We start from the raw sequence: 144,179 nt of genomic DNA on the forward strand, positions 1-144,179 counted from the left end.
TATTGGGATGGTTGGTAGATAAGAGTGCTGGACCTGGAATCAGAAAGACCTAAGTTTAAATACTACCTCAGATATTTATCAATTGTGTGACTGGATAAATATATCACTTAATCTTTGTTTGCTTCAATTTCCTCATCTGTAAAATGGTATTGATAATAGCACCTAACTTCCAGCGTTGTTGTGAGGATCAAATGCTTGTTGTAAGGATCAAATGCAATAATAATTATATAGCACTTAGCACAATGCCTGGCACATAGGAAGCATTCTATAAATGTTAGCTATGATTATGATGATGATTTAGCATATACATAAAAATGTATATGTAAAAGAAATGTAAAATAAATACATAGTATTTCCAGCATAAAAAGATTCAAGTGGCGGCGGGAGGGGGGTGAGGGAGAGAGGGAATGAAATTGGAAAGACATTTTCTAGGAGGTTGCCCCATGAAAGGAACTAAAGTTCTAAGTAAAAGGGAAAAGGGAAAGCGTCCCAAGAATGATGGATGGTGATGCACAAGCTGTGAAAAGATAGTTTGAGTAACCAGGTCACACTGAAGGTTTCCAGAGTGTAAAGGACCAATTTTCTTTTTCAAGCAGAAGTGGTGACTAGGTTACTAGGAGGGGACTCCTGGGATTTGCTCCAGGGCATCAAATTTAGATGTGCTGATAGCCTCCACAGACCTTTTAGAGATAGTGTGATACATTGGAAAATATCACTGGGTTTGGAGCCAAAAATCTAAATTTAAATTCCAACTCAGCAGTTTGCAAACAGTTTGAGAATCTGGGCAAATCATTTTATTTCTCTTATGCTCAGATTCCTTGATTCTAAAATGAAAGGGTTGGACTAAATGGTTTCTAAAGTCCCTTCCTGGCCTAAAACTCTGATCCTCTATGATTTTCCTTTCTCATCCTTCCTAATTCCCTCTCCCCTCTAATCTCCATATCTGCCAATAACCTCCTCTGGTTTTTCCAGGTAGATCTCCTCTCCATTGAGCAGTCAGAGCAGTAGTCTTCCTCTCACCTTCCCTCATCTTTTTAATGCCAATCACCTCAAGTACAAATACTCCTTGTTATGGTTTTTGAACTAGTTATATAGTTATAAAACTATATAGTTTTGTACTAGTTTGTACTAGCATATAATTAGTTTGTACTAGTTATATATCACAGCTCAATTCTGATTGCACTTTGAGAATTTCTAACAAAATTATATACAATTCAATTACTAGGTGATGTGAATAAATAGGATAGGATGATAAGCAATGAGGTTCAAGAATGGAACATTGCCTCTTCTAGGTTTCCTGCATGAAAGTTCTATTCTATAGAACTCTGATACAATAGTTAGGATATGTATTGGGAGAGGGATCACAACAAAGATTAGTCAGAATATCCTGAAAGAACCTCATCTTGAAAAACGAAGGAACACCACAAAACCTGTAAATGTGTACCTCTGGTAGTTACAATAATAAGAAAATCATTAATTTTTATTTTATAATGTTATCCCTTTTCAACACTTCAGATGGGTAGTCATACATTTTTGTAGCTTCCTTAACAAGCTTCTCAAAATTTCCTACCTCATTTTGATTGTAAAAATGAAATTTTTATCTAATACTTTTATGGCTAATACATATGATACGAATTTATCCAATGTTCCATCTGGACAATATACTGCCAACCCAAATGAACTTATATGTAGTATTCAAAATTTCTTCACTTGCTATAACCAATGAACTTTTTAAACTAGCTTCCCAATTTCAAACCAAAAGTAGACTCATGTTTTTCTCTTTCCCTCCAAAGCACCCCTCTTCCTAAATTCATTATTTTTCCAAGACATCACCATCCTTACAAGCTTTCAATTTATATCTATCACATTATCCTTGACTCTTCATGCTACCTCATTTAATATACCAATCCAGTTGCCCTATTTTGTTACTTCTACCTTCATAACATCTCTTGTGTGTTCTCTCTAGTCCCACATCTTGCACCTTAATTCATATCTTTATCACTTCCAACTAGATGATTCTAATAGACTCCTAAGTGCTTTTCTTGCCTCAAATCTCTTCCATTTGGGATCTATCTTTGACTCTGTTGCTGAAGTATGGATCTCATTGCATCACTCATCTATTTAATACAATCCAAAGGTGTCCTGTTGCCTCTAAAATCAAACTAATGTTAAACCTTTTCTGATGAGCTTTAAAATCTACTTTACAACTTTGCTCCAGTTTCTCCAACCTCATCGTATATGTTCCCTCCAGTACTCCGTGCTCCAGCCATATTATATCCCTGTGTTTCTCATACACAGCCTCCATGTTCTCTCTGCTCTTGCACTGGCTGTCCCTCATGCCTGGGATGTACTTTGGTTTCACTTCTCTCCCTTCAAGATGAAGTGAAAGGACTATCTTCTATGTGAATTCTTCCTAATCTCAGCTGCTAGTATCCTACCTGATATTTAATTACATTGAATTTATTCTCTTTGCATTTATTCCATAGTTAATTAATAAGAGGGAGGGAGGAGGTAGATAGATGGATGGATATCCAAAAATATCTCTCTTTATTTTGGTAAAGTTTGATATTTTATTAAATAAATGAAAGCTTTAAAATATCTCATGCCACAATGACTTAAGGCAAATTGATTCCAACTTATATCTACATTTTTTAATGGTACAAACTGAGATCCCTGGATCTGAATCCCTTGCTATCATTAGGGAAAGTACTTTGAATAATATTTTGTTGCACTTTTTAAAAGGCTATATGCATATATGTGTGTGTGTATAAAATCTTTTTTGTTATTTATTCCATGTTGACATTCCTTATGTAAAAAAAAATTGTTCAAATGTTTTATTTGTACTCCTACTACCTAACAGATTTCTTGGCACAGAGTAGACAGTTATAATACTTGTTAGATTTTAGGAATGATAAGAGTTAAAAAAAAAAAAACATACTCACTTCAAATAGATGAATCAACCTCATTACTTATGTGGGGACATTCCCAAATGACATTGTCAACTAATGACATCGTCAATTCTCTTTTCTTCAGCAGTGATTTCATTAAAAAATTAATATTTTCTAAAGTGATGCAAATAGCAGTACCTATTGTCAAAATAGTCATTAAGTTCTACATTAGAATTGGGATGGTAGGGTCACAGCACAGAGCATTATCCATTTGTACCCATGGCATTTGAAACCCATTTGAAACAAATGGTCTGGTTTTCTAGATATACAGCAAAGAAACTTTTTACCTAGATTCCTTTGGGAATATTATGAAGGAGTTAGAGGACAAGGAAGGAAGGAAGGAAGGAAGGAGGGAAGGAAGGAAGGAAGTAAAGAAAGAAGAAAGGAAGGAAGGGAAGGAGGAAGGGAAGGAAGGGAGAGGAGGGAGGGAAAGAAGGAAGGGAAGGAGGAATGGAGGGAGGAAGGAAAGAAAGGAAGGGAGGGGGGAAGGTTGGAAGGAAGAAGGGAAGGAAGAAAAGAGGAGAAAGATAAGGAAGGAAAGATAGAAGAAAGAAGAATAGAAGGAAGAGAAAAAAAGGTGAAAAGAGAGAGACAGGAAAGAGGGATAGTCAGTGTAGTGCTCAAATTTAGAAACTTTCTATAAAAATGAAAGAAAAAACAAGAGGAGAAGGAAAAGAAGGGGAAAAGGAGGAATGAAAGAAAGAAGGAAGAAAGGAAGGAGGGCTGGAGGAAGGAAGAAAAGAGAAAGGAAAGAAATGTAGGAAGGAGGGAAAGAAGAAAAAAGAAAGGAAAAGAGAGAAGGGGTTGTTTTTAGATTGGGCTAAGCTCTGGTCTCACTTTACATTTTTGACAAGAAACAACTGTGTCTCACCAAATGCCAGAAAAGGTATCCCATTTATGATTCTGGAACCTCCCCATGATATTTTGATAAGAAATGCTGGCTTTGGATGCTGTCCTTGGAGAGGAAAGATGACTTTGTGGCATCTCCTTTCCCCCAGTGCAGCTTGCACACACATGCCACTGGTTAATCTCCCTGGAGGTAACTGAGACCGGAGATGGGCTGGTTTTTCTTTCTGCTATCTCCAGGGAGGTTGGTGCAAACTGAACAATCCTGAACAGCAGCCGAGGGTATTTTCTGTCACTTGAGAGAATGATATGGGCTTCAGTAGGTCACAAAGAGAGACACAGTTCCTGGGGCCCATTATGGGACATGGAGAAGGCAAAATCTTTTTTAAAACGGAGAGAACAGAAAGGGGGTTAACTATGGAGGGTATTTATAGGGCATGGGGAAATGATGCAGCATATTCCTTCATAAAGGACTAAGTTCACAGAGAAGACAGCCCTAACTAGGTCAGTTTTCCAGTTCTCTCATTATCTGGCCCTTTGGGAATCTAGATTTTCAAGCCATTTATTTGTGATATGATTTTTTTGCTCTATAGTTAGACTTCTATGGAATGATTATTTTATCTAAAATGGTTACCTTTTATTTGGGCACAGTTTTAGTGTAGTATTGTCTGAAGGTAGAGGAATGAATGATAAGGATTACTGATATTTAGGCTGTGCTTAAATGTTTGCAAGATATTTTAAAATCATCCTCTTCTTTGAGCCTCACAATTCTGGAAGGTAGGGACCATATATTTTATTATTTTCATTTTGCATCTAAGAAAAGTAGGTTTCAGAGAAGTCAAATGACTTATCTACTAAGCTACACTGTTTCCTTAAGTATATATGGAATAGTAGATATTCCAAGGACCCTTGCAGTCTTATGTCATGAATGCACTCACCAAAGGATTTCCTTTGCCTTTCCTTCCATTGCTTTCCATGAAAGAGTCTGGAAGAGGCTAAGACTAGGTGTTTAGAAAGATAAAAGGGTTTTTCATGAACAATCAGTCATGATCTGGAAATCGGTTATTAAAGAAAAGAGCATTTAAATACTTTTAGTCCTGGGGTAAAGTCAAATTCACAACCCAAGAGACAGGGAAGAAAACATGGAGAGGAGTTTTCAAAGACTCTCCAAGGCCGCTTCTAAGCTATCTTCTTAATATTTGACTATCCTCCTCCAATGCTGGAGTCTACCTTTATGATATAAGGATTTAATAAATGAGGATTTTTTTTTCTATCTTGCCAGGAACTAGGCCTCCTCATTACTTCATAGTCTTTTACAAGCCATCCCCCCACCCCCACCCCTTCTAAAATATTCCTTTGAGGGCTAAGATTGTCTTACTTGTTTATATTTTTATTTCTAGTGACTAGCACACTGTAAATATTTAACAAATGCTCCTTTTTGTCTCTGTCTCTGTCTATCTCTCTGTTAGTCTCTGTCTTTGTCTCTCTTTCTGTGTTTCTCTGTTTGTCTCTGTCTCTATCTCTGTCTCTCTCTCTCTGTTTCTCTCTCTCTCTCTCTCTCTCTCTCTCTCTCTCTCTCTCTCTCTCTCTCTCTCTCACTGTATTTGTCTCTCTCTGAGCTACAAAGACAAAAGAACTTCTACATGTTCCAGGCAGAGATCAGACTGCCACCAAAGGGACCTTAGATAGTAGCTAGTTCGATGTTTTAGTTTATGGAACATGCTCCCATTTTATTAATAGTAAATGATGATAAAATTCATAAATGCTTATATAAAAAAAGGAGAAAAAATATCAAATCACTCAGAGGAATCTTTTGTTCACCCTCAAGTTCTCTTTTCATTTTCTAGTAGCAAGTGTAGCAGACAGTCACCTCTGGAAACAATGAAGTAAAATCCCCCTTCGTCTTCATTGCCCTGACAATGTTGTTACAGTTGAGCAATGATCTTTCACAACTCACGCTGCAAACCAATATTTTCTGAGTTAAATATGTCTCTCTAGACTGCTACTGGATGTTCTGAAGATTCTCAGTCTGCATATCCTATTTTCTAACAAGAGGAAAGGATCCTTAAGTCATTTTGGAATGGAAATAAACAAGTTACATGATTTGGGGGTTCAATACTATTTTGCTCAGTTTCAGAGAGTAAGATAGTTTTTTTTTAAAGCTCTTTTTATTAACATTCCAGACTTACTCTCAGTTTGGAATTGTGCCTGTGACTATGATAGATGATAAAGAAAAACAAGTTACCCTGGAATTCATGTGTAATAATTGCTTTTTCATAGGTTTAAAAGAGAAGATATAATCACCTCTTTCCCAATTTTCCTTCAATTTCAATTGATGTTGAAAATAACTAATTGGAAATAAATAAGTTTCATCAGCTTTCATATTTCTTTAGAAATCAGATTGAGTTTATAAGCAACTTAATACTTTTGTTTTCAATGAGAATCTATGAGAATCAAACCTAAGGTTATAAAATATGTTACTAATCAGTCTTTCTCACTCTTTAATTAACTAGGATTTTAATCTTGACCTAACCACTAAACCAGCCCAAAGCAACAATTTAAATTCATGGGACCATAATGACAATAATATATGCCATTTTTGGAACATAATTAAAATAAGGCAAATGGGGCTTTGCACAAGGGCAACAATATCTGGGAAGTGCATTCTTTTCCTGTAGCAACTGTTATTTCTCCATACCTTGGATTGTGATCCTACTGCTAATTTCCTACAACTGTCCCACACCTATGGGTGTGATGCTCTTCTTCAATCCCACTATTGCAGTGCTCATCTTAGAGGTCTCACTTTCCCACTGATATTCTCCATTGAACCTCACTTTGCTCTAGGGGAAAACATCTCAATCATTGGTTATATCTTGACATTATGTAGTAGTAATTCATAGATAGGTTAATAACCAGGCATCATGATCAAGAGCTGTAAGCAGCTGCTTATGAGAGTCAGGCATCGAAACAATAGGCAGAGAAATAATGGAAGCCAGAAGCACTAAACAGATAAAGAAATACCAGTCAGGATGAAATACCACCAAAAACAGTTTTGGGAAACTATAGGAATGTGTGATAAGAAAAAGCCAATGCAAGGAATTGGAAATTGAATGGATCTCCCTCAGTTGAAGTATAATTGAATAAGTTAGGGTATATGAATATAATGAATTGTTATTGTTTTTTTAAGAAATGACAAGCAGGCTGATTTCAGAAAACCTGGAAAGACTTACATGAACTGATGCTAAGAATCAAGAGAACATTATACACAATAACAAGATTATGTGATGATCAATGTGATGGACTTGGTTCTTTTCAACAATATGATGAGTCAAGGCAATTCCAATAGGCTTGGAATGGAAAGTGCTATCTGCCTCCTAAAGAGAACTATGGAAACAGAATGTGGATCAAATCATAATATTTTCACCTCTTTTTATTTGTCGTTATTTGTTTTCTTGTTTTTTTTCCCTTTCTTGTGTTTTTCCCCCTTTTTGACCTGATTCTTTTCTCAGCATGATGAATATGGAAATTTTTTAAAAATTACACATGTTTAACCAATATCAGATTAATTGCTTTCTTGAAGGGGCAGAGGGGTGGAGAGAGAGAAAAATTTGGAACAAAAGGACTGGGAAGGTAAATGCTAAAAATTATTTTTTCATGTATTTAAAAAAATAAAATACCATTAAAAAGAAAAGTTTAAAAAGAGAACTAATGTCAAAATCTCAAGAAGAATGAGTACAAGGGAAAGAGGGGTGATCTTTGGCTATGCTCGTCTGCTTCATCTAGCATGTAATCCTTTGGACAGTGGAATTGTAAACAGTATGTCAACAGGTTATGTGACAAGTCACACAACCACACTGAGCTCATAAAAGTCTACTTAGACACACATCCTTACTGCCCTTAACAAGCTTATAATTGACCATATGTCTTTTGAAAATTTACATAGTTTTTTTAAGAAATGACAAAAGAGTACTATTTTTAAAAGTTTTTTTTTAATATCATTCATTTTTCCAAAGAAAATACAATTCATTTCTAAAAATAGGCATCACCTCCCTCTCACAGAAAAATTGAATTATCCTTTTTAAGAAAAAAAAATTGATACAATAGTTGCAGCTGATAATACCTATATTTACTCTAATAGTACCTCACCTATTAGCCAAGAAGGTTATTTCATCATTGGTTCTCTAGGATAATCATTTGATTTCCTTAGAGTTCAAGTTTCTTCTTAGTGATCTTTTTATTTATGTTATTGAAGTCATAGTTATATTGGTTTCTTTGTTCTATTTATTTCTATATCAGTTCCTATTTCTACATATTTTTATAATACATTTCTATTACAGTTATATGTTATAATTTGTTCAGTCATACCATAACTGATGGGCAACTACTTTGCTCACTTAACTTTTCTGCTATAAAATTTCTGTTATGAACAATCTGGTATATATTGGAATTCTGATCCTGTCCTTAAGCTCATTGGAGTATATTATGCTTAGTATTGGGATCACTACTAGATCCAAAAGTTTCAATAGTTTAGCCACTTTTCAGCCTCATTCTAAATAGACTCTAATAACAGATAGGTCAATTCACAGTTCCATCAGCCATGTATTAGATTGCCTGTCTTTCCAGGGATCCTCCAAGATCAAAAGTTCCTGTTTTCTGTCATCTTTAGCTATTTTCAGGGTATGAGTCAGTTGTTTTAATTCATATTTTATTATTAGTAATTTGGATAAAAAATCATGGTATGGTATAAAATACATTCCATTGTATATGGACATAATATTTTTAAATGAAAAAATATAATTGGTTTGCTAACAGATACTTAACTATAAAATGTGTCTGATATAAAAGCTGAGAGAATATTGAGCTGATTTAACACAAAAGTTATAGGTATAATTTAGTGTTTAACATAAAATGAATAAAATATAAAGAAACAAATATTTATTAAACATTCATTATGTGCCAGACATTGAGCTATACATTTTCCCCTCAATTGTATTTTATTTTTCCAAATACATGCAAAGATAGTATTCAACATTCATTTTTGTAAGACTTTTATTCCAAATTTTTCTCCCTCTCTCCCTTAGCTTCTCCCTCCCCCAAACTGGAAGGAATCTGATATAGGTTAAATGTGTGCAATCCATTGAAACATATTTCCATATTTGTCATGTTGTACAAGAAAAACATCATACCAAAAGGGGAAAAAACCATGAGAAAGAAAAGGCAAACAAATAAACAAAGGTGACAATACTGTGCTTTGATGAACATTTGGTCGCCATAGTTCTCTCTCTGGATTATGTACAGCATCTTCCATCCCAAGTCTATTGGAATTGTCTTGAATCATTATAATGTTGAGAAGAAACAAGTCCATCACAATTGATCATCATATAAACTACACATTTTATAAATATCTCACTTGATCCTCACAATAACCCTAACAGATATGTATTATAATAATCTCAATTTTACAATTGAAGAAACTAAGGCAGATTGAGGTTGAGAGACTTGACTAGGGTCACATAGCCAATAAGCATCTAAAACTATATTTAAACTCACATCTTTCTAATTGAAGACTCAATATTACATCCCCTGTACTACCTAGCTGCCCCTGGGAGACTCATAAGACAATCAGAGCCCAAATTATTAATTAAATTTTTTTCTTTTGTCTTCCTTCTGCCTAAACCACTATTCCCTCCTACACACACACACACAGATATCTGATATCATACAAGTCTTCATTAAAATGCCTGAACACAAATATTGCTAAGATACTGTTATCCTTCCATAGTATACCTTTAGAGAGATAGATAACATTGATTACTTTTTTTTTAAGTGTTGGTTTGCTAGCATTGGTTAAAGCTCTATGCTATTTTAAAAAGTCTGATGCAATGCTAATTTTAAAAAGCAACCTATACTGACAAGGCTGTAATGACATTATCTGCTTGAAGGAGTAATAACTGTTTTCCTCAACTTGGTTTAAAAAAAAAAACATTAAGTAAAGTTTAAGCTCCATGTAATTTCAAATGCCAAACATTATATCCATGAAAAATGGGCTTTATAATAGAAATGACAACTGACCTTCATCTGTAACAGATATAACAGCCTAACTTTCTATGCTTGTTGTAGAATTCACTACAAGCTGTAGAGTAAGATAAGGCTCCAGTGACTCTAGAAAGAAGCATTTTCCATCAATCTGTCCCAAAATATTAACTATCTGCCAACTAAGGGTCTTCATGCATGCTTCACTGATTTCCAACCTCTGTGCATTTGTTCCTATCGGTTCTTTTCTTCCTACTTCTTATAAAATGCCTGTACTCATTCTCTCTATACATAAAAATCCATTCTCTCTGATTAGCAGATATTGAACTTTTTGTATTATAATAATTCCTTAAGATAATGCAGTTAGGTGGTTAGAGTGCCAGCCCTAGAGTCTGGAAGACTCATCTTCCTGAGTATAAATGTGGCCCCAGACCTTAACTAGTTGTGTCATCTGGGCAAGTTACTTAACCCTGTTCGCCTCAGTTTCCTCATGTGTAAAATGAACTGGAGAAAAATGATAACTACTCCAGTAAACTATTCCAGTAAATTTACAAAATAAACTTCAAATAGAGTAATGAAGAGTCAAACACGACTGAAAAATAACTAAAAAACAACAAATTTGTGAAGATATTGGACCTTAGCTCCATTAGGCTACCCAGCCAGAATCAAACATGGTTCTTTAAACATGGTATTATAAGTATGTTGACTCAAATAAGCAAGTGTTCTCAGTCTACTATAATCCATTTTCTTCTGCATTTTTAACTATTTGGTCAACAAGTATTTATGAAGCATACTTTAGGAAAGATACTATGTACATACAAGATAAGGGCAGATAATCTGAAGGCATGTGGGGAACAATCTGGAAAATCTGGGAATTTGAGCTATCGTTAAAAGAAAGCCAATGAAGGTAGGAGTTTGAAGTGACAAGAAAGAGACTTCCAAGAAGGAGATGAGATTACCAAAACAAAGAAATGAAGTGTTTTGACTCTGGTCACCGAGATAGGATCAGATAGAAGTTTCAAACCACAGCTTTCAGATTTTAAATCTAACTAAAACTATGGCTTATTGTTCTACATCAGAGAATATCATGTTCAGAATGTTTTTTCTTTTTTTTTCAGTAATATTTTATTTTCCCAAATACATGTAAAGATAATTGTCAACATTCATTTTTGAAAGACTTTGTGTCCTAATTTTTTTCTTCCTCCTTCCCTTATCTCCCCCCTCCCCAAGAAAGCAAACAATCTGTTATTGGCTAAATATGTTCAATTCAGGATGTTTTCCAAAAGAAAGAGAAGATAAAAGAAATATTCAATTCATATAGATTAACCAGCTTGAGGAGCTCCAATAAATAAGTTTGTATGCTTTGACAAGAAAAATTATCTGGAAAATTAGAGAGGGAGTAAAAAAGTGAGAGAGACAGAGAGCCAAAGATTTTGCTATTCAATAAACTTAATGAGAAAGAAACCATATGGGAGAGAGTAAGGATAATGAGGGGAGGTAATCATGAAAAAAATGGTTAGAATACTGAATAAATTTGGGGAAAATGCTACTATTCAACTCAATTTAGAGGACAGTTAGTTTTAAAACACAATAACATAATGCAAACAATAAACAGAACCATGTTCTTGTATTGTGTCACCTCATTAAACAGAATATTGAATGACTTAGTGAATTTGGAATTATCTAAATTTTGCAAAGGCATGCTTTTCCTTAAAAGGGAGCTACATGACTTCCCCTAATTACATGGAAGTATATAATAGAGCCATAGCAACCAAGGCCAAATCTGGGCAGCAGTGAAGGTGAGTGTTTTAATATAAACTATAAACTTCATGAAATCAGTATCTCCTCCAAAATAAAAGAGGTCAGTGGTGTTGGGATTAGGAGAAGATAAGGCACAACGCAATTTGAAGGCATGATTCCTTTGATTTACCAGGCCTTTTGGCAGCCACAGAAAGCCAAGGTATGTATCTCTCTAGAGGCTGTCTAGGAGTTAAAGGAGGCTTTCACCAGGGTGATGCTTCCCAGGAATGTGTGAACCTCAATACTCAGATTCCAGGGCCATTTTGTGATAACAAATGTGAAGAACACCAGTACTGGAGGCCATGGCCAACTGGAAATGTGTTATGAAAAGGACTAATGGATCTAGATCTAATATCAGTAGCACTTTCTCTTCAATGCTTTTTTTCCCCAATGCTATTTTTAGAGAATATCATTGGATGCTGCTAAGGACAAGGTAAATTTCCCTATAGAAAATTCAGAGGCACCATAGAGAATGTTGAAATAACTCTGCAAAATAAGAAGCTAGACAATTATTCTCAGTAAAACTCCAAATTGATGGAGATAGAAAACCATAAAGCTACAAGAAGATAGGAATGGATAGACATTTATACTCTCTCATAAATGAGCTGTCAAAATGTGATGATCTTTAATTCCATGATGTTGTTTTGGGGTTTTTTGGCAGGAAACTATTTCATATTATTACTACAGTATTGTAAATGAAAATACTGTGACACTCAAGTTCATCAAAACAATTGATTCAGCTTTGAGATAGAAGAGGAAGAAGCTTATTATGCTCCTCTCTCCTGAGGGATGCAAGACTTCAGGTGTGAAAGGCTAGAGATCCTATCAATATGAATTGCTTTGTCAGTAAGATTTTATGTTTTTAAAGGTGTTTTCAGTGTAGGAAGTGTATTGGCAAATGATTCTAATGTTCAAAATATGTAAATATAAGTTATTAATCAGGACTTTTTTTAAAAAAAAAAGAAAAGAAATGCATAACTGCATAACAGGTCCTAAATGAGATACAGTACTTGAGACTTAGTCCCTACCTTTAATATTATAGTGAGATTATTAACACATACATATAAATAACTTTTTTAAAAATTAGAACTTGCTTAGAAGAAATGACTTTTCTCAGTTGTTTTAGACAAATTTATATAAAAGAAAGAATATGAGAATTTTCAGTATTTTACAAAGAGGTAAAATAAAAGACCTGATTAAAGAGAGTTTTTAGAGTTACTTATAGTGGTGTGTAGGAGACACTTAGGTGGTACAGTGGATAGAATGCTAGGCTGGAGTGAGGAAGATCTGAGTTCAAATGCAGCTTCATATGATTTTGGAAAGACACTAATGTTACCTAAATCACACATAGGATTATGTAACTGAATGTTGGAGTCATGAAATTATGCTTTATTATCTGTAAAAGTATGATTTGTAAACCTATTTTATATACCTTTATGCTTGGCATTACATTAAAATTTCTCAGGAGAAAAGGGTCAAGAAAGTTTAAGAAGTCTTGATCTAGACCAATCTCCTACCCTTTTTAGAAATTTCTTCTATACTATTACGGATGGATGGCTATCTAGACTCTACTCAAATAGTTCTAGCAATAAATTGTATTGTTCTATAAAGCAGCCTGATCCATTGTTGAATAGCTGTCTCATCTTGATACTTGTCTCAGGGTCTGAACCCTTCTTATCTTGGCATATACAACCACCCCTTGGGCCCAGTCAACCTGGAAAATCCCTCTGCCAAGCCCACTCCCTTTTCTCACTGGTGAGTTGTTCTTAGATCTGCAATTTTGTGGAGGGCTCCAGACTGAACATCATTCCCCTCCCACCCATGTTCTGGGCTTCTATATTTTGAAATCATCTAACTTCTTCCTTCCATCAATCCAGAACTAGCCATAATAATTCATTTTTATTATAGCTTTTTTTTTATTTACAAGATATATGCATGGGTAATTTTTCAGCATTGACCCTTACAAAATCTTCTGTTCCAACTTTTCCCCTCCTTCTTCCCACCACCTCCCCCAGATGGCAGGTAGACCAACACATGTTAAATATGTTAAAATATGTTAAATACAATATATATATATGTACATATGGATAGTTATTTTGCTGCACAAGAAGAACCAGATTTTGAAATAATGTAAAATTAACCTGAAAAGGAAATTAAAAATGCAAGCAGACAAAAACAGAGGCATAGGGAATGCTATGTAGTGGTTCACACTCATTTCCCAGAATTCTTTCACTGGGTGTAGCTGGTTCTCTTCATTATTGAACAAATGAAACTGATTTGGTTCATCTTCTTGTTGAAGAGAGCCTCGTCCATCAGAATTGATCATCATATAGTATTGTTGTTGAAGTATATAATGATCTCCTGGTCCTGCTCATTTCACTCGGCATCAGTTCATGTAAGCACTCCAGGCCTTTCTGAAATCTTCCTGCTGATCATTTCCTATGGAAAAATAATATTCCATAACATTCATATACCACAATTTATTTTTTTAATTTTTAATTTAACTTTTTATTTTAATAGCCTTTTATTTACAGGTTATATGTATGGGTAACTTTACAGCATTGACAATTGCCAAACCTCTTATTCCAGTTTTTCCCCTCCTTCCCCCCCATCCCCTCCCCCAGATGGCAGGATGACCAGTAGATGTTAAATATATTAAAATATAAATTAGATACACAATAAGTATACATGACCAAACCGTTATTTTGCTGTACAAAAAGAATCGGACTCTGAAATATTATACAATTAGCCTGTGAAGGAACTCAAAAATGCAGGTGTGCAAAAATATAGGGATTGGGAATTCAATGTAATGGTTCTTAGTCATCTCCCAGAGTTCTTTCACTGGGCGTAACTGGTTCAGTTCATTACTGCTCCATTGGAACTGACTTGGTCATCTCATTGCTGAGGATGGCCAGGTCCATCAGAATTGATCATCATATAGTATTGTTGTTGAAGTATATAATGATCTCCTGGCCCTGCTTGTTTCACTCAGCATCAGTTCATGTTTCTCCAGGCCTTTCTGAAATCATCCTGTTGGTCATTTCTTACTGAACAATAATATTCCACAACATTCATATACCACAATTTATTCAGCCATTCTCCAATTGATGAGAATCCACTCAATTTTCAGTTTCTAGCCACTACAAAAAGGGCTACCACAAACATTTTTGCACATATGGGTCTCATTCCCTTCTTTAAGATCTCTTTGGGATAAGCCCAGTAGTAACACTGCTTGGAGCATAGTTTGATAACTTTTTGAGCATAGTTCCAAATTGTTCTCCAGAATGGCTGGATGTATTCACAATCCCATCAACAATATATCAGTGTCCCAGTTTTCCCACATCCCCTCCAACATGCAGCATTATCTTTTCCTGTCATTCTAGCCAATCTGAGAGATGTGTAGTGGTATCTCAGAGTTGTCTTGATTTGCATTTCTCTGATTAATAATGACTTGGAGCATCTTTTTATATAGCTAGAAATAGTTTTAATTTTTTCATCTGAAAATTGTCTGGAGTAATGATGATAGTGATTACTCCTGATCTTATTGGGAATGATTCCAATTTATCCCCATTACATATGATGCTTACTGATTAGCCATAATAATTCTAAAGGTGACAAACTTTAGGGTTTTTTTTTTATCCAAAACCTGTAAATTGGTTGATCATTGTGTATACAATCTCTAAGAGGTTCCATTTCTTCTCCATTCACAGCCATTACTACCTCTCCCTCCATTGCTACCTCTCCCAACACACAAAACCAAAACAAAACTAACAGCAAAAAAAGGCAGCACTATACCTAAATAAAGGAAGTATCTGCTGTGGTGTTCACTGGCAATGTTTATCTTGATTCTAAAGATTCCATCTTAACGTCAAGGAAGATTAGAATCTTGTTCTTTTAGGATTGATATATTTAGGGTCCTTGCTTTTCCTTCTATTCCTTCTGTTATGAACTCTAAATAGAAAAATTCCAGAGAATAGGTGACATCCCTAAAGTGTACATTATCAGCCAATCAGATGGTGGGAAGATGGGAGTTGCATCCCACCCCTTCCATCAGTAGTCAGTTATTGGAGCTGTTTCCAATAAAACCCATACCTATCCTTCATGCATTATAGCTAAATAGTCTTCTACTGTAGCTGTGTAAACGTTCTACTTTCTCCTTTTAAATGGATTGTAGTAACTCAATGCAGTTATAACCTAACCCCAACTTTAGCAATTGTGGTATGTACCATTGGAAAAATACCTCTCTACTCACCAGTATAACTACCATGAAAAAAAAAAAAACTGGATGCATGATCAAAAAAGTAGGGAAATCTCTGATTTAGAGAAAGAATAGGGATAAATGCAGTGTTTATTCATGAGTTACTTAGAATGGCTGTAGACAGATAACTGATTTTCTGTGGGAAAGAGAAGTACTGGAAATTCCTAGACAAACTCTTTTTAAATCAATCTAGACAAACTCTTTTTAAATCAATCTTGACCATCCTCCTTTCCCACCAATTTCATCTTCATATATATATTCTTCAATAAAAGAGGGCGCATAGAAAAAAAATTAATCCAAAAACAAGGAGGAAGAAAGAAGGAAGGAAGTTATAGAAAGCATCACAGACTGGAGTTCTTATACTCAAAAATGATGGAATGATCTTCAAGAATCAAGTCTTCCTACCCCTTCCCCTCAAAGGATGAGAATAGCATTTCCCTTCCGCTTATTCCATATCAAATCCTGGGGACAAAGCTGTGAGACTCCTGGAAATTAGAATAAAAACTTTTATTAAATCAAAAGCCTCTTTTTTTAAGCATTTGAAATTGTTGAAAGATCCTGCAGCTAGCCATTTTAATAGTACTTATCTCCAAATTGTGACTCATTAACATAAATAAGATCCTTTCCCCAAGGGAAAAATAATTGCATCTCTCACCCCCAGCAAAGTTTTAAAATGTTTACTTGTGTTTCTTTGTATAAGCCTGAAATTAAGTGTGTGGGGGCATGTTTATAAGTTTAGCAATGCATAAGTAAACTTTGGTTTGACACTGATAAGGGTCATATGAAAGTAATCACTGAAACTGTTGCCTAAAAAATAAACAGGATCTCTTTACTGCTATTCCCCCTTCTTCTACTTCCTGCAAAAATGCCTCAATGAGTTTACAAAAAAAAAAAAATCACCAGAAAAACAAAACAAAGAAAAAATACCAGGAAGAAGTACACAGAAATTTTGAATGAAATAGCGTGTGACTATTCTGTTCACACTCTATGAAAAGGAAGATTCCTAAGATAGGATTCTGGTCATGGAAAGTATTGTACTGATAGTCATTGTATCTTAGAAAAGCTAGAACAAGTCCACTCAGTGTTCAGAAAAAAAAAAGTAAGCTTATTGATTGTTTGTTGGTCCTCATTGAAGAGGTTGATTACTCAGAGGGCAATTAGTACTCAGAGATAACATGGTAATACAAAAATGTTCTTCCAAAACTGTGATTTACTCCTTCTCACAAAGACACATAGCATCCATGGGAGGAATAAGCTTAAACTTAGACCATGATAGTAGTAAAGCACATATGAAAGACAAAGGTGTGAGAAAGATTTAACTCATAAAACCTACTCTGGAAGTCCTGTCTTTGGAGTGCATCAGTCAGGATAACTTCCTTGAGAGGACACTGATCCTCTTTGAGAACAAAGGATGAACAACAATAAACTCATCAGTGATGCTTTTCTAGAGGAAGGTTTTATCTTCTGATGGTTGGAATTAGGGATCAGAATGCAAGTTTCTTGAATTGACCTCAATAGCTGTCACATTCCTATCTCTGGTGTCTAGTTCCAACTCAGTCATTGACCTTTCAAAGGCAAATCACATTACTCCCCCGGACCTTAGTTTCATTTGTAAACTGAAACTAGATGATATCTAAGATCTCTTCCAACCCCAAAGGTCTCTGGCCACATTTGGACTATTGTATTCAATTCTGAATGTCACATTTTAGGAAAGCCATTGATAAACTAAAGCATTTCTAGCATTTCACCTAGGATGGTGAGATGATTGTAGCCTATTTCATAGGATGATCAGTGAAATAACTGAGCACTTATAACCTGGAAGAAGAAAGATAATAGTATATTTTATCCATCTGCAAGCATTTAAATGATTCATATGAAAGAAGAATTATATTTGAATGTGGGAAGGCAAAATTAGGGGAGATAAGTGAACATTAAGGAAAGCTAGATGGTGGTTCCATATTCATTATGGATATCTATCCCCAACTCAAGACATACCCCACTGTTGACCACAGGGGAACTTTATAGGAAAATTTCTAGCTACATATGACCCATCCACTGAAATTACATTAATTGACTTCTGAGCCAGAAAAACTTAGAATGCAAAGGACCTTTTAGAAAAGATGAGGCAAGCTCTGGTTGGTCTGTTTCTAGCTGTTGCTCTTGAGACAACAATATATGATACAGTAAAAGATGAGAAAAGATCTTTGAATCCAAGGTCATGAAGGTCTCATCCATTGATGCTAAGAACAAGAGACTTACATAGATAACTTTAGATCAGAATCTTCCTTTGAAGTTTCTGTCTTCTAGTATGTCTGAGATTTCAACAGAGGAAAGAGCTGGCTTGAAAGAAATTAGGGTAGCACAAATGAAATGACTGAAATTGCAACATCAGTAATAGCGTTGGATTTCTGACAAGGAATCATTGGGACTGGAAAGTTCCATATCAAGCTGGCTTGGCTTATTAGGAAAATGACTAATGTGGAGATAAAATGTGAAAATGGATGTTTTAGGAACTATTTTGTATCCTCATAAGGCTTGAATATTAATCTCCCAGTTAACTGTGCTAGTAGGAATAAGTACTGATTCCTGTTTTAGTCTTTCTGTTAATCATGCTACAATACTTTTATGCCAATCTTTACCTTCTTTGAATAGCAATAAATTGCCTGTTCTATTCCTATTTACATACTGATTGGCTCTAACTTTCCCCCTTTGGGGGGAAACTTAGATCCAACCCAAAACTAGAATCATTTTTAGAATAGTCAAGTTAAGAGTCGATGAGCTGATGAATGTGAGAATGGAAAATCTACTTCCCCCAATTAGGGACCAATTAACAATTGAATCTAGGCAAACTGAAATGGCTAGGTAGCTTCTATGATAAATGAGGGGAAAATTGCATAGTATTTAGAGTCATCCAAAGTAGAATAAGCTGTTTCCAGACATAATAAATTCATCATCACCGGAGAGCTTCAAATGGAGACTTACAAGGAGTGTTATGGAAGGATTATTCTTTATGTATGAGCTGTATTAGTTGACTTCTAGGAGGTATTTCATATTTTCTTCTATTTTTTCATTATTTTTTTTTTAGTTTTGTTTGATTCTTGAAGTCATTCACTTTCATTTGTTCAATTCTAATTTTTAATGTATTTTCTTCAGTTACTTTTTTAAAGCTGCTTTTGTATTTGGCCAATTGAATTGTTTTATTCATTGCATTTTTTTTCCATTTCACAAATTCTGTTTTTCAATGAATAGGTATCTTTTTCATAGCTATTTTGTAAGGAGTTATTTGTTTTTTTTTCCATTTCATCAAATCTATTTTGTAGACAGTTATATGCTTTCCCCATCCCTTCCTGCAAAGATCTCATTTCCTTTCCCCATTTTTCTTCTAATTCTCTTTTAAGATTCTTTATGAAATCTTTCAAGAAATCTTTGTGAAATGGGGACTAGTTCATAATTCCCTTTGGTGCTTCGTCTGGAGTTGATTTTCCTTTAGCAACCTCAGGATTTGAGGTCTGTTCTCTCTCTCCATAAAAGCTGTCTATGGTGAGAGTTCTTCTTTTGGTTTTTTGCTCTTTTTTAATGCTTAAGTTCTGTTCTTAAGGTAAAGGAGAGACAACTGCTTTAGTTTGCCCTGGGGCAGTTCTGCTGATTGACTTGCAATGCTGGATAATAGCAGCTAGGTCCCTCATTCTTCCCAGGCTCAGTGGTTTACAATTTGCCTTTTGTAGCAAATCTGCTACATCACTCACTTTCAACCAGTTCAGAGTAATCTAAGAGGCTCACAGAAGATTCCCAGGTGTGGAGATTCACAATCCTCTGCCTCCTCGCCCCAGCTCCTTGCCTCCGACTTCCTGTGCTGTATTTTGGGCTCTGCAGTCCCCCTTTCTGATTGAAACAGACCTGTTCTAAAGCTCTTCCAAGGTATCTTCTTCTGGAAATATATTGTACTTCAAATATTTGTTTAGAATTTAGAGGCTTAATCTACTTTTGGTTTTAGAGAAGGTCAGAGGAGGTCACAGAAAGTCATGTCTGCTCTCCGACATCTTGGTTTTGCCCCCATTAGCTGACTTCTAAAGACCCTTCAAACTCTATGGGTTTCTGAGTCAAATTTTCTTCTTTAAGCAATATTTAGGACAGAAGATAGCCATGTTGAAAACAAACCCTCTATAGAATACACTGACATGAAAGGATCATAAGGACTTTCTCTTTTTTGAGCTAAGGATTAAAGTAGCCATATCATTATTGAATAGTTTAAATAGCAATGGGATAGCTTCCAAAGATTTTGAACTTCATTTTATTTAGAAGTCTAGAAGTTTATTATGAAATTGTGAGTCTTTTTTCCTGAAATAATTCCTTTGTTTGTCTTTGAGACCCAACACCCCCCAAAACTGATGCCTAGGAACTCAAAGAAACTACTTTTTTGCATTTTACATTTACTTTTATGATATTAGGGACTCAGTAAGATGCTATCAGACATTAATAAGCAATAGGGCTCAGTTTTTTTTTTTATCCTTAAAGTGAGGAGGATAGATTAGTTGAACCATTCAATTTCTAAATAGTAGAGTGTTATTCTGAAAATAAGCATGCATATGAAGACACAACCCAAGCTGCATACATTTTCTCTTGAGGTAATGATTTTTCCCCTCAAGAAATTGGCATCTGCACATGAGTATTTGAACAGCCCCTTGTTTATTCCATGATAATTGCACACAAATGCTTTGTTGTGTGATATTGCTCAGGGCTTGTGATTTGTATGAGGTTAACAAAGTTGGAACACACTGTGTGGCCCTTACATGTGGGTGGTATTTCAATCCAAAATGTTAAGAGGGCAAGTTAGTGACTGGCACTTTAAGGGCAAGGCCAAACCACCAACTAGGGCATCCTTTTAAAAGAACACATCTTGATGAATTCATAATGTCTTTGTCTTTGACACTAATGAGCAGAGCACAAAGCAAAGTGAACACTGCTTCAGAATCAAAACAGGAAAGCAAGATTAATACTTTAACTCTTTTTATGTGGAATTCTGTGAGTCCTGAGAAGAAGCAGAGAGACAGAATTTCTTCTATTGATGTGTAAGAACTAAAAACTTACCATAAACTTTTGGCAAAATTAAAATTCTATTATATTGTCAACTGGTGTTAGGTAGGCAAGAATTAACACTGAGAGTGATGGTCATCAAGAAACATTCTCCACAATGATATCCACGACTTGCTACATATATGCTAGTCCTGCTTTACAATTACAAGGAATAGGAAGTTGGGTACAGAATACAGAAGTGGGGGAGCAAGTCAACAAGTAAGTTGAGGCTCTAACAAGAGAATCAAGTAGCAAGGTTTATTAGTACTATAATACTACAGATACAGAATGTTTTTGGGATACAGAAATAAACACAAACCATAAAAGTAGTCAGAAATGAATGGAAGAGGGAATGAGGACAAAACAACTAGAGTAGAGATTATTTTATTCTTTGTATTTGTATCTCCAACCTAGTGCAGTGTGTGACACATAGTAGGCACTAAATGAATGTTTATTGGTTGATCAATGAGCTACAAAGTCAAAGAAGCCAGAAATGCTGTATAAAGCCAAAGCTAGGAAATAATTGAGTCATTATACAAAAATATAGCTCATTGGAAATGGAGAGCATCATTCCTAATCAAGATGAGGAATTAGATCGCTGCTGCAGTTCTTGGAATATATGAGCAGATAAAGCTCTTATATTCTGTTTCCATTGATGGACACTAACCCAGAGAGAACCATTCTCTTAAAGTAACCTGAGAGAGAGAGAATCTGTCTTCTTAAAACATATTATTTCTTTCTCAATCAGTTTTTTCACCTATAAAATGAAAATGTTGGATTACATGGCTTCTTAGTTCTAATTCTCTTTCCTTTCTAGATCTATGATCTTCTGATCTATTTTATTCATATATATTGATATACATATATAGATACAAGAGATGTAGTGTATGCAGGAAAGTCTACTACTTCTGATATGAATGCTGCTGAGTCCTTTTAAAGGTTGTTTTTTAGCTTTGGTGTTCACCTGATACACCTAATTCCACCTCTGGCTCTAAGAAGCTATAGCTTGTACAGTGGACACAGCCTTGCAGACACAATAAACCAGAATGAGGCTAACGGAGGGCTCTCAAACCCATCAGTGAGTTGCAGGGGCTGTCTACCCAAAAACATGAAGACTTCCCAGGAGGATTTGGTGGATAAGAAAAAAATTTTCCCAATAGTCATGAAAGCAACTGAGGTAGGTGCTGTGGAGCACTTAGAGCTTAGTTAGATGTTGAAGATGTCTCTACATCTCAAGTCATCAACAATCATCTTGATTCTGTCCTGTGACTGAATAGTCATGACTCTGGAAAAGAGTGGGAGGCAGATGATTTTGAGCAACTGTGCCTCACTTAAATCCAACTTATGCACAAATCATAAGATATCATCCATACCATTGTACCATTTTTCCCTATTTCAAAGTCTTGTGGCAATAGGTAAATGATGAGGCATCAGGTGCAGATACACTGGGAGCTATAGTCACAATCCTGCAAATCGGTGGCCCAAGCCATTGGGTTGTCTTCTTATTGGAAACAGCAATAGGACTGGATGGCTGAGCAGCTTTTTAAGAACCACACTGCTCACCTCTTGTAAGGAAAGGGCTAGAAAAGGTGCACTAAAATTATCTGCTTACTCAACCCTGGCTTGATTACTACTCAGGGATCTCACCCTAAGTTAAAAACACACAAAAATGCACAACTTCTGCAAAGATGATTCTACTCACTACTGGTATGTGGAATGTACACATACTTCACATACTTAGAGATAACATAAAATCCAATAGACCTGAAAGATGAACACCTCTTATTGTGAGAGAACTTAGTAGGTATCACATCCAAATAGCAGAACTGAGTAAAAAAAAAAAAGCTGGTAAATGAAGGCCACTGAACATCAAGCCATCATCATCAGACCCTATGAAATCAAAGAAATTTTTTAGGAACACCTAGAATCCTTTATCGTCAATGGGCCAAAAGAGGAAAATCTTATAATTCTGGGTTACTTTAATGCTAGAGTAGGAATTCCTTGGGAGGAATGGACTTGGAACAGCAATACCAATTGCCATTTACTACTAAAGACTTGTGCATCTCATGACATTCTTATCACCAATACTGTCTTCCATTTACTAAAAACAACAAAACTTCATGGATGCACCCTTGAAGTAAATACTGGCATTTAATAGAGTACATGACTGTAAGGAGAAGAGACAAACAAGATGTGTGACGAAGGCAATATGTGGTACTGAGTGCAGGACTGATCACAGTCATGTCCAAGCTAAATATTTGCAATCAACAAAAGCTGCAGAAGAATTAAAGTCAATAGATTAGAGTATTTCTCTGAATGGGAACAGTTTGTTGATAACTTGGAGGAAAAGTTGAGCCAGCACACGGTTGACAACAGTGGAGCAGAAAAGAAATGGGCAACTTTCAGGGACTGGTGTACAGCATTGCATTTATTCATCTGGTCAGGACAATCACAAATATTAAGACTGGTTTGATGAAAATAATGGGAAAATATAGAAGCTGCTAAATGAAAAGTGAGAACTTCATAAAGAATACCAGCAGGATAGTTCATCCTTTGCTAAGAGGAAATCATGTAATTCCATCAAAAAATAACACATTAGTGAAGTTTAGATAGATGCAGGAATCTTGGCACAGTAAAGAGGCAGATAAAATTTGGTTTTATACTAATAGTAATAATCCAAAGTGCTTTTATGATGCTGGGAAGGCTATTTTTTTTAACCTTGGACATTGAAATCACATTAGAAATAAAGAATTAGCACCAACAAAAATTTTGCCCACAATAATTTGGATATAACATTTATCTATAAAAATTAAAGAATATCATTTTAAATAAAGTTCCTCAAGCCAAATACTTACAGTCTCCAAAATATATGGAAAGATAATTTTGAGTTTTCTTTTTTTTAACGTTTAACTTTTTTTATTAAAACGTTGTTGTTATTTTCAGAACATATGCATAAATTTCAGCATTCGCCCTTGCAAAACCTTATGTTCCAAATTTTTCCTCCCTCCCTACCCTCTCCCCAGATGACAAATAATCCCATCTATGTTAAACATGTATAATTCTTCTATACATATTTCCACAATTATCAAGCTGCACAAGAAAAATCAGATTAAAAAGGAAAAAATGAGACAGAAAACAAAATGTAAGCAAAAAACAACAAAAATGTGAAAATATTATGTTGTGATTGACATTTAGTTCCCACAGTCCTCTCTCTGAGTGTAGATGGCTCTCTTCAACACAAAACCATTGGCAATGGCCTATCACCTTACTGTAGAAAAGAGCCACATCCCATCAGAATTGATCATCGTATAATGTTGCTGTTGCTGTATCTAATATTCTTTTGGTTGTACTCACTTCACTTAGCATCACTTCATGTAAGTCTCTCCAGCCTCTCTGAAATCATTCTGCTGATTATATCTTTTTAAAAATAAAATATTTATTTATTTGCAAAGCGTATGCATGGGTAATTTTTCCAACACTGACCCTTTCAAAACCTTTTGTTCCAATTTTTCCCCACCTTCCCCCCATCCCCTCACCTAGCTGGCAGGTAGTCCAATACATGTTAAATATGTTGAAATACATGTTGAATCCAATATATGTATATATAGTTATACAGTTATCTTGCTGCACAAGAAAAATTAGATCAAGAAGGAAGAAAAAGAAAAACTGAAAAAGTAGACAAAATGCTATCAAATAACAACAGAAAGAGTGAGAATGCTATGTTCTGTTCCACAATCTGTTCCCACAGTTCTCTCTCTGGGTGTAGCTGGCTCTCTTCATCACTGAACAAGTGGAACTGGTTTGAATCCTCTCATTGTTGAAGAAAGTCACATCCATGCTGATTATTTCTTATAGAAAAAATATATATTCCACAACATTCATATACCATAGCTTATTCAGCCATTCTCCAACTGATGATTATACACTTAGTTTCTAGTTCCTTACCACTACAAAAAGGGCTGCTACAAACATTTTTGCACATATAGGTCTTTTTCCCTATTTTATGATCTCTTTGGGATACAGGCCCAGAAGAGATACTGCTGTATCAAAGGGTATGCACAGTGTGATAGCCTTTGTGCATATTTCCATATTGCTCTCCAGAATGGTTAGATAACCAACAATATATTAGTATCCCAGGTTTCCCAAATCCCCTCCAACATAATCATTATCTTTTCCTGTTATCTTAGCATCTGAGAAGTATGTAGTGGTACCTCAGAGTTGTCTAAATTTGCATTTCACTGATCAATAGTAAATCAGAGTATTTTTTTTTCATTTGACTATAAATGGTTTTAATTTTTCCTCCTGAAAATTGTCTGTTCATATACTTTGACCGTTTATCAACTGGAGAATGGCTTAAATTCTTAAAAATTCGAGTTAATTCTCTATATATTTTAGAAATGAGGCCTTTATCAGAATCCTTGGATATAAAAGCTTCCCCCCCCACCCATCACCAGTTTATCTCTTCCCTTCTAATATTGTCTGCAGTGGGTTTGTTTGTATAAAAACTTTTTAACTTAATATGATCAAAATTATCCATTGCATTCCATAATTTATTTTAGTTCTTCTTCAGCCACAAATTCCTTCCTTCTAAAAAGGTGATCTGAGAGATGACTATCCTTTGTTTTTCTAATTTGCTTATAGTATCTCACAAGCTGCAGTCTTTGGGCTTATCAAACACTAAATTATTATAAATATTGATTATTGAGTCTTGTGAACCTAACCTATTCCATTGGTCAACTAACTCTATTTCTCAGCCAATACCAAATGGTTTTGATGGACCACTATTTTATAGTATAGTTTTAGGTCTGATACAGCCAGGCTACCTCCTGTAGAATATTTATAGGTCAAAAACTTATGGTACATCTCAACTTTTCAGTATTGATGGAACCACATTGATCCTAGAGGGATGGACTTAACACTTCCATAGTTTTTCACCAGATTATCATCAATCAAGACTCAAGTCACTGACTATTTATCTAAAGTTGAAGTCAATCCCTCCTTAGATGAAAGTTTAACTAAAGAAGAGGTTTTGAATGCCAATTCTTTCATGTGATAAAGCACCCAATGTTGCCTATTCCAGCTTAGATTTACAAAATGGGTAGGGATTTTCATTACTCATATAAAAAGTCATCAAAATTTTCTGGTTTATATGGCAAGAGGAGTTTATACCTCAGGTGTACAAGGATGCTTCTTTTGTATATCTATAAAGATAAAAGAAATACATGATCCTGTTGACAATCGGGGACACAATGGGAGTAGAAAGTCCTGTTTCTTTGTCACTGCTGGCAAGATTCTTGTAAGAGACTTCCTTTCTTCATCTTGAAGATGGTCATCTACCTGAAAGCCAGTGTGGCTGCAGAAAGGGCTGAAAATAGTTGATGTGATGTTTGCTACCCAACAACTCTAGAAGAAATCTAGAACAGAGATCTACATGCACTATGTTTGTAGATCTGATCAAAGTCTTTGATACTATGAATCATGAGGGCTTATGGAAAATTATGTCAAAATTTGGCTGCCCGGTTCAGTCCCTTAGTATTGTATCTCAATTTCATGACTGCATATTTGTCTGAGTTCTGGATAATGGATAACACTCTCATGCTTTTCAAGTCTCCAGTGCATGTTTTAAACATGTTTTAGCCATGTTATCAAATGTCTTTGAGGATAAACACAACATTAAAATCAGTTACTGCATTTATGATAAAATTTTTGATTTGAAAAGACTACAACCCAAGACTAAAATGGAGGGGGAGTGTTGGTGCATGGTTTTTATTTGCAAATGATTATGCCCTCAAGGCAGCCCCTGAAGCTTAGATATAGGAGCATATGGATGGATTCTGCTTCTTGTGCTAATTTTGGCTTAACAATTAACACCAAAAAAAAAAAAAATAGGTGCTCATATGTAGAACCATGGATTATAGCAAATAAAATGTTTTGAGTGCTATAGATAATTTCACTTATCCTGGCAGTATACTTTCTAGAAATATACACATTGAAAATGAGATTACTGCACACATTACCATAGCTAGCTCTGTATATGGGAAGCTCCAAAGGAAAGTGTGGGAAAGTAGAGGTATTAGACTAACTACCAAACTGAAGGTCTACAGAGCCATTGTGCTGCCCTCATTGTTGTATGCTTATAAAACCTGGTCAGTGTACCAGTGCCATGCCAGGAAACAGAATCACTTCCATATTAATTGTCTTAGGAAGATTCTAAGGAGGCATAAGATATCAAACATTGACATATTTTCTCAAACTAAACTTCCAGGCATTCCAACTTTATTGCAGAGAGCACAATTCTGTTGGGCTGGCCACATTGTTCAAATGCACAATACTTGCCAAGAAGACTTTTTTATGGAGAACCTACGTAGGGCAACTCCTCAGATGGTGGTCAGAAAAAGTGATATAAGGACACTGTCAAGGCCTCTCATAAAACTTTGAAATTGAATGTAAGACAAAGGAATCTTTGGCTCTTGACTGCCCAGCATGGTGTACTCTTATGAGAGATTTGGTCTATTAGCAAAGCAGAATTGAAGTAGCTTCAAAGAAACATGGCATGTGCAAAGTTAGAGAATCCATTCCAAATGTTCACAAGGATGCTTTGTAGCCAACCTGTGGCAGAGCATTTTGAGCTTGTATTGGTTTGATGAACTGCAGTTGGACACGCTGTAATATAGTGATGTCATTTTGGACCTCTTCAACCAACCAACATACATATATACATTCAAATGAGGAGGACAACACATACATAGAATCAAGAGATAGATTAAAAATCAATTTATTTCTAGATAGATGATAGGTATAAATAGGTGCTTGTTGTCTTCCCAATTTGACTATAAAATTGCTCTGAATAAGGTCTGTTTTCTTCTTTGTATTTGTACCCTCAGCATCTAGCACAGTGCCTGGTACTTAGTACATACTTCACATGTACTCATTGATGGATTGATTTCCATAGCCATACTCTGGTCCTGAGGCTTAACCCATCAAATCTCAGTGATACCTTTGGAGCTCTCTGTTTCCTTATGGTGGAATCATAGAATCATTGTGACTTAGTGCTAGAAGGGACTGTATAGATCAGTATGTCCAACACTTTTACTTTACAGATGAGGGACTTAGGTCACTGATTCACCTGAGGTCACTCAGGTTGTAAGTAGTATGCTAGAATTTGACCTAGGCCATCAAACTGCTAATCCAGCCCTCTGGCCCTCTGGTGCATACTGTCTGTGCACAGTAAGTCCTCCAGGTGTTCTCATTTTTAGATGATGCCCTGAAACACCAGAAGAGATGTATGAACAAAGGAGTATAATCTGACTGTTTAAATAGAAAAGACCAAGTAGAAGAAAAATATCTATTGTCTAGCTTTCAACATGAATTTAGGTGTACAATCCATGAACTTATCCATTAGTATATTTGGGACAGATTACACAGATGGTCAATTAATTGAGCCTAGCATTAAATAGGAAAAAATACCTGGCTGGATTGCCTTGGAGAAGTTGTAAAACTTGAATGATCACATATTTGTCATGAAAGCAAAGTCTCATATTTTTCATTTTTAATATTAATATTCTATTCATGATGTCACACTTTAGGAAGAATTAAAAATAAATCTATCAAGACAATGGAGAGTGTGATTCTCTGTTTTTATGCTTCATTTTCCAAGATGACCAGAATGACATCACTATATTAGAATCAAGTTATAGTGTGTCCAATGGTAGTTGATCAGACCAATATGAGCTTGGAATGCTCTGCCACAGATTGGACACAAATAGTCCCAATGAACTTTTGGGGCAGCTTCTCTGATTTTGCATTTTTCACATTTCCTTTGGGCTAATTCAATTCTGTTTTGCTCATAAAACACAGCACCTTTTTTGATGAGGGCATACCATGCTAGGCAATCCTGTGCCAGTGTCTCCCATGCCATACAATCGATTCTAAAGTTTTTTAAGAGAGACCTTGAGAATATCCTTGTATTGCTTTCTTGATTACCTTGTGCATTCTTGCCCTGTTTGAGTTCTCCATAAAATAATTATTTTGGCAAGCGTACGTTTCACATTTGAATAAAGTGGCCAGCCCAAAGGAGTTAATGCTCTCTGCAGTAGAGTTAGAATGCTTGGCAGTTTAGTTCTAGAAAGGACCTCAGTAATTTTGCCAGGTGATCTTCAGACTCTTCCTAAGACAGTTCAAACGGAAGTGATTCAGTTTCCTGGCATGGCACTGGTACTCTGTCCAGGTTTCATTGGCATACAACAATAAGATCAGCACCACAGCTCTATAGATTTCCAGTTTGGTAGTTGGTGTAATGCCTCTCTCTTCCCAGACTTTCCTTCAGAGACTCCCAAATACTGAGCTAGTTCTGACATTGTGTGTGTCAATCTCTTTATCAATGTGGACATCCCAGGAAAGTGTACTGCCAAAGTAAGAGAACTTATACACAGCATTCAAACCTTCACCATTTAATATAACAAATGGGTCCACAGATGGATGGTGTGGTGCTGGCTGTTGGAGAACCTGTGTTTTCTTGGTGTTAATTGTTAGGCCAAAAATTGGCACAAGCAGCAGAAAATTGATCCATACTTTCTTGCATCTCATCTATGGAGGATGCATTGAGTGCACAATCATATGAAAACAACAACAAAAAAAAAATCATGCACCAACACTTCCCCCTCTTTAATTTTGGCAGGGAGTGACAGATGAGCAGACAGAAAATATGCTGTCAAGGAGTTATATGATAAAAAGAGAGGACCAGTAAGGTGCATGATGAGGGTGAATGATCACGGGTAGGCACAGGCAGAATGTTCATAATCTCATGAAAAAGCAAAGCTGGCTTCCAGAATGTTGGTGGACCCACTGTGGAGATTTTATTAGAGGACATAGACAAAAGTTGCATGGGGCAAAAAAGGTTGTGATCTGCATTCTTAGGGAGAACTTTTGAATTGATCAGATCACATGTACATGAATGGCAAAGCCAATAGAACTTTGGACTTGGGATCACAATGTTGCATTCATATCTTAATACCAACTAGCTATGTAACTCTGGACAAGTCACATGACCTCTTTTAGCCTTAATTTCCTAAATTTGAATATATCCTCTACATCCTTGCTGAAGGACTTACTTCCCTGCTGTCATGACATGAAGAATTCCTTGTTAGCAAGTACTAACTGGGAGTTAGAGTTAAAGATGATTGATGAATGAACAAATGGGTAGACACAAACTTATGAAGGAGTTTCCTCTTCTCTAATCTAGAAGAAATGACTATTTCTGACTTTGTCTATTTTTCTGTCTTGTTTCTCTCACTTTGTCTTTGACTCTTTCCCTCCCCACCCCTTCTCTCTCTCTTTCTGTGTCTTTTTGTCTCCCTCTCTCTCTCTCTGTCTTTGTGTGAATGTCTGTCTTTTGCTCTATCTCTCTCTATATATTTCTTTTTTGCTCTGTCTGGTTCTGTGTGTGTGTGTGTCTGGCTCTGTCCCTGTCCCTTTTTCTCTCTTTGTCTCTCTGTCTTTTTCTGTGTGTGTACCCCTCCCTCTCTCTTTTTATTTTTCTTTCTCTCTTTGTCTGTGTCTCTGTCTTTGTTTATCTGTCTCTTTCCATTTCTCTCTCTCCGTCTTTTTGTCTCTCTGTCTCTGGGTGAATCTTTGTCTCTTGTTCTCTCTGTCCCTGTCGCTCTGTGTATCTGTTTCTTTTTTGTTCTGTCTCTGTTTCTCTGTGTGTCTCTGGTTCTGTGTGTATATGTGTGTGTGTGTGTGTGTGTGTGTGTGTGTGTCTGTCTCTCTTTCTCTTTGTCTTCTCCTTCCTCCCCTCTCTCTGTCTTTGTCTCACACACACACACACTGCCCTCACACACACATACACACACACACATACACAAAATCAAGCAGGAAGAGTATTGTTAGGGAAGTGCTATCCTCCCTCCTCCACTGGCTTTGACAGCTTTCAGAGAAGTGCTTGCTTGAGTAAGTTTAAGTCCCAGGCTACCTTCTTTGACCTTTCTGTTTCTTTCCCAGGGACAGTTTAGCAATTATTGATTCAGAAAAATGGATGTTCTCAGTCTTGGTTGTTACTTTGTGAGTTCAAGAATTTTTAAGTTAGACATTTCCTTAGAGCTCACTTCTCAGAGTAGATGATCTCTTCCAGGATGATCCTATGACTGAAAGATTAAAGAAGGCTGTAGCCTTATCAGTCAGGAGATCTGGACTTTGTAAGTTGCCCAGACAGTGCGAGTGTGAGATGACTGGAACTATAGCTATTCAGCAGTTCCACAAAATTACCTTTCTTTTGCAGGGGAAAGAGTAGCATTAAAACTTTATTGAGGTATCTTATATTTCCTGTATTTGCCCTTTGAGTCTTTTGCATCTAACACAGATTCTTTGATTAGGAAATAAATACACATCCTATATCTGACACCGCTATCATGATTCAGTACCTTTCTTCAAAGGTCACCTATTATTGGGGAAAATGCAATCATGAACTATACCTACACCTTGTTTTAGAGATTTCCCCAGAATTTTGCTCCCAAGTGGGTCAGTCAATAAAAGATTTAAAAAAGAATCTTCCCTTTTCCCAAAGTGTGCTGGTAAATTTTAACAACCAAATGTGTGTAGGGAAAGTAAGATAGCACACTTTTAAGTTTAATCTGAATCTTAAGCATTTCCCTCATCACTTTAAACTTAGTCAACAGAATAATTAACAATTAAATTAAACTTTTATATGTAGTTTTGTGTGAAATGCTCACATTGAAAACTGAACAATTAGTGCCAGCACATCTGCACCACCCCCCCAAAGACTGTACTTATGTGAGGCTAGAGTCCTCTTCTGCCAACTCTGTAAACCATTTGGTACATTATGAAACCAATAGATGCTCAAAAGATGTCTGAGGATCTTTTTTTTGTCTTCGCATATGAGCTCACTGAGGCTCAAAATGGGCTCTTTTGTGTTTTGTATAGTGTTTAGCAATATATTACTAAACATTATCCGGTAGGGAGACATTGGCTAGGAGAGGATGGAATTTTTAGATTGATTGGGCATTCATCTGTGTCCTAGGTTTCCAAGGATGGCTGTCTATATTTGAGAGGACTGCCCTTTCTTGACCTAATTTCAGGAGCCAGAATTTGCAATTGTATTCATGCTGTTGCATTAATTACATGGTTCCTAAGTGAAGTGCTCATATAAACTATCATTACCCTCAGGATTATACCCTGGCAGCTACACAATGGAACTCCTCCTTCAGGCTTGGGGAAGCCACACCAGCTCAGAAAGAAGCCTCTTTGCTACAAAGGAATGGGGACGCTCCACAAAATGAACCATTGTTCATGATTTTCATACACCACTTGGATATTTCTGAACCCTCCCAAGCCTTCATCCCCACCTTAGAGACAACTGGGCACTGAGCTGCTCTCATGTGAGCTGAGACAAAGAACTAGGGTAGAACACTGTATGTTCAGGATGGCACCACGTCATAAACTTCAGGTTTGGGCCAATTGCCATTCTCTGGAACTCTGATGACAGGGAATCAGATCACTATAGAAGCCAGAGAAAAACTCTTATTCACTGAGATGAGATGGTGAAGAAAAGGTTATTTACCATCACTCACTTCTTTGTTATAGCTTATATATTAAGAAAATATTTAAGTGATTTTCTTTGGAAGAAGAAAAAGAAAAAGGAAATGCCAAAAAATAGGGAGAGAATTACAAAATACAATCCTGCTACTGTAGAAGGAAATTAACATTGCCATCTTCTGGCATATTACCTTGACTCTGACGTGGCAACCTTTTGGCCCTTGTTTGCACAATAAGTGTTGGAATGGATTATATCTTGCCAGAGAACATATGCATTTGATAGAAGCCCATGTCTCTACTTCTTTGTAATCACTACAGTTCACACCCTTATAATTTTCTTTGTGTTCCAGCATTAGATGCCAAGAAATGTTTTGTTCTCCCCAGGAGACAAATCTAACTTGGGTGGGTGGGTGATATAGGGGGTCCAAATGGGGGAGAATATCTTCTTCCAAACTCTAAAGTCTATTAGGTGAAGGGCAGAGACATCATTTCTGTGCTCAAAAAGCAAAAATCTTGTCATTCTTGATCAATCAGGTGGTTTAGTTGAAATGTAGAAAAACAATTGTATAGCACTGTAAAAAAGTATTAAGAACATAAATGACAGTTGTGGTACAGAGTGATTTAAAATCAGGAAATATGGGTTTCAGTCCCGGTTCTTCCAGTTATTACTTGTGTGACCTTGGGCAAGGCAATTAACCTCACTGTACCCAGTTTTCCTATCTACAAAATAGGGATAAGGCTATTCAAGCTGTCTACCTCACAGGATTGTTAGGAGGATCAAATATCTTGGTGGAGATGAAGTGATTGTTAAATCAGAAAGTGCTATATAACTGTTGTGACTCACTGACTCAGAATTGTGATTCATTCTCTTCCTACCCTCCCATCCCCATGGTCCACAGCCAAGATACTTAAAATCATACAACACCAGATATGTATGAAGTTGTGTGGACCACACAAATAGGTTGAATGTAATTCAGTTGTACTCTAACACAGGAACTTGGTTCCATAACTTTTGGGTTCAATGGCATTATAAGGGGCAATGAGTTCTGTAAGTACAGAGCTGGACACCTGCCCAGAGAGGGATAGGGAATCCATTCGATCTGCCCAAATGAAAAAAAAATATGTAAATAATAGATAATAAAAAATAGATAATAGATAAAACTTCTTTATAAAGTACCTTTGCTTATAGTAAGATTTCACAGCACTTATTACCTTAATTTTTCTCACAGTTTCCTTAGAAGTATCTCATAGATATCAGGCCTTCTATTTTACATATGGGGGTACTGAGGCTCAAAACTTTTTTACCAAATGACTTGTCTAAATGCATTCTTACATTTTATTCTTAAGCAGTTGGGATTGTTTTAATATTTGAGGCAGATCTGAAAAATGCCTTATATAGTATGACCAATCTAACTGATTAACTGGAATATTCCTCAGTTTAAAATAAATGTAAAATCCGAAGGGTAATTCCTTTTTTTTTTTTTTCAACCCAAGCCACTTAGATTTCCAATTAGGAGAGCACAAAGGGAAGACTTTAGCCATAGTCTGCATGCATTATTCAACTCTCAAATGGTCTTTTGCTCAGTAGGGGCCCTAAACTTCCACTCATTTTTAGAAATCAGTATCCCTGAACCAATGAGTAAAAAATAAGCTCTCTTACAAAGGTAAAGAAACATAAAATGCCATCAAAATATGCTGAGAATAATTACAGACTAAATCTCCAAATCTTGAGAATGGAAAACAGATCCTGTCTTGGAGTTTGAAGGCTATTGTTTGAATATATATCCTGAGACAGTATATACTCAAGTAATTATGTGTCAATTTCTCTGCTGGTTGAAATGAAATGAGGCTATGAAATAGAAGTTAAGTAATTTGTAGTGAATAAGGTTATTTTACCACTTTCAGTAGAAAAATGAAGATAACTTTAAAACTTGTCCAACATAATTATAATAGGACACAATTGTGTTTGATTTTGAACATTTTTACTTAGGAATTAAACAAAAACAGCAGTCTATGTACAGTGATTGAACAAAAAGTGCTGCAAATTGAAACACTTATTTTATGACAGCTAGTATCATCATCTCAGGAAAACATGTAACATTGAGCTTGCCTCCACTATCTTTTATTTTATGAATCAAAACCTCAGTGGGTGACTCAGGCACAGAACATTCTTGACAGTTTACTACTCATATTAATGGAGTATAGAGTAGAGCTTCAATCAAGAAACATTTATTCAAAACTTACTGGATGCTTTGCATTTCATAAGTGAGTCATTTCTCATTTTTAATAATGCTATTTATACACGGTAAAACTTGGGAAGATTGGATTACCAAGGGCTCTTGGATCTACTTCTTCAAAATAGTTTTTTCATTGATTAAAAAAAAATCTGTCAGAGCTGTAACTAGGTGAGACCAAAAAGCTTGGACCCCACAATTAAGAAGATCTTTAGAAAGTGCTGATGCCATCTGATGTATATTTCCAACCCTCAGATTCTCTTTTGGAAGTAACCAAAGTAAGTTTGACCCAGTGGCATATTTCTTTCTTAATTACTAAATATTTAGAGGACACAAGTTCCATCATTTGAGTTCCTTCATCCTTTTCAGTTCCTATCTTATATAATAGCCCAGACTACAGATGGCAGCAGGTTTATCCTACAACATATCCTTATGTTATATAGTTGAGGTATCCTCACTCCCTAAAAGCAGCAAGTCTTGATAGTATTGAAATCTCTCAATGTCCTGAAATACCTTCCCACTTTTCAGCAGCCACAACCCAAATGATGTCCCTCCCCATTAACCTTTCCACTTGCCTTAGGAACAAATATTGCTAATTACAGCTTTGAACCCTACTGATTTTGGTAGGATTTCTGAAGGAAGAATGTTAATAGGCTTTTTTTTTGCAGTTATTCAATATATCCAAGTCTTTTTTACTTGAATTAATAGACCAACAACAGCAAATTTTATTTCAGATTGTTTGCTTCCAACCAAAAATAAGCTTACAAGAAAAAAATAGCTTTTAATGTATTCATCCTTTTTTTTTTCTTCCCAAAGCACCTAAAACAAGGATGTTCTCAGTTAAACTTAAGACTCTAATCATAACATATCCTATTATAACCATAGTGGCTTACAGGCATGTCTGCTTTTTTTCAAACTGTAATTATTTCTTAATGGCACTATTATTCTTTCCATTTGAAGCATACAATTGATCCAGAGATTGGCCAGAGAGAATGAGAAGGCAAGTCATCAAAATTTGACCAATAACAGAAGCATGCGTTTTTCTTAGTCACTGATATCAAAATGAAAGGGGATAATAGAAACCAGGAAACAAAATAAATGACAACTATTAATTTAGTAGTAGTGTGATTTGCATAGTAATGCAGGAAATCTGGGGCTGATTATTATCCTCGGTCTATCATTAGAACCATAAGATATGTTAAAAAAACTCACTTGTTTTTTTCTTCAATAGTAATATCCTTTGATATCTTTTGATAACAAGATGTCTTCTGGATATTTGCATTATGTCAGTTGATCAAACTTAAATTTTTCACTTGGAGAAAACATACTTAACACTCTAATGCAAATATATAATTATATATTTGGCACTTGGTAGCTAATTATAAACTAATTTTTTTTGTCATTAGTGTGTCCATATTGTTTGTTTCAATATGATATATTCTCTTTGAGGTGAGGACATATTTCATTTTTCTCTTTGTATTTCTAGTGGCTAGCATGGTGCCTAGCATATAATAGCTATGTAATTCATGTTTGATAATTGAGTTATACTCTATCCACATGGTTATAATTGATTGAGTACTCATCAATCAATAACAAAAGCATATTTTGAGAATTGTAGCATTAGCATGCAGTAACTGAAATAGAAGAAATGCAAGTTCATATATGACTGAGTCACATGTCCTATATAATCTATCATATTATGCTAACAGGAGTCTGGTTGTTTAGTTGAACAATAATAATATCCAAAGTATAAGGAAAATTCAAAGAAAACTTGCTCCAATAATTTAATGGATTTATGTGTTTTTCAATTTCAGTAATCTCTCCACTGATCTGTTCTTGCCCTTTTTATGTGGCTATCTGGATGGTACAGTGAATAGAACACTGGTGCTCAAAATCAAAATGACCCGCTTGAATTCAAATCATATCTCAGTAGCTGTGTGATGTTGGACAAATCAATTAATCTCTCCCTCTGTTTCCTCAACTGTAAAATGGAGAAAACAATAATAGCACTGAGAGTACAGGTTTTCTGTGAGAATCAAATGAGTTAATATTTGTAAAGCCTTTAGCACAGTGCTTAGCACATATCAGGTACTTAATAAATGCCTATTTTTCTTTTTTTTCCTTCCTTCCTGTCCTATTAATCTAATGTGACAGATACTTTCTCTTTTATATGACATGTATAACAGTAAAATACTCAGGCTATTGATTTATGATCTCTCAGTCTCACTACATTTAATTCTAATCCCATTTTTTTCTGATTTGTTAAGCATATTCAAGTCACTTCTGCTTAATTCAATTAATTAATAAAAAAAAGAAATTATTAAGCACCTTCTATGTGCTAGACATAATGCTAAGTTCCGGGGATATGAACTAGGCAAAAAGCAGTCCCCTAGAAAGCTTAAAATCTAAGGCGGGAGACAACACACAAACAAGTATCTACAAAAATAACTATATAAAAAGCTATATACACAATAAATAGGAAACACTTAATAGAGAAAAAGCACTAAATTTAAGAGTGACTGGAGAAGACTTCTTGTAGAAGGTAGAATTTTAGTTGGAATGAAAGGAGGTTGGGAAGGTCAGGAATAGTCACAATTGAGGGAGAAGGTCAGGAATAGTCACAATTGAGGGAGAACATTCCAGTCATGGATGATACCAGAGAAAACTGATAGTACTCTATAGTCAACTCATAACCACTATTTGCCTCTATATTATCTTTAGAGTACATTATTTCCAAGAAAAAAATCTAAGCCTTTCTCCTTTTTCTGTCTAGTTTTATAGTAGCTAACTATACATTTGCAGGGCTAGTCCAAAATATGTGCACCAACAGAAGTCTGAGTTGTCCATTTAGCTGCATCTTCTAGCTCCCATCACCTCTCAGATGAATCTTAACTCTAAATTTTCAGGAAAAACATCATTATCAGAAGAAAATTGTTGTTAAAAAGATAGAATTTTTGTTCATAAAATAACTTGGGGTTATACTTTCCCAAAGGCAATTCAGAGAAAACATGTTTAACAGAAGAGAGGATGTTTTTATAAAGTATAAAATTAGGAAGGCACAGAGTGGGTGTTAAGGAAAGGAAACAATAATGTGAAGAGGGAATTTGGAAAAACAATCCTACTTTCCTAGTTCTGTAGTTGGCCTGTGAATTATTTTTCTAATTGTATTATTTGTTCAACCTACCATTCCTGAAATATCACTAGTTCTTTCCTACCTCTCATCTTTACTCAAGAAGTTCCTCTGACTTTTAATGTTTTCTCCTTCTACCATTCTCCCCATCTATCTAAATTTTGCCAACCTTTCACAATTCATTTCAAATCTTACCCCCTTTATGGTGGCTTCCTTGATCAACTTTTGATGTTTAGTCATTTTTTCATACATGCCTCTTTGTGACCCCATTTGGAAATTTTCTTTGCAAAGACACTGGAATGGTTTGTCATTTCCTTCTCCTGCTCACTTTATAGATAAAGAAACTGAGGTAAATAGGGTTAAGTGCCTTGATCAGAGTCACACAGCTAGTCAGTGTCTGTGGCCAGATTTAGAAGTGGCACCTACCTGCCTTCTTTGACCAATACTGCTGAAAATTATGTCACCATTTTTTGGATAGAACACACAATTTGTAATTTGAAAGTCCAGGTTTGAATTCCTGCTTCTAACCTTTAATAGTTGAGTTACATGGACAAGCCATTTTATCTCTATAGGTCTCAGTTTCATCATCCATAAATTGGGTATAACACAACTTGAGGGTACCTATCTAGTTGGAATGAGTTAATTCATTTAGTGTTTAGTAAACTTTATGTACAATGGAAATGCTAATACTTATTATTATAATTGACATGAATAACTATTATAATTATCCATAGCACTCAATAATTATCATTTTTGCTTAGTATTGAAGCTTATCTTTATATTAATAGTGTACTTTATGACTATATTGTAAGCTCTTAGAGGGTAGAGATTGTTTTATGCCTTTTTTTTCTTCTAAAACTAAGAATAAGATCATGTCCAAAATGAGCACTCAATAGATACCTGTTGCTGAGTATGTGTGTACACAATCACACAATCTACTAAGAGTCTAAACAAATAAGACCAGTTCATCAAATCAGGAGGGATTTGAATCTTACTTCTGATACATGCTAGCTATGGGAAATTGAATAAATCAAATGCCCTCTCAGTTTTCCTGGAAAGCTTCTAAGAGGGATATCATGGACCTCGCTGTAAGTCTGGTGATACTTACATTTTCAGAATATTTTTCAATGCATAAGACCCAGTGCCTCTTATACCTGTCAATGAGGAAAGTGATTCTAGTGCATCAGTTTGGGAATTTGGGAGTTCTGAGTTAAAGACAATCAAGTGTTTGTACTAGGTCTGTCACTAATATGATGAGCTCTTGGGTAGTTCATGGATTGTAGATTAAAAACTTATGCTCTAAGATTGCAAGTTGTATAAACAGTATTGGTTTGCAGTACCAAAGGAAGTTATTATCAAAAGTCCGGTTTGATAGATAGATGATAGATGATAGATAGATAGCTATAATGATAGAACTAAACACGATTTTAATCATACAGTTTTAGATAGATACATACATATAGACATATGTATATATGTGTATATATATTTATTGTTGTTGTTGACTGAAATAGAGTGTTATCAGAAAAACCTAGCAAAGCATTTGTAATAAACCTTGTAACAAGATTTATTCTGAATGTCCAATAGCTCAGAAGGATGATTTTGCAAGGGGAAAAGGGAACTTGTTTGGAATTCCCTTTCCAGAAGTTTGCCAATCTCCTCCTCTTATTCACACCTTTCTCCTTTAACAAACGGCTCTTTAAATAAGAGGAGGCTCAAATATCTTATTTGGCTGGAATGCTTTAGTGATTGAAGCAAGGCCAATACATTCCCCAAGAATCCTTGCTCTTTTAAAATGTTGTAGTAAAAAGTGAGTTTGGTGCTCAGTAGTAGAATATTCATTTTATTATGTTTTCCACCCAACTTCTTACTTTTCATCTACTTTTAAAAATGCATTTTGTTCACTAGTACTGGAGAAACAAGCAAAAAAAGTGCCCCTTTGCCAGTTTTATAATGATCTATGATTGTAAACTTGAGTATGATTCAGAAAGATCTAAAAAAGGAAGATATGTTCCATGAGTTAAAGATCATGTCACATAATCATTAACATATCAAATAATGATGTGTATTATATACATCTCTCTCTCTCTCTCTCTATATATATATATATATATATATATATATATATATATATATATATATATATATATATATATGTATGTATATATGGAGAGAGAGAATGAGAGAGAGAGAGAACACATCTTATCCAAGGCATAATTTTTCTATGGTTAGTTGACTAGTCAATATTTAAAGTTTTTACCTCTAGAAAGATTCTAGGAAAATAGTGGAATAGGTAAGAAAATCCCAAGGTCTCTAGATTTTCTTCCCAAATAAGATAAAATTGTATCCCAGGATGAATTTAGGGGGCAAAAATAAGCAAGAGTTTGGATAGAAGAGTGGTATTCCTGGGAAAATCAGAGAAGATATGAAGAAAGATACCAAGACTGACTTTTGGCCCCTGTAAAGTATAAACACCATCAGGCTAGTTCCACTGGAAAAATAAGCTGAGAACTTTGAGATTAGCTGGGTTGCAAGGTAGCAATGGCCTCAGCCTTAAAAACAAACAAACAAACAAACAAAAAAAAAAAACAAAAAAAAAAAAACAAAAAAAAAAAACCTCACCTCCCAGACAGTGTGTGGAGTTGGGATTCTGAGGGAAGAACAGACACTGAGGAACAACAAAAACTTTTCCTACCTCAAAGAGTAATATTAAATGGTCACCTGCCCCAAAAGAATACATAAAAGAACTCAAGATTTTACAAATCAAGTGAAAGAGTGAAGAAAATGTTTTAAGAAAATAAGAACAATCCCCCAAAAGATTATACAAAGAAAATCAAGAATCTAGAAAAGGAGATCCAGAATCTTAAGGAAGAAAGCAACTCTCTGAAAATTATAATGGGCAAGGGGAAGCCAACTAAGTTAAAAGAGACCAACAAATAATGAAATAAAATATAAATAATTAAAAATAGAAGAAAATATGAAACATCTTATAAGAGAAACTACTGATCTGGAGAACAAATCAAAAAGGGCAATCATAAAAATAATTATATTACATAAGAGAAATAATTAAAGTATCTTGATACAATGATACAAAACAAAATTAAAGAAAAATGTCCCTAAGTGTTAACAACAAGTGTTATAACAAGAAAAGAGATCCTGTAAGGAAAATGATATCCAAATCTTGAAAACCCTTGTCCAAGGAGAAATTACTAGAAGCAATAAGAAAAAAAACAATTCAAATATGCCAGAACCACAATCACAAAAGAACCAGTAGCAGCTACATTATATGTATGTGTATAATTATAGATATCTATGTATGTGTATATAAGTATGTGTACATGGGTACATATATATACATATGTTTGTGTGTGTATATCTGTAATGAATTAATTACAGTCTTTTGGGGGGGGGGAGAAAGAAGAGAAAAGAAAAGAAGAAAATAAAAAGTGCACAGTAGAGGTCAAAAGAAACCTACAAGGAAGTAAAGAAAAGATGGACAACTCCAACAAAATATTTAGCACTTATCATATAGGCTTTCTTGAAATGAAAATTTATTACTTTATATTTTGAATCAGGAAAAATCTGAGTAGGTAGCAGACAGCTGGAGATTACAAGAGAGAGATGCAGAACAAGTGCATTCCAGTCATGGAAGACCATTGGTGGAATGACTCTGACATGGTGGTAGAGTGTCATGTATTGGGAACAGCTAGAAAGGCAGTTTTATTGGAGCAGAGAATAGAAATAAAGTTGCATGAAATTAAAATGGAATAGAGTGGGAAGGGCATAAAAGACTTTAAAAGAAAAGCTGAGTATTTGTTTTATCCTAAAGTCAATAATGAGTCTGAAGATTTTTTAACAGAGGGGTGACATGGTTAGGACTGTGTTTTAGAATTATTAATTTAGCAGTTGAATAAAAGCATAAATTGGAAAATGGAGGAGTCCTAGTGAGAACTGATATGTCTGAATAGTTATGGAAAATAAAGCATAAATATTTTATCTCTTCATATTGACTATAAAATCAATTTTCTTCAAATAATACTGAAACAAAAATTCTCACCCAAAAAGAGAAAGCAAATTTTAAGTGGGAACTTGAGTGTCAGGAAGCAAAATATCTTACAAATCAACCAATCATCTTTACTACTACTACTCCTACTACTATGATGACAATCACCATCACTACCCCACAAATGCACATGTGCATATACACACAAACACATACACACACCTTAAATAATATAATTTTAAGTGTGGTCTTCAAAATTCAACACTTCATAACTTAATTCCCTACTATATTATTTAACTAAAATGAATAAGAAAATAGGATATTTTGTATATTTATTGGATTTTTTCTTAAAATCTCTTTTTTTACTCAAGGGAAAAATATCCCATATGTGTGATAACATGAATTTCCTTGAATAGAAGACGCAATTTCCTCTTATTCTGTTTACCAGTGTATACATTCTTGAAAGAATGTTTTTTTCTAAGATTTCTATCTAGCATTATAGCATCAAAAGAAGGCAGCCACCCATATTGGCAGCCTTTAGCAATCCTGTTCTTTATGTACCCTCAATATTTGCCTTGTATTTATTGCTTAGAGGTTATCTATTTCTTTAACAGGGGGACTAGGCTTCCAATGCTTCATTTCACTCCCCCCATCTCAGATTTCTGAGAAATAATTACATTTTTCCCTAGTAAAAAGTAGAGGGGAATCAGAAAAACGTATACAAAGTACAAATATGAATCTAACATAGAACAAAGTTTTATTTACACAAAGAAATGGAATGCTAAGCAATAATAACTTTTGAAATTATTACAATCAGACTAAAAGTTAAGCTTTGTTGGGATGTTTAAAAATGTCTTTTTATGGGAGCCCCTCCTTAGTTATTTTCTATTTCAAATCCAGAGTACATCCAAATCAACAATAAGAAGGTTCTAACAACCGATACCCTATTTCTATGGGGTACAGGAAGAAGGAAGACATCAGCTATCTTTTAAATATTGTTTTATCTTATTTTTAATTTATGGAATAAAATAAATATTTCTATAATGAAATTGGAAATGTATTATGTACAACTTGTTATTTCTCTTAAATATATAATAAAGTTAGTTGTCATAAAATTTTCTTTGTTTTCTTTTTTCTATCCAGCCTAGAGATGGCTACCATTCAATGTGAATATGTATACATATATATATAATCATTTTATGCATACTCCTATTTATCAATTATTTCTAGTATCTTCCTTCATACAACCTTTGTAGTTACTTTGGGTATTTATAATAATAAAAATAACATTCATTCAAAATTGTTCTTAAAACAGTATCCCAAGGCTCTGTACCTAAGAAAGGACAAAAAAAGGATGAGGGTCCATCCCAGAAACATATTTGCCTAGGATGCTGTGCCCTCACAGAGTAAGACCAGTAGAAGGAAGGGAATTTCTTCCACTGATCCTTTGAAATTCAGATATATTTTTTTTTTTTCTTTAAGGATTGCAGGAAGAAGAAGCTTGAGTCTCTAGGATTCACCTTTTAGAATATCTACTGAATTCCAGCTCAGCAGGTTATTAAAGGTTCCATCATGGGTAGTAAGAATCTGTCAGCAGATAGCTGCTTCTGAATTTGTATCCACCATGCATTATACTATGCTTGACATATAGTAAACCTATAATCTCTTTTCTCATTCATTCATTCATTTTTCATTCTTATAAGTAGAGTGTCTACTCTCTCTCTCTCTCTCTCTCTCTCTGTGTGTGTGTGTGTGTGTGTGTGTGTGTGCGTGTGTGTGTGTGTGTGTGTGTGTGCATGTATTCTTTAAAATCTGCATGGGGGAAACAAGATTAGAGTAGGAATATGATCACTGCTTGGAGTGGATAAGATGATGACAACTGAACTATAGAAATAAGGTAGAACTGATCTTTTCTTATGTTCCTTCTGTGTTCTCTGATAATTACAATGATTCTTGTTCTGAAAATTATGAAAAAATGACTGAAAGGGAAACAATCCAAATAATTAAGGAATTAAAAAACCCTTAGCTCCCCTAAGTTCCATACAAACACAGAACTTCATCTTCATGTACTAATAAACTAACAGATATCACGAACTACTGAACTATTATCAGAGATATTTGATGAATCCTAGAAAAGAGTAGAGATGCTGTAGCTCTGAAGAAGGGAAAGAATTGTGCCCATTTTCCAAAAAATAAAAGATTCAGAGAATAGAATCAGTAAACTAAAAATCAGTAACCTTGATTAAACTTGATACGATTCAAGCACAGATTAAAGAAATGGTTAAGGAATAACTCAAAAGAGAAGCTGTGATCTGAAATACCCTAGAATTACTTCATAATAAATCAGGCCAACATTTTTTGCAGTAGCCACCTATTCTTTCTTCTAGGGGGCACTAAAACCAACAGATAACTTGAATTTGGAATTTTTGAATTATAGGGAGACTGAAACAGATTGGATGTCTGCACTAAATCTATTACTAAGGAGTTAAGTCTCTGAGAGGACCATCAAGATGCCCAAGGAGGGGTGAATTGACTTAGGTCAGAAATGTAGCATGTCAAATTTTTCAAGATCGAGCCTGGGCATCCTGGGCAAGATAGTCAGTTAATCAATAACATTTATCAAGTAACTATTATTTGTCAGGAATTTTGTTAAGTGATACAGTAAAGGATAATCTCTGATCTCTAGTAATTCATAGTCTCATAGAAGATACAACATAAGACCAAATATATACAGATAAGCTTTATACAAGATAAATTGGAGAGACAGTAGAGGAGAAGCTCTAGAATTAAGGGGGATTGAGGAAAAGGCAGTCTCAAAAACAAAGAAAAGAAAAAAATATTGTATTCCCCTCCATAATGGTGGCATTAAACTGGTGGATCAGGAATTTATCAGTTTATCACACACATACATACATGCATACATATGTGTTTATATACATATATAAATATATATTTATTTGTATAGCAAAGTACAAAGCACCTGACATAGAGTGAAACCTTAACCTGATGTCGTTTATTTAACTTCTTTTGATTTTTAATATTTTAATAATTATATTTAAATAAAATCAATTTCCTTTGTAATACTATATCCAACAACATCCCAAATAGTACAATCTTGAATATCTGAAGTGATAACCCTAACCCTAAATTATGAATTATTTCTAATAGTTTTTTAGTAGAATCTCTGGGGTTCTCTAGGTATGCCATCATATCATCTGCAAAGAGTGATAGTTTGCAGAACTGGGACTAGAACCCAAATCTCCTCCCAGGATCATGATATTGCTGATATATTTTCCTTAGACAATTGTTAATAAGGCTATACTCTACAAATCTTTCAGGTATTATATTCCTGGAACCACAGGGATTTTGCTAAATGATAGAGGCTAAAGGATGAGAACAGAAACTTAAGGAAACCAAAGGCATGCAGATTTTTAGAAAAGAATATTTATGAAAGGAAAAACAATTAATGACTCTCTTTTGTTCTTATTCCCTTGATCTACATGTTAGTTGGCAGTCACTAACATTGCTTATTAGAAGGGCCTTTATGCATACAACTATCCTGCCTTATAAATATGATAATTATAATAATGATGATGGAGAAAGTACATTTGCTAAATTACTTGCTAACACTACAAGTATTTCCTTTTCATAAAAAAGAGGGATCAATGGAATGGCTCTCCAAAGGACACAAAAGTTGGGATAAAATCTCAAAAAAGCTCCTTGTATATAGTGGCCACATTCAGACTTCTGACCAATGTTGTACCAAGGAATAGGATATTTGCTGGGAAGAAAATCAAAGTGGATCATGATTCTTCAGTTTTGGAGATCCCAAAATGTCATAGTTTATTTTCTTTGAGAAACTTTAGCTTTCTATTAAAATTGCCATATGGAACATTTTTATATCAAATTCATCACCATAAATGTTTAAAGAAAATTTTGTGAGAATTCCATGACTTTTTTTGAGATAATTTGAAATGCCTCAGACTGTCACCAAACAAGGGTCAGGTTCTTGTAAGATCAGATCATACAGGCAATAACTTGTAATTATCACCATTCCAGAATTAGTGATTTTCTCACTGAAGTCATCTAGAGGCTAAATTCCCAGTTAAGGAATTCTCAAGAAAAATCTATTAGAGATGACATGCAGAATCCATCTTAATCTTTTTCTACTCATAACCCCCCTTCACCAGAGAAATTTTTATGCTACCTCGGATATGTAGGCATATAAAATAGGTATACAAATCAAACATTTAGTGATACTAAATTATAAAGAAATTTATTTTAAAACAATTTTGGTATACATATGATTTTACCATTTATTAAAGATGAGAGCAAATTTGCCTGCTAATAATAAGATGGATGAGCTTATTTATTTTTACATAAAGTATTAAAACTTGGAAGAATATTTAATACCTTTTATAGTTGCAAAATTTTTGTGATCCCCACATTGTTACCCCATATGGGGTTGTAATCCACAGTTTAAGAAGCTTTGACCTAATGAATTTGGGGTCTTAACTGGACATCAAGAAGTTTAAAGTGTATTCCTAGCTTAACCCTTTCAAAGAGACCTTGTACAATTCACTCCCTCTGTGGAACTCAGTTTTATTATCACTAAAATGAGTGATTCAACAATCAACTTCTAAAGACTCAAAATTATATGATTTCAAATGGTAAATAGATTAGTCTCTCAACATATATTACTATGACTACCAAATTTGGTACAATCCATGTTGAAGTGCACAAGCACAATAAACTTGATTATTATGTTCTTGTAGAGGTCCATGATCCTTAACTTAACACTATACCCCGCCTCCGTCTTCAAGACCAATTGCTTTTTGTCTGATAAAGCATGTGTTTTAGCTTAATGTTATTGCCCTTTGCTTCTGTTCTGCTAAACTTTCTTCAAATTCAGCATTTTTGTGCTCCAAATCTGTTGTTCTTTTTTTCTTAAAATTTCTATTTCTTTGAAGAGATACTTTATGAAATATTCAATTGTTTCTGTACCATTCTTACATTTTTTAAAAAAATTCTGCATTGAGAGCTCTGATGTTTTCCTATATTTATTTCTAATTTATTATTTTAAAAGTTTTATTTTATTTTATTTTTGAGAATTAGCATGCCATAGTGGTAGATAGGAAGTCCTGACTTGAATTCCATTTCCTGCACAAATTGTCTGTATAATTATGGGCATGCCATTTATTTTCTCAGTTCTTAGGGCTACTCTCTAAGGCAGAAAAAGTGTTGCTTTGGTAGATAGAATTTTTTAATAGAGGTTTTCCCTGTATTTCTGCAATTACATTCCATTCACAATCCTGATTTCTCTTTTGAACCATTTTCTCTGTTGTATTTAAATGATTATCTTTTCTAGGATATTATTTGTTTATCTTTTTCCACATGATAATATTGTTACAAGTGTTTTTGAGGTTTTAATTGTTCTTCATTCAGGTTTTATTATCTCATCTAATAGTTTAATTGTTTGTAAGCTAGATTTTCATTCAGATTTTCTCTCTCAATATTTTGGTCTTTAGTTTTCTCTTCTATTTTCTCTCATCACTTTTGGAATCTGCATAACTCTCTGAATTCTCCTCAATCTTTAAAGTTGGCCAAAAATCAAAATCAAATTTGTTTGTCTATAATTTTTAGATTCTATGTCTTAACTCTGAGATACCACTACACACCTATCAGATTGGCTAGAATGACAGAGAAAGATAATACGGAATGTTGGAAGGGATGTGGGAAAACTGGGACACGGATGCATTGTTGGTGAAATTGTGAATATGTCCGGTCATTCTGGAGAGCGATTGGAACTATGCTCAAAAAGTCATCAAACTGTGTATACCCTTTGATGCAGCAGTGTTTCTACTGGGCTTAAATCTCTTTGGGATATATTTGGGATAAAATCTCTATGTGCAAGAATGTTTGTGGCAGCCCTCTTTGTAGTGGCCAGAAACTGGAAACAGAGTGGATGCCCATCAATTAGAGAATGGCTGAATAAATTGTTGTATGTGAATGTTATGGAATATGTAAGAATGTTCTGTAAGAAATGACCAGCAGGATGATTTCAGAAAGACCTGGAGAGACTTACACAAACCGATGCTGAGTGAAACAAGCAGGGCCAGGAGATCATTATATACTTCAACAACAATACTATATGATGATCAATTTTGATGGACGTGGCCCTCTTCAACAATGAGATGAACCAAATCGGTTTCAATAGAGCAGTAATGAACTGAATCAGCTACACACAGCGAAAGAACTCTGGGAAATGACTATGAACCATTACATAGAATTCCCTATCCCTCTATGTTTGTCCACCTGCATTTTTTATTTCCTTCACAGGCTAATGGTGCACTATTTTAAATTCTGATTCTTTTTGTACAGCAAAATAACTGTATGGACATATATACATATATTGTATTTAATTTATACTTTAATATATTTTACATATATTGGTCAACTTGCCATCTGGGGGAGTGGGGAGAGAGAAGAAGGGGAAAAATTGGAACAAAAGGTTTTGCAATTGTCAATGCTGAAAAATTACCCATGCATATATCTTGTAAATAAAAAGCTATAATAAAAAAATAAAAAGTCAAAAAAAAAGATTCTATGTCTTATTTTTAAGACAAAACCATTTGCCATTCTCCAATCTTCTCTACCTTCTGTGGTTTTCAAGATATCAATGGGATGTCAAAATCTCAGAATTTGGTAGCATCAATTGATTGAAGACAGCTACATACTTTAATTCATTTTGTTTTTCAACTTGCTTTTAACCATATTTGTTCTATGCTTCCTTAGATGAAGACCAGTCTCTTTGTCAGAGAAAACTGATATAAACTACGGTTGATTAGTTCTATTTTTGCTCCCTAACTTAAGCAACATTTGTTTCCTTAGTTTGATTTTCTTCTTGGCCCTAAAGTGATTTAAACATGCTTTCCTATTGTCCTTACTATTCATCACAATCTCTAAGTCTAATAAGACTTTTGTCTTATACTGTTCTTAGAAGACCAAATTTAAGCAGAGATTGAATACCAAGATTTCACAAGATGTGAAATTCACATGTTATATTTTTTAAAAATGAGGAGAAACTGGCTGTTTTTAAGTGGAGGAGTGATATAAACAGAGTAATCCATTAGGATGATAGCAAATAGACATGTGAAGGATAATGGGAAAGGATATGGACTGAAGTCAGGAAGTCTATCTAGGTGCCTATTTATGCTCTACCTGTGGAAGGAAATAACACCATAAAATTTCCTAATATAGTTTGTACAATTGTAGTATCTGATTTTAAAAATAAATTTGTGAAATATAAACTCCCCTTGCCTCCAGTGGAAAAAGAGATAGGTTTGCTATCTCTTTAAAACTGAGACATATTTTAAAATACCACATGGAATATAATACTGGAAAACATGTAATAGTTGGTTGCCACTTAGGTTAAGTGTTGAAATAGTATTTTTCTCTGTTTCATCACCTTTAAAACACCTCCCATTGTATAGAGAGTGCCAGATCTTTAATGAGCCTAAATGTTGTCAGCTTTAAAATGGCAGAATCTTTGCCCTTCACTATCTGCCCACTCTTTGGATTTAGGATCCCATCTGAAAGAGAAGAAATTATAACTCATTCTAAATTTTATAGATGGCATGGAAGATACACTATTTGATTTGAAATTGCGAAGATCTGAGTTTAAATCTTAGCTTAGAGATTTACTAGCTGTGAGACCCAGAGCAAGTTATTTAATTTTTTATTAATGACCTAGCCTCCCAGGCTCCTCCTCCTTCCCTAGTCTTTTTTCACCTTCTGACCACCATTTACATTGCTATCCAGTGGCACAGGTCTCCACTATTAGGTTCCACAAACAAGATACTTGACTCTGAGAAGTTTCCCTGGCTGTGCCTCATATCTAGATACTCTTCCTCCTCCTCTGCACCTATTGGTATCTCGTTTTCAAAAAAAAACAATTAAAATTCCATCTTCTACAGAAAGCCTTTCACAATCCCTCTTTTTTTTTAATTTAAATTTTATTTTAGTTAATAATAACTTTGTATTGACAGAATCCATGCCAGGGTAATTTTTTACAACATTATCCCTTGCACTCACTTATGTTTCGTTTTTTCCCCTCTCTCCCTCCACCCTCCCCCAAGATGGCAAGCAGTCCTATATATGTTAAATATGTTGCAGTATATCCTAGATACAATACATATTTGCAGAACCGAACAGTTCTCCTGTTGCACAGGGAGAATTGGATTCAGAAGGTAAAAATAACTCAGGAAGAAAATCAAAAATGCAAATAGTTCATATTCGTTTCCCAGTGTTCCTTCTTTGGGTGTAGCTGTTTCTGTCCATCATTTATCCATTGAAATTCAGTTAGGTCTCTTTGTCATAGAAATCCACTTCCATCAGAATACATCCTCATACTATATCTTTGTTGAAGTGTATAATGATCTCCTGGTTCTGCTCATCTCACTTAGCATCAGTCCATGTAGGTCTCTCCAAGTCTCTCTGTATTCATCCTGCTGGTCATTCCTTACAGAGCAATAATATTCCATAACATTCATATACCACAATTTACCCAGCCATTCTCCAATTGATGGGCATCCATTCATTTTCCAGTTTCTAGCCACTACAAACAGGGCTGCTACAAACATTTTGGCACATACAGGTCCCTTTCCCTTTTTTAGTATCTCTTTGGGGTGTAAGCCCAATAGAAACACTGCTGTATCAAAAGGTATGCACAGTTTGATAACTTTTTGGGCATAATTCCAGAGTGCTCTCCAGAATGGTTGGATTCGTTCACAACTCCACCAACAATGCATCAGTGTCCCCGTTTTCCCGCATCGCCTCCAGCATTCATCATTATTTTTTCCTGTCATCTTAGCCAATCTGACAGGTGTGTAGTGATATCTCAGAGTTGTCTTAATTTGCATTTCTCTGATCAATAGTGATTTGGAACACTCTTTCATGTGAGTGGTAATAGTTTCAATTTCATCATCTGAAAATTGTCTTTTCATATCCTTTGACCATTTATCAATTGGAGAATGGCTTGATTTTTTATAAATTTGAGTCAGTTCTCTATATATTTTGGAAATGAGGCCTTTATCAGAACCTTTAGCTGTAAAGATGTTTTCCCAGTTGGTTGCTTCCCTACTAATCTTGTTTGCATTCGTTCTGTTTGTACAAAGGCTTTTTGATTTGATATAATCAAAATTTTCTATTTTGTGATCAGTAATGGTCTCTAGTTCATCTTTGGTCACACATTTCTTTCTCCTCCACAAGTCTGAGAGATAAATTATCCTATGTTCCTCTAATTTATTTATAATCTCGTTCTTTATGCCTAGGTCATGGACCATTTTGATCTTATCTTGGTATATGGTGTTAAGTGTGGGTCCTTGCCTAATTTCTGCCATACTAATTTCCAGTTATCCCAGCAGTTTTTATCAAATAATGAAATCTTATCCCAAAAGTTAGAATCTTTGGATTTGTCAAACACTAGATTGCTATAGTTGATTATTCTGTCTTGTGAACCTAACCTTTTCCACTGATTCACAATCCCTCTTAATTCTAATGCCTTCTCTCTAGTAATTATTTCCTATTTATCTTGTATTTGTTGATACAAATTTATGTGCTTGTTATTTCTGCTATTAGACTGTACCCTTTTTGAAGGCAGGGACTGGCGTTTGCCATTTTTTGCATCTCTAGCATTTAGCATAGTACCTAACACAATAGACATTTGCTTCCTTCTTTATAAAATCATTAGGTGGACTTGATGATTTTAAAGATCTATTCTATCTTTAAATACCATTATCTTTATGACTTTTATTATTGTCTTTGATCCCAAGCATTTTGCACAGAAATAGGCAAATAATAGGCACTTATAAATGCTGGTTTGTTGATGGACATGCTTTTATATGGTGTGGCTGCTGGTATGAGACATAAAAATTCATGTTTTCTAATATTGACAGTATTAGCTATATTTGTTTCCTGTGAATTGTTTTGTTTTTAAAATAAAATTTGTAGTAACTGTAATTGAGCTTTCAGAATATGGGATATCATTAGTTATCAAATGATATTTTTCCCCCATGATGTCTGTCTCTTTGTGATCCCGTTTATTTATTTATTTATTTATTCATTTATTTATTTATTTGTTTGTTTGTTTTTGGCAAAGACTCTGGAGTAGTTTGCCACTTTGTATTCCAAATTATCTTATAAATGAAGAAACCGAGGCAAGCATAGTTAAGTGATTTGCCTGGGATTGCACAGCTAGTAGGTGTCTAAAGCCAAATTTGAACCTATTAAGATGAATTTTCCTGATTCTAGGCCCAACATTCTATCCATTGTACCACTTAGTAGTAGAATACTGAATTTCTTCCCAAAATATTTGAGACCTAAAACAAAAGAAAACATATATATATACACAAATATGTATATACATACAAACACTTAAAAAGTGTTGAGATGGGGATGAATAAATAAAAACAATATGGCAGGTTTATTGTGAGAACCAAAAAATATTGTTTGCAAAGCTGAAATTATTTAAATATTAGCCAATAATAATCACTATTGTTAATACTGCTTCATTTGGAAAAAATCCAACAGGGAAAATTGAAGGAATAAGACACTGTTAGATTGTGAAAAATTTAAAACAAAAGTGATGAAATGAATGAAAAGCATTGATCTCCTTTTCAATCTAGAATAAATTAAGATTTACACAGATGAAGGCACATAGACCACCAACTTTGTTGTTTTGTTGTGCTGTGTTGTGTTTTCTAAAACATGTCTAAAATATGGCAGAACAATTTTTAACAAGGCCTTTATTGTTCATGACCAAGGAATGCTAACGAAATAGGAGGAATGAGCAACATAAAAATGGAACTAAAGAAAGGGCCTTTGTTTATTGGACTAATCTTTACATTGAATCTTTCCTTCCAAGGAGCGGATGTAGCATCAATTTCAGCCCTATCAGAATAGCAGTACATTTTTGTGACAAGGCCAAGAAATATGTGATTTATGGAACTGCCAACAACTCTCTTATCACAGATTACAGGTAGCCTATCACCTGAACCCTCTTGATAGCATGGCCTGTTGCCCTACCCTGCCCTTACAATCCCTTAAGGATTGCTAAGTAAGAGGTTTTTCCCCCCTAACTTTTCTTCTTTTTAAGCTTAGAGCTATAAATCATAGTGGCTCACTCAAGAAATTCAGGGAAAAGATAGCAACATTATTAGGGAGGGTTAGAGTTGATGAAGACTATCTTCTCAAATTTGACAACTTTTTTGGGGTGGGAGTTAAAGATGGGGAAATCAAGGTTAGGTGACTTGTCCAAAGTAATACAACTAAAAGTTGAAATTGTGAAGAAAAAAATTGTTCTGTATTTCACTCCCAAGGCAGAAGCATCCTAAAGGTATAAACAAACCTAATGGCATTATTTTCTCTTCCAGAAAGTTGTTATGTGCCAATGCAAAGAGACCAACAAGATAAGATTCATAGAAAATAGACATGATTGGAAAATAGATTAGTTGTGTAATTCCTACAGACAGTATACATTTTAGGAACATGTATGCATATATATATATATATATATATATATATATATATATATATATATATATATATATATATATGTGTGTGTGTGTGTGTGTAAAACTATGGTATTCCATTAAATAGAAATGTCTAATAAGATAGATAGCAACAGTGTTGGTGTTGGGAATGAGGTGGCGTGGGGGTAGAATCTCTCTCTCTCTCTCTCTCTCTCTCTCTCTCTCTCTCTCTCTTTTGGATTTGTGAGGTATTCGTTGGTTTTTTTTTTTTTTCTTTTTCTTTTTTCTTTCTGTGTTGTTGTTTGGCTTAGAGAAATGTGAATAAGGAGAAAGAATTCAGTTCATTCAACAAAGTCACTATAGTTTATTGCAACCTTTCTCATTTTGGGAAAATTTTGGAAAAAGAAAAGGGATTCCATGGAAATAGAGATATTCACATATAAAACTAATTTTCAAGATAAGTTATTTCTAAACTTTTATAGCAGGTGGTCCTTAATTAAAAGGAACAGATGTGTTAATTGATACATTTTATTATCATTTTGTTTTGAAAATATTTTTGCAATATATTGTTATTGCTTTCCAGATCAAAAAAATTTATATATATATATACTGCATTGATTTTCCTAAATACTTTGCAATATTTTAAAATCTCAGTTCTTTTAATGTTAACCTATTTTATGTATGGAAACCTTCTGGAATACTATGAATCCCTTCTCAGAATGGCATTTTAAATGCAGAAAATAAAACACATTGTATTTCATAGGAAATCAATTTTATTGAAATAGACATGTGATTCCCCATCCTACCCCAAAGTTCACAGACCTCCTGAAATATATCCACAGAATGAGAGTGCTTCTTGAACAGATTAACAAGCTTTGCCATGAAGTTTAGTGAAGCTCTCTTTGTTCCATATATAATGGCACATTCTTACTTTTGTCCTCTCTCACAGTCACAGGGACTTTGGGGCTGGTGGTGGAAAGAAAGTGACAAGACATAAGTGTAGGAATAAAAATTCTCAGCTGAAGGTCAGAGACAGTAGTACCAGGAATCACAAATGCAGTACTCATCCTTGTAGCATTTATTCCTGGCTTGCCTCATCGTGATCCAAAGTAGCCAGAAGTGACCAATCAAGGCTAGGGATTGCCTTTATCCTCAAGAGCTCCAGTTGAGGTCCATGCTTAAATTGAACTAAAGTCCTGAGTCCAGAATTTCTTTAGCTGCACTACTGGTTATTTGTATCAAACACAGAGTAGACATTCCCTTGCCTGCTTAGTGGGGAGTCAAACATGGAAATGTAAACAAACTCAAATTGGGCATTTACTAGAACTCCTGAATCAGTTTCTACATTTGCTTTGTCATCTCCAGTCATCTGATCGATATCTTTCTGCTGGACCCAGATGGCTCTGGAGGGGAAAGCGATTCAGGTAACTTTGCACTGCCCTCCCTCACTTAAATCCAATTCATTTGCAAGGCATAGCATCACCTCCCTGATGTCTTGGTCTTCTTTGAGAACGAAGGTCAAACAACACGTGTTTGATTGTTTCTTCTTTTATTGTTGTTGGGTATCGTCTACTGGTTTATATACAAGAATAAAAACAAGTGCACACATGCTTGCCTGTTTCTTTGGGGAACCAAAATCCTAGGACTCATGGAACTCTAGCTAGTTCAAGAAGGAAGCAGGGTCTGCCTATTGGTGAACACTTAAGGACTGCTTCTTTATTGGATATATCTACAAATCCACACATCTCTGACTAGGAATCAGTGCTATATTGTAAAGAGAGGTAGAATGGAAGGACAGCATGTTGCTGATTCCCTAGGAGTCATTGAGAGCTTAGCAATTAATTCTGCCCAGCTACACAAGGGGAAATGACCACCAGAGTGAACATGAAACCCCCTAGGCCATAAATCCTTTTTGATGAAAAGCATCAAGTGAATGACTGCAAACACTACCTGGTGGGTAACATGCCTTAAAGAATGAAAATTTAAGGGGGAGGATATCCATAAATTGGGGAATTGATAAGCAAATTATGGGCACACAAATGTTATAGAATTGTGATTGAATAATGACCAACCATGATTCCAAAGGATTAAGGATGAAGCTTTACACCTACCTTCTGATAGAAAGGTGAAAAACTCAGGGTATAGAAGTAGGAAAATATTTATTACAACATAGATGATGTGAAATTGTGTTTTGATTGACTATACATGACTGTAATGGGTTTTGTTTTGTCTGTGTTCTCAACTGGGGGGATTTGGAGAAGAGGATGAGAATAAAGATTTTTCACTAATTAAAATAAATATAAATTATTTAAATCATAGCCTGTACCTTTTATTCTAACAAACAATTTTGAAAAGGAATGATTAGAAATTGGTTAGAAAAGAGAAAAAAAATTATGAATGGGTCACTGCAAATTCATCATGAAGATCCTGGAAAAAACTAAAATTTATTTCCTACTAATAGGTCAGAATCTTCTACAGCTTAAGAGTATAAGTATTGAATAATCATAGCCATATTTAAAATTTATATAATGCTTTAAGCTTTAAAAAAGTTTACATTTAGTATTTCATTTTATTGTCACAACTCTGACATTCTACAGATTAGGAAACTGAGACTTGAAAAGGTTAAGTTGCTAAAGTCAACTGTTAAATTGTAATGTAAAATTGTAAATTGTCAAATGTTAAAAATTTAGGAAAGGGTAATAATGAATCCATTATACAAGTATATACCTATATATACATGTACATGTATGTAAATGTGTATCTATAGATGTATATATATATATATGCAAGACATGTATATGCATGCGTGTGTATACACCCACACACATTGTGGGAGGAAAGAAAGAGATAGAGGGATGCAGGGAGGAGAGAAACAGAGAGGAGAGACATGAAGAGACAGAAGGGGGAGAGAAAGTGAGGAAGAGAGACCAAGAGAGAGAGAGAGAAGGAGATAGAGAGAAGGGAAGAGAGAGATGGGGAAGGAGAGAGAGTCATATATATTATATATTATATATATACACAACTGACCTTGACTATTACAATAACCCCCTAACAAGTCTTTTTTATTGCTTATGCCTTCCTACACATCATCCTTCAGGCTGTATCCCTTCTCCTTCTGCTCATTATCACTTTTCTTCCTTTGTAGCCTACTCTCTATAAGACACTGGGCATGCCATTTGACTTTTCTACATCTCTTTCCTTCTCTAGAAAAAGAAGAGATTGGATTATTAACATACCAGATCTATTCTGACTTTAAACCTGAGATACTCTTTTGTTAGGATGTGTTTTTCCCCCTTTGATCCTCCATCGAAAATCTATCCAACCTACTGGAGCCTTTTCTTAAATAGGCATTTGTAAAATGACCCTTTTAAAAACACTCTTTTCCCTTCTTTAATAATGATAATGACCTGGATTTTTCTAGGCAGGGGGACTCAGCAGGGGAGGGGATGTGGAATTTAAAAATACATTTAAGTGTTTTTGTCTCTACACCAATTTAATCAGTGGCTTCTAAATAGCAGTGCCTCTGTCCAGGTTAGTTGATATGCCAGGTTATTACAACTTTTGTTTCCAGTACTCTGCCTCCTGAAATAGGATTGAGGAGTTAATTAAGTATATGCATAACCCAAAGTAGTTAAACTGCACATATAAGAAAACTGCACAAGGAAGCCTAAATAAACAGGCTTCATGAAAAACTGCATTCCATGAAATGAGACCTGATTAAAATGGGCCAGTTGGTAGCTGGCTATGGAGTGCATTCTTCTGAGTGTAAGGAAAACAATACCAATGCCCTAGATCACACGTGTGTGCAATGTTCTCAAATCCTGAGAGAAAAGGAGACAAAATATAACTTGGAATTTTGAAGCCCGTTAGGAAAAGACATTTGGGCATGCAATTTTAAGCTCACACTGAACAAAAAGCTTCTCTGTTTCTCTAGCTAATGGAAGAGCCAAGTTTGAAGAAACTCAGTCACACTTTTGGCTGAAATGAAGAGATTTTTCCAAATAGTGCTTTAGAACGTGTTCATATGGGTGGTCTGACCTACCTACCACAAGATTTCTGATGCCAGCAAATTTTGTTTGTCATTGTAAGAGAAATAACAAAATGTGTATGTTGATCAAAAGTTGAATTTTCAGTGCTTTTTAGGGGTAGGAGTGAGTGGGTGGATAGCAAATGGACAAGAGAAAAAGGAGAGAGAACAGAAAAGAAAGTTGAATATTTTAATTTCTGAAAAAATGGATTCTTTTTAAAGATGTGTAAAGTGGTTTAGTCAGATTCATTTATACTTCCTTGTGGAAATATAACTGTTCTAGTATTTTGTCTACATTTATATAAGACTGATTCATTTCCACAGTACTGATTAAAATAGCAATATTTTAATTGGAAAGTCTAGGGCAGCATCAACATGTCATTACTACCACCCCTACCCACCCCATAGCTACTCCCTAGTAAATGCAATCTTGTGTTTCATTCTCAATCTTGGTGGTGCACATTTCAGCACCACAAAGTCAAGATGAATCTTTCATGGCTTCCTTATATGTGGATCTCTCAATGAATCTCTTACTCCTTAATAGAAAGGAAAGGTCTTACAAAGGATCTTTGGGTCTACTTCTTTTATTTTGGAGCTGAGCTTTGTAAATTTAAAATGAAGCTCATTGACTGAAAGGTTTGGACCCTATTTAGCTGCAATATCTCTCACACAAAATAATCATTCTCTTTTAACTTATCTTACTAATTTGAGAGAAGTTTGCTTTCTAGATAGTAGGAGAATCCCTGATTCTGTAAGGCAGTCAGAAAAGAACTTTTCTTGATGGAATACTACCATTCTTTGGCCCAGATAACACAGTTGGAATCAATTACTTGAGCTGCCTTTTTCAGAGGCATTCAAGTATTTCAGTAAATAGGATCCTAGACCTAAAGCCAATCAAACAATAAACATTTATTGACTACTATGTGCTAGTCACTATGCTAAATGCTGGGGATCCAAAAAGAGGAAAAAAATAATATCTTCCCTCACGGAGTTTACAATCTAAAGGAGTCAGGAAGACTTGAGTCTTTTTTCCCCTCAAACTGGGTCAGGAAGATATTAAAAATAACAAATTAGAGCTACCATCTACTAGTATAGTAACTGGTATGACATAGTTGCTCAGTAAATACTTAATTAGTGAACATGTTAATATACTTAGAAATCATAAATAATTAGAAAACTATCATATGGCTCTTTAAGTGCTTTACTTGTATTATCACATTTAATCCTCACAAAAATTCTGTGAGATAGATGCTGTTATGATCCCCACTTTACAGATGGGGAACTGAGACTTGGAGAGATTAAATGATATGCCCAGCATCACATAGCTAACAATTGTCTGAGGCAGACCTCAATGTCAGATCTTCCTGACACCAAAACATTTTGAAAAACCAAGTCTGCTTTCAAGATTAATGACAAACTAGGAAGAATTCTTCTGACTTATGATCATTTGAGACAAAATTATAAGAAAAAGATCTGGACACATGAGAAAGAATATTCACATGCTATTTCTTGTAATATTCTTCTCTAAAATATAATGTTCTCTGGGAGCAGGTTTCTTGGGGGGCTTCTGGAAGTAGCCTTCATTTCAGTTCAGTTCAATAATCACCTCAAATGCAGCCAGAAGTTAAAGTCCCAATCCTTTATTATCTCCTTCAAAGTCCTATCTCCTTTACTTGGGGCTCAGCTAGTTTTCTTAGAGGCCTTCTGTAGTCTTGGTTCCGAGAGCTTAAGTTGCCTTTTCTGGCTTGTGAAACTCCTCGACTGAATCCTGGATTCTGAATCTCCCGGAGTGAATCTTGGTTGAGGCTCCTAGCTTATATATGCTCTCTTAAAAATGTGAATCTTGTAGAACTCTAATAAGTACTAAATACATAATCATTGTCTCTATCGATTCCTGTAACTCAGCACCTTGTTTCAAGTTCTGGCCCATAACATCTCCTTGTTCAGATCAATCATACTGAATCATGCTAAATTAGGTAACTATTGTCTATCAATTCTACTATCTTAGTACTTTGTAAGAATCCTAACAATTTTTGTTTTTTCCCCCTGAGGCAATTGGAGTTAAGTGATTTGCCCAGAGTCACACAGCTAAGAAGTATTAAGTATCTGAGACCAGATTTGAACTCAGGTCCTCCTGACTTCAGGGCTGGTACCTATCCATGGTGCCACCTAGCTGCCCCCACATGCAAAGGTATTCCTGAGGAATTCCACTCCTTCCTGCCTTTTCCACATGATTAGAAATAAATTTTGAGAAAGTGATTCCAAAACACTATACACACCATCCAAAACAGTTTTTGATTTGGTCAATCTCCTAATTCAGAAAGTTTTCTCAAGTAGAGTAAAACACATATTGATCTACCTCTATGAGGGATGGAAGAATAGAAAGGACCAAAAATAAATGTTTAGTAGTAATTTTTTTATATTGGAATAGAAAGAGAATGTTGCCTTAGCAAAAGTATTCAGGACAATTATCCTTATATCCTACTGAATGATGCAGAAGATAGGCTGTGAGAACCTTTATTTCTTTGATTAGTAGAAGCAGAATCAAATTAAGAAATTTCTTCCCCTCATTCTCTGGGGGTGGAGGAGGGAGAGAAGAAAACAACAGCTTTCCAAAGGCTTTTAAAGACCTGGGTCTATGGTTTAGGGCAACTTTTTCAATTAAATCTTGGGCTAATTGGTTGTATGTAAATTTTCCATGGAGGTCATTGGAACAGTGTCAGGAGATAAACCCTGTGTTTTGTTGAGTTATTTCAGACTCTCTTTCTTGCCAACAAATCGTTTACCTTTTCCTTCTGCTCATTCTATAGATGAGGGAACTGAGGGAAACAGGATAAAGTGACTTGCCCAGGGTCACATAGTTAGAAGTATATGAGATCAAATTTGAACTAATGTCTTCCTGCCTCCAGATCCAGAAATCAATCTATTGCATCATGTAGCTGTCCCTGTTTTGAGTAGAAATGAAAGCCCTTTATCAAGAACTCAGACTTCTGGGAAATACGCTTCCATGGATCAGAATTTCATCAAGGATTCCTGTACCAGGCAATAATGTATTTTGACAGATTGAGAGGAGACTTACAACAATTAAAAGGATTACAAACTCTCTAAAAAGGTTTCAATCAGCCTTGGAATAAGCTAATCTCCCAGACGCTATACCTTACTGTAGTTGTAGTTGTAGTTGTAAAATCATTGTCCCTGCAACACACAAACTTCATTTCTATCTATTCTCTTGACCTAGAATGATTCCCCTTCCCTTCTCTTTTTAAATAAATCCTAATCATGTTTTAAGGTCTCATTCATGTAGTAACTCTCCCTGAAGCCTCTCCTAATTATTCCAGCCCATATTAGCTATTCCTTCTCTTAATTCATGGTACTTATTACATATTCCTCTCATTTGCCAGTGCACATAAAATGTTGCTACCTCCAGTGTTATGATCCAATGTTATACATTGTGATTTGCCTTACAGATTGTAATTGGGTTGTTGTAAAGGTCAGACATATATCTGAAGCACTTTTAAAAAATTTAGAGCATTTTATAAATTTTAGCTGGTATTATTTTTTTCATGAAGTCCTACCTTTCCAACTAGACTGTTAACATTCTTATAAGACGAGGCCATTTGTGCCACTTCTCAGTTTATCTCAGTACCTAACATAGAACAGTACTTGTATAATCATATGAGGCTAGAGTTGGAAGGAATCATAGAAACCATCTCCTCTCACTGAATTAGAAACTGAATTCCAGAGAGATGAACTGATCTGTTTAAGCCCAATTAGTGGTAGATACAGCTCTGGAACTCAGGTCTCCTGATTCCCAAAGGTATAGTATTTGCTTCTTTTATCTATGGTGCCTACGTACAGATTATTTCTCCAGTAAATAGAGGCTTAGATCCATGTTTCTTGGACTTAATTTATGTGGCAAAGGCCTTCCTTGCTCAGATTCTCTATAGGAAGTATTGATTCTCTGTATGATGTTCAGAATTGGGTTCTAGAAGAATAGAGGATATGACCATGGACCCACCTATACAGGTAAAAAACATCTATATTCCTAGGGAAACAAACACAGGAAACATTGACTCCTAACCATATCCCCTAGATGGTCAAAAGCTACATTCACACAAAACAAACATAGAAGTAAGAAGGAAATGATAGATACCCACAAATACATCATTGCAACCCTTACCTGGCTATTCCCTCCCAAATTTACCTATAGATTGTACTACAAGCTACAGTCAAGTTTTATTAATTTATTTATATATTAATGCTATATGCAGGGCAAATTTAGCTTAAATATCTCTTCTACCTGGACCCAGATATAGAAGAATGTATAAAGCTCATTATTGATGTTATTCCTCAGAGTGTTTTCTTATTCAGCTATGTTCTCTGCTCTTGTATCCAATGGAAATACATGTAATATTTTTCTCTAAAATATAATATTCTCTGGGAGCAGGTTTCTTGGGGGGCTTCTGGAGGCAGCCCTCCTTTCAGTTCAGCAATCACAAGTGCAGCCAGGGATTAAAGTCCAAATCCCTTATTGTCTCCTTCAAAGTCTTGTCTCCTTCATTTGGGGCTCGGCTAGTTTTTCTGGAGGCTATCTCTCTCTTTGGTTCTGAGAGGTCTTCCTTCTCTGGTTTCTGAATCTCCTCAACTTCCAAAGATTTGTGCTTGAACCTCTAGCCACAACAAAGGTGAGCGATGGAATGAATCTGTCTCAGCCTCAGAAAGCTTCAAGTGAGTTTGTCTGCTTTGGCCCTGACAGCTCCTCCTTATATGTTCCACACTGAGTATACACCAATCATTATATCACTAGGAAACCATTATTTGTTGTAGGATTGAATCAATGCTAAACTAGATTAAACCACTGTATCCTCAATTCCACTTACTTAGCACCTTGTAAGAATCCTAACAAATACACTTCATAAATATATGTTAGATGGATAAATGAATGAATGAATGAATAGATCCAACAATGAAATTTATGAGATTTACAATAATCTAAGCATATTTATCTATATAGATAAATATGAAAGTTTGCAAGCTGAATCCAATATTTATAATCTTTGAGGTCCCTTCCAATTCTAATATCCTCGGCACAAATATTTGTAAATTAGAACTCGAGTGTCTTGCAAAATGCTTCGACACACAGGATGTGTGAGCTCAGGGTTATCAGTTTTAAGCCTGGATTTGGTCTGGGCAGTCTCACTGGGAAAATGCTACAATCAGAGAAGAAGAATTCTTGCAGCAGGATTTGGAAGCACAGTCTGAAAGATGTTAAAATAAATAGTAATGGAGGCCCATCTTGACTAAAAGTCTGCACAGTGTCCAATACAACCAAATGCTTAGCCACTTCAAAAAGAGAGTAATTGCCAGATATCTGTGAAGGAGGCAAAGGCTTCAAGGCCTCTTGCTTTAAGAGCATGAGATATAAAGCAGGGCACCCAATTGATCTGGCATTGAAGGGAACTAACCAGATGTTTTACGACATCATCTTCACGTCCCAGTAAGAAACCTCTTACTGTCTGTGTAAGGCTAAAGTGAACAACACCAAACTGCATATTGCATGACTTCCAAAAAGGGCAGATAACATTCCAGATGTTCATTTATGTATCTCCAAACTAATTAGCATTGTCAGTGACTCTTTGTGGGAGAATGTCCTGTTTATTTTTAACTTTGCTTTCTTGTTAGTATTGGTGGGAGGACTATTTATAAGTGTTAGCCTCTTTTCTCCTCCTCCCATTCCCCTGGATTGCATCATTCTGGATGTTGAGAATCCCATTTTCTCAAGCCACAGAGAAAGAAACCAAAAAAAATATTCCTGTCTGTTCATCCATCCCTTCATTAAAAAATACTTATTGATCACCTACTATGTATGTAAGTGCTATGTGATATACGAGGTATATGAAATATTAGCTCTGAGTCTAATAGAGGAATGAGGCACACACAAATAATTATGTAACAAGCATGTTTAAAAGCAATAAGAGAGGAGCCAGGTGCTATGAGTGATCAGAAGGTGAAATCACCTCCATATTGGGGAAAAGGGGAGACATTATTGGCATCATAGCAAGCAACAGAGTCAGTAGACAACGCATTAAAGAAGGAAATAGATAAGGGTTCCTGTTCTGATTTTTCTGCTAACTAGTTACACAATCTTAAGGAAGGCATTGTCTCTCTTGGCTTCATTTTCACCTCTGTAAATGAAGGGACCAGACAGCATCCAACCAACCACTCAATAAGCATTTATTAAGTACCACTTTGTACCATTCACTGTGCTAGCTATTAAGGAAAGAGACAAAAATGAAAACATTCTCGCTGTCTTGGAGTTTATAGTCAACTAGTAAGGCACCTTAAAGTCTCCAAACTTTTATAACTTTATGAGATACCTTTTTTAATGGTATAACACTTTAGGGCAAGGGTTCTTAACCTGGGTCAATAAACTTCTTTTATTAAAAAATGATAGGCATATTTTAGTACAATTGCCTTCCTTTATAACCCTATTTTATAGTATGCATTTTAAAAATATTATACTGAGAAGGTTCACATGTTTTATGCCAAACAAGGAAGGTGTTCACCAGACTATCAAGAAAGTCAGCAAGTTATTTACAAACTAAATATTTTTACCAAAATGGATAAGAATGCAATTTGCCTTTGTGAAATACTTCAAAGAAAATGTTGGCTATCTTAGAGTTCATTCACAATGTTAGAGTATTGTTCAGAGAGTGGCGTTTTAGCCTCCCTGTGTATCATCAGATAGAGGCAACTGAAAATTTGAAATATAAATCCTTTAATATTTTGCTAAGCTGCTGCTGGCTGTGGGCACTTGCAGGAGGTTGGAGCTCTTGGTTTAGGGTTCCTGTTCAAAGTGGAAAGCTGAAGGGAAACTTGAGGCACTCACTATCCTCTTACCAATGAATTGAGTGTTTACACCAGGACCTCTTATTTAAAAAAAATGAACCAGCAAAGAAATAAGAACCCCATTATTGAAATATACTATGGGAACAGGGAAGAATAGGGTTCATCTTTAGAGGAGGACACTGAAGTAAAAAAAAAAAAGCTTCTGCTCCAAAGATTAATGTGAAATGACTACTTACCCAGAGGGAATTTATAGAAAAACCTCAAAAAAGAATGTAAAAATCAAATGAGAGAGATTGAGGAAAAACTGAAAGAAACCTATCCAAGAAAAACAAGAAGAGTCTCAAAGATGAAAATAATTTTTTTGAAAATTAGAATTAAGCAAGGGGATGCCAGTGAAGCTACGAGAGTCCATGAAATGACAAAACAGATTATAAAGAACGAGAAAATAAAATACAATGTGAAATATATGAAAAATTTCAGATCTGGAGAACAGATGAAGAAAAGAAAATACAAGAATAATTGGACTGCCAGAAAGTTGTGACCAAAAAGACCAAACTATTTAAACATGGAGAGATTGTTTATGTTTTTTTTTTTTTAACATGGCAAATGTATACTAAAGATTCATATCAACAATAGGACAGATCAATGAGATGATTGAGGCTACTTCCAATGATCTTGTGATGAAAAGAGCTGTCTACAACCAGAGAAAAAACTGTGGGAATAGTTATATATAAATACACACACACACACACACACACACACACACACACAGGCACACGCACACACACACATGCACGCACACACACACACACAGAGTTTCTTGATGTAGTAATTTGTTGTTAAATATTTTGAATCTTGATGTTCTGTTGGGCACATGACAATATTTTCTTTTGTTTTGCTTTATTTTGTTTTGTATTCCTTTTCTGTTTTACCAAATAATATATATATATATATATTGTTATGCTAGGTAGGGTTACTACTGAAAATATCAATCATGACACAAAAATGGTTAGGAATTCCTTGCTTTAGGTAATCAGTTTTATGTTGTAAATTGTCATTCTCACTCTTTGCCTTTACATCAATATTTCCCATTTCTCCATTACACAAACCTAGATATGGACAACTTACTTCAGTTGCATGTAGATCTCAATTGATAGATAGCTTTCTCAAAAACCTTTGAGGATTAAATATAAATATTATCACCTTTCTCCAACATCATATAAATTCAATTTTTTTCTTTTTACAATTCTTTTCTCTAATTGCTCCCCATAAAATCAATTTTCCATTATCCCAGAAAGGTAAAATAGTATATTATCATTAACCATTTTTTGAAACCAGAAAATAATAGAAGTTGAGTAAGAAAGTTCTTTTAAAAAACATTTATTTCCTCATTTAGTCAAATCAAGACACTTAAGTAGTTTGGGTACAATCCAGAAGCTCATCGGAACCAGACAAGCTATTTAGATGGAGCCAGTCAGAACAGAAGGGAGAAACTTAATAAATAATACAAGTGGGCCTCAATGACCCTATTTACTTTTTTAAGTTGCCATGATAGAAGGAAAACTAAACAATGGGAGAGTGTTAATGGTTCTTTGCTATCTCTTGGTTGTCTTACTGCCTTGTGAATGTTTGTCCCTCAGTTAGCCTTTAAAATTGTTTGAATTGCATGGAACAGTGAAATATTTACAAACTAAATATTTTTACCAAAGTTGATAGGGATGCAATTTCCCTTTGCAAGCAACTTCAAAGAAAATGTTCAACATTGTAGAGTTCATTCAGTGGGTTGGGTCAATGGGTCAGAGAGTGATGTTTTCCCCTCCTTGTATATCATCAGAGAGAGGCAGCTGACAAGTTGAAATACAGATCCTTTATTAATTTACCATGCTAGGTAAGGTTATTACTAAAATTAGTCAATCATTTTAACTAGTGATCTAACACTTTCTTTCATACTTCTCCAGGGAGTACTAATAAGCTGCAGAGAAGCAGTATGATGACATAGGAAATCATGATCATGAAATAAGGAAGAACCAGATTCAAGCTCTACTTCAGATTCATATTGCCCCTGCAACCTGGATAAATCTCTTAAACTGTCAACATTTCTAAGCAATCCATTGGATTATAAATCATAGAGCAGTTGCTAATTTGCATTGGTAGAGGGAATTTTCTAATCTAAATTTCCCACCACAGTATAATCATAGATACAGATAAAAAATAAACAGTCAATAACAGAATTTAGAAACTCAATAATTGAGGATCAATGGGAATCTGCAAGCAAAATAGTATAGAGTAAATATGGTTGTCATTTTTTTCACTATCCAAAGGAGCTTAGAATTATGAAGTTCCAATTATAGAATTTATTATTTTTTTCTATGATTGGCCTCTTCTGTTTGGTTATAAAAAGAATGTTTTTAGAAAGAGAAGCCAACTGATCATTTGGGTGACACTTGGAAGATTGGTTTTCAAGTTCCCCATCATCTTTGTGAATTAACCTGACCCTTCTGAAGATGTGTCTCTGAGCAATGCTAAGTCATTTGTATGTAGTAAGGTGCCTAGTAAAAGCTAGATATGAAACTACCATTAGGAGAATATTTAGTATAGTATGTTTACTATGTTCAAGACAGAACAGACATAATGATTCCAAACTGTCAAAAGAACATTCATTAGAATACACCTGTGATTTTATCAGCTTAGGTATTACTCCTTGTGTGGAATTCCCTTCAGCAACCCATAATACATCCAATTATGTCTTAATAGAGAAAAATAGTAACCTCAAACAAATAGAAATCAGGGTTATTGAAGTATGAGAATCTAAATTTGAACCCAGACTTTCCTTAACTATAAGTCATCACTCAAATGTTCTTAAGGACAAAAGTGAAAATGGTATACATCCTGTAGACAGAATTACTTTTCCTACAAACTGTCTTTCTTCAGTTTAATTCAACAGTCATTGATTGCCTAATATGTGCAAGACACTGGGGAAATGAAAACACAAAGATCAAATTGTTCTTGCACCCAAGAAACTTACATTCTTCTGGTGGGAATATAACAGACTGCAAATAAGTAGATTCAGAATTGATATAAATTAATACTAAATTATTTTAAGAGGGAAAGAACATTAGTAGCTGTGGAAGGAGATAAAGGAAGACTTCTTTCTCCTAAATGCCCTATATAACCTGTGCTAATTTAACTGGCAGTCAAACGACCTCTCTTTCCATCCTTGAAGAATAAGTTTCCAATACTTAACACCATCGGGGAAATTTGTATTTTAAAAGGAGATGTTCAAAAATAAAAATTCCTTCCAATGACAAAGGCTGATATTTTGGATACTTTCTAATGCTTTGGAGTCGGGTATATGCTTAAAGCATAATATATTGGCAGTTCCTATTTTGTCTGCATAGATTTTTGTTATTATTCAGTCATGTCTAACTCTCTGTGACCCTAGGGACCATATTGTTCATGGGATTCTCTTGGCAATTAAGTAAATTAAGATAAACAGGGTTAAGTGACTTGCTCAGGGTCATACAGCTAGTAAGTGTCTGAGGATGGATTTGAATTCAAGCCTTTCTGACTCCAAGCCTAATATTCTATCCACTGAGCCATCTAGTTATCTTGATAACTATGATGATTTTAGTCTGCATTAAATGAGAAAAAGTATCAGACAACAGGAAGCGGTTATGTCACTGGCTACAATTAGAGCATATGAAAGATTGTTTTCAATTCTGGGTGGCACTTTTTTTTTTTTGGAGGTGGAAATTGGAGTTAAGTGACTTACTCAAGGTTACACAGCTAATAAGTATTAAGTGGATGGAGGAGGGATTTGAATTCAAATCTTTCCTGACTTCAGGGTCTGTACTCTATGTACAGCACCATCTAGCTGCCCCTAGATGGTACACTTTGGGAAAGTTAATCAGCAAGTGTATATTTAGAGAACAATTTTGTGATATTAAGAAGCCTCGGACCATGCTACATGAGGACTAGTTCAAGGAATTGGGTAGCCTAGAGAAGAGAATATTAGATGAAAACTAACCAGTTCAATACAAATAAACACTTATTAAGCAGCTATTGTATACAGGTTATTTGCTGGATGCGAGGGATTCAAAGACAAAAACTGAAATAATCTTTATCTTCAGCAAGATTATTTTTACTAGAGGGAAACATGTCCACATCAGTATCATGGTATAAAACCACTTATTTTTTTATAGCAAGCATGATTTTCTCAGGGTTTTATTAAGCAGTTAACATACAGGGGAAAATACTGCTTGCTTTTTTAAAAATGTAAATAATTTTTTTCCAATTATACATAATTTTTCCAACAATCATTTTTTTTTAATTTTTATTTAATAATTACTTTATATTGACACTCGTTTCTGTTCCGATTTTTTTTTCCCTCCCTCCCTCCACCCCCTCCCCTAGATGGCAAGCAGTCCTTTATATGTTGGATATGTTGCAGTATATCCTAGATACAATATATGACCAACAATCATTTTAAAAAACAATGTAATAATTATTTTCCAATTACATGTAAAGACAGTTTTCAACATTCATTTTTATTAGATTTTGAGTTACAAAAATTTTTGCTCCCTCCCTCCTCTCTATTCTCCCCAAGACAGCAAGGAATATGATATAGATTATAAATGTGCAATCATTTTAAAGTTTCCATATATTTATGTTGTGTAAGAAAAATCAACACAAAAAAGAAAAACCATGAACAAAGAAAAACCAAATAAAAAATGGTGAAAATATCAACATTCATTTTTAATTTTTCTCTCTTTCCCTTCCTTAAGACCGGAATTAATGTGATGTAAGTACATGTGCAATCATAAAACATATTTTCACATTAGTCCTGTTATGAAAGAAGCAGCAGAACAAAAGAAAAAATATGAACAAAAACAAAAATGAAAATAATATACTTCAATCTGCATTCAGACTCCATAGTTGTTTCTCTGGGTGTGGATAGCATTTTCAATCATGAATCTTTTGGAATTGTCTTACATCATTGTATTGCTGAAAAGAGTTGTCAGTCATAGTTGATCATTTCACAATGTTGCTTTTACTGTGTACTGTTCTGGTTCTGCTCATTTAACTTAGCATGAGTTCATGTAAGTCTTTCCAAAATCTACTTGTTCATCATTTCTTATAGTATAACTATTTCATTACTTTCATACACAACATGTTCAGTCATTGCCCAACTAATGGTCATCCCTTCAGTTTCCAATTCTTTGCCCCCACAAAGAGAACTCCTATAAAATTTTGCATATGCAGATTCTTTTCCCTTGAAAATTGCTTTCTTATTAAAGCAATTTCCCTCTGCCCAAATGACTCAAAGAATCTTACATACATCAGTGATCAGGAAGAGAAAGCATTATATTCTAGAAATTAGTTTATCTTCTGGACACAGGAATACACAATTTTCAGGAAAGGGGTAAGGGAGAAGAGTCTTACATTCCCGTTTGCTTCAAGTAACAGGGAAAGAATAGTTTTAAAAGTTTTAAATTTTAGATTAAATTTATAATAATAGAATTTATAAAATTGAATTTTCAATGAAGAAATTTAAACTATACTGTTTTCTATAAGAGGAAAAGAATATGGGCTGAATGCACTGTTTTACTATGGTCAATGGTATGATTTTTATATACTGTTAAAAAGATATAAAGTATATATAAAAGTAATTTCAAGAGGGAGAGTATATTGACAATTGAAAGCAGAGAGAGAGAGTATAGGAAAGGTTTCTTTGGATATTTGAAGAACTAAAAGGTAGAAAAAAGACTATGTTTAATCTGGTTGGCCCCAGAGGATAAAATCAGTAGTAATAGATTAAAAAAAAAAATTACAGAGAAAGCTTTAGGTAAAATTTCTTGATAATTGGAGCTTTCCCCAAATTGAATGTACATTACAAAAAGTTTCTATCAGAGATTTTCAATCAAGGAAGACAGCCACACATTAGGGAGTGTGAGGGAAGAGCCAATTACTTGTAGTAGTATGGGTTGGACCACATTGCCTGTTAGGTTCTTTGATAACATTAGAATCTATGATTCTATGATATCCATAAGATCCATCTTTCCTAGAATAAAGGATATTGAATATATAAAATTTAAGCCAATCATTTAGTCCCTGGAATAATAAAAATTGTCTTTCATAGGTGAGGTCTCTGTTTCCAAATAGTAAATATATGAAAACTCTATAAGGCTTTGGTGCCCTTAAATAACCCATTCTCTACATGGTCCAGTTTTCTTAACCACAGAAACTCATAGCATTTGGGGAAACATTTCCATTACCCTGTTATTTGAATTGTATGAATTCTGACACAGTCTATTCCTTAATTTTTTTTTTCTTTTTTGATGAGAGGTTAAAAAAGACTATGTTTCCAAAGTGCTAGGGGCTCCTTGGAAGAGAAAACTTGTATCAAGATAAAGCAGTATAAGGAATCTCCCATTGATGTCTTCTGGCTAGGAGAGCAGGATTGAATAATGAATAAGGGGAAATGATGAAACAAGAGCAGCTGATACATGACCACAAAATGGGGTGAAGCAAATTGCAGTTGGAATGGAAAAATAGGGGAATGGATGGATAGAGGTTACATTGTATTGCCCGAGCCATTATTTCTACATGCTTACAAGTCATGAAGAGATGGGTGACCGTGTTCACCCCTAGAAACCCCTATGAAACTATCCATTTCCAGCCCACATCCCCAAGAGCTAATAAACAATGTTTCTTTTACTTAGCACTCCAAAAACAGTTCTTTTGTTTAGCCACAATTTACAAAAACAATTTGTTCGTTTTAAATAAATCCCTAGACTCACAATATGTTCAGATCCAAGAAAACCCAGGAACATATTTATAAATTCAGTGTATTTCCAAACAAGGACACTATTGCACCACAGAAACAATAGTTTGAAAGTTCTCTTGTTGATATATCCCTGACAATGACCTCGTGATGTGAAAATGTTGGCAATATAATATTCACATGCTTTGGGACAGGTAAACCTGATTAGAAAAGAGTGATCTGTTGTTGCTGTTCATTTCATTGAGAAGCAACGCAGTAGAACAGTTAGTGAATAACAGGCCTGGTATTGGAAAGACCTGGGTCCAAATATTGCTTTAAAGATTTGGAAGCAGGATCTCATCTAATCAATAAGTCATTTTACAGACAGAAAACTGAGGTGCAGAGAAAAAAAAAAAACTTGGCCTCAGCACTTATCTGGATAGGTGACATTGGTCAAATCTCCTAACTTCCTGGGTCAAGTCAATCCAAATTTGGTACACACTGACAATGTGACAAGCACTGTCCAAGCTCTGAGTATAAAGAAAGGACAAAGGATTAAAATTTTAAAAGTCTTAGCCCTTCAGGAGCTTAACACGAATGGAGGAGACAACATGTAGACAACTATGTATAAAGAAGATTATAATTCAGAATTAGCTGGAAACTCTTAGAAAGAAAGAAAGCAAAGATGAAGGGATGGAGAAAGGATTCTGGCAGAATACATTTGCTAAGTGAGAAGCAAAATCCGCACTCAACAAAACATGTACTCTTGATCTTGATCGATTTATCGCCACCACCTAAGAGCCTTAGAGGATGACTTCAAGTATTATGGCCAGAAAAGGAGGCCACAACAGTCGCAATGACCCAGGGAGCATCAGTAGAGGGGTAGGGATGATCCAAGTGCTAGTACTAGGAGTGGTAGCCACTACTTTCAGACAGTCAGGGATTATAGTGGAGAGAACACTGGCCTTGGAGGCAGGAAGAGGGACCTTCAAATTCCATCTCACTTTCTAGCTGAGTGACCTTAGGAAAGCCATTTACTGTCTGTGACACTCAGACTTCATCTGTAAAATGATAATAATAATCATATCTTACTTACAGTGTGGATGATGGTCAAATAAGGTAATGGATGTAAAACACTCATCATCATTATCATTATCATCATCATTACTACTATTTAGAGACATTTTTCATTTGAAGATTTGACAAGACAGAGGCCCAGTAATGTCCTTACTTCACAGATAGGCACAGTCTGCAAACTAAAGCAGAGGCTCTCTATGGACTTAATGGATCATCACTGTTTACAGACTGGCCCTCCCAATCATGATACCATGCTAGAGTAGTAATACCAACAGGATAGTTCTCTCTGTCTTTCTCCCTCCTTCCCTCTTTCCCTCCTTCCCTCCCTCTCTCCTTCCCTCCCTTCCTACTTGTCTCTATTCTGTCTCTTTCAGTGTCTCTCTCACTCTCTCTCTGCATGTCTCTCTCTGTAGCTTTGTCTCTATCTTTGTCTCTGTCTCTGTAGCTCCACCTCCGTCTCTCAGTAACAGTGTTTCTCTCTCCCTCCCCTCCCCTTCCCTCTTTCCCTCCTTCCATTTCTTACTCCCTCCCCTCTCTTCCTCTTTTTCTCCCTTCCTCTCTCCTTCCCTCCCTTTCTCCCTCTTTCCTTTCCTCCTTTCCTCTTTCTCTCCCTCCTTCCCTCTCTCCCTCCCTTTTTCCCTCCTTCTTTTCCTCCCTCTCTCCTTCTCTCTCTCTGTGTAGTTCTTTATCTCCTCTGTGTCTCTGCTCCTGTGTGTGTTTCTTTTTCCAGTCTGTCTCTGTAACCCTGTGTCTTTCTTTCTTTGTCTATCTGTCTGTTTCTATTCTGTCTCTCTCAGTATCTCTCTCTCTGAATCTATCTCTCTCTCTATAGCTTTGTCTTTGTCTCTTGTAGCTTTGTCTTTGTCTCTGTCTCTGTAACTCCACCTCTGTCTCTCAGTAAAGCTGTTTCTCTCTGTCTCTGTCTCTCCCTGAATCTCTATTTCTGTCTCTGTCTCTGTTTTTGTCTCTTTCTTTTTCTCTTTATAGCGCTATCTTTGTCTCCTTTCTGGATCTTTGTTTCTCTCTGTGCCTGTCTCTCTGATTCTCTGTCTCTATCTCTTTCTCTGTTTGTCTGTCTCTCTTTCCAGTATCTGTCTCTCTCAATAACCCTATCTCTTTGTCTATCTCTTTCTTTCCCTCTTTTCGTCTATCTCTGCATCTGTCTGTAGCTTTGTTTCTGTCTCTCTGTGTGTGTAGCTCTATCACTCTCTCTGTCTCTCCCTCCCTCCCTCCTTTTCTCTCTGTCTCTGCCTGTCTCTCTCTCTCTTTATCTCTCTCTCTCTCTCTGTCTCTCTCTCTCTCTTTCTCTCTCTCTTCCTCTCTCCTTCTCTTTCTCTCTTTCAAACACACACACACACACACACACACACACACACACACACACACACCTTTCCATCATATTGATATCTAATTTACTCTTGGCATTAGTAGAAGAGTTAAGTCAAGGCTGCCCTGTGATATTGAGTTTGCAATGCTGGGCAGGTTAATTAACTTTCATGGACTTCAGTTTTGCCTAAAAGAAAGGGCTTCTCTAGCTCTCTCTGTTCTTAATCTATGATCTTATGATCCTTGAGCATGTCAACCCTCTCTGGAATCCTGCTGTATTGGAAGTCATAGGAATTTGAGCCATGGAGTCATAGGTTTGAGAGCTAGAAATATCTAGTAAAAACCCATTCATTTTACAGATAAGAAACTGGAGACCCATCAAGGAGAAGGGAATTACTCTAACCATGACCTCAACACTTACTAGCTGTATAAGCTCTCTGAGAATCAGTTCCTTTGTTCAGTGGGGGCATTTGTTCTACCTACAAGACAGGGATGCTGTAAAGATAGAATGATGGAAATCTGAAAATGCAATATAAATGTGACTTATTATCTATAGCAGGGGTCCTCAAACTACAACCCACAGGCCAGATGTGGCAGCTGAGGATGTTTATCTCCCTCACTCAGGGTTATGAAGTTTCTTTATTTAAAGGCCCACAAAACAAAGTTTTGTTTTTACTATAGTCCGGCCCTCCAACAGTCTGAGGGACAGTGAACTGGCACCCTATTTAAAAAGCTTGAGGACCCCCAATCTAAAGTATGAAAAGGAGTTGGTTTAAATGAAGTCTTAGTGTTTAAACAACTTTATAAATTGAATTTCAGGCAAATTTAGACAGATGGACCTTGGGAAAGAGACTATTAATCAATAAACATACTTAACTCATATCTGCTTACAGATATACATGATCTCTTTCAGGTGATCTCATAGTACTTTCCACTCCTACTTTACAGAATCTAATGTTTATCATATCTCCATTAGCTTTTATTCTGCCAATGGACTTTGATGACTCAGGAAAAGAGTCTGAGATTTTGCACAGCTCTGCCTCACTTATATTCAATTCACTTGAAAGTCAAGATATCACCCAGTGATGTCATTTGGTCCTCTTTGGAAATGAAGGTCCAACAACAACAACAACAAAAATACATAATACCAATTTTGCCAGTCTAAGGTTGTATGTGTGGCTGTGTATGTGCATTTATACTAAGACTTATTTATCTTTCTCTCATTCCTCATTCAATGTTTTTACCATCTCTCTTCCATTCCAGAATCTCAGAATCCAGAATCAGAGGCTATTTCATCTAATCCGTTAATTTATATTTAGAAATTGGGGCCTAAAGAAGAATACAGATAGAGGTAGAAAGTAACAGAAACAAGATCTGAATGCAAGTCTTTCTGACTCCATGATAAGAGTGCTATTGACTAAACCAAGTTGTCCCTCAAGTCAGGCACTTAATAAATGTCATTAGAAAAACAAATGAACAATATTCTGTAATGATTTTTTTTTATTTCATTGCCTGGATACTTCAGGGGTAAAATCAACAAGTATTGCTAAGGAGTGGGTTGAGGATGATTAGGAAAGTATATCACTTGCCTGTTAAATATCTTCTACTGATTTAAAAATATGGTAGAATCTTTTCTTAATCAAGATGGAAATAAAACAACTAATAGAAAGGGGCCAGCAGAAGCTTTTTAGCCAAATTTAACTGGAAGCAACAATGGTAAAAAGAACATTTATTTTAAAAAATAGACACTCTGGGCATCAAGAACAATATGCTTCCTGTCCCCTAACTATGAGACATTCATGGTGATTTGGTCTCAGGAGAAAACAAAATAATAAACCTTTGGGAAAACAAAATAGGAGAATGGAAAAAGTCTAATTAAACATTTCTTTCTTTCTTTCTTTCTTTTTTCTTTCTTTCCTTCCCTCATCCCTCCCTCCCTCCCTCCCTTCCTTCTTTCTTTCCTTCCTTCCTTCCTTCTTGTTTTTTTTTTTTTTTTTGGTGAAGCAATTTGAGGTTAAGTGACTTGCCTAGTGTCACACAACTAGTAAGTGTTAAGTATTTAAGTCATTTAAAAAGCCTCTGAAAAAACACCTAATGTTTATTTTTAAGCAAAGAAAGAATACAATGGCAGGGAACTTTAACTCTGCAAAGCACATTTCATGAATTGTATTCTTTGCTCCTTATAACAACCCTAAAAGGTAGACAGAGTGGCTGTTATTATTTCCCCACTGAAGTATTGGAGTGTAAAATTTTATGGCTAAAAAGAACTGTTTTGGCAGTGTTTCAATGGATTCTCATAATAACTCTATATGGGAGATAGGACAGATATAATTAATCCCATTTTACAGATGAAGCTTAGGAAGGTGAAGCCATAGAATCATGGAGTGCCAGGGACACTTCCTTTAGGAAGCTTCCATTAATCGCTTCTGCTAGAAATGACTTTTCCCACATCTGGCCTTGTGACAATTTCTGCTCCTGGGTGTTTTTTAATATTCTGGTTTGTATTACTGTTTCTTAGAGATCACCAATTCTATGATGCTGTAATTTCATCAATATAGGGAACTTCCAGTGTGAGAACTCCTTCATTCAAAGCTTATTTCTACGAGTTATAGGAAACTTACTTCTGTAAGGTTTTCTATAAGGCAACTCCTAAAGTGTAGTTTGAGAAAGTTCCCTGAGTCTCTGAGGAATAGTGACTTTCCTATAGTCAAATACATAATATAAATCAAGTTTTGTGTGATCTTGAGTAAGTGTCAACTTTCCTTGCCTCAATTTCCCTATCTGTAAAATGGGGATGTTGGACTAGATAGTTTCTGAATCCCTTTCAAAATGCAGATGTTAAGACTCTACAGCTTGAGGAATGATCCTCTATGAATTATTCCATGTTGGTGAAATGGAGATTTAAGAAAGTGTCATGATTTATGGTATATAAATATATAAATTATATAGTTATATAATATATAAATGCAGAATCAGCACTGGATTCTGTGTCTTCTGACCCCTAGTTCAATTGTTTGGCATAGCTGTATCTCATACAACCCAAGAAAACCATGAAGGAGATAGTCAAGAAATATGAATATACAAGAATCAGGGTTTTGTAATCATTCCAAAATATGAGGCTTTTTGCTAAAATGTATGGTTTGAGCTGACCTGAACTCTGGGAACACAAGGTTCCATGGCTCTAGTTCCTCATCTGAATAAGTAAAGAGGACTATGACACTGTCTTTCAGTAGCTGTACAAGGACCACAAAATCCCAAATGCTACCAATTATATTTCAACACAAACCAGTGCCTCCTTCAATACAAAGTCAAGAAAAGCAAAAGGTTTCATTGTCAACCAGGGTGTTCTCCCAGAAAGCCTCCTTGTACCCTGGGAACATTCAAGAGAAGATATTTCGCATATGCAATTACTCAACACATCTTTAAAACTGTAAACACTTGTTCACATGTGGAGAAGTTTAGCACTGTGAGGGTTTGGAAAAACCCACCTGGCAGGCAAATTCTCTTGAATTTCTTGTTGTTTAAACAATAGGCTTCAACTCTTGCTGGTCCAAATACAAGTCAGTGAAGAAATCATTAAGTGCAGTGGGAGTGGGATTAGTGGGACATGGGGAGAAAGTGTGACTTCAGAAATGTGCTATTTTTATCCTAGGCTCATGGAGTATTCTTTTCTTGTGGATTCACTCCTTTCCATAAAAGCCTTTCCTCGTCATCTTCTCCACCTCCTTTTCTCCTCCTTCTCCCTTCCCCTCTCAAATTGCATATGTAAGTATATAAATATAAAAATGCCGTCAAATTTCCAACTGCCTATTTCTTCCAACCATGATGGGTGAGTGACACTAAGAATTCAGACATTTTCAAATACAAACCTAGGGAAACAAGATCAGTCAGGGTTTGTCTTTGAACCAAGTGCTCTGGGGCTTCAAAGAAAATACACAGACCTGCATACACAAATCATTTCCAAAAATGTTCAAACAAAACATCAAAACAGTTTGAAGCCCTAGCATATTAGTGAGACAATTAGCATAAAGTAGGTATTGCTCTTTACATCCACTCTGACTGTGGTTATTTGAGAGTTATACTTCACGTGTGTATGAGTCAGATGCCAAAGACAGAAAAGGCCCATTAGGTCATCTAATTCAATTCACTGCCAATGCAAGGTTAGTCCTGTTTCTACTTTTCATGGACTAATTTTAAATGTCTCCAGCAAAGAACAGATTGTTTTGGAGAATTGTTTTTTTTCTGATTTAATTTACAATCGTGAGACCACTGGGGAGAGAGAACAGCCAAGTCCATGTCCTTTCAGAGCCTCATACATTCTGGGTGCTCAGCAAACACTGACATGAAAGGAATAACTGTAATTTCAGAGAGCAAGCAGTGGAAAGATGATGACAATCTGTATTCTCGAATTTTAAAATTCCTTTGAAATGGAAAACTGACCAGCACTACAACTGACTATGATTTAGATTTAAGTATTGTTTTTTAAAAAGTATGAGGTATTTTTAAAAAGATACCCAATAGTTATCTTCTTTAAAATATTAGTAGCAAAAATATTCTTAAAAATAAAAAGCCCCCACCGAATAGCTGTTTCAGTTCCAAATGGTCTTACCCATTTTCAGGCCATTAAAAAAACATAGAAAAGAAACTTGCTAGAAAATATATCAAACAAGAATTTGAAAAATCTAATTAGTATCAGTAAACAACAATTATCCTAGAGACTCAGGTGGGGATATGCTTGTGCTAGTCTATGCCATCTCATAAAAAATGTTTTTTAAATGTTCATTGTAAGATTTTTACATTTGGAAATAGTCAAATGCTGCAAATCAGGGCTTGGATTTAATTTTTTGTTGATTTTCTAGATTAGGACATAAAAATGTGGTAGAGAAAAACATTAATAATGCAATTAAATTTGAAAGTGTATATGTATATAGTCCCCACAAAATTGATTGTTAAACACTTACCCGCACATCACTGGCTCCACCCTACAAATAACTATTTAAATCCCTATTTGTCTTACCCAATTTTAATTTACTTTGTTGTTAACAGGAAGAGAAAACTATAATCAAACTGGAATTCAAATAATGTAATTAGCTAGAGTAAACTATGATCATTCTGAGGGTTCAGGGCTCAGTTAGCAGAATTCTAATTGTCTTTATCTTTGGATCGACTATCAAATAAAAGAATTAATAGACAATCTGTGGTCAAAGAATAATTAAAACTCAAAATAGGTCAAGAAGTCAGCTTGGTATTATGGGGAGGAGAAATTAAATTCAGGCTGTGCCTGGGCCACTTACAACTTTTACATGATTGTGGGGAAAGTTACAAAAGCAATCTGAGCCTTCATTTCTTCATCTGTAAAACAAACACTTAGAATAGACTCCAGATCTTTAAAGTTCCTCCTACCTCCAGACCTAAAAGTCTTAAATGGAGACATTTTCAGACAATAAAAACAGTATGCTAAGACTTTTAGGAGACATAGTATCTTAAAAGCACAAACATTTAAAGAGAAATCGCATCTGAAGAGAAAAGAAGCTATATGATCTTTCTAAGAGATGGTTTTTATTATCTCTACTCATACAATAATTTCCATGGACCCTAGCTCCCTATGTGTGAGTTTTGTCTGAAAAATCCAAAAAGGAAGGAAGGAAGGAAGGAAGGAAGGAAGGAAGGAAGGAAGGAAGGAAGGAAGGAAGGAAGGAAGAAGGAAGGAAGGAAAGAAGGAAGAAGGAAGGAAGGAAGTAAAGAAAGAAAGAAAACATTTATTAAACATTATTGTGCCAAGCACTTTACAAATAATATCTCATTTCAATCTCACAACAATCCTGGGAGGTAGGTGCTATTGTTTTCCTATTTTATAACTGAGACACATACTAAGAAAACTAAGACACATAAAGATTATGTGACTTTGCCCAGGTTTGCCCAGGTTTTGCCCAGTCAGTAATTATCTGAAGTCAAATTTGAACTCAGATCTTCTCTGCTCTATCTACTATGTCCCCTAATTGCCTCAGAATACTACTGGAATCATTACTTCTAAAAATAGCTAAATCAGTTAGTAGTTGGGATGGTCAAATGGAAAATGGAATGAGTGCTGATTCTGGAGTCAGGGGGCTTAATTTTAAATCTCCTTTTAAACACTTTCCCCAGATCTCATTTGTAAAGGGGTGGAACTGAGGTCCAGAAGTAAGGGTATCTGAGGTAAGATTTAAACCCAAATATACAGACTTCAGAACCAGCATTCATTCCACTGGACCATTCCAACTACTAAGGAAATAAAGAACTCTCCATTTCCACAGAAGAAATAATGAATCATATTCTCTAATGATCCCAAAAAACATAATTCTAAATGAAAGTGTATTGATTTGTGCTTTGACCCAAGTATAACATGCAAATATCTTATTATTAGCTTCTTGTAAGTAACTGCTTTTTATTAGATATAATCACATAGTTAAAGCTTTGTGTTTGTTTCATAATTGCACCAGAGACATTTCAGGAGTAGTGACATAAAGAAGGCATCATGTTACTCCTCAGAGACTTGTTTGTAATTCCAATTTACCAAATGATGTGGTAATTACACAGGATTCAGTCAATTTTCAAAGGTGTTTTGGAATGGTTGGGTATTGCTACCATATGTGGTTGGTGCCTAGAAACATTCTCCTAGCTGAAAATTTGATTCTGCTTGTGAATCCTTCAAAAATAAAGGGGTCATCCCAATTAAATGCTGCTGTGTTTTAGAAGAAATGGTCACAAACTATCCTATGTTAAAGGCAGGGAACTGGGCATCAGTAAACCTGTCTCAAGTCTCTCCTTACTCCAATCCATCCTCCAGGGAGCTGCTAAAGTGATATTTCTAAAGTGTATATCTGACCATGTCACCATTTCAATAAAGTCCATTGCTCTCTATCACATCTAGGATCAAATATAAAATCTTATTTTTGCCTTATCTCACCTTTGCAGGCTCCCTGCACTCACTCTCTGTCATATATTCTTTGATATGGTGACATTGGTCTCCTTGATGTCTTACAAACAAAACATGCTAATCCATCTTTTGGTTTTAGGATATAGTCTCTGGATGTCCCTCACACAAGTAATATTCTCCCTCCTCCTTTGCACTTATTGGCTTTCCTGGCTTCTTTCAAGTGCCAATTAAAATCCCATCTTCCACAAAAAGCCTTTAGCAACCCCTCAATTCCAGAGCCTTCTCTCTCTTATTTCCTATTTATCATTTATATTACTTTGTTACTTTGTTTACTTTTGTATTTGTTTGCTTTGCTGTCTCTCCTATTAGAATGTGAGCTCCTTGATACAAGAACTCTATTTTGTCTCTCTTTGTATTTCCAGTATTTATTCCAGTGCCTGGCACAGAGTAAATACTTAATAAAGCTTTATTGACTTTTTGAGTCAGGATGTCTAGGTTCTATTTTGAACTCTGTTGCTCCTTACTTGTATGATCCAAGACAGGTCATTATCCAACTCTGGGTCATAGTTTCTTTATTAAATAAACAAACCCCCTTCCAACTCTCAGAGCTCTATTATTATCATACCAATCCTAACAGAATAAGGTGGTATAACTTCGAAGAAATCACTAAAACTTGGTAGGATGACCCTCATGTCGAATGGGATGGATCACATAGATTTGAAAGTACTTATCTTATTTTAAAATATCTAATATTTTAGATTGGAGGCAGAAGAACCAAAATAGTGAAGTTGTACTTACCTAAAATGGTTTTAAATCTGATTTCTATTTAGGTAATTTTGTTTCTAAATCACCTTAATCTCTGAATACATATATGTCCTCCCTCATACCCCACAAGCTCATAAGTTCCTTGTATATTTACCAAAGGCTTTAGATATTAGACTATGCATTATTTTAGAGACAAGTGAGATGCACTTAAAATGTTTGATTAGGGGAAATGGTTAGATTGTGCAGTTAGAAGGTAAGTTTGACAGTTATGTGGAAGATAGAGAAGAAAAGAGAGAAATTAAAATTGGAGGCTATGACAGTAACTTTCATTTGAAATGATGAAATCTGACCACATTCCTTCCCCACTCAAGAACTGCAGTCACTCCTTATTGCCTTTAATTGAAAATACAAACTCTTCCACTTGCCTCTAAAAGCTTTCCCTAATTGAGATGCAGCCTGCCATTCCAATCACACTGGATGTTATTCATTCCACTATCTAGTTCAATGGGTTCAATTGTTGTGGAATATTACATAAAAAAATTAGATATAGTCAACATATTAGTCAACATATTAGGAGAAGCAAAGCCAAACTTATCTTCTAAAAGCAAAACTCTGAACACTTCCCTACTCAAAAATCTTTGGTGGATATTACTTGATTTAAGAATGTAGCCTAACAGCTAAAAGGGAAGCTATATGGCACAGGAGTCAGTGCTAGGTCTGGAGTCTGGATTATGAGAATTCAAATCTGACTTCGCACACTTATTAGCTATGTGATTCTGACTAAGTCATTTAACCTTGTTTGCCTCATTTTTAAAATGAGCTGGAAAAGGAAATGGCAAACCACTTTAGTATCTTTGCAAAGAAAACTCCAAATGGGGTCATAAAGAGTTGGAAATGACCGAAAAATAACAAATAACATCTAAATTCCTTCATGAATTGGCTAAGTCTAACTTTTCAGAATAATATCATATTACATCAATAATGTCTCTCACCATGTTAACTAAACTGATTTCTAATTAATGTGGCAACATGAAAGATTATAGAGAAGTTCAGCTCTCCCAAACTGTTTCCTCTTATTGGAATAAGTTCCCAGAAATAGTAATGATAAAGGAAATCAAGAAAAAAACAAAGGTAGCTCCTCCACTTAATGCAGAAATGCACAAAAGATGATCAGATGCATGTGGAGACTAATAATAGTGTTGTCACAGAAAGAAAGACAGTGTGAGCTTCCACATATTTGCTGCCATTCAGCCATCTGAACAGGGGGTCACCAACTTTAGTAATTGAGAATTTGAGAAGAGATGTCAGTCCTAACTTGACAAACTGAGGCAAAAGATAGACATGAGCCTCATAGATTTTTATGCAGGCAGAGATGCAGATAAATTGATGTGTGAGTCTCAATAGCAAGAGGGCTATTCAGGAGACTTTAAACAACTTTGATTTATAATACTCCTCTAGGGACTGTCAGGACATAGTAGAGAACAGAAACAACTTCCAATTAAGGACAAATAGAATGAGACAACACTAAAAGAGATGGAGACAGACAATGGCTGAGACTAGTATCTATACTGAACTACTAGGAGGCTAAAATAGAAGTCAGAACGTGAAGCAGAGGTGGGGACTAGTACCAACTACTATATCCAATTGGGCATTTATGACACTATCCAAAAGAAACAGAATCAAAAAACATAGTCAATGTACGCAAAATGGCAGAGAAGATAGATCTGAGCACAAAATCCCAGTCCAAAGACTGAGGCTAAAAATACGAATAAACAAATGAAAACATCACAATGAAGAAACACTGTAGGTTAAGAGAAGCCCAAGAGATAAAACCAGAAGAGAAAATAAAATGGATTACTGCCAATAATAAAAAAAAAAAAACTTATTAGAAGAAATAAAGGCATTAAAAAATTGAAAGAATAATAACTTAGAACAGAAAGAGAGAAACCTTATCCAAATAATGGATTATGAAAAACACAATGAAGCAAATAGAGCTCAGTGATTCAATGAAATCATATGAAATATTAAATAAGATATCCTAAGCAAGTTAAAATTTTAAAAAATTAAAGTAGAAAAATATGTTATCTATTATCAGAAAATACTGACTTGGAAAATAGTTTGAAGTGAAATAATTTAAGAATCCAAGGACAATAGAAATAGCACAGCTTTAAAAAAAAATCACTGAGTCTCTTTACTGCCTCATAACACAGACACTGACATAGTACAAAAATGTAGTTTTGTTTTAAGTGATTTAAAACCACTTCATCTTAATACAATAGGGTAGACTAAATAAAATTTTTAAATGTTCAGATTTTAGTACACAGAATCAAACAGTTATAGCCAGTTTAACTGGCTGATAACTTAAGCTGAAAACATGGCTGTAGCTCCAGAGTATCTTTAGGATTGTCTCACTAATGTTTTAAAAAATATTCACTTCACATTGTTGTATTTAAATGATAACTAGTTAATGTTCCAAAAGTATCTCAACTAAAACTACTGAAGTTCTAATTTTTTTAAATTTTTATTTATTTAATATTTTTCCTCATTCACATTTAAAACAATATTTTTACATTTGTTTTAAAAACTTTTGAATTCCAGGTTCAATCCCTTAAGTCCACCCTCAATTAAGAAACCACTTGTGAAGTTATGCAAAATATTTCCATAAAAGTCATGTTGTGAAAGAAAACATAGATCTCCTATGGTAAGAAAAAGAAAAAAATTTCTAGATAAATAGAGAGAGAGAGAGAGAGAGAGAGAGAGAGAGAGAGAGAGAGAGAGAGAGAGAGAGAGAGAGAGAGAAAATTCTTCAATTTGTTTTCAGACACAATCAGTTCCTTCTTTGGGTAAGGATAGAATTTTTCATAATACATCTTTCAGAGTAGTCGTGGACCATTGTGCTGCTGAGAATGGCAAAGTCATTTACAACTGGTCATCCCAGAACATCACTATTACTTTGTATGCAGTACAATTCACTTTGCTTGAGTTCATGGAAAAGTTTCCAGGATTTTTCTGAGAGCATCTTGCCATCAATTAACATACAATAATAATACCCCATCATAGTCACATACCACATTTTAATCAGCCATTCCCCGATTGGTGGGCATCTCCTTAATTTCTATGTTTTGCCCTGAAATGAGAACTGCTATAAATATGTTTGTTATATATTTGGTATTCATTTTCCTTTTATTTAAAAAAGATCTCTTTTGGTATTCATGTCTAGTAGTGGTACTGTTATGTCAAAGGATGTGCATGGATTTATAGTCTTTTGACTATAGATCATATATTTTGATCACTTATCAATTGGGGCATAGCTCTTAATTTTTATAAATTTGACTCAGTTCCCTCTATGTTTGAGAAATAAAGCCTTATCAGAAAAAAATTGCTTCAAAATTATTTTTACAATTACTATAGCTATTTTAGTTTTCCCCCATTTATTCTCTCTCGTTTCACTCTGACCTTCCTTAAATGTACTTTAAAACCTAATATAAAAGGGTAAAAAACTTACATTGGTATTGCTTGATCTTTAAGCTTTTATATTTTTTATTATGGAGGAGGAAGAACAGCCATCTATTGTTTGTCAATCTGTACATTTAGACCACATTTGTATTTTCACTGTCATGACCAGTGAAAACAGGTAACAAAATATTTAATGCTCTATTGGATTCTTTTTTTTTTTTTTGATGAAGCTTAAACCAAGGGTGAAAAAATCCTTTGTTTTAAGAATAGTGTAGTTTTTTTTAAATGTCTGCATTATTTCTAATAAACATTTAAAGACTTAAAAAAAGAGCCATACAATTTCCTGAAAAGCCATAATCAAAGAAAAACAAATGTAGCTTCTCTCTTTCAAAAAAAGAAGGTCTGGATCCTTTAGAACCAGGGAATAAATTGAAAATTGGAGAATCCACTATCAGTTGAGAAAAAACTCAAAGTGAAAACAACAGGAATTTCATAGCTAAAATTTAACTTTCTAGGATTACATAAGAATTAACAAAAATTACCATAAAGAAGAGAAAAACCATACAATTTGATAAACCAAAAGGAAAAAGAGAAAGACTTGAAACCTAAAATAATTTGATCTGCTTTTAATTGAGTATAATCCTAAAAGGGAAAAAAAAAGCAGATCTTGAATAGAATAAAAGGCTTTCAAAAATCTCTGGTGAAAAGATAAGAGCAGAGTAGAAACTTTGGAATGCAAACAAAAGAGTAAAAGGAAATAAAGAAAAGTGTAAAATCATGTTAACAACTGAAATGAGCTAACTTTCAGTTTAATAGGAGGTAAAGGAAACAAGTACTTCTTCAGAATATTACTATTACACAAGTCCTGATTTTAGTTTTGTTTATACTGCTTTTAAAAAGAAGAAAGAAAAGGGAGTTCAAAGGGGACTCTAGTAGAGAAAAAATGAAAAAGAAAAGAGGATCTCATTTTGTCTTTTAAAATGAGATGAGAAGTAGAGTGTAAAAATATGGCACAAACAGTGAAGAGAAGAAAAATTTTATGACTTCACTAAAGGAGGGCTGAACACACACACACACACACACACACACACACACACAAATTTGTTGAAAAGACATTACAATCAACGGGCAAACAGACATGGACAGAAAAGGGATACAGATAAAAAAAAGAGAATGATGTCTGAGATGCAATAGTTACATCTTAGACAAAGCTTAATTTCTATAATAAAGGTAAGATTTCAAAAATAAAGTATAAGAATTAGAAATTTGGGTATAAGCTAGGTAATGAGATCAGTGGGGAAGAAGGAACAAACATTTAAAAGGCATGGATTAAAATTATGAGTGTAAATGATATTCCTGCTCTTTACCCACTTTGTAAAGAATAAAATTATAAGGAAAAGAGGAAAAATTTAAAAAGTAATACTAGAGAAATGCACAATTATCACTCACAATAATGAATGTGAATGTTATGAATTCATCTGTAAAATAAAAGAAGATAATATCAAGGATAAGAAAGCAAAATCTAACAACATATTGTATAGGAAACACACTTGAAACATAAATTTCACAAAGTGTAAAAATTGGGTCTTGGGTAGAATTCATTATATTTCATACAAATTTTAAAAAGTAGCAGTAATAACCATGGGCAATAGTAAAGGACAAAGTTAAAATACTTTTTTAAAGATAAGAAGAGATACCATAAATGATAAAATACTTTCACACTTAACACGTCCATGTCAAATATTCAAGCATTTGAGTAGATGAAGCAAAATTATTTACAATAAATAATACATTTTTCTCTTTTAATACAATCTATTTTTCCTTTTGCTGGAGATCAGAATTGCTTTTTTTAAACATCAGTTGAAGCATAATAAATTCTGTCCCAGTCTTTTATTTTTATTATGTATGCGTTTCTCTGTCAAATGTGTTTCTTGTAAACAAGATATTGTAGAATTCTCTTTTTTAAACAACTTTGCTATTTGCTTTCATTTTATGAGAGAGCTCATCTCATTCACATTAACAGTTATAATTACCATCTCTGTATTTCTCTCCATTTTATGTTCTCCCCCTATACACTTTTGTTCCTTCTTTCCATACTGTCCTTAGCCATTTTTTTAACTGACCCTTACTACCTTATCTCCTATCATCCCTCCCCCCTTCTCTTTTTTTTAAATAACATTTTATTAACAGTACATATGGATGGGTAATTTTTTACAACATTATCCATCGCACTCACTTCTGTTCTGACTTTTCCCTTCCCTCCCTCTACCGCCTCGCCTAGATGGCAGGCAGTCTTTTACATGTTAAATATGTTATAGTATATCCTAGATACAATATATGTGTGCAGAACCTAACAGTTCTCTTGTTGCACAGGAAGAATTGGATTCATAAGGTTAAAATAACCTGAGAAGAAAAACAAAAATGCAAACAGTTCACACTCATTTCCCAGTGTTCCTTCTCTGGCTGTAGCTGATTCTGTCCATCATTGATCAATTAGAACTGAATTAGATCTTCTTTTTGTTGAAGATATCCACTTCCATCAGAATACATCCTCATACAGTATTATTATTAATGTTTAAAGTGTATAATGATCTCCTGGTTTTGCTCACTTCATTCAGCATCAGTTCATGTAAGTCTTTCCAAGTCTCTGTTTATTCATCCTGCTGGTCATTTCTTACAGAAGGTATAAATAAGCCGGGAAGAAAAGCAAAGATGCAAGCAGTTTATATTCATTTCCTAGTGTTCTTTCTTTGGGTGTAGCTGCTTCTGTCCATCCTTGATCAATTGAAACTGAATTAGCTCTCTTTATTGAAGAGATCCACTTCCATCAGAATACATCCTCAAATAGTATCGTTGTTGAGGTATATAATGATCTCCTGGTTCTTCTCATTTCACTTCGCATCAGTCCCTGTAAGTCTTGCCAGTCCTCTCTGTATTCATCCTGCTGGTCATTCCTTATAGAACAATAATATTCCATAATGTTCATATACCACAATTTACTCAACCATTCTCCCATTGATGGGCATCCATTCATTTTCCAGCTTTTAGCCACTACAAACAGGGCTGCCACAAACAGTTTGGCATATACAGGTCCCTTTCCCTTCTTTAGTATCTCTTTGGGGTATAAGCCCAATAGAAACACTGCTGGATCAAAGGGTATGCACAGCTTGATAACTTTTTGAGCATAGTTCCAAATTGCTCTCCTGAATGGCTGGATGTGTTCACAATATTCCTATACTCTCAAGTGTTTTTATTAGGAATGGATGTTGGATTTTATCAAATGCTTTTTTCTGCATCTATTAAGATGATCATATGGTTTTTGCTAATTTGGTTATTGATATAGGCAGTTATGCTAATAGTTTTCCTACTGTTGAATGTTGAACCAGCTCTGCATTCCTGGTATAAATCCATCTTGATCAGAGTGTATTATCCTGGGAATGATTTTCTGTAATCTTTTTGCTAATATTTTATTTAAGATTTTAGCTTCAATATTCATTAAGGAGATTGGTCTATAATTTTCTTTCTCTGTTTTCAACCTACCTGGTTTAGTTATCAATACCATGTCTGTGTCATAAAAGGAATTTGATAGGACTCCTTCATTACCTATTTTTTCAAATAGTTTATATAGCATTGGAGTTAATTGTTCTTTAAATGTTTGGTAGAATTCACATGTGAATCCATCTGGTCCTGGGGATTTTTTTTTTAGGGAGTTGATTAATAACTTGTTCTATTTCTTTTTCTAAGATGGGACTTTTTTAACCAATTTACTTCTTCCTCTGTTAATCTGGGCAAGCTGTATTTTTGAAGATATTCTTCCATTTCATTTAAGTTATCGAATTTATTGGCATAAAGCTGCACAAAGTAATTCCTAATTATCGTGCTAATTTCCTCTTCATTAGTGGCAAGTTCTCCCTTTTCATTTTTAAGACTAATAATATGATTTTCCTCTTTCCTCTTTTTAATCAGATTTACTAAACCAGATCAGGTTTATCTATTTTGTTGGTTTTTTCATAGAACCAACTCTTAGTTTTATTAATTAATTCAATAGTTTTTTTTTTAACCTTCAATTTTATTAATCTCTCTTTTTATTTTTAGAATTTCAAGTTTAGTGTTTAACTGGAGGTTTTTAATTTGTTCCTTTTCTAGCATTTTTAGTTGCAAGCCCAATTCATTGACCTTCTCTTTCTCTATTTTATGCAAGTAGGCCTGTAGAGATACAAAATTTCCCCTTATTACCGCTTTGGCTGCATCCCACATATTTTGATATGATGTCTCATTATTGTCATTTTCTTGGGTGAAGTTATTAATTATGGCTATGATTTGCTGTTTCACCCAATTATTCTTTAGCATGAGATTATTTAGTTTCCAATTATTTTTTGGTCTATTTTCCCCTGGTTTTTTATTGAATATAATTTTCATTGTATTGTGGTCTGAAAAGGATGCATTTACTATTTCTGCCTTACTTCATTTGAGTTTAAGGTTTTTATGTCCTATTATTATATGGTCAATTTTTGTATAGGTTATATGAACTGCTGAGAAGAAAGTGTACTCCTTTCTGTCTCCATTTAGTTTTCTCCCAAAATCTATCGTATCTAACTTTTCTAGTATTCTATTTACCTCTTTGACTTCTTTCTTATTTATTTTGTGGTTTGATTTATCTAATTCTGAGAGTGCAAGGTTGAGATCTCCTACTATTATAGTTTTGCTGTCTATTTCTTCTTGAAGCTGTCTTAATTTCTCTTTTATGAATTTAGATGCTACACCACTTGCTGAATATATGTTTAATATTGATATTGCTAAACTATTACCACTCATATGAAAGAGTGTTCCAAATCATTATTGATCAGAGAAATGCAAATTAAGACAACTCTGAGATACCACGACACACCTGTCAGATTGGCTAAGATGACAGGAAAAAATAATGATGAATGTTGGAGGGGATGCGGGAAAACTGGGACACTAATGCATTGTTGGTGGAGTTGTGAACGAATCCAACCATTCTGGAGAGCAAACTGGAATTATGCCCAAAAAATTATCAAATTGTGCATACCCTTTGATCCAGCAGTGTTTCTATTGGGCTTATATCCCAAAGAAATACTAAAGAAGGGAAAGGGACCTGTATGTGCCAAAATGTTTGTAGCAGCCCTATTTGTAGTGGCTAGAAACTGGAAAATGAATGGATGCCCATCAATTGGAGAATGGCTGGGTAAATTGTGGTATATGAATGTTATGGAATATTATTGTTCTGTAAGAAATGACCAGCAGGATGAATACAGAGAGGACTGGCGAGACTTACATGAACTGATGCTAAGTGAAATGAGCAGAACCAGGAGATCATTATACACTTTGACAACGATATTGTATGAGGACATATTTTGATGGAAGTGGATTTCTTTGACAAAGAGATCTAACTGAGTTTCAATCGATAAATGACCGACAAAAGCAGCTATACCCAAAGAAAGAACACTGGGAAACGAATGTGAACTATCTGCATTTTTGTTTTTCTTCCCAGGTTATTTATACCTTCTGAATCCAATTCTCTCTATGCAACAAGAGAACTGTTCGGCTCTGCAAATATATATTGTATCTAGGATATACTGCAACATATCCAACATATAAAGGACTGCTTGCCATCTAGCGGAGGGGATGGAGGGAGGGAGGGGAAAAAAATCGGAACAGAAACGAGTGCAAGGGATAATGTTGTAAAAAAAAAATTACCCTGGCATGGATTCTGTCAATATAAAGTAATTATTAAATAAAAATTTAAAAAATATTGATATTGCTTCATTATCTATGCTACCCTTTAGCAAGATATAGTGCCCCTCCTTATCAATTAGATCAATTTTTACTTTTGCTTGATCTGAGATCAGGATGGCTACCCCTGCTTTTTTTTACTTCACCTGAAGCATAGTAGGTTCTGCTCCAACCTTTTACTTTTTTCTTTTTTTTTTTTTTAAATTATCGCTTTTTATTTACAAGATATATGCATAGGTAATTTTTCAGTATTGATAGTTGCAAATTCTTTTGTTCCAACTTTTTCCCTCCTTCCCCCCACCTCTTCCCCCAGATGACAGGTTAACCAATACATGTTAAATATGTTAAAGTATAAGTTAAATACAATATATGTATACATGTCCAAATGACTAATTTGTTGTGTAAAAAGAGTCGGACTTTGAAATAGTGTACAATTAGCCTGTGAAGGAAATAAAAAATGCAGGTAGACAAAAATAGAGGGATTGGGAATTCTATGTAGTGGTTCATAGTCATCTCCCAGAGTTCTTTCCCTGGGTGTAGCTGGTTCAATTCATTACTGCTCTATTGGAACTGATTTGATTCATCTTCATTGTTGAAGAGGGCCACATCCATCAGTGATCTTCTGGTCCTGCTCATTTCACTCAGCATCAGTTGATGTAAGTTTCTCCAGGCCTTTCTGAAATCATCCTGCTGATCATTTCTTACATAACAATAATATTCCATAATATTCATATATCACAATTTATTCAGCCATTCTCCAATTGATGGGCATCCACTCAGTTTCCAGTTTCTGGCCACTACAAAGAGGGCTGCCACAAACATTATTGCACATTCAGGTCCCTTTTCCTTCTTTAAGTTCTCTTTGGGATATAAGCCCAGTAGTAACACCGCTAGATCAAAGGGTATGCACAGTTTGATAACTTTTTTTAAAAAAAGTTAAAAAGGTTTTGCACAAACAAAACTAATGCAGACAAGATCAGAAGGGAAGCAATAAATAGGGAAAAAATTTTTACATTTTAGGTTTCTGATAAAGGCCTCATTTCTAAAATTTATAAAGAATTGATTCAAATTCATAAGAATTAAAGTCATTCTCTAATTGATAAATGGTCAAAGGATATGAACAGACAATTTTCAAATGAAGAAATTAAAACCATTTCTAGTCATAAGAAAAAGAGATTTGAATCACTAATGATCAGAGAAATGAAAATTAATACAATTCTGAGATGTCACTACACACATCTCAGATTGGCTAATCTGACAGTATGACAGGATGATGACAGAGAAAGATAATGATGAATGTTGGAGGGGATGTGGGAAAACTAAGGATACTAATTCATTGTGGGTAGAATTGTGAATGGATCCAGCCATTCTAGAGAGCAATTTGGAACTATGCTCAAAAAGTTTCAAATTGCCCATACCCTTTGATCCAGCATGGGCTTATATCCCAAAAAGATCTTAAAGGAGGGAAAGGGTTCCATATGTGCAGAAATGTTTGAGCCAGCCCTTTTTGTAGTGGCAAGAAACTGGAAACTGAGTGGATGCCCATCAGTTGGAGAATGTCTGGATAAAGTTATGGTATATGAATGTTATAGAATATTATTGTTCGATAAGAAATGATCAGGAGGGTGATTTTAAAGAAGCCTGGAGAGACGTACATGAACTGATGCTAAGTGAAATGAGCAGAACCAGGAGATCATTGTACATGGCAATAGCAATATTATACAATGATCAACTCTGATGGACACGACTCTTTCCAACAATGAGATGATGAAGGCCAATTCCAATGATCTTGTGATGAAGAGGGCCATCTGTATCCAGAGAGAGGACTGTAGGGAATAAATGTGGATCACAACATAGAATTTTCATTCTTTTTGTTGTTGTTTGCTTGCATTTTGTTTTCTTTCTCATTTTTTCTTCTTTTTGATCTGATTTTTCTTGCACAGCAAGACAATTGTACGAATATGTATAAATACATTGGATTTAACATGCATTTCACATGTTTAACATATATTGGATTATTTGTCATCTAGAGGAGTGGGTCGGGATAAGGAGGAGAAAATTTGGAACACAAGGTTTTATAAAGGTCAATGTTGAAAAATTATCCAGGCACATGTTTTGAAAATATATGGCTTTAATAAAAATAGAAAGCTCTTTTTTCTTCTAAAATAAAACCACTTAAAATAAAAAAAAAGTTACAAATACTGCTTTCCCATCCAGAGATGTAAAGCTTTAAGTTTTCAAGAATATATGTTTTCCCCTGTTTGCCTTTCTATGCTTCTCTTGGGTCCTGTGTTTGTTGAATAAATTTTCTGTTAGAAGTGTTTTTCCAATAGAAATGATTGAAAATGTCTTATTTTAACAAAGATCCATCTCTTATGATGAAAGATGATGCTGAGTCTTTCTGGGTAGTTAATTCTTGGTTGTAACCTTAGGGCTTTTGCCTTCTAGAATATGGTAGCACTCTGATCCTTTACTGTAAAAGCTGCTAGATCCTGGGTAATCCTAACTGTTGCTCCTTGATATTTGAATTGTTTTTTTTTCTGCAACTAGAAGTATTTTTTCCTTGAGATTGTAGTTCTGGAATTTCACAATACTGTTCCTTGGAATTTTTCTTGTGAGATTTCTTTCCAAACGTGATTGATGTGATCTTTCAATGAGTATTTCTGTGGTGTTTTTCTTCCTTAAAATATAAAGGTTCTCTCTGGGAGCAGGTTTCTCAGGGAGGTTTTCTGGAGGCAGCCTTAGTTTCAGTTAAAAGTAATAATCACTCCAAAATGCAGCCAGCTGATAAAATGCAAATGTTTATTTTCTTCTTCCAAAATAGCCTAGTTAGTTTTTCTTAGAGGCCTATTTTTCTGCTTGGTTGCAAGAACTCTTGCAGCTTTGTCCTTTGCTTCTCCCTCTGCTTTCTTCAGCCTCCAACCAGCACAAAGGTGGAAGATGGAATGAATCTCGGAATGAATCTCTCTTGCCTCTGAGAGAGGGCTTCTGGCTGAACTCACTTGACACTCCCCTCTCAATTTTTTCAGCTGAACTCGCAACTGCAACTCTGTCTGCTTCTTATATATGATCTCCCAAGGTTCACTCTTCCCCTCCGAGGGAGGGATTAAGAGAGGTGTGAATTCACAAAGTTACAAAGTTAACTTTTGTGAATCTCCCATACTTGTGAACTTCAATGACTACTTAAATACTTCTTACTTATATGAGCTCTCTAAAGGTGTGAACACAAGCATTGTTTCTATCAGTTCCACTTAGTACCTTGTTTCTTCTGGCCCATAACATCTCCTTGTAAGATCAGATCAATCATACTAAACCATGCTAAATTAGATAATTATTGTCTCTATCAATTCTAATGACTTAACACTTTGTAAGGATTCCAACATCTCCCCTTTTCTTTTGATTTAGAACATAGGTGGTCATGACCTCCCTGACTTCTCAAGGAGGTGAGAACTCCAAAAAGAAGGTGATCACGCCTTCCCTGACTGCTCAAAAAAGGAGTGAAAACACCATTAAAAAGAGGGTGATCACATCCTTCCTGACATCTCAGGAAGGGAAATGAAAACACCAAAGGAAATAGGAAGTCAAATCAGATTAGCGGGTTTCTGAAAGGGCTCATGAAACAGATATACATGATATACATAAATCCATCAATATGGGAGGCATTACACATAATTTACATAAGCACATAGCAATATAACACAGGCTAGTAGTAATGTAACAAATAACATGAATCAACATGAGAATTTTTACATGGCCATAAGTCCTAGAAATAGTCCAAAAGGAATCCATTGTCCATTAGTTCATGTACCAAGAATCCAATAATTCCTATAAGCTCTGAAGTACTGCAATAGTCTCATCAACTATTTTTCATCTCAAGAAATCCAATGATTCTAACTGGTTTTCAAGAACTGAAAGCTAAAGATTTTAAAGTTCTTTTAACAGTCTCATTGTCAGCCATGCTCTTTCAGTGTCAGATGTTTCTTAAATCTTATCCTTTGTTTTGAGGTTTTTCTCTTTTTCTGTATCTCTCTGATGGACAAGGTGAATACGGCTCGTTGCCACCCATCCGAATCCTTCTTCACCTGTAGAGATACAAGCAAACCCTCTTCCCCAAGCAATTAATCTACCTGGTCCCTTCCATTCACCACTTTCTGGATCTCTCCACATCACCCAATGATTATCTAAAGATAGTGGAGCTGCTTGCACTGGACACTGTTCTTCTGGTGGGTTATAAAACCTGTCTGCTGGAGCCAGTGCATCTTTATCAAAAATTTAAAAAATAATGGTATAGAGAATTATATTTAGAAGTTCTCTAGGGTTACCCGTGGCACACAAGCATTGTTTCTATAAGTTCCACTTAGTACCTTGTTTCTTCTGGCCCATAACATCTCCTTGTAAGATCAGATCAATCATACTAAACCATGCTAAATTAGATAATTATTGTCTCTATCAATTCTAATGACTTAACACTTTTTAAGGATTCCAACATATTTCCCCCTCTGTTTCTAGAATATTAGGACAGTTTTCCTTAATGAGCTCTTGGAGAATGCTATCTAGGCCCTTTCTTTGAGCCATGGCCTTGAGGTAGGCCAATAATTTTAAAATTTTCTCTTCTTGGTCTATTTTCCAGGTCTACTGTATTACCAATGAGGTATTTCATATATTCTTCCATTTTTTCATTCTTTTTAGTTTGTTTGTCTGATTCTTGCTGTCTCACGGAGTTATTAACTTCCATTTGCCCTGTTCTGTTTTTTCATGTATGATTTTCTTTAGTTAGCTTTTGTATCTTTTTCCATTTGATTAATTCTACTTTTTAAGGAATTATTTTCTTCTGACATTTTTCCCCTTCTTTTCCAAGGTATTGACTCTTTCATGCATACCACTCATTTCCTTTCTCATTTTTTTTCTTCTACCTCTTTTATTTGCCTTTTAAAGTCTTTTAGGAGAACTTCCAAGAAGCTTCTTTGGGCTTGAGATCAATTCATATCACTCTTTGAGATTTCAACTGTGGATATTTTGTCCTTGTCTTAATTTTTGCTTTGGTCTGTCCTCTAGTCAAGGTTCTTTTGCGTTTCTTGCTCATTTTCTTTCCTGTTCTTTTGGTATTTCTTTTTTAATTTTTATGGTTGAGCTCTGCTCCTGGGGTAAAGGAGATGCTGTCCCAAGCTTCCTTGGCAGCTCTGAGCCTTGGCTTTGAATACAAGGACCCCTTGTGTTTGCAGGGCATATCTTTGCCTGCTCTTTTCAGGAAATAGTCTGGTTACCCAGTTTGCCTTCTGAGCTGGGACTAATAGCTGATCCATTGATTTGCTCCCCTAATGAGCTAGGACTGAAGGTCTTAGTTGCTGATTTCCTGTGATTAAGACCCTCTCACTAGCTTTCTCATAGTCTATTTGAGCTGGGCTGAACACATTTTTCACACAAGTGATATTGACCTTTTTTGAAGTTTTTCCAGTCTATCTTGAGCGAGAGAGTTGTTTCATTCCATTAGACTCTATTCATAGATTTGGTTTCAGGTGGTTTTTGAAAGAAACCAGGCACTAAATAATACAATGAACAGTTAAGTAGAATAATGATTATTTCAATGTGTTCCTTTTAAACCTAGAAAAATCCAACCACAAAAAAAGAATAAAAAGGAAAAAATTAGGATTCAAATAGATTATTTTAGAAAGTAATAGATGATAGATCTCTGGATATTAACAACTAGAAATGGAAAAGAATATGCACATTTCTTAGTGGAGCAAGATGCATTTACAAAAATTGAATGAGTACTAGGACATTACATTTCTAGAAAACACAGAAAAGTTAATCATATGCCTTATCTGACCATAATATAATAAAAATATTGATCTTGAAATGGAATTGAATAACAGATTCAAAGTTAAACAGAGATTAAACAATTTAATCCTAAAAAAAAACAGTGAATAAAAGAAGAAATTACAGCAATGTAGAAAGTTTCATTAAGGAAAATAACAACAATACAGGATAGTAAATTTTGGGGATGAAGATAAAATTGTCCTTGTGGAGATTTTTATATCTCTATATTTTTTATTAACATAAGAAAGGAAGAAAAAAATTGAGCATTGATCACATAACAAAAACAGAGAGATTATAAAAGTGCTTCTTATTCAGGTAAAAACTGAATTAAAAAGCCTCTGGGGTTGTTTCCAGCTCAGAGAAGCTGTGATTTCATGATTTTGTGAAGTGGATATAAGCTAGATTAATGTCAACAACATTTTCCCATTTTATATAAGTCCTGAACTTTTTCCAAAATAAGTTTAGTGGCAATGATAATAATACATGTTTTTGTAATTCTTTGAGGGTCACTGCTCTTAGAAATCCTCTGATTTAGGTAGTACTGGTCTCATCCCAATGTTAAAAGCAAGAAAACTGAGATTTTTCAAGTAACTCTTGACTTTGCTAAGTTACTATGCCTAAAACGACAGTAAGAAATAAGTAATTTTGCAACAAAGTCTCAACTTGAACCCAAGTCTCTAATGCTTTTCCCCACTATAATAATCAGCTTCTCTATAACTGTGAAAACCAGCATGGTCCTGTGATTTGAAGATCAGACCTCAAACTAGATATATCTGGATTTGAGTCTCCTCTTAGACATCTTCTATCTCTGTGACAATATCCAAATAGATCTCAGTTATTTCCTCCAGAAAACTGAGATAATACTACTTGTGCTACACATCACAGAGGATTATTGTAACAAAAGTGCTTTTTCAACAATTAAAACCATATATAAATGTGAGCCATTTTTTACCTGCCTCAAGCTAAAAAATTAAGACAGTGATGCAGATTGATACATCAACTGGCCTGGCTCTGTTAAGAAGTGATTTTGCTGGGGTGAATATATGCAGGAATTTTTTAGCCAATTCTCTCCACTTTTTGTGGTGGTTTTTGCAGATAATGTGCCTGCTGCCACCCTACTCAGGAATTACCTAGACATGGTTTTACTTCTGTCCTTGCTAAATCAAAATAAATATCTCTCTTGCTCTGTATTCAGGGTCTTTGGACTAACTGGGGAAGCCATGGACCATTTATATTGCCTGTTTTGCTAATAAACCATATAGTTTAGACCATTTCCTCAGTTATCATTCACCACACCATTTATGATCATTTTAGAGATGAAGAAATTTAGGTCCAGAGAGGAACCTACGCTTATTTAACAACACTTGTTTAGAAGATGTTTTCATTAGTAATATTTGGCCACCTTCAGATTAAAGAACAAATAGATGACTTAGCAAAGTTATTCTGCCTTAATAAATCATCCTGATTTTATATTTCCTTTTCCTCTAAACTACTGCTATTGCATTATAGGGGCAGGGTACCTACCTATGGCTCACAGCACTTACAGACATCACAATGGAAACAAGGGAAAGAATTGTATAAAGTGATGATAACAATCTAGTCTGTGATCTTGAAGTATGACTTAATAAATCAATTGTGAAAATTGATGAGGAAATGATACTGATAAATCTGGGGGAAAAGGTAAATAGACAGCTGATTGAAATTTCAAGTACTTAAAAAAAGCCAAGCTCTGCTTTTTCATAGAAAAAAAATATTAGATTACATCTCCTTGTGTTCAAACCAAACTGCATATTGAGACATTTTTAGAAAGCAATGGGGAATTAGCAATTATTGCAGATTTCATTTTTAATTAAAAAATCCAGAATAAAGGAATACATAATAGATCCCAAGGTTCCCCATGTATCTGACTATCAAGTTACCCTTAAATTAGCCATTAAAATGCATGCTGGGAATGCCTGAGTATGGCAACATGAAAAGCATCTCAGAATCTATCTCACAATTGGCCTTGCTTCACAGAACAAGCACTGCCTTTCATTCAGGTGTGTGGATGATGGGGAATGAAAGCTAAGGTTTGGATCTCCTTTAATATTTTAAAGCAAAGCCTCATGTTTCAACCAGTTAACTAGAAAACGGTAACTTTAAAGAAATGCTATTGTCTCTGATGCTCTCCCTCCCATCCCCAAACCAATTAGAGTGGAGCTATCTATGCAAACTGCTCAGTGATGGGATAAAGAAGCTCTACTGTCCTAGGGCAGAATGATTGAATGGATTCAAGAGAAGTCTATGGTTTTCTTTCATATGCCACAAGCAGGCTGTTCTACTAGTAAAAAAAAAAAAAAAAAAAAGCCCTCTACTCATTACCAAAGATCCTTTTCAGACTTCATGTTGTCCCTCCTTAATGAGGTATAATAAATGGAGTGCTTGACTAGAAGTCAGGGAGACTAGATTCAAATCCTGCCTTTGACTCGTTGTGTAATCCAGGAAAAATCCCTTAATTTCTCTGAGTCTCAGTTTCCTCATTTGCAATGGGAGGGGAGGGTGTAATACTTAGTAGAACTCATGCTACATATCATTGGCTTTACTTTCTATCTGGTTACAGTCATCAGTCAATATCTATAGACACTTTTTGTAATGCACTTTAAAAACCTTAAAGTTCTACCTAAGTGCTAGCAGTGACTAGTGGATAGACCCCCAGTTTTGGAGTCACAAAGATCTGATTTGGCATCTTGCATCAGACACTTACTAATTGTGATACTAGGCAAATTACTTGACTCTCTGAGCCTCAATTTCTACATTTGTGAAATGGGAGTCCTAATAGTATCTATCTTGCAGAGTTGTGCAAAGTATCAAGTGTTTTAATGCAGATAAAATTCTTTGCAAACTCTAAGATATTATGTAATCATTACCTATTAGGGGAAAAAGTCCCTCAAAACTATTCTATCTTTTATCAAAGAAAGCCAAAATAATAAAAATATTAAATTAAAAAAATTTAAAGGACATTAAATCTAAACAGAAACAAATATATACCTGAAATCTATTTGTATTTTGAGTCAATACTATAGTTTTAAATGGTCTCTAAGTTTTAATCACAGTCATTATAGCAAAACCTTTTGATTGAATAAGTGCTAAACTGAAGGGTCAGGACTTGTTTGTGATCACAACTCAGTCACTGAAGGTCTGTGGCCCAGAGCAAGAAGTCACTTTCCATCTCTGCCCCTCAGCTTTCATCACTATAGAAGAAATCTATGATTTAATCATTTGAGAGCTATGAATACCAAACACCTACCTTCAGGAGCTGCCTCACATTCAGACAAGTTAAGTTAATTTGGCCATGGTCACACAGACAGTAAATGTGATAAGTGGGATTTGAACCCAGGATTTTCAAAACTCCACCAAATATGCCAGTCTTCCTTGATAGCTTCAGTTTGTTCATCTGCAAAATAAAGTCTAACAAAATAATATCTAAAATCCACATGATTTCTATGATAATAGAAGGTGCATACTTGTTCTCTGGGTTAACATCCTTTTCTCTTGCTATAACTCTTTACCTTTTTGCAATACTTCTTCATTATACATATGCTATTTCATTGAAGCCCTACAGCAGATACTGTCAAGTTATGGAGATGATATTCTTCTCATTTCCCTAGTGAATAAAAAGATACTAGAAAGATTATGTGTCATTAACAAGTAGCATAAATAGTACTAACACCCTAACTTTCAACTGCAAGTAGAGTGTTCTTTTCACCATTCTAAAGAAATCTGGTCAATACTAATGAGCCTTGTATCAAATGCAAAAGATTTCTAAAGTACAGGATATAGGTTGTGCTGGAGTAAGATGACAGACTTCTATTTACTTCTCTAGGGAATAACTGCATTGATCTTTTTTTAGGCAGGCAAAATTTACTTCCCTTAAATTAACAGAAAAATGGTCTACTTCTTCCCTTATCCCTCATTCTCATCAAATCCTACTGCAGAGTGTCTAACACCCTGTAGGAACTTCACAAGTATTAGACAACTGACACCTAACAGCTGTGTTACCATGTCAGTAACTTCTCATTTTTTCATCTCTACCAAAATAAGGATATTAATACTTTTTCTTCTGCAGAGCAATGTGGTGTCAAGGAAAGAGCACTGAATTTGGAGTTCAATGACTTGGCTACTTATATGACCATCAGAAAGTAATTTCTTCTCTCTGACCAATTTCCATAAATGGAAAACAAGGGAGTTAGAGTAGGGGATCCTTTAACTTTTTCCCAGCTTGAAATCTATGATCCTGTGAGATCTAGACTAGGGTTCCTTAAACTAGCTCATATTAATTTTCCATAAAGAAAAGGACCTATAGGAATAAAAATATCTATAGCAACTCTTTTTTTGTAGTAGCAAAGAATTGGAAATTGAAGGGATGCCCATCAATTGGGAAATGTCTGAAAAAGTAGTGGCATATGATTGTGAGGGAAAATATTGAGCTATAAGAAATGATGAACAGCATGTTTTCTGAAAAAACCTGAGAAAAAATATATGAAACAATGAAGAATGAAGTAAGCAGAACCTAGAGATTATTGTATAGAGTAAAAGGAATATTGTAGTGATGATCAAATGTAAAAGACTTAACTACTTTGTCAAGACAATGATCTAAGACAATTCTAAAGGACTCATGATGAAAAATTCTATTTACCTCCAGAGAGGAAAACTGATGAACTCTGAGTAGACAATGAAGTCAATTTTTTGTTTCTTTAATTAAAACAAAGGAAGAAATGAGAAGATTTTTTAAAATCTATAAACACTAACTTGAATAGATTGCATTGAAAAGTTATTTATTTCCTTCAATTACCTTTCTATTAAAGTATGACATTTCCCCAAATAAACATTTCATTATTTTTATCCCTAAGGAAAAACATTTCTATCCCAAGATATTAATTCAAGTAGCAATAATTCTGAGAAGGCTCTACTTTTCTTTTTTTGAGGATCATTTTCTTTATGGTAATACACACAGCCAAGAAAGGTCATGTAACAGTGTACTTGGTAACACATGAATCGACTGTGCCGTACTCAAAACTTTAAAAGAGCAATTTCATGGTAAGAACAAATAAAATGGCTAATTAGGATAATTATTTAAATGATTTGCTATCCTTCCCTCAAATTGCTTTGTGAGTAAAAGTTCCTTCTTTAGTTTCATTTATCTACAAAATTGTCAATAATAAGAACTGAAAATTATGGATTGCTTAAAGGTTTAATGAAATGTGTTGTTGATGATGATATGAATGATTTACTAAGGGAAGATCAAGGCCTAGATGTCAGCTAGTCTGAAAAAAATGACAAAGTTATGGCACATGGTTCTACATTACCCATCTATTCCATGTTAATTAAACCCTGACCCCTTTCAAAATTACTGCTTTAACCAGAAAAGTCACTTTAACACCTCACCTGCATGTTCATTTGTATATGTAGGAAGAGGAGAAGGGAGGAGCAGAGTCTTTAGACAAAGCCACAGAACCTATACCTATAGAAGCAAATTGGAATGAAATTTTTGTCCAGATAATTCCTCACCCCCACCCTCCACCAAACCACTTTTGCCAATATTATCCAGATGGAAACAAGGGGTGTCAGAGACCTGAATCATGCATAAAATTACCTTCCTTCCCCATTTCCCTTTGTCTGTGCAAACACTGCCCTACTGTGTTGAAACCTTTAAAGGTTAGGGATAAACTTTCTTTCACTTTTACCCAATAAATCTGTATACTCCCAGTTTTTGCATGAAGCTGGAAGTTATCATCGAAAACACTGGTTCATTGTTCCATGATTTTGATGACAGGCAATTTCACAGCTTGAGGGCCAACAATTTGGTTTGGGGAGGGAGTAGAGGTTGGCAGTAGGAAAGGGGAAAAACAAGAAACAAATAAGTATAAACCGTATTAAGATTTATGATCCAAATGAACATTTTACAGATGGAGAAGCCTATCTGGGGCTGGAAAATACTCATCCACCATGTAAAATTCATAAGTAAATATAGTTTCTTAAAATCTTAGAATTCAGAGCTGGAAGATAGCTCTGAGGTCATAGGCCAATTCCTTTCATTTTACAGATGAGGGAGCTGTGGGACAGCGAGGTTAAAGGCCTAAGGCCAAACAGGTGGTAATAAAGAAAGGTAGGATCTCCCCCTACCTTTCCAGTGTTCTTATTCCTTCTGTCTCCCTCCACCTCCCCCAGCTTCCACTGTGGACAATGACACTGGCTTCCTTTCTGTACACTTCACCTCAAGTCAATTCCCAATTCTAGCAATACTCTTTCTGCTCATCTTTCTCTGGCTTCCCAGCTAAAATCCCACCTCTGTGAGATTTTAGGAATCCCGTGTGGAAGTTTGTGTATACACAGTTTGTACTTAATTATTGCTTGTTGACTACTCCATTAGAGTGTGAACTCTTGGAGACAGAAAAACTATTTTTGCCTTTCTATGCATCAAGGGAACATCATATAGTAGTAGGTGCTTAATACATACAGTGAATGAACTTAAGGGTCCTGATTCTAAAGCTAAAGCCATTTTTACTGTACCGTATTCAAAACTTCAAAAGAGCAATTTCATGGTAAGAACAAATAAAATGGCTAATTAGGATAATTATTTAGATGATTTGCTATCCTCCCCTCAAATTGCTTTGTGAATAAAAGTTCCTTCTTTAGTTTGATTTATCTACAAAATTGTCAATAATAAGAACTGACAATTATGAATTGCTTAAAGGTTTAATGAAATGCTTCCCTTTTCTTAGTTCATTTGATGTTCAAAATAACCTTGTTCAAGGCAGGTATTATGGGACTTATGTCCCATTTTGCAGATTAGGAAATGGCTCAGAGGAACTTAAAGGAGTTGTCCATAATGACACAGTGATTCTTAGAGTCAAGATGGTGATATTTGTGACCAATATGATACAGAAGGGAGAAGCTGCTTCTGACACTTACTACCTTGCAAAGTTTCTTAAGTGTCATGGGTCTGAGTTTCCTTTGAAAACTGAGGGATCAATCTAGGTGACTTCTGAAATATCTCCTAATCTAGATCCATGGTAACATGTCAAGTCTCTCTAGGACTTAAAGTCCAATGTTGCCCTTTTAATAATTAAATCTCTTGATAATTGCTTTGTTTTCCACTTCACTTTGTCTATGTAGATGAAGTCTCATTTTCCAGTGAAATATGAGAATTCAGCAGAATAGATGAGAAATGCTGGTCTGGAATGATACTTCTTCTAATTGTTAATCATTTTATATAGATTCCAGCAAATTAATTGAGAAGCTCATGTAGCTATAAGCCATTTGAATTGAATTCTAAAATTGTATCATACAAATTATCCACAAACTTGCTGTATATATACACACACCCACACACCCACACACATACACATACACACATATACATAGTTTTCTTATTTTTCCCACTCCTATGTGTACTTACTAATTGTATCATTTTAAAATTCTAATTAGAAACATTTTCTATTAGTTCAAGGACAAGTTTAGAGAAACCACTGAAAACTAAAATCTCTTTAGGAGCTTCCAGATTCAGATCACAAAGCACAGAGAATTAAGAACTGACTTATGAAAACACTGAGAGAATTAAATGGCTATTGTTTTGAAGAAATGCCGTGGAATTGACATGATTGATCAGAGTTATCCTTTTTTAATTAGAAACAAATCTGAAAGGTCTTTTGTCTTCTCTGTCATGAAGAAACTTTTTATGGCCAACAATAGGCCCAAATACTTACTTTTTGCAAACTTCTCTAAACTCAAAATCTCAAAGGAATTATGTTGTATAGAGTAATTATAGCTGAATTCACAAGAGAAGACAGAACTCTTATAAAGTTAAAAAAAACCTCATGAATTCACATTGGAAAATTTTAGTACTTAGTACTTTAGTACTTAGATTTCTCCCTTAACATCCTATGCTCATCATCATCAGTGGGGACACTGGGAACATATTCATCAAATGGTAACCCAAGGTCTGGGTGTAAGGAAATTTCCATAGCATACTGTCTTTGCTTAAATTTCCCCCTGGAAAAAAGCAATAGACACAGATTCTGCCCAGGAAGTCAAAGGAAAGGAACAGATGCATGTTAGAAAACCGTGCTACCATCAGGTAGAAACTGTATCAGAATACAGTTTCTGAACTGAGAAAAAATAAGTGGTAAAACTAACTATTTCTTGTTCTTCTAATCCTATAACATTCTGAATAAAGACATACAATCTTCATACCTGGAGTTTGTCTCTCCTCGTATCTCTTAATGCAAGGGAGCTGAAGCCAACTGGCAACACAGTTTTGTACAGCAATGGGATTGGGAGGAGCCAAAGAAAGAGGATCTCTAAAGGCAAAGAACAAAAAAATGATTTATTTACAAGTAAAATGACTAATAGAGTACAGAAAAATAATTTAAAGAAGATAGGTCTCCAAGAAGAACACAATGAACTAAAAGACTTGAATACCATGATAAGAGAAATAATGCATGAATATTAACAATTTCTGCATACAAAGAATAGAAGCCATTTTAACTTAAATATTGCCATTAAAAAAAAAAAACTATCTTCTTCTCTGTCTTTAGGAAGATATTATCTACCTATTGAAACTAGATTCTTTATTCGTAGGTGATCAATAAGCAAAGGTATGCTTAAATTAGTTCCTTGACATAAGAGCTACTTGTTAAATTCTCAGTATGACCATTTATACCCCAGGAATTAGCAAACTTGATTTTCCATTTTGTTGATTGTTTAGACTGAAGAAAATAATAGATAAAATGTTAGTAATTTCGATTCAGCTTAAAAGTATGTCATGCTCACTTTTTAAAATAATGGTAGGAATTAAGCATTTATTAGTATGTCTCTGTCTTTAAGTGCATGTCCTTGACTTATAATGATTCTTTTTTCTTTTTGCTTATATATATAGGAGAAACTAATTTAAATATTTAGGAAAAACTTGAACCCTAATAGACATCCTGTCTTAATATAATATTTTTTCTTATTAATTGATACACACACATATGTATAGGTATAATATACATACACATATGTGTGTATAAAAGTGACACAGATCTTTTAAAATTGTGTCAACCATTTTTTTTAAAAGAAGTAGTTTCCCCAGTTGGCTGTCTTTTGAAAAATAAAACATTGATCAGTGTATTTATATGGAATGACGGGAAAATCCCTAGAGTAGGAGTCAGATTTGTTATTAAATCATTGTATGACCTTGACTAAGTAATTTCATATACTTGGACCGAAGTCTCTATATTTGTAAAAATGAGGGAATTAGACAGAGTCATGTCTAAGATTCCTTCAAGCTAGAATATTCTGTGATTTTTGTATCAACTTTGAAATCTGTTCCACAATTCAGGAGCACTCATTGTGATAGTTACAAACCTTACCTATCTAGTTTTTGCCAAATAACTTATAATCTATATAGAAGTTCTGATAGTTGAAGGATGATAGCTTTATTTTAAATTATTTTGGAACTTAAAAGATTCTTAGTTTCATCAATGTAAATGATCCCTCTATAATGAAATTTTGTATACTTCAGTAGATGGAAGGAAGGAAGGAAGGAAGGAAGGAAGGAAGGAAGGAAGGAAGGAAGGAAGGAAGGAAGGAAGGAAGGAAGAGAGAAAGAAACCTTTTCAATTATTTTTATTCTGAACTAAATAAATATAGAGGATTAGAAAGAGGATGACATATGCAGTTGTGAATTTTCTCCAAGTACAACTTACTTCTTCAATATGTATAAACAAATTGAATGTGTAACTTTCAAAGCTGTCTTGTTTGTCTGTTTTCTACACAGCCCCCTTTCATTCTCTTGTACTTATTTTTAAAAATGGTTCAATGAACTTTAAAAAATTATTTTGGTAACTTCTGTTACATCTAAAATTAAAAGAAAGAGAAATAAAATTTTTGTCTTAAATATGCATAATCAAAACAAGCAAAAAACAAACCTGAAAGCTAGATATGTTGAAATATATACATAATTCAGCAACTTGAGTTTATAACTTGGAAGGCAGGATATGTTTCATATTTCATCATTAGTTCTATAAAATTTCAAGCAATAATTATATTGACCAGAGTTCTTGACTCTTTTTTTTGTTGATTTCCTTTACAAACTGTCATTGTTGTGGGTTTTGCTTATTTCAGTCTGCATCAATTCATACAGATCTTCTCAGGTTTATCTGAAGCTATCCCTTTTATCATTTCTTATGGCATAACAATAATAACAATGTTTTATATTATTATATGGTTTATAAAGCCATATATGTGTGTATAATATATATATGCATATATATGTCTGTTTCTATATAAATTACTTGATTTTCACCATAACCATGGGAGAGGTAGGTACTGTTATTATTCCCATATTATACATGAGGAAGCTGATAGTGACAGAAGTTAAGTGATTTTCCCAGATTCACAAATTTAGTGAGTGTCTGAGGTAGGATTTGAACTCAGATCTTCTTTAAGACCAATATTTTATCTGTATGTTATGCCAACTAGTTGTCTGTCAGTAGTATTCCATTCTATTCATATGAAATAATTTAATTTGTGGGCTAGTGACAGTTATCAAAAAATTTAAATAAGAGAAGAGGCTCATTACATTAAAAAAAGAACTAGAACAACAAAAGAACTAGCTAGAAGATGAAGACAAGCAGGAGAATTTTGGAAGTTACATGATGAATTTCCTCTACACTTGGGAGAAGCAAACTCTGTTTTGGAGCAGACTCACAGTTGTACACATAATCCTCAAATCTTTTGTTCCCTCATTCCTCAACTGCTTAATTAAAATCTCCCTTAGTTTCTAACTGCTACTTCAAAAAGAGCTGCTATAATATTTTTGTATATAAGAAGCTTTTCCTCTTTCTTTGATCTTTTTGGGGGTAACTGCCTATTTCTGTTTCAGAAGAGAGCCTCCTCAAAGCTGACTAGTCTGACCCTTGGCCAAAAGATTCAAAGTCCATTGCTGATTTCATGCTCAAAGCCTTTCTGCCTCCATATCCCATCCAAAGCTTATCCTTCACTGATGGGGCCTTTGAGAACCTAAGCCACAATTAGACATTAGAGGTTCATAGAGGAAGCAATACATAAATATTTACCTTCTGTAGGAAAACTATAGACTTGAAATCTTATTTGAGAACTAAAAGATTTAGCATTTATCTACCACAGGTCTTTAAGGAATTTTGTGTTATCACCGAGCGTTAACACCTACTCCTTCCTACATTCATTACTTTACTTCAAGGAATGATTGGAAAGGCAGTGAGGCTCTGGATCACAGACAACTCAGCACAAGTCCCTAATTGTGTCTCCCAAATCTGTATTGACTTTCAGTTTGATGAACCTTCTGTCTTGTAAATGGGCAAAAATAAAAATAAAGAATGAGCTTCATTAAGGCCTGAAGGTCTGGTGTCTTCACACTGGAAAACAAAGATATATGTATTTTAAATCACAGGACTGCACACAGAACATTGCCCTGAGTCAGCAAGTGGAAATCTCTGAGTAGTCACTGACTTTTGGAAGATCTCAGACAGATATATCTTAGTGATCAATGGACTCTAGACACATTGTGAGAGGGTCCTGTGAATGTTCCAATCTGACTTTCTTTAATTCTTGTTAGTGATGGCAAATAAGGAAGATTCTGTACAAGGTAATTGTTTTACCTTGAGCTGTGGGTCCTGAAATAGTTCAGAACCCCTTCTTATTTTAAAGCTCTTTAGTTCCGGATGGGAGACTTTCACAGGGACATCTTTCCAACAGGTAATAAACCTTACATATTGCATACAGCAGACTATCAGGCTTTCTATGATAGAGCTTCACTGATATGACTTAAAGATGCTCTATGGCGATTTAGCATTAACATAGATTTTGGTTTATTAATTTAAATCTTCTAAGCAAAGGTTTGAGGGCACTTGCTTCTTTAAATCTCAAGTAAGTTACTTGTTTTTAACTCAAAGAACACCTGCCCCTTAATATTTGTCTTTAAATTAAATCAATTCAGACAATATTGATTAAATTTCCAAGGAAGAATGTGCTGGCACCAACTGAACTAGCTTGTGAAAGCTAGTGATTAAAATTTGTTTGAGTGTTCATATCTTGCAAATTAACAAAGATATGATCTATTGTTTTGTTGATTATCTATACTTAAGAAAGTGATTTAGAAACTGTTAATAATGTAGATTAAATTTAAAACTTTGCCATGAGTACTTGGAGAACTGGTTTTTCAACATTAATCAGCACATCCCTAACCATAAGACACTATGATTGGCCTCTTCTTTGATTGGATGTTATGATTGTATAAAGTAATAATTCCTATAATAACGCAATTTAAACCTTAAGGCAAGCTATGAAAATGTACCACCTCCTTTTCATAGCGGAGATAGTGAGCTCTGAGTCTTGAATAATACATATAATTGTTATATGTATTTATTAATTTGCTAATTTCTTTTTTTCCTTTTCTTATTCTTTGTTATAAAGTGCATGATACTCTTTTTTTTTTTTAATTTTTTATTTAATAATTACATTATATTGACACTCATTTCTGTTCCGATTTTTTTTTCCCCTCCCTCCCTCCACCCCCTCCCCTAGATGGCAAGCAGTCCTTTATATGTTGGATATGTTGCAGTATATCCTAGATACAATATATGTTTGCAGAACCGAACAGTTCTCTTGTTGCGTAGGGAGAATTGGATTCAGAAGGTATAAATAATCTGGGAAGATAAACAAAAATGCAGATAGTTCACATTCGTTTCCCAGTGTTCTTTCTTTGGGTGTAGCTGCTTTTGTCCATCATTTATCAATTGAAACTCAGGTCTCTTTGTCAAAGAAATCCACTTCCATCAAAATATGTCCTCATACAATATCGTTGTCGAAGTGTATAATGATCTCCTGGTTCTGCTCATTTCACTTAGCATCAGTTCATGTAGGTCTCTCCAAGCCTCTCTGTATTCATCCTGCTGGTCATTTCTTACAGAACAATAATATTCCATAACATTCATATACCACAATTTACCCAGCCATTCTCCAATTGATGGGCATCCATTCATTTTCCAGTTTCTAGCCACTACAAACAGGGCTGCTACAAACATTTTGGCACATACAGGTCCCTTTCCCTTCTTTAGTATTTCTTTGGGATATAAGCCCAATAGAAACACTGCTGAATCAAAGGATATGCACATTTTGATAATTTTTTGGGCATAATTCCAGATTGCTCTCCAGAATGGTTGGATTCGTTCACAACTCCACCAACAATGCATTAGTGTCCCAGTTTTCCCGCATCCCCTCCAACATTCATCATTATTTATTCCTGTCATCTTAGCCAATCTGACAGGTGTGTAGTGGTATCTCAGAGTTGTCTTAATTTGCATTTCTCTGATCAATAATGATTTGGAACACTCTTTCATATGAGTGGTAATAGTTTCAATCTCATCCTCTGAAAATTGTCTGTTCATATCCTTTGACCATTTATCAATTGGAGAATGGCTTGATTTCTTATAAATTTGAGTCAGTTCTCTATATATTTTGGAAATGAGGCCTTTATCAGAACCTTTAACTGTGAAAATGTTTTCCCAGTTTGTTGCTTCCCTTCTAATCTTGTTTGCATTAGTTTTATTTGTACAAAGGCTTTTTAATTTGATGTAATCGAAATTTTCTATTCTGTGATCAGTAATGGTCTCTAGTTCATCTTTGGTCACAAATTTCTTTCTCCTCCACAAGTCTGAGAGATAAACTATTCTATGTTCCTCTAATTTATTTATAATCTCATTCTTTATGCCTAGGTCATAGACCCATTTTGATCTTATCTTGGTATATGGTGTTAAGTGTGGGTCCATGCCTAATTTCAAGTGCATGATACTCTAATGAAGAAATAAAAACAAAGATATAAAAACTGAACAATACATAATCTGATAGAATAGCAAGGATCAGAGTACAGAGAATCTCGGTGTATAGATTGCAATAGATATTGAATTCAAATTGTATTTTACCAAGAAGCTCTTTTTGAACAGTAATGAATCCAGGCTTTATTTGAAGATTGCCATTTTAACTCAATTCAATTTGACAAAGACACAAGGGATATGATGGCAGGAAGGAAGGAAAAAAGAAAGAAAGAAAATAATGGAGGGAAGAAGAAAGAAGGAAAGAGAGGGAGGAAGGAAGGAAGGAAGGAAGGAAAGAAGGAAGGAAGGAAGGAAGGAAGGAAGGAAGGAAGGAAGGAAGGAAGGAAGGAAGGAAGAAGGAAGGAAGGAAGGAAGGAAAGAAGGAAGGAAGGAAGGTAGGAGGGAAGAAGGGAGAAAAGGAAGGAAGAAAAGAAGGAAGGGAGGAAAGAAGGGAAGGAAGGAAGGAGGGAAGGAGGGAAGGAAGGAAGAAGAAAAAGTCTCCCATCATATACAACCTCACATTTCTTTTGGGAAAGTGAGATAAATGCAGTGAGGATACAGAGAATGCAATAAAGGTATAATATTTTAAATAATTATACAAAGAAAAGTTTGTAGAAAATTATATTTGATACAATGAAAAGTAAATTGGATTTGGAATTACTGGATCTGGTTCAAACCTTTTCTTGCCATTATTACATTATTAAGCTATTCAATATCTTTGGGATTCAATTTTCTCATAAGAAGGTTATCCTATATAACTTCTCCAGTCCTTCCAAGTTTTCAATTGAGGTTGACTTCAAAGTTGTAGACCAGGATTACTAGAAGAATGGCAATGCCCTTGACAACTATGAGGACATTCATAAAAGTGGTAGGTTTGAGAATAAGGAGGACATGTTGAGTTTGAAATGCCTATAGAATATTCAAGTCTTGATTCCCATCAGGCAGTTGCTGAAACCAGACTGCATTTCAGGAGAATGAGACCAGAGCTAGATAAATAGATCTGAGAGTCATCTACATGATTATAACTGAACCTTAGATAAACTGGTGAGATTAAGTAGGGAATGTAAGTACACAAACAAAGAGGGCTCTTAGTTTTATTTCTGCATAGGGAACATCATGTGTTCAATAGGATATGGATGAGTGACTATCTAGCAAAAGAGTCTAAGAACTGAATTTAATATCCTATAGCAAGTCTAATCATGGTGAATGTGGGAGGAGGGGAGCAATAAAGAACTATCAGAACCCTCACTATGGACTTTATATCTAGATATAAATCTAGATATAATTGAACTCCCTCATCATTTCTTGGAATTAAATGCTTAACATAGTGCCTGGCATATAATAGGCACTTAATAAATATTTATTGATTGGTTAAATTTTGTTCTTCAAGACAAAGCAAAACATTATCTTTTACTGCCCAGGAAGCCTTTCCTAACCCTCTCCAGTGCTTTTCCTCCTCAAATTATATTGTATTTATTTTGTATGTAATCTGTATGTACTTAAGCAGTCTATGATCCAGTTATCTTTTCAGGTTGTTGAGAAACAAGATTTTAATCCACTTCTTCCATTTCTTATTCATATGTATTGTCTGACCATAATGATCAAACTCTAATCTCTACTGAAGAATCACAGAGGAAAGATGAATGATGAAAGAGACAAAATACCACCATTTGAAACCATACCTAATGGCCACTTCTAAATTGGAGCTAAATTCTAAATGTTCCCATTTGACTTCCTCCTAGAGTTTAGACCCACAGGAAAAGACATTTGGCCTCCTTATATCTCTTGTGTCAATAAGCACCTTTGGGTGAGTCTTCACCCAAACAGCATAATGCTGTGTCATTAGGAAATCACCTCCCTCTGCTCCCTCTGAGCCTCCTTCTCTACTTCCCCTTCCCCTGCCTCCCCAAAGCAAAGTTTTGTTCTGTTCACTATTGCTTTAAAAGTATTTCCTTAATTGAAAATTAATGCAAAGATTAGTGCAAAGACAGGGAGAAAAAGACCTACAAAGTTAATGATCCATTAAAGCAAACACTGGTTTCTTTCAGGCCAGCATTGTTCCTTATTGTATCATAAAGATAACTAAGTGATTCATAAAGCCAAGAAGGAAATTGTTCAAAGTAAAAGTTCTTTCTCTTAAAGTCCCAGCATTTTCTTGATCTGCCACTTTTCAGATTTTTGTATAATTACATATCCTATCCTAGGAAACCTAGTTTCAGATGCACTGACACAAGTTGGCTGTACCACCCTAAGATAAGTCATCGAATCTCTCAATGCTCCAAGACATCTAAGACTATAAATTACCCAGAAGTTACTAACCTATCATGGTAAATAGAGGAAATGTGTTGATCTGAGAATGACATAAGAATGACATAACAGGACCAGCCCCTATCCCTTTTCTATTCTATATAACCCAACCAAGATTCATTCCTGACCATTATCATTTTAAATGCTGTGGTGAGAATACATTCATAGAAAAGCTGCTTCCCACTGCATAATATTTCTTTTCTTTTTTTTCCCCCTGAGACAATTGGGGCTAAGTGATTTGCCCAGGGTAACACAGCTAGGAAATGTTAAGTCTCTGAGTGTGAACTCAGCTCCTCCTGATTTCAGGGCAGATGCTCTATCCAATGTGCTATCTAGCTGCCCTTGCATAATATTTCTAAAGACATTTAGGAATGCACACACTATTTTCTGGCTCCTAAAATATTGATTTCTCAGCCTAAAGAACATTCATTAAGAAGTTTCCCTGTATTAGGTACTTAGAACTAGTATGGTGAGTTTTTTGTATTAATAAAAACATTTTGAGGGAAGAGACCTTTTTCATTTTTGTTTGTATATGTCCAGTATTTACCACCGTATCTGGCAAAGGACAGGTGAGGAATACATTTATAATCATGGTGTTACCTAAATCAGTTAGAGTCACCAGTGAGGAAAAATTTTCTGGTTCTCCCTTCTCCCAACTCTGAATGTGCTCTCCCTCCTACAAAAAATCTTGTTTTGATTTCTCTCTTTTAATGTTATCTGTTGGTTCCTCCAGTAGAGGTTAGTCTCTGGATGATCCAGTCTATTTTTCTTTTGTCTTTTTGTCTTGTACATTTAAGACCTAGCACATAGCTAGTGTATAGATCACTAACTCCAGAATTTGTTATTCCATTAATCTAGGAATTCCTGCTATGGGAATTCATAAAACAAAAATTCACAGAAAATTCTATAGATTCTCGTCTTCAACTAAGCTTTGCTTTTCTTCTTTTTATCCAATAGGAGTTGTAAGAGAGGAGAACAAGGAAAAATATAGAAGAGGAAGAGGGAGAGGGAGAGAGAGAGAGAAAGAGAGAGAGAGAGAGAGAGAGAGAGAGAGAGAGAGAGAGAGAGAGAGAGAGAGAGAGAGAGAGAGAGAGAGAACACAGAAACATCTTTTTTTTAATGGAGAGAAAAAACAGGAGACCATAAAAAGACCAATTATGCAGGATATCTTTGAAAGCTAATGGAGGAACTTAATTGCTTAAAGAAACAAGCAAGTCATATATATTAAACACCTGCACTTTCATGTAGAATATTTTTTTCTGTTTAACTATATTTTTAAACTAAAGTCTTCCTGGGTCTGTTTTATTGAGCCAACACCCATTCAGTGATTACCGGTAGGTAAAAAATGAAGCAGAAAATTGTTTGTTTGTTTATTTGTTTTTACCTTGTTTAAGAAAATCTATCTGGGAGAGGAAAACCCTCAAGGTTTCTGATCAAAATAAAAAAGATAGCTTTCATGTTCACTCTGTGACAATCTGGGACCAAAGACCAAGTGGGGGTTTAATGGATCTTATGACTTCCAACCAGAAGAAACTTTAGAAATTCTCTAGCTCTCATTTTAGATTAGCCATCTCTCCCAGGTTTGTATCACTTGAAAACTGGGTATGGCTATTATTAGATAAAATTTAATTATTGAAGAAAAATTATTAAGCAACACAGAGCAATGCTCTGATTCCTGAGACACTCTACTAGAGACATCTTTGGAAGTTGACTTTGAGGTATTAATCACTACTTTTTTCCCCCAGAGTCAGCTAGTGGCTGTAGATACTCACTAGCTGTGTAATCCTGCACAATCCTGTAATCCTGTTTGTTTCCTCATCTGAAAAATGGGATAATATAATAGCACTTACCTCCAAGGGTCATCATGAAGATTAAACAGTATCATAGTAGTAAGATTTCAGAACCCATAACACTTTGTGCATGGTGGATGCTACTTAAATGTTAGCTACTAATATTGTCATTTAGATTTGGAAAGTTACCTAGTTCACAAATCACTCAACTACACTAGCTCATGTGCTTTATATGGTCCACAAGAATAACCTGAGAGACTTTGCCAAATGCTTTGCTAAGTAAATTATAGTTACAGTTTTGTCTTGATTTGCCAGTCTTGTAAATCCATCCATCCTTGGACCTTTTAGGTGCTAGAGTTTTGCCAGAAATGGAAATCAAGTTTGCTGGTCTATAGTTTATAGTTCCACTTTCTCCCTCCCACCACCTTTTTATAAATTATGATAAAATTTACTCTTTTCTAGACAGCACTTTTTCTCTCCAGTCTTTCAAAGATATTTAAAGTGCCTTAGCAACCATAGCTAGCAATCTCTGCATGTCCTAGGAAATAATTCATCCTTGCCTGAAGCTTCAGTTTATACTGAGCTGACACTAGTTTACATTTGAAAAACCATACTCTGTTAACTAGTTTGCTTCTCTTTCCTGTTATTGAGTTGTCTCAGTCATATCCAATGTTTTTGATCCCATTTGGGCTTTTCTTGGTAAAGATAATGGAGTCGCTTGCCATTTCCTTCTCCAGATTATTTGACAAATGAGGAAGCTGAGGCTAAAAGGGCTATATGATTTGCCCAGGTTCATACAGCTAGTAAGTGTCCAAGACAGTATTTGAACTCAGACCTTCCTTTCAGGCCCAGTACTCTACTCAGTCCCCTCTTCTCTGTATCACTTCAAAAAAAAATCTGAATAGGTTAGAAAGTTCTTTGAGTTCCACCAAATAACTTCAGTTCTCATCCAGCTGTATTCCATTATGCCCCCAACTATTTCAGAACCAGACAAGATGTCTTCAGCATGGATATTCACTGTATCAGATGGGTCCCAGGAGTAGAGGGAGAGGTGGAGTGGAAATCCTTCTCTTCCACCATCTCTTCATTTTCCACCCAGTTGCACTCCTTTGGAATTCATCATACCCTGTGTTGGCAATGTTCTTTCCTCCTTTTGTGTGTTGTTTTCCCTCATTAGATTGTAAGCTCCTTGAGAACAGGAAATATCGTTCTTTTTCATATTTGTATCCCCAATACTTAGCACAGTTCCTGATGCATAGTAAGCACTGACAGATGTTCTATTTCATTCTCATTGGAATTCATTCTTTTTAAATCATCAGGATTTCATTCATGAGAACTTTCTATTTGTTATAGGTAGCCATGTGGTACATTGGATAGAGCACTGAATGTGTAGCCATAAAGTTGTTGTTCAGGCACATCCAACTCTTCATGACTCCATTTGAGGTTTTCTTGGAAAAAATGTAGGAATTCTTTCCTATTTCCTTCTCTAGTTCATTTTACAGATGCAGAAACTGAGGTAAATGGGTTAAGTTACTTATCCAGGGTCACATGACATGTATCTGAAGCTAGATTTAAATTCACAAAATATGTGGGCTAGATTCCAAGTCTTGCACTATATCTACAGTACTACCTGAACTCAAAGTATACTTCAATAATTTTATCTCACTTCTATCATGTATAAAATAAGAATTATAACACCTATTTCACAGGTTGGTTGTAAGGATCAAATGAGATTTTATATTATATATATATATATATATGTATATGTAGACATACACATATATATGTTTATTTATATGTTTATGTACATAAACACATGCAGTGCTTTTCAAACTTAAAATTCCATATAGCTGATAGCTCCCAGGAGCAGCAGTAGCAGCACTCACTCTGTAAATTATTATTTTTTTGAGATCCTGGCTAGTCTTTTTCCTGAGGCTTTTTCAACTTGCTTTTACTAAAATTTAGGGTACATATCAAACAGTGACTGGCTTTTTGCTCCACCTTCACAAATTCTAAGTTGAAATAGTCCTTTCTCTCAGAGCTTCCATTATTTCTCCTTTATCCAGTAACTCCACTGTCTGTCCCCATAATCAGGAGTAGGCAGGAGTTTGCCAAGTTATTTACTTTAGCTTTTGAAGTATGAAATGATTAAGACAAAAGAGGGAATAATTAGTAATAATTATTAATATTAAATTAATTAAAAATTAAATTAGTAAAATTAAGTTAATACTAAAACACTAGGATTAAGAGGGATCAAAAAAGACTTCTTGTAAAAGGCGGGATTTGAATTGAGACTTGAAAAAAGCCAGAGAAATCAGCAGACAGAAAAGGGATAAGATACAACCAAATAAAAAGCCCCAAATCAGAAGATTCCTAATTTGAGGAATAGCAGGGAGGCCAGTGTTTCTGTACTGAAGAGTATGTTAAGAACAAAAAATGTCAGAACATTGAAATGATATAAGGTCCAAGTTATGAAGGATTTGAATGCAAAACAAATGGTTTTTTTTTTTTTTATATTTAATACTGGAGATGATGGCAAGCTACTTTGCTAATTGAAGGGAGGTGAGTGACCTCATCAGATTTGTACTTAAAGAATATCATTTTGTGGAGTTACTCTTTAGTACTTCCTAGGAATGAACTTTAATGACCATGGCTGCTCCAGTGGGGAACTGGTTGAAAGAATTCTCTCTTTTGGTAGTGTCCAATGTCTTGTTCAAGTTTGTGAGCAAGCTGACATAAATATTCAAATTCTTTTTTCTTTTGTGCTAATTTTTGTCTTTTAAAAAGCACCCTGATAGAATAATGAGCTCAGAAAAAACCTGGGTCTTTGGAGGGGCAGGTAAGTGGAAAAAGAAAAGCACGAAATCTGAAAATTCCCTGCCTTCTACCCCATTCTGCTTGCTGAAGCTCTTAATGGCTGCCTTGAGGCAGAAACACATGGTATCTATGTGTCCTTTTACTATGACCCGATGCTCAGCAGTGATTTCTGCAGTGGTGAAGTGCTAAGAGTTCCTTTAGAAATACATGGTTGCCTTATAGCAAAAGTTAATGTGCTCATCAGCCCAAGAAGGTAATTAGTGGACAATATCATTCCTGAACCCGTGTCTCCAAGTTAAAAAAACTTCCTAGACAGTTAATGCCAAAATCTAACCATCTTGCTAGAGAAGAGAGACAGGGGATGCCAGCTTTAGGGATTGTCTCATGACTAATTCAGACTTTGAGAATTCAGAGATCTAGCTTTTGAAAGATGAGGAATTTATGAGCAGTTTTGTCTCCTGAAGAGGGAAAAGGCAGGCTAGTGTGGGCCCCACAACTAAAAGAACAGTTTGCCACAGTGCACAACGTACCAGACTTGAAATCAGGAACACAGTGTCGAATTTTGCTTTTGACATTAATTTTAAGACTTTTGAGCTTCAGGTTTGTCACCTACAAAATGGGGCTATGAATAGCAACTGCCATATAGGGATGTTTTGAAGACTAAATTAAATTAAGAAGCAATGCATAATAAAGTAATGAAATATTTTTAAAGTGCTTTGTAAACCTTAAAATGCTCTATAAATGAGTTGGTTTTATTATTATTATTACTGTTAGTATTATTAAAATGACAACAAAGGGTGACAGAAGACCTGCATTTTATTTCCCACTATTATATTGTTATTTGGAAAGTGCAGGTTGGCTGGGAAATGAGTCGCTTGTGTAGCAGACCCAAGGTAAGTTGGCCTTGAGGTGGGAGTCTGACCCTCATTATAGCTCCAAGTTTGAGAGAAATTATGTTGCAGAAGTGACAAAACTAGAAATAACTGCAATGTCAAGAGAATTCTCTGTTCTCCATAACTCAGTTCTTTTCTGTGGGCATTCTATGCGAGGAGTTTAGGACACTGATGGAAAAATGGAATCCTCCAGGAAGGGAACGGTTAGCTAGATGGCACAAATCTAGAGGGATAGAACTGATCTTTATAAGTTCAAATATATCCTCAGACACTTACAAGCTGTGTGGAATTGGGCAAGTCACTTTTTTGTGTTAGTTTTCTTGTATAAAATGAGCTAGATAAAGAAATAACAAACCAATTCACTATCTTTGCCAAGAAAACCCCCAAATGTTGTCAAGGAGAAAATGTAATAAATGAACAACAACCCCCAGGAAGAAAAGCAATATTGTTGATTTCATCTGTATTCTTTGAGTCCTTTATGTTATTTGCATCTTCACCCTAGTACATATTCTTGGCAAATCTCCAAAGTAGACTCTGGATAGGGATAATAACAAGTCAAGAGAAAGTGAGAAAACTGACATTTTGGGTAAACTCTAAGATTGAATTTGAGCTTCATGAACCCAACAGCTTGGAGAATCTTAGGCCATGGAATCCATAAGGAAAATATAATAATCCCCTTATAAAATGAAAATTCTTTGGTTTTATGAAGCTATATATCTGAAGTCCTCAATGTTTTCTTTCCCAGGCTTGAAAGAAAATCATTGCCCAGTCTAGTGTAGTATAATTGACACTAGAGTATTTATTGGAAAATCTGGTTTAAAATAGTGGCTCTACCACTATGGGCAATATGGCAAATCACTTCATCTCTTTTATGGCTCTTCATCTATAAGTAGAAAGCAACAATACTTATATGTTAATATTGAGGAGTCCTGATGAATAAAGTTTTGTTGTTGTTGCTCATACTAAAAAGCATTATATAAACATAAGTTGTTATAAGTGGGTAGTGGAATGAACTTAGAGTTGGGAAGAATAGTTTTGAATCCCATCTTTGATCCTTGGTTGAGTAACACTTCTGAAGTCTCAGTTTCCCCTATAAAATGGAGATAATAAGAAAGTCTACCCAATAAGACTGAAAAGAATCTTAAATGCAAACTTTAATAGATAGTCAATCATCATCATTGATAACCATTTGTAATATGCTCATCCATGAATTTTCTTTCTCAGTTCCTTTGTTTGACTTAGCTCCTTTTGGTCTTTTACATCTGATATAGATTGAGACCTTCTCCATGTGACTTATTTCCCTCATTTACCGTTGCTTTTGCACAACTGTTCCTCTAACCAAACACAAGTATGTGTACATAGTGGTAAAAAGGAACCAGAACCCTTTTCTTTCACGAGTTGGAGTAAATGTACTTGTTTGACTCCCCTTTTCCTCACTACTTCTATCTCTCCCATTCTAAGCATCTGCTAGCACCATCACCATTGCCACTGGCTATAGGATGAGCTTTCTAAAGATCCTATAAAGAAGAAAATGATAACAGTGATAACAATAATGAACAGAATGCTAAATTCAGATGAATAGAAAATGATAAATAAGCATCAAAAGCACTGTTCATTGTAACATGCTAATGTCAACCTTTCTACTGAGACCCTATGATAAAGTGACAGAGGATTATGATGGAGAAAAATATGACATGGACACACATAAACAAGGGTTTCTTTACCCATATACTGGCTCATTTCATTGAAGTGAAGGACAAATTACTTTGGAGCAATTAGAAGAATTTTTTTCTCAATCTTTTAAACTTTGCTGGAGTATGGACAGAAAACTCAGTGAGTCTTTACCATGAAGAAGCACTAACCATTGCTAGATAGTCTGTAGATTCAGGTGTTGATCACAGATGGTGAGTTATGTGGAAATAAAATCCATATGTTATTGAAAGAGAGAACTTTGTAATCTTCTCATCATGGAAAGGTAGGTAGAAAAACACCTTTTCCCCATTTCTAAAAATGAACTCAACTAGTTCTTTGTTCACACTCTTATATTGAGACCATATGAATCACCAGCACAGACAGAAGCTTGCTGTCTCTAAGAGAAGTGGATGGTATTTTTAGCTTATCCTCAATTCAAAAGTTCCACCCCTAGTTACACTCATCTAGTCTTATAATTCTTCGCATTGCAATATGAATGTTCTAAGAGGCAATAAGCTAATACGATTCAGAGCACAAAAAATTCAGAAGTATGGAAAAGAGAATATACCCTTGTTAAATGATGTCACACATGATCGTTGGAAGGAAGTCTTGTCTCATTACTGGTGCATCCTTGTACTTTGGATCAATCAGGTCACTCTCCATAGGTAATGTCTTCAAAAAATATAAAGCATGCTTAGCAAATTTCTGGTTCTATGAGTAGCCTAATTTACTGTTCTACCTATTATATCCCCATTGACCTTCATTAACATAATTGGGGAGATTCTGACAAGCTTTCATTTTTGTTTTTATCTTGTTCATTGCAATTTGAAAAATGAGTTTAATAACCCTAACCTGTTGTTAAAAATTGTTCTCAAAATTTTGTCTCAAAACTGGACTCTCCTAAATTACTGTGAAGATTTAGAAATGCTGGATCCTTAAAATACTGTAGAAGGAACAGTGAAATAAATAAACCTAGGTTTCATGTATGTAAAGAAGGAAGGAAGAAAATAGGGGAGATAGGAAGGGAGGAAGGAAGGGAGGAAGAAAGGAAGGAAGGAAGGAAAGAAGGAAGGAAGGAAGGAAGGAAGGAAGGAAGGAAGGAAAGGAAGGAGGGAAGGAGGGAAGGAGGAAGTAAATGGCATTAGAGAGATGCAGGGCTTTTTGTGATCACCACTTTGGCCAGAATTTCTAGCTTCTAATCTAATTCTGTCTATCAAGCACTGATTAAATGCCTTTGGGGCTCAAGCTGCTGTGCTTTCTTTTCTCTCTTCACTGTCTTGATAATCTTATAACTCCAATAGATTCAACTCTCATCCATTTGTGGACAGCTTCCAAACCTATTAATGAAGTCGTAGACCATTTCCAGGACTCAGGTGCCATGTTAGCAATGGAATATTGGATATTTATGAATAACTGCTATAAATATCTGAAACTCAACAAATCAAAAATAGAACTCATTGCCTTCCCGTTTTTGGCTCATTGCCTTTTTTGTTTGTTTTTTTCTTTTATAATAAAAAAAAATGTATTGAGTGTTGTGAACTTTTTCTTCTCAAAACACAGCCAGGTGATAAAAGTTCAGATCTTTTATTCTCTCCAATATAGCCCGGTTAGCTTAGAGGCCTATCTCTCTGCTTGGTTCCAAGAGCTCTCTCCAAATGTCTTTAAATCCAAAGGTCTGGTCCTTCAGCCTCTGCCTCTACTTTCTTCAGCCTCCAGCCAGCTCCAGTCTTCATGTCATTCCGGTGAAATCTCGACTTGTAGCGTCTTCCTCTCTAAAGAAGTCTCCAACTGGCCCATTGGCCTATTTATGCTCCTTCCAGAGAGAGGGATTATGGGTAGTTCTACTTAGTACCTTGTTTCAGGTTCTGCCCAAAACATCTTCTTGTAAGATTAGATCAACTCTAATTATTTAGCAGTTAGTAAGGATTCCAACAATTGAGGTCTCTATTTCTTCCAGCTACTTAGGTTCACAACCTCAATACCATCCTTAACTATTCCTTTTATTTCTTCCTTCTATTTAGTCAGTTACCACTTGATGTCTGTTTCATCTTCACAATTTTTCTCACATTTTCCCCCCTCACATGTTCATCCTTTAACCTCATCTGGGATCTTACCTCTCAAATGAATTATTGCCATATTAATTTATTTCCCTCTCTTTATTTTCTGCATCTCCAATCTCTCCTCCATGCAATGTCAGATTGATATTCCTAAAATCCCAGTCTGATTGTGTCACACTCCTTAAGAAGATTCAGGGCTTCTCCATTGTTTTGAGAATTAAATGCTTAACTTTTCAAGCCCTTCAAAATTTAACTCCAAAATATTTCCCTTTTCCACATTTATTAAAGATCTAACTCAGTTTCAATTTATCAAGGATGGACAGAAGCAGCTACACCCAAAGAAAGAACACTGGGAAATGAATATAAACTGCTTGCATTTTTGTTTTTCTTCCCAGGTTATTTTTACCTTCTGAATCCAATTCTTCCTGTGCAATAAGAGAATTGTTCGGTTCTGCATACATATATTGTATCTAGGATATACTGCAACATATTTAACATATATAGGACTGCTTGCCATCTAGGGGAGGGGGTGGAAGGAGGGAGGGGAAAAATTGGAACAGAAGTGAGTGCAAGGGATAATGTTGTAAAAAATTACCCTGGCATGGGTTCTGTCAATAAAAAGTTATTATAAAATAAATAAATAAATAAAAGAAAACATATAAAAATAAATAAATAAAAGAAAAAAAGATAAAATGATAAGAAATTTAAAAAAAAAATAAAGTTTTCAGCTTAAAGAACTTTATTTTGAGGTGTTTTTTTTCCCCTATAGACAAGATACAATATAATGTAACCAAGTGTTTGTTTCATTTTTATTTTTTGTTTTTCTAGTGCCTGGAATATAATGGATATTCTGCTGGGAGGGATACGGTATATAGGCAAATAATAATATGTAATAGGTAGTATATAATAATAGGTAACAAAGATAGTTTGAATAGGAGAGAGAATATACTAACAACCCAAGTATTCAGGAAAGGTTTCTGGTAGATAATAGGTCATGAGCTTAGCATTAAATGAAATTAGGAATCAAAAACTCAATGATGGGAAGAAGTGTATTCTATAAATGATAGATAGCTTTTGAAAAGCATTAGAATAGGGAATAGAATGTCAAGTTTGCAGTCCATCAGATATGCTAATTTGTCTGTGATATAAAGTGTATAAAAAGGACAAATGCAATATACATCTAGAAAAGCAAGATGGAACCAGATTTTGAAGGGCTTTAACTGGAAAATGGCAGAAATTGCATTTTTTTTTCCAAAAATAAATTGATAGTCATTCAAAGTTCTCAAGCAGGAGATCAATATGGTCAAATTTGTACTTTAGGAAGATTATCATGAGAACTGTAAGGAATACAAATCAAATGGTGAAGGGACTAGAAGCTAGGAATTCCATTAAGAAGCTATTGCAATTAAGACAACTCTGAGATACCACTACACACCTGTCAGATTGGCTAAGATGACAGGAAAAAATAATGATGAATGTTGGAGGGGATGCGGGAAAACTGGGACACTGATGCATTGTTGGTGGAGTTGTGAACGAATCCAACCATTCTGGAGAGCAATCTGGAATTATGCCCAAAAAGTTATCAAACTCTGCATACCCTTTGATCCAGCAGTACTACTACTGGGCTTATACCCCAAAGAGATACTAAAGAAGGGAAAGGGACCTGTATGTGCCAAAATGTTTGTGGCAGCCCTGTTTGTAGTGGCTAGAAACTGGAAATTGAATGGATGCCCATCAGTTGGAGAATGGCTGGATAAATTGTGGTATATGAATGTTATGGAATATTATTGTTCTGTAAGAAATGACCAGCAGGATGAATACAGAGAGGCTTGGAGAGACTTACATGAACTGATGCTAAGTGAAATGAGCAGAACCAGGAGATCATTATACACTTCGACAACGATATTGTATGAGGATGTATTCTGATGGAAATGGATTTCTTTGACAAAGAGACCTAACTGAGTTTCAATTGATAAATGAAGGACAGAAGCAGCTACACTCAAAGAAAGAACACTGGGAAACGAATGCGAATTATTTGCCTTTTTGTTTTACTTCCCAGGTTATTTTTATCTTCTGAATCCAATTCTCCCTGTGCAACAAGAGAACTGTTCGGTTCTGCAAACATATATTGTATCTAGGATACACTGCAACATATCTAACATATATAGGACTGCTTGCCATCTGGGGGGAGGGGGTGGAGGGAGGGAGGGGAAAAATCGGAACAGAAGCGAATGCAAGGGATAATGTTGTAAAAAATTTACCCTGGCATGGACTCTGTCAATATAAAGTTATTATAAAATAAAATAAAATAAGAAGCTGTTGCAATAATCTGGTTAAGAGATGTTGATTGCCTTGAACTAAAGTTGTGGTCAATTGCATACAAAGAGGATAAACATATGTGAGAGATGTGGTAGAGAGAGACAAGACTTATCTGAATATTAGATCTAAGTGTAAGAGAACAAAATCTTGGGAATGACTCTAAGATTGTGTACCTGAATGAATGGAAGGAACATGATACCCACAGTAAATAGCAAAGTTTGAAGAAATGGTGCATTTAGCAGGATATATAATGAATAACTCTTTCCATTGTCTTGCATTCAGAGGTTTCAACATAGACAAATTGTCATTTCTAAGACATCCCTCCAGCACTGTTTCTGGGGACAAAAAATTCTTCCGAGGAAATATGCATCAATTTAGAGTGAATTGTCCAAAAACTTTGCCTACCAACATCTTTGGAATAGCCTTTTCCCCAATTTGGCCAAGTTGGTCTCTCCTATTCCTTTAATAGAAGGATTTACTCAATTGTCCTTTTCATTTTCCTGTGGTTTATTTGTCTTGTGGAAGCTACCAAACTTTGGGGGTCATCTTTTCCTTTACTGAATCTACAAACTTTTCTGAAGCTTAAATTTTCTTGCCCTTTCCATCAAAATCCTTGGCAATATCAAAAGATTTGGTTTCAGACATTGATATGATTTTATCTGTGAAATAAAATTTAAAAGAAACATTAATATATGCTTTGTTACACCTTAAGGAGCATGGGATTTTTTTATCAGACTCATAGATGAAATTTTTTTCTCCCTAAGTAAAATGCAAGTTCCCTGAAAGTAATGATTGTCTTATTCTTTTATTTTTATCTCTAGTACTTATCATAAAGCTTTGTTAAGTCTTCCATCCATCCATCCATTCATCTATATGCACAAAGCCAGTAACCATAGTAATAAATACTGAATTTGTAGGGGATCTGGCATTCACTCATACAAATATCAGTGTGTTTATAAGGTGCCTTGCTCCCATTTAACTAGCCACATGGTCTTTGGGATTGGAATGAACAACAGCACCTGGAAAACCCGACTCCAAACATTTTGCTGTTTGACTCTGTGCCTAAGGGATGAGTGTGTATGCACTTGAAAGTGTGTGTTACTAAAGGAAGCCAAGTGGAATTCATTCACATATTTTACATCTGGAAAGTGTAGGGGAAGGTAAAACTATTATATAAACCAAGCAAGTCTCTTTGACAATATGGAATTGATTTATGAAGCATCAAGTCACGCTTCTTTTCCAGTGTTACAGAAACAGGGCTTGTTGAATTCTTTTGGTGTAATTAGAAACTCATCAAATAACAATCTTATTGCCCGTTTGAGTTCAATGGATCAGGTAAATGGAGCTATGGAGACAACTTGCTACCTGTTAATAAGCACTGGCAAATAGTAATTAGAGTCGTTGAGTAATAATTCTTTTTCTTTTAAATAATTCTTTGGCTGGTCTTAAAAATAAAGAGGAATTTTTTTTCCAATATGGTTTCAAAGAGAGGCAGTGTGATCTCCCTAGTACATAGAAAGCTGAACTCAGAGTCAAGAAGAATTGGGTTCAAGTCCTACCCTTAGTGGGACTATAGAAAAGATATTTCTCAATGTCCTAGGACATTTTCTCAGGGTATAAATTGCAGAGAAGGTACAGATCTCCATTGCTAAGGATAGGGTCATAGTATCATAGATCATAGGATTGTCAATAACTAGAAGAAAACTAAGAAGTCATCTAGTGTAAACACTTAATTTTAAAGCTGAGAGAAGTTAATTGACTTGCCCAAGGAAATGTCTGAGGCAGAATTTAAACTCAGATATCCCTGAATCCATTCCTTGTACTCTATCTACTCTACCACATAATCATTTCTAATAAAAATTTCCCAATAATAATGAACTCCTAGATTCCACAAAAGGAGAATGGGACTCCCAGTAACATGAATTTCTGAATTTATATATATATATTATATATATATATATATATATATATATATATCATCCAAGTGGATGGGTCCCTTTGGATTCTTGACCAATGTTTACTCATAGTCACTGGAGTATATAATTAATATATATATAACATATGTGTATAATTTATAATATATATTATATATGTTAATTGGCTAGGGATACTAACCACCTAATATCTGAAAATGGGCTGTACCTGAGAAATTCCTTCAATTGAGTGGATCACCTTGATCTGTAGCAATGTTTTTCTATCTCAGTTCGTTAGTGTTTTGCTCTAGAACCTTAAAGAGAGAATAGTGAGCCACTCTTGAGGCACTGGATCTGCCAGGGAAGTGAGTCCAGGAGGGGTATGGCAACTCATTAAAATGGAAACATGGACAGCTGCAATTACTTGTTTACAGTTACCCAATAGTAAATGTCAAGAGTTCAACCCAGTGCTTCATAATCCTGGTCCCTGAGCTTTTCCCACCTTTCTACATTTATGTATCACAACATTAAACATAGGTCATTGAAGCAAAGTCAATGTGCATTAATCATGAGGACGGATCCTCTCATTTTATGGGGTTAACTTCCTATTCTTTTTCATGCATGGATTGAAAAATATCAGAAGATATTGATAGAAGTTGCTCAGGATGATAGTGGTGATGATAGTGAATGGATGTCTCCAGATGTGCCTAAGTAGAGGAATGATAATTGAAATGCACAATAATGTGATTCTCAACATCAGTTGGTTCAGGATTCAGTATGCTTTACTATATTCTGATTTGGTGAAAATCTCTCATGAATATAGCCATAGGTGGATTTGTTTAATCAGGACACCTCAAGTCCTGACAAGAGTAAATAATATAATGTATGTTTAAAAAAAGAAACAGGAACATAAGAAAAAACATTGAAGAATTTCTGACTAAAACTGTCTATAACTCTTTCAAGTCAAAAATGCTTAACAGGCTAAAAGAAAATTAGTGGTACTACATGAGTGGAAACAGAGAATGGATTGGAAGCTTTAATGTCAGAAAAGAAAGGGATCTTAGAGAAAATCTGGTGCTAAGTCATCATCCAATAGGTATAGAAAATGAGGTCCAGAACCAGAGTGATTTCCTTAAGTTCACAAGGCAAGCTAGTTTAGGAACTTAGATCAACATGCTCCTGATTAAACTAGACTGCCTGCATTCACATTAAATCCAGTACTATATAGTATTCACTTAATACTAATAAATAATAACTAGCATTTAAATACATTTTAAGGTCTGCAAGGCACTTTATGAATATTTTATCCTTACAATATCCTTGTTGGGAAGGTACTATTATTATTATCCATATTTTATAGATAAGGAAACAAAGGCAGAAAAAGATTAAGTGACTTGCCCAGAGGTCGGTCAACTAGTGTCTAAGGTCAAGCTCAAACTCATGTCTTTTTGACTCAGAATCTATTCACCGTTCCACCAATTAAAACAAACATATCTAGGTATTACAGCATAGATCATACTTGGCCCCACATGCTAATCCATAGTACCTTTCTGATTGACACATAGTTATGAAGGATATTAAATCAAAACTTGAAAAAGAAATTTTAAAAATCAGTTATATTTTAAAAAGGATTTATCACCTGCTATATCTATCACCACACTATTCTAGGTACTGGAGAAGTAGTGAAAAAGTAATCACCATTTTTAAAGAAGCTTACATCCTACTGGAAATCTGAAAGAAGATCTGGATGGTTGTTCCATCATTCCCATGAGACTTCAGGATTTCCTCATGTTCCCCTACACCATTATTTGAATCCTTCCCTTCATAGGGTCTTTTTCTTATAGCTTTTTATTTACAAATATATGCATAGGTAATTTTTCAGCATTGACAGTTGAAAATACTTTTGTTCCAACTTTTTTCCTCCTTCCTCCCCACCCCTTCCCCCAGATGGCAGGTTTTCCAATATATGTTAAATATGTTAAAGTATAAGTTAAATACTACACACACACACACACACACACACACACACAAACACACACACACACACATCCAAACAGTTATTTTGCTGTATAAAAAGAATCAGACTTTGAAATAGTGTACAATTAGCCTGTGAAGGAAATCAAAAATGCAGGCGGACAAAAATAGAGGGATTGAGAATTCTATGTAATGGTTTTTAGTCATCTCCCAGAGTTCTTTCGCTGAGTATAGCTGGTTCAGTTCATTATTGAACAAATGGAACTGATTTGGTTCATCTCATTGTTGAAGTGGGCCACATCCATCAGAATTGATCATTATAGTATAGTATAGTATAGTATAGTATTGAAGTAAATAATAATCTTCTAGTCCTGTTCATTTCACTCAGCATCAGTTCATGTAAGTCTCTCAGGTCTTTCTGAAATCATCCTGCTGCTCATTTCTTACAGAATAATAATATTCCATAACTTTCATATACCACAATTTATTCAGCCATTCTCCAGTTGATGGGCATCCACTCAGTTTCCAGTTTCTGGCCACTACAAAGAGGGCTGCCAGGTCCTTTTCTCTTTTTTAAAATCTCTTTGGGATATAAGCCCAGTAGTAACACTGCTGGGTCAAAGGGTATGTACAATTTGATAGCTTTTTGAGCATAGTTCCAAATTACTCTCCAGAATGGCTGGATGTATTCACAAGTCCACCAACAATGTATCAGTGTCCCAGTTTTCCCACATCCCCTCCAATATTCCATATTATTTTTCCCTGTCAATCTATCCAATCTGACAGATGTGTAGTAGTATCTCAGAGTTGTCTTAATTTGCATTTCTCTTATTAATAATGACTTGCAGCATCTTTTCATATGGGTAGAAATAGTTTCAATTTCTTCATCTGAAAATTGTCTATTCATATCCTTTGACCATTTATCAATGGGAGAATTGCTTGATTTCTTATAAATGAGAGTCAATTCTCTATATATTTTGGAAATGAGGCCTTTATCAGAACCTTTGATTGTAAAAATGTTTTCCCAGTTTATTGTTTCCCTTCTAATCTTGTCTGCATTAGTTTTATTTGTACAAAAACTTTTCAATTTGATATAATCAAAATTTTCTATTTTATGATCAATAATGATCTCTAGTTATTTTCTTGTCATAAATTCCTCCCTCTTCCACAGATCTGAGAGGTAAACTATCCTATGCTCTTCTAATTTATTTATAATATCATTGTTTATGCCTAGGTCATGAACCCATTTTGATCTTATCTTGGTGTACGGTACTAAGTGTGGGTCCATGCCTAATTTCTGCCATACTAATTTCCAATTTTCCCAGCAGTTTTTGTCAAACAGTGAGTTCGTATCCCAAAAGCTGGGATCTTTGGGTTTGTCAAACACTAGATTATTAAAGTTATTGGCTGTTTTGTCCTTTGAAACTAACCTATTCCATTGATCAACTAGTCTATTTCTTAGCCAATACCAAATGGTTTTGATAATCACTGCTTTATAATATAATTTTAGATCTGGTACAGCTAGGCCATATTCATTTGAATTTTTTTCTTTAATTCCCTTGAAATTCTTGACTTTTTGTTTTTCCATATGAACTTTTTTGTTATTTTTTCTAGGTCATTAAAATAGTAAAATAGATTGGTAAGGTGCTAAATAAATAGATTAGTTTAGTTAGTATTGTCATCTTTATTATATTTGCTCACCCAATCCAAGAGCATTTAATATTTTTCCAATTGGTTAGATCTGACTTAATTTGTGTGGAAAGTGTTTTGTAGTTTTTGCTCATAAACTTTCTGATTTTCCCTTGGCAGATAGATTCCTAAATATTTTATACTATTGGTAGTTACTTTAAATGGAATTTCTCTTGGTAATTCTAACTGTTGGATTTTGTTTTGATATATAAGAATGCTGATGACTTATATGCATTTATTGTGTATCCTGCAACCTTGCTAAAGGTGTGGATTATTTCTAATAGCTTTTTAGTAGAATATCTGGGATTCTCTAAGTATACCATCATATCTTCAGCAAAGAGTGATAGTTTGGTTTCCTCATTACCTACTCTAATTCTTTTAATCTCTCTCAGCTCTTACTGCCAAAGCTAGCATTTCTAATACAATATTGAATAGTAATGGTGATAGTGGGCAACCTGGTTTCACTCCTGATCTTATTGGGAATGGTTGCAGTTTATCCCTATTATATATGATGTTTACCGATGGTTTTTAATAGATGCTATTGATTATTTTAAAGAAAAGTCCATTTCTTCCTATATTCTCAAGTGTTTTTAATAGGAATGGATGTTGGATTTTATCAAATGCTTTTTCTGCATCTATTGAGATGATCATATGATTTTTGTTAATTTTGTTAATATGGCCAATTATACTGATAATTTTCCTAATATTGAACCAGCCTTGCATGCCTGATAAAAATTCTACTTGATTATCCTGGGGATGATTTTCTGCAGTCTTTTTGCTAATATCTTATTTAAGATTTTAGCATCAATATTCATTAGGGAGATTGGTCTATAATTTTCGTTCTCTCTTTTCAATCTATGTGGTTTAGGTATCAGTACCATGTCTGTGTCATAAAAGGAATTTGGTAGGACTCCTTCATTCCCTATTTTTTCAAATAGTTTATATAGCATTGGATCTAATTGTTCTTTAAATGTTTGGTAGAATTCACATGTAAATCTATCCTGGGGATTTTTTCTTAGGGAGTTTATTAATAGCTTATTCTATTTCTTTTTCTGAAATGGGACTATTTAAGCAATTTACTTCCTCCTTTGCTAATCTAGGAAGCCAATATTTTTGGAGGTAGTCATCCATTTCACTTAAGTTATCAAATTTATTGGCATAAAGTTAGGCAAAGTAACTCTTTATTATTGCTCTAATTTCTTCTTAATTGGTGGAAAGTTCCCCCTTTTCATTTTTAAGAATAACAATTTGATTTTCCTCTTTCCTTTTTCTAATCTGATTTACCAAAGGTTTATCTATTTTATTGTTTTTTTTCATAAAACCAACTTTTAGTTTTATTTATTAATTCAATAGGTTTTTTTTTACTTTCAATATTATTAATTTCTCCTTTTAATTTTAGAATTTCAAGCTTAGTATTTGATTGGGGTTTTTTAATTTGGTCTTTTTCTAGTTTTTTAAGTTGCAAGCACAGTTCATTGATCTTCTCTTTTTCTATTTTATTTAAGTAAGCCTCTGAAGATATAAAATTTCTCCTTATTACTGCTTTGGCTGCATCCCACAAAATTTGATATGATGTCTCATCATTGTCATTATCTTGAGTGAAATTATTAATTGTGTCTATAATTTGCTGTTTCACCCATATCATTCTTTAAGATGAGATTATTTAGTTTCCAATTACTTTTTGATCTATTTACCTCTATCTTTTTGTTGAATGTAATTTTTATTGCATCATGATCTGAAAAGAAAGTATTTACTATTTCTGCCTTCATGCATTTAATTTTGAGGTCTTTTATGTCCTAATATGTGGTCATTTTTAAAAATAATTATAACTTTTTATTGACAGAACCCATGCCAGGGTAATTTTTTACAACATTATTCCTTGCACTCACTTCTGTTCTGATTTTTTCCCCTCCCTCCATCCCTCCACCCCCTCCCCCAAATGGCAAGCAGTCCTATACATGTTAAATATGTCATAGTATATCCTATGCGTGCAGAACCAAACAATTCTCTTGTTGCACAGGAAGAATTGGATTCAGAAGGTAAAAATAACCTGGGAAGAAAAACAAAAATGCAAACAGTTTACATTCATTTCCCAGTGTTCTTTCTTTGGGTGTAGCTGCTTTTGTCCATCATTGATCAACTAAAACAGAGTTAAATCTCTTTGTCAAAGAAATCTACTTCCATCAGAATACATCCTCATACAGTATCATGACCAAGCTATATGGTCAATTTTTATATAGATTCTATGAATTGCTGAGAAGAAAGTATACTCATTTCTGTCACCATTCAGTTTTCTCCAAAGATCTATCATATCTAATTTTTCTAATAGTCTATTTACCTCTTTAATTTCCTTCTTATTTGTTTTGTGGTTTGATTTATCTAATTCTGAGAGTGCAAGATTGAGATCTCCCACTATTATAGTTTTGCTGTCTATTTCTTCTTGCAACTCTCTTAAGTTCTCTTTTAGGAAGTTAGATGCTATACCACTTGGTGCATATATGTTTAGTATTGATATAGCTTCATTGTCTATAGTACCCTTTAGCAAGATATAGTTTCTTTCCTTATCTCTTTTGATTAGATCAATTTTTTCTTTTGCTTGATCTGAGATCAGGATGGCTACCCCTGCTTTTTTGACTTCACCTGAAGCATAATGGATTCTGCTCCAGCCTTTTATCTTTACTCTGTATGTATCTTCCTGCTTTAAATGTGTTTTCTGTAAGCAAAATATTGTAGGGTTCTCAGTTTTGATCCAGTCTGCTATCCACCTCCACTTTATGGGAGAGTTCATCCCATTCACATTTACGGTAAAAATTACTAATTCTGTATTTCCTAACATCCTAATATCCCCAGATTATGCTTTCCTTTTTTGTGCCCCCCCTTACTCCCTTTCCTAGTATTAAACTTATGGGTCCTACTTGTGTCAGTCACGTAGCTCTCCTTCTTTAGGCCCTCCTTCCTCCTTTAAATCCCTTCCCCTTTCTTGTACCCTTCCCTTATTACTCTTTTTCCTTTTCCCTTTTCCTCTTCCCCTTCTTAATGACATGAAAGAAGATTCTCTGTAAAACTAATATGTCAATTATTTTCTCTTTGAGCCAACTCTGATGAGAGTAAGATTCACACAATCTTCCTCCTCTCTCTAAATTCCCTCAGATATGATAGGTTTCTTTTGCCTCATCATGGGATGTAGTTTCCCTCTTTTTATTACCCCATTCCCCTTTTTCTGACACTATCCCCTTCGCTACTTCCCTTTTTATTGATATTATATCAGTAAAATCAAATTATACATGTGGTCTTTATGTATATCCATGACAGAAATACAGTTCTCAAGAGTTCCTTTTACCTTTTTCTGCTTCTCTTGAGTTCTATGGTTGGAGATCAAATTTTTTGTTTAGATCTGTTTTTTTCCTTAGAAACAAATGGAATTCCTCTGTTTCATTAAATCTCCACTTTCTTCCATGGAAGAAAATGCTCAGCTTAGCTGGATAGTTTATTCTTGGCTGCATTCCAAGTTCTTTTGCCTTTCAGAATATTAGATTCCAGTCCCTTCAATCTTTTAATGTGGAGGCAGCCAGATCTTGAGTGACCCTTATTGTGGAATTTTAGTTTTTAAATTGTTTTTTCCTGTCTGCTTGTAATATTTTTTCCTTAGTCTGATAGTTCTGAAATTTGGCCACAATATTCTGTGGAGGTTTTATTTTATTTAGGTTATCTCTCCTAGATCTATTTTCCAAGGCTGTTGTTTTTCCAAGTAAATATTTAACGTTATTTTCTAGTTTTTCTTTTTTTTTTTTTCATTTAGCTTGATTGATTCTTGATGTCTCAATGAATCAGTCATTTCTATTTGTTCAGTTCTGAATTCTAGTGTGTTATTTTCTTCATTAGCTTTTTTTTTTTAACTTCTTTTTAGTATATGTCCAATTGAGTTTTTAAATGAGTTGTTTTGCTCTATGGAATTTTTGCCCATTTCACTAATTTTTTTTTAGTGAGTTGTTTTCTTTTTCCAATTCACAAATTCTGTTTCCCTGCACTTCTTGGGAGTTTTTTACCTTTTCCAATTCACATTTCAGGAAGTTGTTGCTCTCTTGCATAGCTACTCTTTCCTTTCCCCACTTTTCTTCTAGTTCTTTTTTAAGGTTTTTAATAGTCTCTTCTAAGAGAGCCTTTTGTGTTGGGGACCAACAATTGTCTGAAGACTGTCTGCTATTAGTCTCCTCAGGGTTGAAAAGCTGCTCTTTTTCTGTATAGAAGCTATCTATTGTCCTTTTGCTTTTTTTACTCATTTTTTAAAGTCTGTAGGCTCTACCTTCAGGGCCAGAAGGTTACCAACTTCCTCTGCAGATCAGTAATAAGTATATGGATGGGTAGCTGTCCTGCCAACCGACTACAAATTGCAGCGAGGTATGGGAATGCTCTGTGAAAGGGTTCCCCACCAGGAAGTAACTCAGATCTGCACTAGGGAGCTGCAGAAGAACCCTGCTGTGTGGATTAATAACTGCCTTGGGGCTAGATGCTGAGCAGTGAAAGTTTCACTACCCCAAGCCAAAGCCCACCGTGGGGCCGTGGGTATTAGCAGCTGAGCAGTGAATAGCCCTGCAGAGACTGGAATTGTCCCTGCTCAGGGAAGCAGGATGGCACTGAGAAAGTTCTATTACCCCAGGCCAAACCCCCCATTATGCAGAATAGAGACTGCCCCAGGCTGGTGCTCTCCTTCTGTGCAGATTTGTAACTGTTTCCACAAAAGCCCCAAACTGCAGGATGTGGCTACAGGGCTGTGTTACAGGTCTGCCTGAGTCACTTCCAGTTTTGGGTGGTTATAGCCAGATCTTGTTAGGTTCTGGCATTTTTAAGAGAGTACCCTCTGTTTTAGGCTTTAATTTCTCTGCCAGTTTACTGCTTTGTAATCAAAGCAGAGCAGTTAGCCTATAGCAGAGTCATCTCTATAACTTCTCTAGACACAGAGATCACCCCACCCTTGATCTGCTCAGGACGCTAGTCTCCCCTAACTCCCTGCCCATACTGGTCTGCTCTGGCCTCTCAGGACAAACCTGCTCTGGCAATCTTCCAAATTATCTTCAGGTGGTAAATTGTGTGCTTCTAATCTCCATGAATTTTAGCAGCCAAGAGCTACTTTTGAGGCTGAATTTTGTGAGGGCATGAGAGGAGCTTAGAAAGTCGCATGTGCCTTCTCCACCTTCTTGGCTCCACCCATAGGTTCTTTTTATGTTTTGACTTGCCCATTATATTGTAAGTTACATGGAAAAATCAAATGTCTTTCTTTGTATCTGTAGAACCTATCACATTGTCTATCACAAATTGGGCAATTAATAAATGTTTATTGACTGATTGGTAAATAGATATAGTTTATTTACAAAGTCATTTTAGTTTCAATCATTTCAGTAATGTCCAACTCTTTGTGATCTCATTTGGAGTTTTCTTGGCAAAGAAAATGTTTTATCATTTCTTTCTCCAGTCACTTTACAGATAAGGAAACTAAGGCATACAGGATTAAATTATTTTCCCAGGGTGACACAGCTAGTAAGTATCTGAGGCTAGCTTTGCATTCATGCTCCAAGCCTGGTACTCCATCTATTGCCCCACAAAGATAAGTAAATAACAATAGATAGATGATAGATAGATTCAAGATTCAAAATAAACTCATAAAGCAATTTAGAACTATGCTCAGAAAGCTATCAAATTGTTCATACCCTTTGACCCAGCAGTGTTTCTCCTGGAGCTATATTCCAAAGGTATATTAAAGTAGAGAAAGAGATCCACATGTGCAAAAATGTTTGTGGCAGTCCTTTTTATAGTGGCTAGAAACTAGAAACTGAGTGGATGTCCATTAATTGGAGAATGGTTGAATAAGTTGTGGTATATGAATATTATGGAATATTATTGTTCTGTAAAAAATGACCAGCAGGATGATTTCAGAGATGCCTGGAGAGACTTACATGAATTGATGCTGAGTGAAATGAGCAGAACCAGGAGATCATTATATACAGCAACAAGAAGATTATACAATGATCAATTCTGATGGATGTGACTCTCTTCAACAATAAGATGATTCAAACCAATTCCAAATGTTCAGTGATGAAGACAGCCATCTACATCCAGAGAGAGAGAGAGGACTGTGGGAACTAAGTATGGATTACAACATAGCATTTTTACTTTTTCTGTTGGTTGCTTGCATTTTGTTTTCTTTCCCAGTTTTTTCCTTATTGATCCAATTTTTCTTCTGCAGTAAGTTAGCTGTATATATATATATATATATACATATATATATATGTATATATATATATATATGTATGTATGTATATACATATATATACATATACAAATATATGTATACATATACATATATATATATACAATTGTATGACTATATATACATATAAAATTTGTGATTTAACACAAATGTTAACACATTTAACATGTATTGGACTACCTGCTAGGAAATAGGGGGAAGGAGAGTATAATTTGAAACAGAAGGCTTTGCTAGGGTCATTGTTGAAAAATTATCCATGCATATGTTTTGTAAATAAAAAGATTTAATAAAAAAAACTCATATATACACTAAGAAAATCATTTTTTTGAAATTCCTTGGAGGAAATCGTTTTCTTTTAAGGCATCCTCATCTTATCACACTATCATCAAGGCAAGCATTCCATTAAAAAATAATCATTTTGTAATTCACATAGCTCTTACCCCTAATTTATCTCCTTTGTCAACTCCCATACTGAATTTTTATAAAGCAGGCCACACATGTGATTGATTAGAAGCAAGTCAATTGCCAAAAAGATTCAGATCCATTTGAATTAAACTACTTGATGATTTAAAAATCGAATTCTTTCATCAGATATCAATAAATAAGTAGAATTAGTAGAACTTCTCCTCATTAAACATTTTGACAAAGATGAACTATTTCTTCAGATTTAATGAATGTGTAAATTTTTTCTTTTTTTGTAATATTACTAATGTATATGGTAAAAGATATAGAACAATGAATATTTCAGAAATCTAGTGGAGAAATAAAGCAAGATATAATTTTACATGGTTGAATAACTTTCAAATCTGTTACCAATTAACAGTAGGCAGTAACAATAATAGCTTACATTTATAATAGTCTTTATAACTTAGAGGGCTTGTTCCTCATAGCACAGGAACCCTTGAAGGTAAATAATACAAGGGTTATTATCAGAACTTTACAGAAAAAGAAACAGAGGTTAAGAGATGTTAATATTAGTAGACTTTGAGGTTTTCAAGGTGCTTTACATATTTTTCCATTTGATCTGCATAATAGGTGCACAATTAAAGTGTTTGCTATTTTATAGATGAAGAAAATAGCTTTGGAAGAGGTGATTTGCTTTACCTAAGGAACCACAGCTAGTAAAGATTGTAAGTAGGATTTGGAATCAGGTATTCTACTTTCTTCAGAACATCACACTGGTAGGCAAAAGTTACAAAGAAATGACATACCTAGAATGGAAACTCAGATTTTCGATCCCTAATCCTTTGGGCTTTCCAACTCATCTCAATGATCTCCATTTATAAAGTCCTTGTTGTTTACAAAGCACTTTCCCTGCAATACTATGAGAAATCATAGATATTTTATCTCTAGTTTATAGTAAAGCTAATAGAAGTTAAATAGGTCAGTTGTCTTCAAACGTATATCAGCACCATGCAAAAGCAATTAGGGGCTTCAGTGTTTAAATCAATCATTCAATAAATTGGAAAGGTTTTCCAAAGTTATATAGATTATATTACCCATCAATAGATCGAGGATTTCCCCTCCTCATTCTTCAAGTTATTCAGGCATCTTCTATGGCTGGCCAAGAGATCAAATAATGCATCAGCCTAGATGGTACTTATTTTGTTTTCTTGTGAAAGTCAATCACCAATTAAATGTTTAATTATGGTTTCAGAAGTGAGACAAAGATTGGATTGGGCAGGAGTCAGAAAAACTTCTTGATTTTTTTTTCTTCCTTTAGAGAATACCTTTCACATTCAATAGAAAGCTATACAATATCAAAAGAACCAGCTGGAAAGGGAAAATTCCAGGGGAAAACTATTTTTCCCAAGGAGGAGGGTCCTACTTTTATGACTAGGTTTTTATTTTCAAAACAATCCAATGAAGTGGGTAATTATCTGACTGAACTGACCAAAGTCACCAGTTGTCTTCTTGGTTCTGGGTAGACAGAAATTCAAGTGAAGGCAGCCCAGCCACAAGACATACATTTACATGAAAGAAATTCTGGACCAGCTCAATCCAGTCATTCAAGTCAAATGACTTTCATCTCCAGTGCCTTTTCACCTTCTCAAATGTCAGTTAATATTTTTAAGCACAAGAGTGAAAATGCTCCATTTAATGTTCTAATATGACTTCTGGATTACAATCACATAGCTATGTTAATTGCATTAAAAAGTTATTGAGAGATTTGAAATGCTCTTTTCCATATCACATCTCACTTGTTAATCAAAAATAATAACTTTTGATGGAGTCAACAAGACATTGAATTTATTTATGCATTTATCATCTGCAAAAGACACAATACTGTTTGGCATCTCCTGGATGAGACAACTTCAATCTTCTATCTCTATTCTGCTGGAGAGGCAGGCTTGAGCCACAGTTTCTTGGCTTTCTTACTATTTTATATTTTAAAAGAACATACTGTACTCAAAAGGCAAGGAAAAGTACAATTCCTTACTTTACCAAGTGATTCACATGTTGGAGTTAGGAAAAGAGAAAATACCACCAAAAATACATTTCCAGATTTGGCATTGGGGGTTTGGAAAGAGGAAGCCATTTGTATTACAGAAAGCAGAATTAGCTGAGTTGACTTTGGTTAAGTATTACCTATTATGGTTCCAGTAGACAGGATTGGTATGTTAGTTTTGCACAATGGCTCTCCATTAGCAGAGCCTGGGGAAAACAATAAGAACTAGGATGAAAAATGAAAGGCATATTAAAGATAGTGTGTCCAACTTTCTGTCCTACAGATTTAGTGCTAGGATTTCCATATTTCACCAATAATAAATTTGCTGACCTAAAAAAAATAATTACAGAAGAAATCCAAGCACACCAAAGTACTGCAAGATCTGATTGACAAATTTGTTGTTGTTGAGTCACCTAGTTATGTTTGACTCTTCATGACCCCATAGATTGTACTATCAGTGCATTTTCTTGGCAAATATAGAGTAGTTGTCCATTTTCTTCTCAAGTGATGAATTTATACTCACCAATTTACATACATCAGGAATCAAAGAGAGAATTCAATAGAAGACTTTATATATTCTGCCAAATATGGCCTTCCCTTAAAAAATAATTCCAACTGAAAATAGGAGGAAAATGTTGACTTTCCCTACATTTAACATCATTCAGCTCAGTTCAGTCTGTATAAAAACTAAAATTTCATTTCATTTCTTTGCTTTTCTTGCATTTTAGAGGAAGCTTTAACTAGCAAAAAAAAATTATCATTCCACCCCACCCTCTAAATAGAAAGTATACATTAGAGCCAAAGAAGGAAAGATATAGTTGAATCAATTAGTCAATCAGCAAGCATTTATTGAACACCTACTATGTACTAGTCATACTGACAGGTGAGATGAATATAAAGACAAAAAGTGAAATAATTCCTATTCTCAAGGGGTTTATTCGAGGGAAAGAAATGAGAGCCTCTCTGTATCTCTGTCTATGCTTGTATTTGTCTCCCTCTCTTTGTCTCTCTCTGTCTCTCTGTCTCTGTTTCTGTTTCTCTCCATCTGTCTCTCCCTCTCTCTATCTCTGTTTGTCTCTCTCTGAATGTGTGTGTGTGTGTGTGTGTGTAATATATTCAGGACTGTAGTAATACCTGTGGATAATGATGTTGTGTATTATCTGCCCTATAATGAACAGGATAATAATTATGGGCAAAGTTGTGCTACTGGGTATACTTTGAAGAGGAATGAGACTGTAGGTGACCTGGGACCACACACAGCTTCCAAGTACTGTGTCATCTATCCTGTAGTCTGCTTAGTGCTCATAATGCAAAAACCATTTTTCAATTACATATAATTGAGTTGTAAAAAGATTATTATTCTTTACTGAAACTCGACTTAATTTTTTATCCTAAGAGCAGATTTTTCTCATTTTGGGGGGCCATATTATATTAAAATCTGCTGGAAATTTTTCATTGGAATGAGACAAAAAAAAACGTTCTCTTTGTGGGCTTCAGATGCCTTGATTGTCACTCTTTAATGAAAACAGGGCTCCCTTTGTAAAAACAAACACAACCCAGAAATGTTCATTCCTGATTTGGAAGATATCCATTCTGCTAAATTAGATTTTTCTAAAAACCCATCCTTAACAGCCTCAAGGTCCTACACTGCCATTGCTAACTTCCCAACAGAGGAATTTAAGGCTAAATGTTTTATGCTAAGCTATAGGGTCTCCATTTATCCTAAGGGATTTAAGACTAATTTTGGAAAAAATCCTAGGGATGGAGACATAGAATCTCTTCTGGACCAAGTTAAGGAGTTCAGGAAATACCCAGGAGTCTGGCAGCACAATGGACCAAAAATGTCTAAAATAATGGCCTAGTGACCTGGAATGGAGGACTTACCTCCAAATGAGACATATTGCTATACGATATTTTCAGTTCTTTGAAACAACCATTTTTTTTCCTGATAATACAAAGAGAAAGTAGTTGGTAAAATTTAGATAGCAATGAAAATAGCTCTTTATTTTAAAATTAGAGTATAAAGGAATTATAGTTCATTTTGTATATATTTTCTATATCCTAACCATTGTCACTTTTTAAACCAAGCTTCTAACTATATAGTAAATTCTATGAAGACAAGGAAAAAATTTCATAGACTCATGTATTTAAAGCAAAAGGGGATCTAAGTTGTCATTTGACCTAAGACTCTTATTTTATGAGTGAAAGAAGTAATTAAGTTAGGGGACTTGCCAAAGGTAACCAAGTAATAATGTACCCTTGAATTCAAGTCTTTATTCTGATAAAAGAAACTACCTCTTTAAATTTATATATTTCCTCCCCACAGAACTTTTCAAAAAGAAGTAGTTAAAAATTATTGTTGTAAATGTTTGCTGTACTTATTTATTCAACAATTATTTATATAAAGATACTCTGCACATCAGCATAACAGTACAAAGAATACTCAGGCTTGTCTCTTGACTTACGGAACTTGCAGTTTAATAAGTTGATTAGACATATAAAGTATACAAATAATTATTATTATATAAGATAGAATATGAAAGTCCAATGAGAGGTAAAAGTAATTCCAGAGTTTTAAGAAAAATCTGAAGGGATTGGGAAAGACTTCATAAGGGAGACCACTTTTAAACTGTGCTTTCCTAGGCAGTAATTTAATATTCATATATAATTCAAGTAGGAGGGAAACATTCTAGGCAGAAGAAATATATAAGCAAAAGCACGGTAGTAGAAAACAATGGAACACAAAGAAATGCACATTGGATGAAGCACTGACTAGTCGAAAAAGAATAGGAGTAAAGACATCTAGAATTATATCTTACTGATTCTCTGATCAGATGTTGGGATGCCTTGAAACTTTAGATGGAAATCCTTTATCTTCTAAACATCTTGTAGTATTTATTGATGATGCACTTTGATGAGGGAGGGTGATCTAGCTATGTTGTAAACCAGTTAATAGATCATATTCTTGGGTACTTATTAAAGCAGACAGGCTAATTCAACCCAAAAAAACTCAGATAATCCCATGCTGTGATAATATAGCAGGTAAGTACTATTGAATAGGATAAAAGACATCTCCTAGAAATTGTATGCCTTTCCTACTACAGGAAGGACTTCATATACATATTGTAGAGATTCTAGGAAATGTTAATACATTACAACCAACATGTGTGACAAGGTTCATTGGACCTTCAGAGGACCACTGGCTTAAACAACTTGCTGAAAAATACTGAATATCAACATTGTACCAAACTTCAGGAAGACTGGGTGATCCTGAAATAAAGTGCTGAGAAGGAGAAACAGGAAAGTTCACTCAACCACCCATGACTATGAACATAATGAAAAGGGATTTTCAGGATACTTTCTCCACCTGAAGACAATTTATTAAAAATACTATATACAGATTGGGAGAAATGACTAAAAAACATTGGAAAGATTCCAGTACCAATAAAAAGAAATGACAAGAAGCTTCAAATAGTTTTTCATTGCTGTGATGTCTATATGCAATGGGTTGCAGTTTCTTCATTTTTTTTGTTTGTTTTTCTGGTTCCATCTCTTTCCTAACCAGGATCACTGTTGAGAAATGCCAGTTCTTTGTTTTTGCTTTTGGTATCTCAGTTTTTTTTCCCAATGACCACTAACATGAAATGTTAGTAGAAAGAACAATAGCTTTGTCTAAGGCTCTGTCTAAATGAAGCCAAACATCTGGTAGAACATTGGAAAATGGATACAGATACCCTCATATGTAGTCTATATGATGCCAAGCATCTGGATATTTAGAAATATCCATTTAATTTCCTAGATTTTTCAAGTTTCCTCCAGGTTTCACACCCTGCAGACTCAAGCTGAATTGAGCCCTACATCATATACAAGGGAGTCTGACAGTTGAATGAAAGTAATTGGCTCTTTCATTATAGATCTCATTTATTTGCTGTTGTGATAAAATGTAACAATGTTTTGAAACTCATCCTTTCATGAGTCAGGGTATAATAGAACTGATGATCATCAAATCCCTTCTATATGGACCAATCACCCCTTTCTTATCTGGGAAAGCCTTGTGATCTTACTGTGCAGTTTGACCCCACTGAACACCATAAAGTTCACAGAACTGTTTCTTTATATAAGTGGGGTCTGCCTTTAAGTTGATGACTATTTTGCTCGATTTAAAATGAAAAAAAAATCTTGAGTATGGCAAAAAAAAAAAAAAAAAAAAAACTGGGGCAGCACATATGATTTGAATTACACTCAGATAATCACCATTCTTGGCAAGCCGAAGTTGGAAGGAAAGCTTGAATTTCTCCTAGGAGACATTTCTCAGCTTAACTTTTAACAAGGGCTACAATTGAGTCCTGCCTTCAAATGAAAACCAAAGGAGTGCAACCTATTTTGAGCCTTTACTGACATCTCTAGCCTGCTTTGAAATAGTTCTTTGAGGAGAATAGCATTCATGTGTTATATTGGAAGCAGTAAAAACCAGCCAAAAAAAGACTGTTCAAAAGGGAAAAAAATCCTCTTTAAACTTAACCTCCACTTGAAGCCACTAAGCATTGTCTCCCAAGCATCTGTCATGTTCCTTGAACTTAAATAGAAACCTAAACATTTACTTTTTTTTAATTTTTGGAATCACCTTTCCAATGAACTCTATGGACCATTGCCATCTGCCTCTTATGTGAGGACCATTTGACAGTCATTAGCACTTGTAGATAAAAATAAGGTAAATAATACATTTTGTGATGTCAAATTACAATAGCATCTCTACATCTTTAACCAAAGACTTCTTTTGCTATAGAAATGGAGATAGAAATCAAAGATTTAATCACACAGATTAATTTGTGTAAGGGCATGGTTGCAGCACAATCATTAGAGCAAAGTTTAGAATAGTTAAATATATGATTTCCTAGAAGAGCGACAGCATGGAATAATAGTAGAAGGCAACAATTTAAGTTTAAAGAATGTAATCCAGGTCCCAGCTCTCCTTCGTATTAGCTGTATAACTCTGGGTGAGTCAGTAAACTTCTTACTGCTCCAGGCAAGTCTCTAAGTCTTAGAATGTAGATAAGTGGTCTGTGTGTAATCAGTAAAGGGATTTCCCACCATGGATGAAATCACAAATCCAGCTCTGGGGGTTACAGGAGAACCAAACAGAAACTACTTAGAAATTACCAGAAGGAAATGACTGCCATCTCCATCTAATGGATCTCAGTCTATTAATGAGAGAAAAGTAATGAGATATCTATACCCAAAAGGGGTCAGCATTTGAGACAAGATGGCAGGCAGGAAATATTTGGGTATCTACTGCTCAGTGCTGCATCTTCATTGTAAGTTCATTTAAATGATGCTAATAAAGTTGACTGAAATGGGAGAAGGATGGTGATCACAGAATGAGTCCAATTGTTTAGCCTATATAATGTTAAATAACCAGTTTGATTTTCCTCACTCAATGAACAGATTGTTTCAGTCACCAAACTGCAAACTTTATTGGCATTTTATAGACAGCTTGTAACTCAAGGCTTCTTTGATGCATGAGTCCCAGCTGTGACCCTTAAAGTATAAGAAACTGACCTATAGAAAAAGAATGACATGGTCAAGCATTCATGTGGCAAGTTTACATTCAAATGATAGCTTTAATCTCATTTTGACTGGATTTTCCATATCTTTTCAAACCTTTAATTCATCCTCAATTTCTTCATTTCATTTTCAATTTAATTTCTGCTCGTGATTGCTTATTTGTTTTGTCCTCTATCTGGTCCACATTTGCATGTTTTATTTCATCTTTTTCCATTGGCATGAAGACACTTCCCCCCATCTCTTCTATTTTGATCCTTAGTGTTCAACATCAACAATAAATGTGAAATTTCAGCTCTTAGTTCTCAATGCTCCACTCTTAACCCATGTGATAAACACAGCTACTCTAGGATGGAGATAAAGAAACAAGACCAAGCCCAACTGTCCAGCCAGGACACTGTTTCAGGTCCATTAGGATACAT

The sequence above is a fragment of the Antechinus flavipes genome, chromosome 2 (genome assembly GCF_016432865.1).
Source record: "Antechinus flavipes isolate AdamAnt ecotype Samford, QLD, Australia chromosome 2, AdamAnt_v2, whole genome shotgun sequence".
In the NCBI taxonomy this organism is placed as follows: domain Eukaryota; kingdom Metazoa; phylum Chordata; class Mammalia; order Dasyuromorphia; family Dasyuridae; genus Antechinus; species Antechinus flavipes.